The sequence below is a fragment of the Chelon labrosus genome (assembly GCF_963514085.1).
Source record: "Chelon labrosus genome assembly, chromosome: 10".
NCBI lineage: Eukaryota > Metazoa > Chordata > Actinopteri > Mugiliformes > Mugilidae > Chelon > Chelon labrosus.
The window spans coordinates 20,906,447-21,032,972 of NC_140360.1; the positions used below are offsets into that span (position 1 = coordinate 20,906,447).

General features: G+C 40.5%; 11 protein-coding genes across 13 annotated transcripts; 8 read left to right on the forward strand and 3 right to left on the reverse strand.

Moving 5' to 3' along the window:
• The first annotated feature begins 6,037 nt into the window (after window positions 1-6,037).
• srxn1 (sulfiredoxin 1 homolog) lies at window positions 6,038-9,637 on the forward strand. Its single transcript, XM_084553413.1, has 2 exons — window positions 6,038-6,358; window positions 7,333-9,637. The coding sequence occupies exons 1-2, from the start codon at window positions 6,119-6,121 to the stop codon at window positions 7,540-7,542; spliced, it is 450 nt and encodes a 149-aa protein (XP_084409539.1). The 5' UTR covers window positions 6,038-6,118; the 3' UTR covers window positions 7,543-9,637.
• Window positions 9,638-15,368: 5,731 nt separating this feature from the next.
• Window positions 15,369-17,120, forward strand: tcf15 (transcription factor 15). The gene is made up of 2 exons (XM_084554241.1): window positions 15,369-16,378; window positions 16,770-17,120. Exons 1-2 carry the CDS (start codon window positions 15,902-15,904, stop codon window positions 16,830-16,832), a joined length of 540 nt encoding a protein of 179 aa, XP_084410367.1. The 5' UTR covers window positions 15,369-15,901; the 3' UTR covers window positions 16,833-17,120.
• An 8,224-nt stretch (window positions 17,121-25,344) lies between these two features.
• Window positions 25,345-30,505, forward strand: LOC311493950 (uncharacterized protein). The gene is made up of 5 exons (XM_084552771.1): window positions 25,345-25,816; window positions 25,927-26,055; window positions 27,342-27,555; window positions 28,239-28,420; window positions 30,076-30,505. The coding sequence occupies exons 1-5, from the start codon at window positions 25,781-25,783 to the stop codon at window positions 30,124-30,126; spliced, it is 612 nt and encodes a 203-aa protein (XP_084408897.1). The 5' UTR covers window positions 25,345-25,780; the 3' UTR covers window positions 30,127-30,505.
• A 4,312-nt stretch (window positions 30,506-34,817) lies between these two features.
• On the forward strand, window positions 34,818-43,359 carry slc13a3 (solute carrier family 13 member 3). Its single transcript, XM_084552955.1, has 13 exons — window positions 34,818-36,358; window positions 36,760-37,025; window positions 37,287-37,465; window positions 38,300-38,369; window positions 38,592-38,771; window positions 38,849-38,974; window positions 39,137-39,229; window positions 39,335-39,439; window positions 39,535-39,632; window positions 40,803-40,915; window positions 41,272-41,433; window positions 42,552-42,689; window positions 42,767-43,359. Exons 1-13 carry the CDS (start codon window positions 36,251-36,253, stop codon window positions 42,944-42,946), a joined length of 1,818 nt encoding a protein of 605 aa, XP_084409081.1. The 5' UTR covers window positions 34,818-36,250; the 3' UTR covers window positions 42,947-43,359.
• A 9,522-nt stretch (window positions 43,360-52,881) lies between these two features.
• On the forward strand, window positions 52,882-56,156 carry ocstamp (osteoclast stimulatory transmembrane protein; the record flags this gene model as incomplete). Its single annotated transcript, XM_084552602.1, has 3 exons — window positions 52,882-52,919; window positions 53,768-54,854; window positions 54,962-56,156. The coding sequence occupies 3 exons, from the start codon at window positions 52,882-52,884 to the stop codon at window positions 55,316-55,318; spliced, it is 1,482 nt and encodes a 493-aa protein (XP_084408728.1). The 3' UTR covers window positions 55,319-56,156.
• A 2,086-nt stretch (window positions 56,157-58,242) lies between these two features.
• LOC311493733 (thyrotropin-releasing hormone receptor) lies at window positions 58,243-59,959 on the forward strand (the record flags this gene model as incomplete). The annotated part of the gene is made up of 2 exons (XM_084552508.1): window positions 58,243-59,019; window positions 59,443-59,959. 2 exons carry the CDS (start codon window positions 58,243-58,245, stop codon window positions 59,833-59,835), a joined length of 1,170 nt encoding a protein of 389 aa, XP_084408634.1. The 3' UTR covers window positions 59,836-59,959.
• Window positions 59,960-74,020: 14,061 nt separating this feature from the next.
• Window positions 74,021-77,594, forward strand: LOC311493740 (transmembrane protein 198-like). The gene is made up of 4 exons (XM_084552516.1): window positions 74,021-74,177; window positions 75,884-76,459; window positions 76,559-76,686; window positions 76,865-77,594. The coding sequence occupies exons 1-4, from the start codon at window positions 74,024-74,026 to the stop codon at window positions 77,012-77,014; spliced, it is 1,008 nt and encodes a 335-aa protein (XP_084408642.1). The 5' UTR covers window positions 74,021-74,023; the 3' UTR covers window positions 77,015-77,594.
• Window positions 77,595-77,938: 344 nt separating this feature from the next.
• LOC311493730 (matrix metalloproteinase-19-like) lies at window positions 77,939-82,741 on the reverse strand. Of its 2 annotated transcripts, none has more exons than XM_084552504.1 (9): window positions 82,501-82,741; window positions 81,146-81,234; window positions 80,889-81,019; window positions 80,600-80,812; window positions 80,216-80,461; window positions 80,104-80,139; window positions 79,782-79,946; window positions 79,521-79,648; window positions 77,939-79,440 (listed from the first exon to the last, which is right to left on the reverse strand). In XM_084552504.1, the coding sequence occupies exons 1-9, from the start codon at window positions 82,615-82,617 to the stop codon at window positions 79,201-79,203; spliced, it is 1,365 nt and encodes a 454-aa protein (XP_084408630.1). In that variant the 5' UTR covers window positions 82,618-82,741; the 3' UTR covers window positions 77,939-79,200. The 2 variants fall into 2 exon arrangements, with proteins under 2 accessions (XP_084408630.1, XP_084408629.1); XM_084552503.1 differs by having other exon boundaries at window positions 77,940-79,440; window positions 80,038-80,139; window positions 82,501-82,740.
• Window positions 82,742-86,065: 3,324 nt separating this feature from the next.
• On the reverse strand, window positions 86,066-89,615 carry pym1 (PYM homolog 1, exon junction complex associated factor). Its single transcript, XM_084552512.1, has 3 exons — window positions 89,354-89,615; window positions 87,403-87,496; window positions 86,066-87,248 (listed from the first exon to the last, which is right to left on the reverse strand). The coding sequence occupies exons 1-3, from the start codon at window positions 89,382-89,384 to the stop codon at window positions 86,732-86,734; spliced, it is 642 nt and encodes a 213-aa protein (XP_084408638.1). The 5' UTR covers window positions 89,385-89,615; the 3' UTR covers window positions 86,066-86,731.
• A 1,288-nt stretch (window positions 89,616-90,903) lies between these two features.
• spats2 (spermatogenesis associated serine rich 2) lies at window positions 90,904-108,193 on the forward strand. The gene is made up of 13 exons (XM_084552502.1): window positions 90,904-91,670; window positions 93,858-94,135; window positions 94,984-95,063; window positions 96,155-96,263; window positions 96,719-96,768; window positions 97,038-97,260; window positions 97,675-97,854; window positions 98,041-98,176; window positions 101,344-101,402; window positions 103,097-103,206; window positions 103,423-103,525; window positions 103,937-104,082; window positions 104,160-108,193. The coding sequence occupies exons 2-13, from the start codon at window positions 94,111-94,113 to the stop codon at window positions 104,409-104,411; spliced, it is 1,473 nt and encodes a 490-aa protein (XP_084408628.1). The 5' UTR covers window positions 90,904-91,670; window positions 93,858-94,110; the 3' UTR covers window positions 104,412-108,193.
• A 752-nt stretch (window positions 108,194-108,945) lies between these two features.
• Window positions 108,946-119,092, reverse strand: pan2 (poly(A) specific ribonuclease subunit PAN2). Of its 2 annotated transcripts, none has more exons than XM_084552501.1 (26): window positions 119,030-119,092; window positions 118,340-118,645; window positions 118,080-118,249; window positions 117,870-117,990; window positions 117,680-117,757; window positions 117,323-117,593; window positions 116,785-117,130; window positions 116,102-116,198; window positions 115,766-115,885; window positions 115,508-115,627; window positions 115,285-115,413; window positions 115,000-115,199; window positions 114,756-114,904; window positions 114,551-114,657; window positions 114,355-114,453; window positions 114,169-114,257; window positions 113,665-113,809; window positions 113,427-113,564; window positions 113,258-113,317; window positions 113,080-113,170; window positions 112,833-112,990; window positions 111,673-111,816; window positions 111,129-111,308; window positions 110,904-110,997; window positions 109,395-109,586; window positions 108,946-109,252 (listed from the first exon to the last, which is right to left on the reverse strand). In XM_084552501.1, the coding sequence occupies exons 2-26, from the start codon at window positions 118,625-118,627 to the stop codon at window positions 109,218-109,220; spliced, it is 3,621 nt and encodes a 1,206-aa protein (XP_084408627.1). In that variant the 5' UTR covers window positions 118,628-118,645; window positions 119,030-119,092; the 3' UTR covers window positions 108,946-109,217. The 2 variants fall into 2 exon arrangements, with proteins under 2 accessions (XP_084408627.1, XP_084408626.1); XM_084552500.1 differs by having other exon boundaries at window positions 109,383-109,586.
• Window positions 119,093-126,526: the final 7,434 nt, after the last annotated feature.

A 126,526-nucleotide genomic window follows, 5' to 3' on the forward strand; every position in this document is an offset into this window, starting at 1 on the left:
CGGTCAGAAGACCTGACACAACCAATACAGCTTTGAATAAGAGTTCCTGAGATGCCGGCGTTATCAAAAGAAGAGGCATCTGTTCCACCACTATTAAGCCCTTCCTGGTCATTAAATTTTAATGGAACATTGATTTTATGCTGGAAGTACTCTTCCTGAGTGACTCAAAAGCCAGAGAAAAATATGGAACAAAATAAAAATGAATCATGACAGCGGACAGGGATTATTATTCTGGGGCTTTTCTTGATTGGTTTCCAGGGAATATACAACACTTGAATTCAATCGCTTGTGTCCTTCAGTGTCCTCCAGCAGCACAGCGGCAGTATAATGAGACAGCAGGCAGAACAGAGCAGGGACTCTGAAACAAGACACTCCTCTCTTCAGCGTGGGGAAGCAGTGATTGCCCTTGCTGTTGCTTCTGTGCTAGTTTTGCTGCTAAAGTAACAAAACAGATTGTCATATCAGTTCTCACATGTTGAGTCAAATGACATAGTGTTGATTCGTTCGAAACAAAACTATAGTTTGCGGTGCTGCAGATCAAGATGTGTCACGCTGCACATCAGCATTCATGTGCAGTGCTCACTCAAACCTTACCCCAGCAGATGTTGTCCCTTATCAGATTTTATGATGAAAGTAAATAACTGATTTCATTACATGGCAATGGACTGTAAAATGGGGACCCGTGGAATCCAATTACATCACCCGTGGGTGTGCTGTGTGTGTAACAACAGTGAGCGATCAGCACTGGGAGGCAGGTAGGGCGGCTGTGGCCCTGCATACATATTCCTTCAACACTCCACAGCGCGGCACGCTGCCAGCGCCGCCCACTGCCACTCACACTCACACCATATCAGGTAAATTATTAAAAACCGCCTGCAAAATGAGCGCGCTACAGTCTCTCTTCAAAGATATTGACCTGAGAACGCAGTCGTCTTCTGAGTGACTGACTGAGAGAAAAGATAACTGCCTCCTGATGGGGTTACCACAAGGTTAGTGCACAAGACTAAAGCAGCAGATACAGATATTGAAGATCACAGACAGGGGGAGGAAACACTGTGCACTGGATTAAGATGTTGTGTAAATGGGCGATCGGTTGATTAATCAATTAACCAAGCAACTAAATTCAGATTTACATTTGAGTATTTTCTCTGCCTTCTTCTAAAGTGTGACTATTTGCCGTTTTTGGTTTGTCTTTTGTAATATTATATTGACTAATAGACACAATGAACATTTTTCATCACGTTACAGGGAAACTAATTGTTAATTATGTTCTCAGATTTTCATCTGTTACAGTATGTCTCCTCAAACAAATTATCTTTTTGGGTTTTTGGTTAAGAAAAGGGTGAAGAATCCATTTCATATAGCACAGCAAACATGTCATCTTTGTAAAGCTGTCAATCCACAGAGAATTAATCAACAGCCCAATGTCAAAAATGGGATGTGATGGCCAACTAATTATTTTTTCAGACTTCGGGAAGAAGGATTTGAACATATCACCATTCAGAAACAAGCATCTCTCACAATGACATTTTAAAGATCAGTCAATCAATAAAATAATCTGCAGAGGACTTGATGAACATAAAGCTACATGCTTGGTTTAGCCTAGGGATGTTTATTCAAATTATAACAAAACAACAGGACAAATGAAAATATCTACTTAAGCTGACTTCTTCTACATTTTATAGATTCGATATATTGATTCAAGAAGCTCAAAAATGAAAGAATATGATTTAAAGAAATAGATTTCAGGGGGTAAATGTTTTAACAGATGCCACTGTGGAATTCAAAATCCCTCTTGAAAAAGCCTTTTTGTTGCAGCTGGTGTATTTCTGTTTCTAACAGATGACCCGGCAAACAACAAGTCATTTTTGTAATTAGATAAACCATCAATGCTAAACTCAGGTTTCCCTCAACTGGTGCCGGCCTTCACTTTAACCCTTGTCATACATCTGGCGCCATCTGTTGGCTGATCACCAACTGTCACCGTGAACAATTCGACAACAATAAACACCACGTCTGTAGATGATGGCGCCGAACCAGATAAAGCAGCTCTCTAAATGAAAATCCTTTACCAGAATAACCAACAAAGAACCAGCCTACATACATACTGACCAATGTTACACAACAAGAGGTTAGTTCAGTAAAACCATTTGGACCGACCAGCTGTAACTGTCCCTTTAAGAGCTAACAGTTTGTCTTTTCACATTCTGCATCACAGGAGAGATGCTCATTAAAAGCGCCTCCATTCCTCACTGTTTCATCAAGTGAGACTGCCAAGCTCTTTAACTCAGTGTTCTTGATGTTTGTGCTGTTTGTGTAAAACCCATCTGTTTCCTCGTCTCTCTCTTGGCAGAGGGTCCACCTCATCCGTATGCTTCTCTTTTTGAAGTCATGTCAAAATCGCATTTTTATGCATCTTAGATATCCAACTTGTCATCGGCACTCAGGCAAAAGTCGAGGAGGGCACTCCTTAAATAGCTCCTTTTCCCTTCATATACAGCACGCGCAGAAACAAGGATAGCAAAGGAATTGGAGATATGAACATTAATCTGCTACTTTTTTGTTCAGTTAACAAAAACTGATATTCAAAAATGTAAGGATGTTATGTTTTTATTTAAATATACTCATTTGTCAGTTCATTAGGCACACCAGTGAAAAGTAACATATTCTGCTGTAACAGTCCTGCACTAAATCCTCTATCATAACTGTTATAACGCTCAGTTTATGTTGCAGCAGCATCAGAAATGTGGTAATTCAACGGTGTGATCATTTTGGAGGATGTAGTTTATGGTGGTATGAAACTGGATTGAATTAAACATAAAAGTGTTTCTGTTATTTAACGTAAAAATAATAGAAACACGTGTCAGTTCATCCCAATACAATTCAATAGTACTACAAATCACAGCCTCCAAACGAAACAGTTGAATCAAACGCTCTCTGTTATTTTAAACAAACGATGAATACCATAATCTTCATAACGCTAAGATTTAGTGCAGGACTGTTGTATTAGGATGCATGTTTTCATTAGTGCACGTAAGAGCATATTTGGGGTTTGGACTGTTGCTTGGATAAAATAGACAATTTTTCTAACATTTTACAGCTAAAACCAATCAAAAATAATCCGCTGATTAATTCCTAATGGAAATTACTATCAGTTGCTGCCCTAATTATTTGTTTTACATAATTTCAACAACTGCAGTGTGGCTTTCTGTGTTGATATTTAAGCTCGAGCAGCTAAAGATGTCATTATGGTTCTGTTTTTGGTGTAAGGTTAATGAACTGAACTAAGTGCAGATGAAAATAAAGGCTGCAGCTTAATCCACATCTAAATAACCTCCCTGCAAAGCACCGCTTGTTCTCTCCCTGGATGAGATTTGGAGAGCAAATTTATTTCAAGGCAAGGGAGATCATTAAACGGGAAATCTCATTCTGAGCAGCTGTACCAGAAGGAGGGAGCGTAGAAAATAATTTCATAGATTTGGGCAGCGAGAGCCATCGGTGAATAATCAACATCACTGAACAAATCAGTCACACGTTCAGCCACAAACGCAGCAACATCCGTTTCTAAACCGTGTTGTGGTTTCACATACATTCATCTACCACAAAGCTATAGTTTGAAGAAAATCTGAATAATTATCATTTTAAAAGCATGTCATTGTGTGAAAGAATAAAGGAGAAAGCATAAATAAATATAGCTCACTTCCCTGTCAGAGAGCTGGCAGGTAATTTTCTACAGCTGCTCTAAGTGTGACAATCCCACAGGGAATAAAATCTAATATTAACAGCAAATCATTATGTGGGAACTGTTCTTCCGTGACCTGCCACTGTACCTGTGTGACTAACTCAATCTAAGTAATTGAGATATGTTAGCAAATACAATACAGTCCTGCTGTGACAGCAGAGGGTCAAGCAGAGTGTAGTGGGACTCCAAACACGCCTCGGCACCGGAGACAATTTGCATGTCTATATGTGCTGACTGACAGGGTCTTGATGTGATGCTTTCTTCTTTTGGTGTGTGATCAAGTGGCTTTTGCTTGACAGCAAAGCAGCAACTTGACTACGGCATGAAATAGTGAATGCCCAGGGGATATATGTCACCACACCTTTTTTGTACTTTACTATAGTTATTCATACAGAAACACTAAGTCATGCAGCCAGCTGTATGATCCATGGCAGAATATTATAGTCTAGAGGTTTTCACTATTCTCACGTCAGCTAAATTTAAAAGAAACAAAGTTGGTTTTCAAAGCTAAGCTGTTTTTGGGAAAACATTATACACGTATTGTTGCTTTTACTGCACTATTTATTGACTATGACAAAAAAGGATGATTACACTCCAGCACCTAAATTATAGGATGCATTTTGCATTTTACAGTGGTATGTAATATACTGATTTCACTGTTAATGATTACATACTATATATATATAAACCTGCTTCATGTTGTAACTGATTCCCCTGTGACCAATTAATCAACATAAAAAGGCGCTGCCATTGTAGTTCAAAGAATTTGTAATAATTCAATATAATGGCCTGCCTTTCCTGTCCAAGAAATCATTTTTAATTGTCTCATTAGAAGATGCTGTAGCAGTGGGCTGGAGAGGAAGAAAAAAAAAAACAATAGTTCTGTTTCCGCTCCACTGCTGAAGATCTTTGAAGCTTTCCACTTACCTGTGCAAAGCTGCGAGCCCAGACGTCCTTTTTTTTGTAACCACAGCAACCTGCCTGGGTCTTTGAAATCCCTGCAAAAATAGAATATCACAAAGTAGCGCCCTTTGAAGGAGGAAGCCTATATCATGCAACAGTCGACGATACAAAACACTGACCTCATTAAAAACTATTGTCACCAAAGGATTCTTGGCTCATAGCAGTTCTTTTTAACTGCATGACTAATTGCTGGATGTGAATTTTGATGAGAAAGAGTTTGGCCCCGAATTGTGTTTAGTGTGTAGTTTAGCAGCACATGAACAAGCAGTGAAGAAACACCCAACAGGCCTGTTTACACGTTAAAAATCAGATCGGTTAACCCTAACGTTCTGTCTGACAGTTCAAAAAACACACCTAAAATGTTTTATCAGCTTGTTATACTTAGAACTACTTAACAACATGATTTCAATGACTTGTTGCAGAAGTCTGCAGAAGAAATACCATTACCAAATAATCTTCTAATTGGGGTCTCACAAAACCCAGCTGGTTAAAGTTCACAGGCTTTCTACATTATTAATATCTGTGGTTAGTATTTACAAACATAAAACATAACTATGTAGGATTGCATACTGAATTTCTTTGTCGTTTAATGGCTATTTTGCAAACTAAACAAGCATTTGTCCATGCACAGTAGTTATGACAAACTGACCTACGTCAACAAGTGTACATGAAGGGCTTTAATGAGTTGGAAGACAAAAAAAAAAAAACATATAAAAAGGAAGAAATCATTAATTTTGCAATTACATTTTCACTCAAAGTTCAGAATAAGGCGATCTGGATGGCTGACATTGGATCTTACTGACCCCAAACATAAAATATGACAGTAGAAGAGTGAAAAAGCTCTGATGAACTCAGTGTACATGACTTAGCCACCACCTAACAAACAATGTTAACTGTTAGCTTGTAAACAATGTGAAGCATTTAGTAGCTAAAGCACTATATGCCCTAGGAAACTGTGGAGACCAAAAGTAGACCTACAATAAAGTGAATATAAGACTTACATTCATCAAGTGGTCACAAACACTGCTGCAAATTCACTTTAAGTCGCTCCGTCCATAACTGCTGAGTGTGTGACTTGCTAACAAATTCAAATTAAATTTGATGGCACTGTTGTAGTATAAACTCTGGTGAATGGTTTACTCACTAGCTGATTTACAGCAGCTTTGCAAACAATGCGCTGCCTTTTATCTCTCAAAATAACGGCAAATGTTAGTGTATAAATACTGACAAAACGAAATAATTATTATTAAAAGTTGGCTTTTTTAATCGTTCCAAACTGACCAGAGAGGGCACTGCGCATGTGTGATTGACAGTGAGACTGACCAATCACAACCTTTCCTGAAGACTCACGCGCTTCGTGGAGTAATTCCAGGAAGTAAAGAAATACAGTCTATGTCCGAACTACAGTTGTAAATGTTTCGTTTGTGGCACGGCACTAAAACGCAGTTGAAGCTGGTGTTTTTATCCAGTAGAAATACATCGATAATGTCCACCAAGTGTGCTGCGGCGGACGGTAAAAACAGCAGCGACAGCAGGTCGATTCACTCGGACACTGTCGATGAGGTTCATAACGTCCCGATGCAGGTCATCATCAGGCCGTTTCCCCCGGAGCTGGACGAGCTGAAGGTCCAGAGTCTGATGGACACAATAAAGGTAATATTATTATTGTTTAGCTGTATCTGTGTCTGCTTATATAATGAAACACTAACCTGGAACATGGCCTAGTTAGCAAACAAACATTACTCTTCCAGTGTCACAGGGTTTTTGTGAATACATTTTTAGTAGAGGGGCCTATAAAAGTACTTTTACTTTGTTAAATCAAGTACTAAAGTGGAAGTAGTGTTTTTGCAAAGTCTCTAAAGTGTTTAATTCTCTTTCTACATGTCAGAGGAAAATATATTTTCTTACAGCATGACAATATGAGAGTTCATTTACAAATTAATACAAAACACACAAATCTAATAAAACGTGGATGCTTTTATTTGTTAAATCATAGAATAAACACAGACCGCCATAAATCACTCCAGTACAGAACAGCACCACAGACTACATCCTTCAAAATGATCATACAGCATGTACAGTACAGCCAATTACCACCTTTGTTAAGATCAACATAAACTGAACATTATAACAGATTTAGTGCAGGACTGTTAGATTACCATGCATTCATTTACACTAGTGTCCCTAATGAACTGGCAAGTGAGTGTATTTGAACCATAAATGTGTTTGGTTGGTGGTTTGTCATAAGGGTCTTTGTGAATGCGGTTCAGAAATATAGACCCAGTATTTTTCAAATCTGGATTAATTTTTATGCATTTTAAACTCAGTCCTATCAAAAGATCCTCCACCTTTACGCGCACTAACACTGTGACAATAATTCAGTGATTAATGTGTATAATGTATTTACAGTATTTCAAAAAATAAGGTGTTAACATAGTAATGTTTTACCTTTCACTCATACCATAATTTACTCTTTGCGGCAGTTTAAAGGCAATAAAGAGACAGTATATTCCCTCATGAACATGTGTGTTACTTCCTTTTCTCCCCAAGACATTTCTGTAATACTTGCATCATTTCTGCTTCACAGCTCTTGTGTGCATTAATTGACAGTCTGTCTTTCCTTCTAGGAGTCAGCAGACATCAGCGTTGTTCCTCCGATTGATGTGCTCTGGATCAAAGGTAGAGAGGGGGGAAATTACTACTACTCGTTCGGAGGCTGTCACAGGTTTGCTGCGTATCAGAGGTTGAACATGCCAACCATTCCAGCCAAGATCATCAGATCAAACATCTCAGACCTTAGCACTTACCTGGGGGCTTCGACACCTGATCTGCGGTGATACTTTTTTTTTGGTGTGTTTCTATTTTATTTTTATATTTTTTTCGATTTACTTTTTTTTTGGTTTTTAGAGATTTGGCACAGGTGGATCACACATACACAGTTTTGACAACTGGTGACTGCAAAGCAAAGAGTTTACCAGCAGGGGGAAATGTAACTCTTTAGCGGAGCACATGTCATTTGTCACTTGAAGCTGCTTAAATTAAATGTAAGGATGTTTTAGTTAGTTCTTTTACCAAGTGGAAAGTATTTACACTATATATTTCCTCTTGTACAGTATCTATTTTTGCAATACAATAGATAAAATACAGGCAAAAAAGAAAAGAACAAGGTAGTTGCACAGTGATGAAAAGTCAGGATTTAATGACACTACACCACAGATGGCTTAAGATTTCGTCAAAGTAGGAAAAGCACAGGTTGTTCATCATGCAAAATAGCAGGGGCCTGCAACTGACGCAGATTAACGGAATTCAGCTATTGTTAATTTTACCCCTTTTTCCTGTGCTTTTTCTACTGTGGCACTTTAAATAGGCCTGTTGTAAACACCAGTGGCTCTTCTTGATGTGAATTCCTCCCACTGAGTACTGACAAAGATTTAAATACACGTTGTCTCTGTTGAAGCTATTCTTGTCTGAAATTATATCAGACGGTCCCTGTAGTCGGTCTCTTTTTTTGGAATGAGTTTTAATTTTGGCAATCAAAGACACAGACCTGCTTTATGTTGCAGCAGCTTAGTAGTGGAAGGAAATGAAGATGTCTTATGGGGCACCTCTTTTTTTTATTACCGCAGAAAAAAAACCATTTCTGTAACTAACAATTCAGATGTTTATCAGAACTTGATGAAGTATCAGTACTTCCAGTGTCACACAGTTGCCCACATCTTTCAGTGATGTTCACCCACTTTGTTCATGCACGCTCAACTTTGATTGTGATGTTTCCGACAGCACAAGGTAGCGAGCCAATAGACAGGAGCCTATAGACCAGATGGTTTGTCGAAGGAGTCGGGTGTTACGAAAACATCATCCTGACAAAATGCAAGATGTTGTGGAGTCTTGCTGAGTCTGTTCCTTCTGCCTGTCGCCATCCCTCCTGTAACCTTCCACATTTTGACAGAAAGATTGGGAAGCACCGCGTTACCTTCATTGTACTGGTCAGCTCATATGAAGACCACAGTCACATCAGAAAATAATCCAAATAACCCGATTACTCCTCAGACTATGGTCCATGCTGCATGTAATAGTTACAGTAAATAACACAAATAATCTTCAGCTGACATAATGTCCCGCTTGTTGTTATTGTCGCTGACCTTGAGTGTGGGCCTGCTTACTAAATCAAATCAGACAGCAGATCCCTTGCGTCTGTCTTAGAGGAAGGAACTGTAGTTTTGCAGAATAATATAGGTAACCTATACGTCGAGACAAGGCCTTTCCGACATCAGCACTTTCACAATGCAAGCTCGGAGCTGCTTGACGTTGTCCCTTTGTGGCCATCGAGGAAATGAAGGGAGACCCGGGGCAGGTTTTACCGTCCGGCCCCTGATGGACTCTAAATTTCTCCCCTGAATCGTCGCGTGTGAGAAGATTTCCTGTAGCTTGCTCACTGTCTGGAAGTAACCATATCCTCAAAGGGGTTTTGACACGCAATACCGGCATGAAAAAATACATTGCACCTGTTGCTGCAGGGAGCGGTTTCCATGGGTGGTTCTGCACGCTTTATCTTTGAGGATTTAAAGAGATCAAGGGGATTTGAAGGCCACGACAAGGAACTGTTCAAGGCCATTTTCCCGAATGGATTGGATTTTTATTTACATATTTATTTTGTGAATAGTGGCGGATGTTGTTCATTTCAATGTGTTCACACGTGGGTTTGAGGAGGACCTTGTTTGTTTGGCCTACTTGGGTTTCAACCAATTTCCTGTTTCCTGGCTTGATCATCTGTCATTGTTCAGAGTGATGTATGTACACAATGAGAGATTTGCTAATAGTGTTTGTGCGTAAAGAAGCTTTTACTGATGGAAATGTGGCACAGCAATAAAACATTATGGGAATACAACAGTCGGCAGACCCAGACTCTTTCTCTCAAATGAATTGGTCAGTTGTGGTTCAAAGCTTTTATGAGATTTCATGAAGGCTTTTTTTTTTTTTTTTATCCCCTAACCTGAATCTTATTTCATCTCTTCTGTGTAAGTTCTCACATGCATCGTCAGCACAAAAAAGATACTACCAAAATAAATATCAAAATAAATATATATGACTTTGAGCCTTTTTTGTAACTGCTGCAACAAACAACAATGTGACTAATGATGGAGGAATTTAAAATAAACGTGAGTGATATTTAAATTTCGTGTTGTTTTGTTTTGTTTTGAATGCACAGACTGTAAATCTCAACAGTTTTTCATTCTGTTTTGAGACACAATATTATACCGTATGTTTATTCTCATAAGGTCCGGAGCTAAGAGACATGGTGCAACTTAAAACGCTTTTCAAGCACTGAATAAATATAAGACAAGAATGAATTGATCTAAAACGCCGCAATCACTTGTGTCAAACTAGTTTTACTTCATCTGCTTTTGATATTGGCTGTCAGGTTCATCCATGTGTGCCACACAAAACAAGTCATCTTGGATTCAATAAAAAACAAGGTGAAAATATCTTTCACTTTTGTTATCTTTTCATGATTTACAAAATCAGAACTCACCAGTGTAACTTTAATGACATTACGTTATAAGAACATCTTTGTGGTTACTGACATTTGTGTTCAAGCAGCCCACATCTACACATTTGAGTCAGTGCTGAAATCATGACTGTACTGTAGCACACTAAAATATTTGATTACTAAACTAGAGGCTGCTTGTTTAAGACTCCTTTAGCTTGCTTTTGGGTGTTTCTTTTGTCAGATTTCTCTATCTGGGTGTATCTCATGTATAAAGTGATCAATCCTGACTTAGAAAGTTCTCCAGTGTCATAATTAAACTTCTGAGACCTTGGGAAGTTGATTCCGACTCCCCTTCAGAGTCCTTTAACATTTAAAGTAAAGCTGAAAAATGATCTCTGGTTAGCCAGCTCACCCATTTGTTCCACTTGGGGAGGCATTACAGCCAAATCCTCTGGAAAGAGTTTGGGTTTAGGTGTTTCGAGTCGCTGAGGACTTCTCACAGCTTCCTATCCGGAATTCCCTCAGACTACTGGTGGCTGAAGGCGTGTAATTTGTCCCAGATTTGCAATGCTGTATCCACCCTCTGACCTCACCGCACAAACACATTGTGCATTAACCCTCCTCTCCATGTAGCTCTGTGAAAGTATACATGTGGTATAACAGAAATAGTCTTCTGTTATGATGCTGCAGTTAGTTTAAACACTTCCAGGTAAACTTTCCCTGTAAGACATGACCTCACTCATTAGAAGGCATTATCTCGAGTTAACGGGCATGCACTTCAAATAAACATTGTCCTCTAACATCTGTTGATTTCAGATGGAGGTGTAGGCAAAGCCCCACTGATTCTGCTGTGAATCATATCTTCCCCATAGTTGCAATGGCACTGCATTTGACAGTGCCATTGCAACTATGGGGAAGATATGGTGTGAAACTAAAGTTTTAATGGAGCTTTTATTATACAACATTTGAATAGTTCTCAATAATGGTGCACCTGTGCCTTTCTTGCTGTGATCAGACAAAATGTCTGCTGTAAAAAAAGACATTCATAATGTTTGAGGCTTTAAAGTGTGTAAATAGCATTAAATAGCATTAGGGAAGAATAAATACTGGTGATGAGTGATATCTTTGACTTTCAAAAGGCGCCGAAACAGAAAAGTCTGGGAACTGCTGACCTGGATACCTAGGTGGGTGCTGCATCTACAAGCCAATACATATGTAGTCTTAATAGGGCCAAGCAGTGGTGCAATTTAAATTTGTGAAAGTTCTTTCAGTCAGATATAAACTTGAGGTTGAGATTGTGTCATACAAAATACAGTTGACAGATTATTTGGCAACTAATTTAATAATTTACATTTACGTTGTTTGCATCTTTTTCATGGATCCAGCTTCTCAAATAGATCAAATAAATCCTTGACGACTAAATAAATTTGTTGCTGTCCTGTGTATTGCAATTTAACTCCTGCTCTATATTTTCCTGATTATAATTACAGTCTTTGCTTAATGTTTTGCAGAGCTTTTACTTGCAACAAAAGTATTTTGTAGTGTTGTATTAGTACTTTTACTTAAGTATCTGAGTACTTCCGCCCTCACTGGGCCTGATGTCACCATCTTGCGCTGTACGTCCCGGACACATTTAGCTGATAAGACTATGGACTATGGACAGTGCCTAAACATTTTACAGATGTGGTCATGAGCTGCTGGATGAGGTAAAATGTGTTGTGTTTAAGCTTGTTTCAGGATTGATTTAATCTTTACTTCAAGACAACCTCCACCTAGTGAATGAATCAATAGCCTCTAAAAACATAATTTCACTTTTTTAAACTAAATAATTCCCTACACTGTTTCTACTCAAACTATGTACTGTATTTGTTAGGGACTATTTTCAGATTCAGTTTCAAAGTGAGTATTTAGCACAGCAGGACAGCGTGTATGAGATCAACTCAAAATAAACAGCACGGCCCATGTTGATTGTAATAAAGGGAAATGTCACACAGTGCAACAAGTTTGAGCTCACTGACATGTTTTTAATAGCTTTTGGACAACAATGGAGCTCTACTGCATGTCTCAGGGGAATAAACTATATCTGTGACTGCACACGCGATACTTGTCAGTTTGATCTATTCATTTTTGATTTTCAGCTTTCCAGGGGATTTTGTTGACAGGATTAAAATTTAGTCTTTTCTAGGGATGTAAAGGAAGGCATTAACAAGCTCAGCAGACGACACCAGGAGAGTGGGGCAGAGCTGGTGAGATTTACCACTGCTCTCTGCTTCACACATTTCCACAGTCAGTGACTGCAACCTCACATTATTACAGCAAAACTGTAACTGCGCCGCCATTCTTCATATAGAGTTGAAGAAAAGCAGGAACTAGACAATACTGTACCACAGCTACTCCTGGGTGAGACAGAACTAATGGCTACTATGCTACATTTTGCACAATTTTCCAATGGTATCATTAATCACGAAAAGACATGATTCTGAGTACGCTTCTGAACCTCAAATGTTTTCACTGACTTGTCAATAGTAGGACAGAGTAGTAATGTCTTAATAAATCTAAGCTCCTGTAGCCACACAGTCAACTCCGTGAAGTTGTACTTGGACACATTTGCATTTGGATCTGAATGCTAGTGTCAGCATGCTAATACGCTAACATGCTAATGGTGACAATGTGGCTGATGCCCAGCTCCTTGCCAATGTGTCCTTAGACTGAAGTTGCTCCTGATCACAGCACTGAATACAAAGCACAGGTTGAGATGACATTAGATGAATGACATTAGTTTTACAGATTATATGGGACTCCTATATTGTAGACTTTAAAACCTCCAACGAGGCTGACCCTTTGACCTTATTAAATCTGGAAATAAGAACAGCCTTGTAACAATAAGTCATTACAGTGATGGAATTGAACATGCACCAAATAACCTCAGCTGCAACTTTACCAACTCTGATGCAACGCAAATCAATCACAACAATGTTACTGTCAGTTTAAACCTAATAGTTCTGGGCTGTTGTTTCATTGAATGTGTGGTTCACTGCAACCATCTAATACTGCTGACGTGCTGCACTTTGATAACGGATACAGCCACAGACTAAGACTTAGACTGTATTGTCATTCAGGTATACAACAAGTGTACACAGAAAAATTGTGTTGCATTGGCTCGGCACAGTATTAAAATATACAGCAGTAGACTGTATATTGTGTATCGTATATAGGGACAACTGGAAATGGTTCATTTCAGTTTATCCTCAAGGAGACAAAAATGTGTTTGCCAAATGTCCGAAATTTGCTGAGAACTTATCTCAAGATAATCACCATTCTTGGTGCCAACAATATCTGTGTCAAGTTTTATGCTTTGTGCCAAACCATTCAGAAAATGCTGACAGCCTACGTGAACATTTTAAGTACTGGAATTATCTGAACTGCTGGGGTAGTTGGAGTAATTTCAGGATTAACAATGGTTTTAAGGGTTCATCCCCTGGGAAGCATGAATAGCTTAACCAAACTTTATTGCGGCCAGTCCATTAGTTACCAAAACATTTCACTAAAAGCCAAACATGTCCACCTCTGTGATATACTGTAGCGGCAGCAGATAAAAACCCATCAAAGTCAGTGGGAATCATCCTCTGGGGACCACGAATTTATGCATAAAATGCTGTGGTAATCCCTCTCGTAAAGTGATGGACAACAGAGTAGCAAAACATGCACCAGATAACTTCCTCTCTGTGGCTCAGACAGAGCTTCTGTTCTCTGGGATCTCTGGAGCACAACAACATGGACCTCAGTGGGTGGCAAACCCAACATGCTCTGGCTTCATCACTACGGATAAACAGATTTGCTTCTTCCGGACGAGCACTTAGAGCATGTCACACTTCCCTGAAATAAGAGAGTTGTTCTAAGTAATTTCAACTTCTGTCTTTGGTGTGAAGTCTCACACACACACACCCACACACACACACAAACTATCTTAGAGCATATAATACATTTAATAAAGGAGCCTTAAACAGCAATATTTCATGGTGAATGTAGATAACCATTTAGCAGGGTGTGAGATTTGAAATTTAATTTGTTGACCTTTAATGTGTTATTACTGGATCATCTGATATCACAACTAATTAAAATCAGGTTATGTATCTTTCATAGCTCATAATATTTTCAATTAATTTAGATGAAGCTTAATCTCTGTAGAGACTACCTCATTTCAGCAAACTATTCGCTCAGCCACTGGCCCTGCAGAGTCCTGTTTTCACTTCGTGTCCCCTGTAAGACCTCAGTGCTCTTCCAGCAGACAGTTTGGGTGTCTGATGTCGGGCTGTTGATGCAGCTGAGGCACGCTGAAGCGGCTGAGTGTGCTGCCGGCTTGCTTCTGCTCATGTGGCTTTGAGGGACTAAATCATCCATTTGCCACCACTTTGTTTTTTTGAACTCCAGGCGGCCAGCAAATAAATCCTTGTCATTCCAGCATCATCTGTTCATTGTTTATTTACTCACACTTAACTTTCTCCTGCTGCCTGACCTCTGATCCCCAGTATGAGTCAGAAGCAGCTTTTAATGCAGGACACAACAGTACGATTGTTTATTGCTTTGCCATAGTGATACATAGTTAACGTATGTTCCTACATATGATATTCAAATGAAATAACTTCTTACTTTTGACGTTTGACAGTTTGAAAGTTTATGTTTAGATGGCAGGGAAGCTGAAGTTCTGTGGAGAAACAGAGTTAATTTACCTTTTGCCTGTATTTGTGGTTTACCAGCCAACAAAAACAGAACTCAGTTGGTGGCAAAACCGTAAACATGTCAGACTGAGACAATATAGTAAACTGTAAAATAACTGAAAAGCAAACATTAGTCCCTGAATGCATTTAAAGAACTCTATAACCAACATGTAAATAATGCAAATGTATAGTCACGACCCAGAAATATTCATTACTATTCATTACTATTAGATAAGAGTTCTTGCATCTCATGCATGCAGGCACTAATGGAAATCAATTACATTAACTACTTTTATGCAACTTCATTTTAATCACAATTATTATTGGTCTACATAGTTTACATTTTTACATTGACATTACTTTAGATATTAGTTTTGACATACAAAACATGATTTTTATAGACTGATTACACATTTTATAAAGTAGCTAAAAATAAATTAGTTGCCACTTACACATAGTATGCCGCTATATCTACGACTGGTATTTTGTAGTGTACTGCTACTTGGTGCCATTCCCTGTCTTTCAATGAAGTTAAATCCTTATTGTGCTAAATAATGACAACAAAATGATTAGATAAAAAACGCACAGTGCATTTCTAGTCATCACATTATGAGCAAGGGTTCCAGTAATCACTTTATCTTTTTACTGTAAAACCATCAGTTGAGTGATTTGTAAGATTTTAACATGTTTCTGGTGGGTTTGCACATGGAGCCAGTTCACTTGAGGGGCCACTGTCTGTAAATCTGCAGGCAGCTCCTCCCATCCAGCTATAAGAGCACAGCTGACCAGGTAGTCTAGGTCCATCCTTAACTAGGCCAAGGCAAACTGACTTATGAAAGGTCGGACGTCTTTATTAAAACGTGCCTTTTAGCAGCAGGTTATTTGTCGCTGACTATGTGCCATATTGAGATGTAGGACCGGTCCCTGAGTTTGTTTTTGGACTGACTGCACAGCGGATCTGGACCCGGGCGCTGGTAACTTTTAAAGATGACTTTTGCCATGCTGCGGCCTGTGGCGACGCACTTGATCTACTCGGACTTCACCGCCACATCCGAGGACGACGAGAACCGCAGCGAAAGCGACGGCAGCTCGGAGCAAAGTTACTGTGGCTCCGACCAGAAACGAAGACGGATTTCGCGCAAACTGGACGGGGAGCCCACGGTGGTCATTAAACAGAGGAGCGCGGCTAACGCCAGGGAGAGAGGCCGGACCCAGAGCGTCAATACCGCGTTCACGGCGCTCCGGACCCTCATACCCACCGAGCCAGTGGACAGAAAGCTCTCCAAGATAGAAACTCTAAGACTGGCGTCCAGCTACATCTCCCATCTGGCCAATGTGCTTCTCACTGGAGACGGCAGCGTTGATGGACAGCCGTGCCTCGGCGCGGTTCATGCGCAAGGAGAGAGCGGGGCGAAACAGCCGCGGACCATCTGCACCTTCTGCCTGAGCAACCAGAGAAAAGGGGTAAATACTGTTTTTATATCTCCATGGTCACGGGTTAAAATTTAAATGTTGAGCATACATAATAGGGCTATGTCCGTATCATAACCGTTTCTATGTAGCTATACATATTTTATTTTTTCCTGGAGCCAAAAGTACTTTTACGCACGGAATATCTTGTCTCACTCATGGCTCGACAGTAAGACCTTCACAGTTCACTGTGCAAATCGTGTGTGTGTGTGATAATCAACCCTCTTGCATGTGGAAAATAATTGAAAATAATAGCTGAAACGAAATGGCAGTTGATTTGTTGAAACTACTGTATTTCCCTGCAGAATACAGAAATAATCTGAATTTACTTCTGGTGCAGATACATATTGTTCAACATATGACCGAGAGCCTTCTTTCTTTCCAGATAAAGGATGGAAAAGACTGTCTGAAAATGCGAGGGCTGGCTCCGCTGCGAATGAGACGCTGATTGAAGACCAGTGATTGAAAAGCAACCTGAAAATCCTCAAAGACTTTCTCAGGGAAGAGTCAGAGCTGGTTTTGCAGATCGCGCCCGCACTCATACACACGTACACATGCTGGATCAAATGATGGGACCGAAGGAAGGAGAGACTATTTATACTTGACTGAGAAATTTAGGCATAAGCCTTTCAAAGATGCAGTGCATTTGTTTGAAACTTATGTCCATTGTTTGTGGCATTGAAAGTTTAAATAAAATCTATTTTATCAAAATAAAAGCCATTTTGATGTCTTATTCACGTTTTATTATGACCAAATCAGAACAAAGACACAGCTGTGAGGTAGACAAAATTATTTAAATTATGTCAGTAGATATTTCAGGTGACGGCCATGATAGGTGAGACGTTTTAAGGCATTTGTTTATATATCTAGCTGTTTGGAGAATGACTGATACAAGCTTCATTTTCCAACATAGGTCCATTTTACAAATTTCGTGGTATTAAATATTTGTTTTTGCTGAAAAATCTCTCTCGCTGTCTCTCTCTCTCACACACATTTTCATTGTTTGCCAAGACTTTATTTACAAAGCCTGCAGAACTAAATGCTTGGGGTTTCTGGTGTCATAGACTGGTGTATTTTTCCCAAATCTCACGATTGGTGTTTTTTGAAGTCTGTTATCGATTAGTCACGGCAAATAGTAGCCCACACTCTGTTAGGAGCCCCCAACACAGCTGTCGGTGTGTCAGAGGGATAAATCACTGCTGTGGGCCCAATGGACAGGGAGAGATGGGGAGAGAGGTCAGAGGTCGCAGTGGCGCTCTGAAGTGAAACCTTGTTGACATGTAATCGTGGCAAATGATGCAAATATAACCCTTGGACGGATCCTTGAGATAACCGTTTTGTCGTTTCTTATTAGTTCTTGAGTTGTCAGCAGCAAGATCCACTCTGAATTTGATACTCAGACTCTTAGTGGTGTCACAATCATCATGACAGAAAACTGTAGTTTTATTTATATTATAGCAATCAGCTGCAAAACTTTGTTAATGTTCATGTGTTGTTCATCAGTTAAGTTTTATTGCAGCCCGGTCTCTCTCACAGATCCATTTCAGACAACTTTCAATGGAAAATATTTCAGAACTACTGAGAAATCAGGCTGCTAACCAAAAAGCAGCCCAGTCTCTGTGGGCCTCTTTGCGTCTTCTCCGGTCTGTAAAAGCCACTCTGCTGAACGCTCCAAAAGGCAGATTGCTGCTCAGATGCACAGACAGCTGAGCCCGAGTTCCTGTCTGGCATCGCTTTGAATAAGACTGCAAACCCAGTCCTAAAAATGACAGAGCGTGGCTCCCTGGTGACACGGTGGGCTGTATGGAAAGTGAATTTTAAGGCAGTTAAAGGTGCGTGCTGGGGGTCTGAGCTTCCCTCATCCTCCTTCCCCCACCTGGCCTGTCAGGATAAGTCGAATTTGTCCTCCATGGTTGAGGACCGGGCCTCCTCAAATGGCTCCCCGAGGCTCCCCCCGGCAGGAAGATGTCACGTAGGCAGAGGAAGAGAAAACAACGAGCAGCCGACCTCTCTGAGGAACTCTCTGTGCGGTGAGCCTTGGGTCATCGCCAGTCTTGACATCATCCGGCACTTGGACCCAGATGTACAGCTCTCTAGTGGTACTTTTCAGAGCGAGTGAACCGAACACTGAGCTCTGAACAAAATCAGAAGATTATTTTAAGATGACAGGTAACAAATTGATGCCAGAGACCATCAAAAGGGGGGAAAAAGCAAAGCCAGCAGATAAGGTCAGTGTGGATCTGTTTAACATGTCTGACAGGCGAGGGTCCAAAGGATCCACCTGGGAACCACTGCACAGGTTTACCACTTCGCTTTGGTGAAGTTTTTTCTCTTCCTCGGATGTTTAATCCCTGCAGAGATTTCTTGCAGGAAGAATTTCAGCGGAGATGAAATGAAGCTAGACGGCAGTTCCTGTTCCTCCTCATGTCAGTTTGTGACCTGAGATGAAAAATTACTTTTGCAGTCAGAGCTCTGTTGTTTTGTAAAATTTTGAATCATTAAAAAAAAAAAGAACAGAACATTTGTTACTTCTTGTTTCTGCTATATTGTGTCATTTATTAGAAGGATGTTAGAAATAAACAATTATCACAGACGATTTTCAAAATGATGTTTCACAAGAAAAATAAAATGACACAAATGAAACTGTAAATACACAGTAAATGGAAGTTTATTATAGAATTGGTACTTGAAATTATCATTTTTAGATGGTGTGTCCATCTTAACTCACCGTCCTGTCAATATCAGTCATGCTACGTGCATGAAAGGATGGATCCACTTGTTGGAATAGATATCCAACTCCCTTTCTTAGGTGGTTTTTATTTTCATGGTAACTGAAGTTACTCCACTGCTGTTTTTGAATTAAATCAATTAGATCTAATTGTACCCAATATTAGTTAATACTGTGTGGGATGCATCGTATCTTACAGGAATACGTTTTCATTTCATTTTAATATTTATTGTACGATATTCAGTTGGAAAATAAATATAGTGTGTGTGAAATGTGTTTAGTTTTTTGTCTTTTTTTGTTAATTTGTAGGCTGATGCGGCTTAGTATTCTTGCTTCTACCTCTGGAGAGAGTCACTGATGAATAAAAGTAGAAGAAACGGACACGTTGAATGACAGTTATGTGATCTAAACACACAGAGGAGGAAGCAGTCACACTTAGGAAGCACACTTTAATGAATCCTGTTGAGCAATGGCTCTTTGAGAACACCTTCGCAGATGAAACACAAATCACGGCTCAGACAGCTCAAACGTGTTCCTGTCCTTGTCTCAACAACAGACGAGAAAGAAAAAAGTTAAAATAGATGATCCAGAAACAGGAAGGATGTGAAGCGTTTTTTCAGCATCTTCTGGGAGCGCGGTCCTGATTCCCAGGTGGGTGCTTATCTTCAGGATTTTGTAGTCTTGCCAGAGAGCTGTTGTTAGCAACAAACCTGCACATGTTAATATTCTAATAGCTTTCACTCTCACAGACTCCATTTCAGCATGTTTCAAACACTCGCCGGTTGGGGAGATGGCCCCTCGCTCCACCTGGATGTCAAAGATATTAATGGTTCGGGGTCACTTTGTGGCTCAAGGCTCGGATACCTCGCTTTCGATTTTACTGAATATGACCACTTTTCCGAAAGTGGGAGGAGGAAGTCGGTCAGCTGAGCGTCAGCGGTGGAGAAAGGCCCATGCAAAGAGTTAGTTCTGTCTCCTCAAACATTCAAGAACAATTGTTTTCATGTGCCAGAGAATTTGGCAAGGCCTTCAGACAGAGGGAGGATGATGGAGGGCTGTAGATTGAATAGAAAGAGTGGGTGGGGGGAGTTAGTAAGAGGAAATCCCAGAGAAGAAATTAGGGAACAATACAGCTCCTCGTAACGCCGCTCTGTTCTGTCGTGGGCTCGGACAATCAACCCCCAGCAGTCAGCAGCCTGCCAAAGCACGGAGGCAGAGGTGAGAATCCAGCAATGCAGACTTAAAGGGTTTTTTGCTTCCTTAAATAAACAATTGAACAGGCGGTGTGATGCAGCTCTGTGGCCTTAATTCTCACACAAAGACAGGAATCGTTGCAGCTAGTCACGGCCGTATTCAGCAGGACAAAACAAAGACATTATCCAGAAGAAAATGGTGGAAGAAATTTTGCTCTGTCTGAACATAAAAGTGCTCATCTTCTGTGCATGTATCTGTTCATTACAGTGTTACTGTATGGAGGTGAGAAATTTGTCCCTGTGTGTGTGTGTGTGTGCCCATTTATAGGCAGAAGAAATGAGCTGTAACACACAGTTAGTATGACAAACTTGTTAGTTTCCTCTTGTGGCTCACTCCTGTTGTTTGATATGGAGCAGCTAATGCACAGAGAGCTAAGCCACATTAACCTCATGGCTTCAGGAACAACACTGTCAGTCAGTTCACCTCCGGTTTCATTATGAAATGGTTTTCAGCGAAATTTTCATGGGAAACTATCGACCTGAAATTTAGCATTGAACTGTTTGACAAAATAATTGGACAAGTGATCATGTTTGGATATACTTTGTGTTAATTGCTAAGTAGCAAATATACTTAAACTCTGAAGCTCTCCAGGCCTGTTTGAAAACAACATTTTTAATAAAGACTACATTAAAAGTCACACATGGAAGGACAAGTGCTGATTGAACACATCAAACTGCCACAAACAGTTGTGTAGTACATGACAACACAAAGAAAGAAAGAGAAGTTGAATCCTTAACCTCCACACCAATCCAGTAAAGTGAGGTTTATACTTCTGTGCAAGATCTGCGGTGCGAGTCGATAACCTATGCTGCAGCTTGATGTGCACCTCCCCAGAAATGTAACTACAGTTCACGCTGACGCAGACCGCAGCCGCTGTGACTGTTCCCAAATGCATTTTCTCATCCACGTGCCTCAGCGGCCAGACAAGCACAGAAAATCCACCCCCCTCTGCCTCCTGCAAATCATCTACTCAGACATCTTCCTTCTTTTCTGCGTTGCAGTGATTTCAGTAAAGGTAACTGTGATCAGCATTTATTAACCCCAACATGAGCCATTCAGGTCCAGTCAACATTGTTTGAAGTCACTGCACTGTCATAGAAATCACACCACCCACTAGAGGTTTAGCGACATAATTACAGAATGGTGCCAACACGCCACACAGATATGAAATGCACACAGTAGTGTAGGCTGTGATGTAGGCTTTGCTTAGATCCCTTGCAGAAGTATAAACCAAGCTTGAAGTGGGTGTGAAAGTTGGATTGTTGGACCAACGATCCCTGTACATCAGAAGAACTTCACTGTCGATAAGTTCGACTAAGGAAGTTTCAAAGAGCCACTAGTCTAGCTGTATATACTCAGGAACTCCATAAAACAAAATGCCTGCCTGCAAGCAGTGACAGTGAATTAAAGTCGTAGAGCTACAGGACAGAATTCAAAAAGAATGAGCTAAAAGTTTCTATGAAGCATTTCATAGCTCCAGAAGTGTGGGCAAGAAATTAGCTAGCTGTATGTGTGTCGCCGTCTTCCAGTTAACAAGAAATTAGGTTAAATGTTCATAATGCGGAAAAACGTATATTGTTAAAGTAGTATTACAGATTCACTACAGAATCAGTCCAGTTGTTTTCTGCACTCAGCTGCACTCATACAGTATTTAAATGTGTGATACATGAATCATGGAGCACCGAGACTCATGTGCATCGGCCCTCTTCGTCAGAAATGTTTAGCCGACAAATCACGCAGAAAACCATCATGACACATGACCCATCCTCTCTTGAAGGAATTTGACATCCTCCCTCGGGTCAGAGACATGTTTCCAAGTTTTCAAACCCCATTTGTCTTCTCCGTGTTCTTATTGTTGTGCAATTTCTCTAGGTTTTCTTACATTAACCTTTTTATTGCTTTCTGGACTGTAATATGTCTCCAATTGTCTCATTGTGCTTTTATTATGTTTATTCCTTTGCTTCCTTGCTGCAAAAATAATTTCCTCTGGAGGGACAATAAAGATATTTTATGAACTCGACTGAACAACGAAGGATTTAATTGGCTTTGGTTTAAGTGTATTTTAGCAACAATAAAAATTCTAGAGTAAATTAAAAAATAGCCTTTTATTTATCTCATAATATCATCTGTCCACCTGGACAACACAGAAACACCAGTGCTGTTACGGTTCATCAAAGGGCTATATATCTGTCAAACCCCAGTAAACATGTATGTCCTTCATGGGAAAGTCTCTGCGTACAGGACCTGTGGGAGAGATGGCGGAACCATTGGGATGTTTCATTTCAGCAAACAGAGCAAACAGTCAGAGGATTTCCTCAATCAGAGGTGAAAGAGTGTGCAGTGAACAACCTCGCTGACAGAAACATGGAGACCGGCGCTAGCAGCTGGCCGTGCTAACAACCTCTGGGATTTACCGTGGCGTGCAACACCCTTTAACTGCAGCACTGACACAGAATCAAACACATGCATGCATACATCACACGTGCACTCACTCACATTTACACCAACAATTAAACCTTCAGAGAATCACAACTTTGATGCCTTGGCCTGAGCAGTTTCTAGCACTGACCTTTATAACTATGCTATTTCCTTATGACACATAGTTTGTAAAAACTTTAAAACTCCCATAGGCTTGCACTGGAATATCAGCACATCTGCACCTGAGATATATTTCATAAAATGCAGAGTATAGTGTTTTTGTATTTGCTAATTATTTCTCATGCTGAGATCACACACCAGAAACCCAACAGCTGCAGTTGCTGGCGTCCGATAGGAAGCGGCCAAGAAAATGTCCATTTGCGCCGACGCTCTGTGGTAAGAAATCAGAAAATGTCTATTTCCCTGCTCTCACTGTGCCAGCTGCTGCTGAATGAGGTATTGTTTAATGCAGATGGTGCAATCCCAAAGACCTCACTCTTCCCTTTTCCATAAAGTCCGTCTGCTATTAATAACCATATATCGACCTCCTTTGTCAACAAGAGCGACACATACAAATAATATGCTTGAAGGCAGACAATGGGGAGTTCCCTGCGATAAAAACAACAGGATGAGCCAGACTCATAATAGTATGTGTAGGCGCGAGTGAGTGTGTGTTTGTGCGTGTGTGAGGGAGATTGATGTGCAGTATGTAAAACAGCCAAACTCTGGGGAGAACATTTCCCAAAATAACACTTACTATCAACGGTGTTGTCATCAAAATGTACAGTAAAGTCACTTTACTCAAGCATAGTTGCCTCTCACTTCCTCATGCCATCTTTTATTTTATCCTGTGCTTAAATAATCCCTATTAATACTTGTTGTGACCTTCTTTAAAGTATTTTCCTCCGTGTCCCTTATAATTTATGAATAGTACTGACAGCTATCCAGTCTCTTCTGTTGACCTTTTGTATCATTGTAAGCAGCTGTGGTTCAGGTGGAAGAACACGTCATACTCATGTCAACTACAGTGCACCCTGGATGTTCTTAAATGTTGGAAGAGGATCTTGTCTAATAATTTGCTGATTTTTTTTGTCTGAACAAGTGGCAAATTATAAAACTTTGTTGTTGATCTTGTTTTGTTTATTTAGGCTGAAAGTTAGTCTTTCGCAGTGTGCTCTGCTGAAACCACATCCACCACCTCTCTGTCACAGTGTACTGACATTCTCTGGAGTAGACCTCCACATCAACACAGCAAAGTGAAAAGTTATTAAAGATAGAGTAAGCAAGGCGCTTGTTGTGTGGCCATGTGGCTTTGGAGCCATTTCCGGTTTCTCTGCTGGGCAATCGGTGACGCACCACCAAAGGGAGCAGGAAAGGAATTACTTTCCACCACATAAAACCACAGAGGAGAGCTGCAGTTACTGTCACTGTCATAGACATTTTTTCCACTGCCTGAAAACAGGACACCCTCAGAAGACTCTAATGAGTCACAACTATTTTGGAGGCACACGAGACCTACACAATATTAGGAGGGTGGTCGTAATGTTATACCTGATCGGTGTACATAACCTGTTTTGTTCTGATCACTGGGACAGCCTGTTAGCAAATGATCAGATAGGATCAAGACATTAATGTCAAACACAATTAGTCAGGAACGTGTCTGATTTCAGTGAGAAGATAACTGATCATTTTGCTGCATTAAAAAGAGACAAGCAAAGTTCATTCATTCATCTTCAGTAACCGCTTATTCCTGTGAACAGTCGCGGGGGGCTGGAGCCTATCCCAGCTGTCATCGGGTGAGAGGCGGGGTACACCCTGGACAGGTCGCCAGTCTATCTCAGGGCTAACACAGAGAGACAGATGACCATTCACACTCACATGCACACCTATGAACCTATGAATTTAGAATCACCAATCAACCTAACCAGCACGTCTATGGACGGTGGGAGGAAGCTGGAATACCCGGAGAGAACCCACGCAGACATGCAAACACACAAAAAGGCCTTCTTGCTATGAGGCATCAGTGCTAACCACCTGTGCTGCCCACAATCAAAGTTTCAAAACATAATTTAAACAGTGAGATAAGTAACTGCAAGTATTGCGGTTGGTTGTAAGTGGTTGCTGGTGGTATTGCTAACTGAGTACTTGTTTGATGCAGTGTGACGATGTCAAATTAGCCTGTTGCTAATTTACCTATTGAACAGGTCACCTGCAAAAAATTTCCCCCTAATGTCTGATGAACAAGTCTTGACAGATTCATTCAACACTTCTATGAAATGCACAGAACTATTAGACAACTCAAAACTGTGACTAATGAAAAAGGTTTAGTTCGGCCAGTAGGAACAGTTGATTTTCAAGTGACCCTGAATAAAAAAAGTTTTTGGTCAGAACATCTTTTAAACCACTGGAGGTCAGCGTAAAACCATGTTCAGGGGGTCTTCAACAGTAGTCCAGGGATCCAATATTGGACTTCCATGAAGGTGAGATATGCACAGATTTTTGAAAGAGTGAATTAAATCAAAGTAGCAGAACCTGACATATCCTGACTTTTAGTTCCTGTTATGACCCATTCCAAGACCCATGATAGAGACTCTGGGTTCTACAATTATATGCAACGCAACTCTTTTTAATACCACCTCATACCCCTCTGCCTCAAACATCAGGTATATCAGATGTTATAAATTACATCCTAAGGCTTATTTAAACTTTAAAAACCTCCTCCAGAGCCACTAAGGACACGATACAACCGTTTTCACTGTCTGTGATGAGTGAACTGGGCTTCATATGTATCATAGAACTGTTTGTTTAATGTATGAATATTGACTACAGTAAAATCACAGTATTTATGTACTGTTCGCTTTCACCATGTGGTGGCATTATGTGCTCTTGAAACCTCCTCTACCTTAGACGCGCCCCATTTACAGGAAACTGAATCCTTTTTCAAGTGAAGAGAGAGTAAAGCAGAACTTTTACAGCTTACAGTGATTCCACATGAAATGTTAAAGATGTCCCAGACAGTACTGTTCATCAAGGTGAGTGAGACCAGAATTTTACATTGTCTTTACAATTCAAGCTTGTTAATATTTGTTGATCATTCCAGCCATCCAAATACTCTCTGAACACGATCGGTTGATTATTTCAGCTGCTCTTGGTGGTTCATGTGGCCCAGAGTGACACAGAAATCAAAGAAGACTGCAATACAAATGTAACACTCCAGTGTCCAGGTGTCAACAGCAACAAAATGGATTTCCTGTCACTGGCATGGTACAAGGTCAGTTACCCACCTCAGATTTTGGTCCTAGCTTTAACCAGGGACAGGTTCAAAAACAAAATGTGTCCGATAACTTCTGATCAGTCGCCTAGAGCGGGGAGATGAGATGTTAGTGGGTTTCCTCACATGAACTGCTTGCTTCAGGTTCTTCCACAATGTTTCTATTGGATTAGTGTCAGGACTTTGACTTGGCCATTCCTAAACATTCATTTTATTCTGCTTCAACTATTCTTTTGTAGAACACTTTGTGTGCTTGGTGTCATTGTGTTGCTGCATGACCCAGTTTCTCTTAAGAGTCAGCTCACAGACAGATGTCCTGAGATTGTCTTTTAGAATTCCCTGGTATAATTCAGAATTCATTGGTCCGTCAATGATGTCAAGCCGTCCTGGCCCAGATGCAGCAAAACAGGCCCAAACAAGGACATTACCACCTCCATGTTTCACGGATGGGATGAGTTACTGATGCTGGAATGCAGTGTTGTTTAGTCTCCAGACATGAAGCCTCTAATTAAACCAAATAGTTCTACTTTGTTCTCCTCCATCCACAAAGCATATTCCCTATAGTCTTTTGCCTTGTCCAGATGATGTTTAGCAAACTGCAGATTGTCCAAAATGTTCTTTTTAGAGAGCAGTGGCCCCTTTGGTATGAACACCTTGGTTGTTCTCCTGATGGTGGATCATGAACATTAACATTAACCAATGTAAGAGAGGCCTGCTTAGGAGTGACCCCGAGTTCCTTTGTGACCTCTCAGTCTTGAGTCTTGCTTTTGGAGTGAGCTTTGTTGGTCGACCACTCCTGAGAGTAACAGTCGTCTTAAATCTCCTCCTTTTGTTCACAATCTGTCTGACTGTAGATTTGTTGATTCCAAACCCTTTATAGATGGTTTTGTAACCTCTTCCAGCCTGATGAGCAACAACAGATCATCACAGAGCTCCTTTGTCTGTGCCATCATACACTTCCGCAAACATGTGTTGTGCGCTAAACAACACCTGACGCTCATTACATTGGTTTGAACACATGGACTCTGATTTGACATTAAAATTAACTTGTAATCCTAAAGGTGCACTTACTTTTGCACCTCACAGATGTAATATTGGTCAATTTTCCTGAATAGACAAACATTAAAACATAATATTTCTTTTTCGTTTGTTTGATTGGGTTATCTTTTTTCTACTATCAGGACTTTTGTGAAAATCCTGAGGGGTGCAAATTTGAGTGATTGTGTATTTATACTGTATATGCTGCTGAGATATGAAAATGGCTTGTCTGTTGTTACTTTGAACAGCACATCGACCAGAAAAAACATGGCATTATCAGGATAGGTCAAGGTGACACGGCCCCGCAGACCTACAAATTCTTTCGGCCAGCCGACTTAGGAGACAAGCACAGTCTGTTGCTGCCCAGTGTGAAACCCGAAGACTCCGGCAGATATGAGTGTGCCATCCATGCAAATGTGGGCCAGAAAAACAAATTTCACTTTATCAACCTATTGGTTAATGGTAAGCATTGAGTTTTATATCCATAGGTATTCCGTTTCAAAATGTTGATGGTTGCATGTGTAGCAGATTATTTCCCTCTATATTTGACAGTTAAAGATGAGTAAGATGCAGCATCTAAGTTGCAAAATTTCAGTTCAAAGTTTTTGATTGAATAATCACTTTACCTGTTTGCCAACAATTTGCAAGATGCTCCGTATTGCAAAGTCAAAGTGAATTTTATTGTCACTGAAGTTCATGCAATGTAAAAAAAAATGACATGAAGTATTGTCATTTTGAATCCAGATAAGTGTCCAGATAAAAACATAAAAAAATTTGCTAAACAGGAAAATGTTTAAGTCCCTTGGTTGCGAATTTGACCATATAGTCATTAGAATCTGTATTTATCCAAATAGTTAGACAGATATAGTAAAGTTAATCTGACAAATCAAAGTCATGACCCAAACATTTACCATCAACTTTCTCATAATGTTTCGAGCCAGAAGGCTGAAAACAAGCATGAACAACACTTTCCACTGACATTTAAGCTTTTTCCATTTCCATTCGACATCACAGGACAAAACATTTCGGAAATGAAAATCTTCCAGACCTTATTCTTAAGAATTTTTGAAGCATTTCTGTATTGAAGGGTTTATTACGCACGCTGATTTTATTCTGCTTTTCTTTTATATTTTGTATAAATACAGAGTGTGTGACCGAGGCTGCACTGACTACAACCGAACTGACAGTCACGACAAATACGTTGAACTCGACTCCCTCCAGCTTGCCCTGCCACCAAGTAGCCCAGGACCTGCCAGTCTTGTGGGGCATCATTGGCTATGGGGCAGTGGCCTTGGTCAAAATCACTTTATCTCTTATCAGCCTTAAGGTAAATATACTCTATTATTTATCTGCACTCAGTATATGGATTTGTTATACAGCCAAGTCAGGTTTATTTATTGTTGGAGGACATGATCAGCATCCTTATGGGTAATTAAAGTGTATCAAATCTTAATATGGAGTTCATAGATACTAGATCAAAATATTTAAGGGGTCTGTAGCTGGCTGTTATATAGGGTCGTTTATGCAAATTCAATACACTGATTCATGATTACAGCAGTCAAATCAAACAATAAAATCTGGGGTTTGATCTCTGGAACGACATTTAAAACTGTTTTCAGACAATAGCGCCACCTTAATTGCTCATTTTCTCCCTTAATAATCACAGTGGCCACGGTTTTGTTTTATCTGCCTTTAACATAGACTCAAAATTGAAACGGAGATTTCGTCACAGTATAACGCAGAAAAATTATAACAATATATATAAACAAGGTTTGTTGAACTTTTTTTTTTTTCATTCTAAAACTCCTGGGCATCACCTGGTTTCAGTGGTCAAAAAAATAGTCCTCCACAGAAACATGTTTAAGTAGGTTAAATGAAATAGGGCCCACATTTGAACCGCAAGGAACACCACATGTGCTATATTGTCAATGTGAAAAGCTCCAAAGTTAGTTTTCTCTTTATTTACTAACCACTTTTGTAAATCAGCTATAATTTATATTTTATAATAACAATCAGGTGACAATGTAGTGATGAACCTCAAACTCTTTAAGCTCTACCCTGCTTTACAGAGTTTAATAGTAAGTCTCAGCTAATGGCTCAGCGAAGCTAGAGTCATTGAGTCATTTGTGGCTAAAGCAAGCATCTGTTTACCGTAAGAAAAAAAAAAAAAAAAAACTCTAAAAACCCACTGCACTCCACCTGCTCACACAGACAGCAGAAACATTCAATTAGAGAATAGTTGGTGGACACTGTGAAGCAATAAGCAGCTAAATATCGGTAGAAATTAGTCAAAAATTAGATCTAAAACGGCATGACTCCAGAGGAATGGCACTGTTGTTTTGTGACTGCTGACTGTGTAAAAGACGGCAAAAAACAATCAGTCACTGCAGGTTTCCAGAAGCTGATGTCAATGGTCACTCACGCCAAAGAGAGCAGAGAAAGGGAAGTCAAAACAAATCTGAGCACAGTCAACACTCAAGACAGCCTAAGAGGACATTTACAAGATTAAAGAACTATTTTAACTGAGCAAGAGGAATCTTGTAACATTTGAGCGATCATCATGACCATTCATAGCGTACTCACGCACAAACTCATACCACTCATATAAATAATAAAGTGCATCAGGAGTGCATTGCATTCAAGGAGATGCGCATTATCAGAGGTCTTACTAAAAAACTTTGGTTTACCTATTACCGATGATTCATTCATTTCAGTGAAAACAGTTCAGGGGGTTGGAGAAAAACCCTTCTTTTCTTTTCAAGGGATTTCATCAGTAATGTTTTTTTCTCTAACCGTGGGACTCTGCAGCCTCAGCAGGCTGTAGTTCAGTTGTTAGTGTACAGTTTGTAGGCGAAGTCACTCCTACTCTACCATTTCCTCCACCTAAACCTGTTTTTTCTACCTAAAGTAAATACCATAAAGTGGGTGGGCTTTACTTCCGTCTTAACTTCAGATGTTTTCTCTCCCTCTGTGATAATTCAGGTTATTCATAGCAGGTCTTCAAGACGATGGCAGAATAGCAGGAGGTTCTGAATGGCCATTTGGAGACGTCGTGTATGTGTAAATACTGCAATTACAGACAACTGTATTTCTAAATTTTATAAGAAACATTTGTATACTCGTTCCCCTTGTTTTTGTTCAGTTCTGTAAAACATGCAGAGCCAGGCCACTTGTTCCTGTTTTGTGAGTGTAAAACAGACCGGCAGGAACACACATAATAGCAGTTGCAGTTTCTCAAGAGGAACACAAACCACAGGTCTGTCACACCTCTCCTGGTATAAACAGCATCTGTACAAGCCTGTAGCTGCTAAACTACACTATTGACACTGTACCTAATGAGCTGGCAAGTGAGTGTATAATGATAAAGATCTACTGTTTTTATGAATGTAACATTTTATAAATGTAAATAAATTAATAAACTTCATGTGAAGTTTCAGAGGTTTTGTCTAGTTTCAGAGGTTTTGAGTTAAAACCTGTTTAAAAAGTGAAAGAGCCACCTGCGTTCACTTTTTACGGTTGAAACTGAGAACGAAGCTGGCAGCTGGAGAAAAACTCATTTTTATTACTGGGCAATGGCCAAAGAGTTCTTCTATTGATTTGTAAAGGTGGACACGAGGATTACACTGTGACGATCGGGCCCTTTTGTAAAAAGTGGCTTTCAGATCACACAAGAGGCCTGGCGTCTCTCTCTGGGAGCAGCTCGGCACAACCAGTGGAAATAAATGGGAACAGAACTCCATCTGCTGGCAAATCCTCAGACGACATCCCACGACCCGCACATCAAGATTAACTCCACAGACCAGAGAACAACGTTTAAGGGTTTAAGCATCGAATCAGTTCAAATATGTACAACTGAAAACACTATGAAATCATACAGTTATATTAATGATTAAATAACCTTCTAATTATGCATTGACAGCTTTATTAAACTACATAAAAAAAAAAGATAAATAATATAAATACATTGTTAAAATTTCAAAACAATCTAAATGACTTCCATTATCTGGGATGTACTCTAACAAAACAACATGGAACATACTGTTTTTACTTATTTCTAATTAATGATGAGAGTGTTCAGCAGTGTTGCTGGCAAGGCGGTCAAGATTTGCAGCATGTGTAGAACAAACTGGAAAGACGTTTGACCGGGTAGAAAACAAAAATCCACTGAGCCTGCACTGGACAGAGAGTTTAGTAAAGGGATGTTACTGTTGACCTGTGATACTTATTTGACTTGAACACATGTGAAACTGTAACGAAGTAAATAAAAAGTTTGCAGGGACGTTAATTAATAACAGTCTGTGGTCTGGTGAGTGTTTGAGGTCAAGCCTTCCTGTGTCAGATGATGTGGTCGCATAAAGAGAGAGTTTCTTCTTCTTACATGTTCGTAGTGTGAGCAGGAGAAAAGAGTCTGCTTTGAAACAAAATCTACAAAAAACTATTAACCCCTTCACGCCTAGTGACGCACTGTTTCCGCTCAGACTGCAGCCGAAATAACGCATGTCATACTCCAATGTCGGTTTGTGCACATTCAAAAAGTTCCTAGGAACCTTTTGCAAGCACTAGTTTCTCGTAGGACCAGTCAGAATGGCAAGCAAAAACACAAATAATTAATTTCTTTATATAATTGAAAAATCAATTCAGGCGTTAAGGGGTTAAATAGCTGAGCTGAACAGGTCGGTCTTTGGGCACAGAAAGAGAGAGAGAGACAAAGCTCAAGATTCTCAACATCAAAGACACGGCATCCTTTAGTTTTGAGGCCTCAGAGACCACCCGTGTAGTGACATGTCTAATGTAGGTGGGTGAACATGAAGAGAACAGAAAGGGTTCATAAGTGTCTTGCACTGGATGGGAAGCTGAGCAAACAATCACATTGGGCGTTTGGGGCCCCATTAGCAGATGCATTTAATACAACTCATAATTAATAATTAATCCTGGAGTGTATAGTCTAAGCTTGAGTTCTCATCTGCACTTTACATGCTGGTCCAGATCAAATTTGATGACGAGATATGTGTAACAGGCTATATCACCTGCCTAGCAGTGGCAACCGTCCATCGGAGACAAAAAGGTGCGTCGACATTTGTCACCAGGTTGTAGAATGTGGATAGAAACTTGGTTTCTGGTTTCGGCCGTGTCTTCATCATCTGCTTTGCTGCCTCCCAAGGACATTTAAATCTACAGCGAGCAAGCCTTTCATAAATTGAGATGAGAACAAAATCTAAATTCTCATCATTCGGACGCAAATAGAACTCTCCTGGGTTGAAGAAAGCCAAGTCAGCACAAGGGTCATGAAGCATCTGCGGATGTTCTGCAAAATGTGCTTGCAGAGTCTTTCTATGGACCCACTGGACCTTAATTCACTTTTTAAGATCAGTGAGGAGGGTCCAGGGTTATTATTAAGAAACACTTGATAACATTTCCACAAGCATTGATGTAACTCTAGTATATAAATAGTGTATAAACAACTCAGATGACTGCTAAGACATGGTGGTGGTGGTGCACTGTTCCACGGCATAGTATACAAAGCAATATCTAGATAATCACCAAAGGTACTACTGGAGGTGGGAAAAACACACACACAAGCTGCTGAACAAGGGTGTGGAAATATTGTACTTTGGGGGTTGCGTGGCAGCACAATTATACAAATATCCACAGTTTAAATATGCAAATGTCACAGCACAATGTTTAAAAGCAGACCTTAATGTTAGAGAATAATTTCTCTTGCCTATGTGTAGTTAATGTTAGACTACTGTTGGGGTCAGTTATCTGCCCTATTTTCTCTAGGAACATGCCATGGCCATGGTCCCTCTTTTGGCGTCTTCAATCTCACTGCCTGGCTGTCTACAGACACGGCTGTGGAGTTGGATGATAATGTCCTTCGTCACTGTCTGACAATTTGTATTTTCTAGTTGGTATGAGTCCTTATCTTCATGTTTATGTATAATAGCCAATGGGATATTGACACATCTCCCCTTTGCTGCCTCGGCCCACCTTTCTAGTATAAGAATCTGAGCTTTACTGTTTGACCGTTAGAACTGAGGTGGACTCATGCACTTATGTTGTGATGACGAATCTTCTGTTCTCCTCGATCGAGCCTAAATAAACTCCTTCCGCATAAGACATACAGGACTCTAGTACTTCCTCTTCTTCATTGGCATCATCACAAATTCCTCCCTAACACTTAATATCCAACAAGATACAGGAAGTGAAGCTTTAGGAGGAGCCCTCTTAGTCAAACTTTCCCTTAAGAAAAAAAATAATTACAGCATTCTTCCACCTTTACTGTGGTTTTTCTCGTGAAAGTGATGCCACAGGCACATATCGGAATTCAGGATGCACGTCACATCACAACGCCAACAGTCGGGTAAAAAAAAAGTTTTCTTTAAAGAGTATTCTTACATCTTTGAGAGGACACAATAACAAGCAGGCCATGGCAGAGGGACACACAGAGAGAGACAGAGAGAGAGGGCAGGAAGGAAAAGACCAGGATTGCAGGCAGAATAAAAACTAGCTAGGCAGAAAGCCCAAAGACAATCTGGCAAAAACATGAATGGTGAAACACTAGAGAGGACTGTCTAGATGCAGGCGGGAGGGTCTGACATGACAGGACACTTGGTGAGTCTCATGTGATCTCCTGTTGCTCTGTGAGTTTTTTGTCACTAAACGAAGACCTTTCTCACAGTCACTGTTTAACCTGAGGGATGAGGAGGAAAGGCCAGTCTCATATCTCTTTAGAGCCTTTAACAATCCTCGACCTTCGACAAGCAGCGCCGTCTTTCAACCCGTCCTGACCTTTAAAACCTCCCCTCCTCTTTAGAGGTTTAACGAACAGAGGATCTTCAAAGGCTCAAAACAACAACTCTCTCCGACTCCGGAAAGAACGCGTGTGAAGGGTCCAAGCTTTTATTATTCCTCGCATCCGATTCCTCGTCCAGTTTCGGGCTTTAGATGGCAGCATTGTGAAGAAGTCACAAAAGTTCACATTTCAGCCCAGCGTGATCCTAGTATTGGGTGACCTGAACACCAGCTTCAAATTCTGTCCTGAAACAAACTCTGCATATCACACAAGTGACTGGCTGCTGTTTTGAATTAAGATGTTGGGCAAGAATTCTGTCTAACTGTGACTAATGCAGTTTACTGATTTTTTTAATTCTTCTCACTTAAAATACAACAAGCTCTTTAACTGTACAGTGTGCAGTGTTTTTTTTATTTTATTTTTATTTTTGGTGTCTTTCACCTTCTGATATAATGCGTATACTGTATGATGTATGAAACTGTTTTGGATTTCAGTGTGCCTTTATTTCTTTAATAATAATAATACAGCCTAATTCGCCAGTATGTAGACTAAAGCTTTAATGTCTCAGAATGGCCATATGACTTAAAAACTACAAAAATAATCCAGTGATGGATGAAAGCAGCAGTCAGCGTGAGGAATGCAGGTAACATGCAACATCACTGCCGTTACTCTCCCGTTTCACCAAAACCGTCAGAGGAAAGAAGCCAGAAACCAAAGGACACACGACTTTAAGAAAACTTCATGTGTCTGTTTGCGAGACCTCTGAAGAACCTCCACTGTCATGGAAAGTTAAACTCTATCCGACTCGGTTCAGGTGACATAAATCAGCAGTGACTTTATGGCACAATTTAAAAAAAAAATTTAAAAAAATTCCAAGCAAACTTTTGATGCAGAACATGTGGAAAATTGAAAAATCCAGTCATTACATATGTAGTCATGCATGGAGCTCCTCTACAATTCTTCCACTGACAAAGGTCAACCTGGTTAACAAGTGAATATTAACTTCCTTCCTACGTTTATGCTTGACAGATTGCTTAAAGGATAATTCCAGTTTATTTTGATCTGGCGTATTTGCCCATTAATGTCAGAGTCATGCTACGTTTGCACTTTCCGTCTCTGTTGTGGAACTTGGGTGGAAATGGAAAAGGGCGCGAAAATGCTCACACGCTGCCCCGAACAGGGCAACAAGTGCAAACTCCCTGCAGCACGAAAATAAAGGGTGATTAGGTCAGCGGTCAGGAATCCACAGATGGATGTCCCAAAAGTTAGACAAATGGTTGTTTTAGGTGGATAATTGTGGCGTTTATTTTGAGTCAGACTCGTGTTTTTCACTGCTATATACATCATTGTGGGCTACAGAGTTTGACATTGGGGTGAATGGGAAGCTTTTTAAGACACAGATGTACAAGCAAGGGTTTTAACATCAACCATATGAAGCCAGTCATGGTCCAGTGTTTAACACAAATGTTAAACAGCAACTGGTCTATGAATCAACCTTTTTATTGACACAGGAAAAGTCTTGTTTCCAGAAACCAATCAAAATGTGCACAATATGTTAAAAGAAAATGGAGCTACTGTACATTTAAGAGGTTTTAACAAGGTGTTTGGTCCTTTTTAAAATGCCTTGATACGTTTGGTTGAAAGCTGCTTCTTCTCTTGTGAGTCAAATTGCACAGTAAAAAACTGTGCAGCTGTGCAAGCAAATTTAAACTGTAACTCCTGTATAATCCATTTTTCATACAATACCAAATTAGCTAGATCATCTGCAAAGAATGCCTTTGCTTCTACAGTTTATAAGATCTGACTGTCGCAACAGTTTTATCACGTGATTTGGCACAAACAGACACATTTTTTGCACCGGAAAAATTTAAAATCCCATCAGGAATATTATTGCAATATTACCACAACATGGAAACAAATATCAGCCCCTCTCCATTTAGTGTGCTGACTTTTTTCACAGCTACCTGACACTCACAACGTGTGCTACATACTTAGTATTTTGTTTATTTTGTGTGTCACTCACAGTCCCACAGAAATCCAGGATATTTTGTACAGTAGGCTGTCAGTGTGTGTGTGTGTGTGTGTGTGGGTGTGTGTGTCATCTTTCATTTGTCATTTCCAGCTCTCTTCCCCTGGATGTGCTTCACTCTTCTCGTCTAGGTGGGAGAGGCCTTGTGGTTGGAAACCTGACAAAAGTTGGCTATCCTCCTTCTTATCACAGCCACAGGAGGAGTTAACCTGTAGCAAAGCGTGGAGTTAATCTTCTCTGTACTCGGCCACCGACTTCAAAGTGCTGCCTCGCAGGTTCCTCTCAGCCAGTCTGGAGCTAATTTCCCTTTAACGGAGCAAAACTTCACTCTGGGAATGAAAATATCAGTCCTGTCCAAGAAGCTGTGGTGCGTCCACAAACAGCTGATCCTCGTGCTCACTCCTCTTGTGTTTCTGCCTTTACTTTTTACTCTGCCAGAGAAGGTGAGTAAACATATGCTTCACTGTTTTCTATTAATAGTAAATTAGTCATGTTATTTGAATACATGAATCAGACCAAAAGCAAGTCTAATTCTCAAACTGTTTGTCCCAACACTTGATTGTGGCAAAATGCCAAACACTCTGATTACAGCTTCTCAAGTGAGAGCATTTTCTGACTGTATAAGTCATATGTTACTGTAATCTGAAAACGGGTTCTTAACTTGGTAAATGTAGTATTTGCTTCACTTATTTTATACACATGAAAATAGAAGAAATATATCTTAAACATACACTTATGCTATTTTATATCGTAGGCAACCCCAGTACCACATTTGATTGCTTTCTCTTTTCTTGTGTAATCTTCTTTTTGAAGCATTAACGGCCGCATATCACTCACCTTTTAGGAGGGAAAATGTCTTTACGTGGTGGTGCTGATGGCTATGTTTTGGTGTACAGAGGCTCTTCCTCTGGCTGTCACTGCAATGCTTCCAGTCTGCCTCTTCCCAACACTGGGAATCCTTCCAGCCAAAAAGATCTGCCCTCAGTACTTCATCGAGACCAACTTTCTGTTCCTCAGCGGCCTTGTTATGGCGTCGTCTATTGAGGAGTGGGGCCTGCATCGCAGAATAGCCCTGAAGGTCCTCAGTATTGTCGGAGTAAAACCGGCATGGTGAGAAGACGCCTTTATTGGAGGCCTGTTGTACTCCTCTGTGGAATGGGGCTCTATTGATTTCCAGAAACACATAAATAACTACACAAACAAATGCACTGCGACTTCTATTTGAAATATAACTCCTAAACTCTGATGTTTTACGAAATCATACAGCAAAAGAATCTGAACATCTAAAGGTTGTGAATAATGCTTCATATCTCCACCGGTTTCTATGGACTTGGGGCTGGTTTGAGATTGTGCACTGAATTGTTTTCACAGGCTCATAATGGGAATGATGCTGACCACGTCCTTCCTGTCCATGTGGCTCAGCAACACCGCCACAACGGCCATGATGCTCCCGATTGCGAATGCCATCCTGGAGAGCCTGTTTGGAGACCTGGAGACGCTTAAACAGAAGTGCAAATCTCCGGAGGATCGCGAGAGCTCTGTAATCAATGGTACTTTGTTTAAGTGACGTTTTCCCAGAAACTCACATCTCCGTCTGGACCAAAGCCTGCGCAGCATATTAACACATATCTGCTCCAGACAATATTTTTATATTAACAATGGTTAAATGGTCCATAACATCAAAGCAATCTGAGTGTGTTTTTATGCCACTGGTTTAGTTGTTAGGCAAAAAAGAAATTACTGTTAAAGTTCACTCTTGCTGCTTTTAACCCACTGTACTTTACCTACATGGCCCCAAACACCAGACAGAGACAATCAGCAGCCAGCTCGTAAACATAGTCGAGCATTTATCTGCCAAAGAGCTAAATATTTCCCTGAGAAGTGTTTAGAAAAGAGTTTCTCAGTAGTAAAGACATAGCATCCCCAAGTGGACAGAAACACAAGTCTCACAAACTTCTCCTTATCTGCTTAAAGGTTAAACTGCATCGGGTGATAACATCATGTTGTGTTCACAGTTTGTTTCGCAAAGACTCTGGAGAGGTTAATTCAATTTATTGCCACTTTACAAAAGATGAGTGGACTGACAGTGATGATGGTTGTTCAGTTGTTTTAACCTTGTCTTCACGAGCCTTTAATATGTAATCTAATATGTGAACTTTGTGCAGTTGTTCCAAAACACTGAGTCCTGGCATAGTCGATCTTCAAGAAGTAATTGATTTATGGTGCAGTATTGACTTTGAGTCATATATTAAATGTATCAAAAGTGCGGCCTCCTGAAAGAGCTGAAATTTATAATTTCACTCATGCTTATAAGAAGATTACAGTTTTCTACTTTCTTTGCTGCTTGTAAAACCTAAACCAAACTCTGCTTCAATGTCTTTCAGGCCAGTCTCCTGTAAAACTGCATTCACTGCCATCAGTGCCATCAGAAAAACAAATACTGGCAATAGATGGGTAAGGACAACACAGATCTCAATTGGTAGAGTTTTTATTAATCTACTGTACCATTCTCACATCTGTTTGGTAAATATGTGCTGCAGCAAGGAAACAGCTAGCTTAGCTTAGCAAAAACTTTTACTATCCTTTTGCTAAGCTAAGCACTAGTTTTTTGTCAAACAGAAATAGGAGTGAAATCCATTTTCAGATGTAGAAACTCTTTGTTAAAACATTCAAAAGGTCGGATGCTGTGGAGCAGACTGACCTGATGACAGATGACGAGATCCGTTCAGAGTCGGAGTACGAGCTGAGAGTGTGGAAAGGATTCTTGATCTGCATTCCCTATTCGGCCAGTATCGGAGGAACCGCCACGCTGACAGGCACCGCGCCCAACCTCATCCTGATTGGACAGCTGAAAAGGTAACTTTTTATTATGTGATCAGGGAACTAATCCTTCTACAGACAGTCCTTGACATCAAAAATTTTGTCCTTTACAGCTACTTTCCAGACTGCGATCTTATCAACTTTGGCTCTTGGTTTGCGTTTGCTTTCCCGCTCATGCTTCTCTTCCTGGTTTTGGGATGGATATGGATTTCATTTTTTTACGGGGTATTGAACACAAGGTAATGAGGTGTATGCTACTATGTTGAACTGATATATCAGTTGTTTTAGTTAGCATAAGAAGATATGCACCTTTTCAAACATCCAGTTTTAAGCTTAAATGTCATTTGAGTAAATGACCATTTTCTGTCACACTTTCCAAACCTCTTCTTTTTTTAACTCAGATTATGTCTCAGGAAACATGACCGAAGAGCCCAGGCTGAAGCCAAAGCCCAAGCTTTAATAGAGGAAGATTACAGGAAACTAGGGCCTATAAAGTGAGGACTCGTGTATGTCTTCAAATGTCGTGCAATAGACATTGAATGAGTACATGTCTATGACAGAGCTTTTGATTCACTTTTACTCTGCATGCTCCATTTCAGTTTTGCAGAGGGATCCATCTCTTTCTTTTTTGTACTGTTTGCCGTCCTCCTCTTCACGAGAGATCCCAAATTTGTCACTGGCTGGTCTGTGCTTTTTAAGAAGGGGTAAGTAAGGCCCACTTGTCTCTCGAAACACATTTAACACCTCAGTATAATATATACATATAGTTAATTCTCTCCTGCTATTGTTTGTCCTGCAGGTACGTCTCAGACGCAGTCACTGGTGTGATCATTGTGTCCATATTGTTCTTCTTCCCTTCGCAGAAACCTTCTCTCAGATGGTGGCTTGACCCTAAAGGTCAGTGACTACATATCTTTTAGGATTTCAACAAGTTTGAGCAACACTAAGCTTAAGTTACAAACTAGTGGGGTTACTTCAGGATGCGTCAAAAGTTAATATCTATGAGCAGATGTTTCTGAATGATTCATAAATTCTGTGTCTTTAGAACAGCTATTGCAGAATACAGAAAGTACTCTGAGGAATGTTAATAATGTAGATTAGAGAGTCTGAGTAAATTTCCAGTCTAGAAGTGAGACTGTAGTTTCTCTGTTTCTGTGATTAGAGTAATCTCCTAAAGCTATGTTTGTCACACTTTAGGGTTTTTGTTTATGTGAGTGTGCACTTGTATTTTGTATTACTCATGTTGTGGAGACAGAGCTGTGTTTAACATTTGTCATTACGATCATTACAATTTAGTGTAAAGACTTAGTTTAAAGGGTTTGGCAAGAAGTAGTTTGGGTTCTGCCCAGAGTAGGACTCCAGAAAGTGAATGTAAATTGAGGAGATGTCCTCTGATGTGACTGTGAGCTTGGCAACAAACTGCACGCACGTGTTTTGTATGTATTGAAGACATGAGGCACGTGCGCATGTGATTGTGTATTATTTTTATGTTCAGCTGGTCAAATAAACCACTGGACGCCAGCAAAAGAAGAAGAAAAAAAGAAAAAAGAAAACATATCATGGGGTTCATTTGTTCCTCTCTATGTGGGTCAGATTTTAGAATGAAGGGAATAGGATCTGACTTCATTGTCAGCTCGCTAAAATATAAAAGGACTGAGGCGTAAAAGCATAGTGTCTTAGCTTTTTGAATTTAAAATGTGGATTTCACTTACGCTAAAAGACCAAAGCCCTGTTACAGTGCCTCTGTTACTGTGGTGAATGTTTTCAAGATGGGTCTCTGCTGATATAGGTTTGTAAGATGGAAATACAAGTAAACTATATATCGTTTATACTAATGAGTTTTGAACCAATAATCTCATATGAGCAATCACTGCAAAAGAAAACTGCCCTCATAAAATATATCCTAAACATTTCCTAACATCAATAACTGAGGATTATTGTTTCAAAGTTCTGAAGCTTCATAGACGTATTTTGACACATTTTTGCCTACACATAATATAATATTATTGAATTAAATGTTCAGATCTTCTGAACTCTTAATTGTTTCTTTTTTTTTTATTCCCTCAGGTTCAACCACTCCTTATGTCCCTCTCCTGTCCTGGAAAAAAGCCCAGGAATCTGTTCCCTGGAACATCATCCTGCTGCTCGGAGGTGGCTTCGCTATGGCCAAAGCCTGTGAGGTAAAGATGTCGATACGAGTAAAAACTTTATGCTAAAATTCATCACCTTTGTCGTAAACTGATGAATGTAATTAAGTCAGATTGGCTGAATGGGCTAAACTAAACTAACCACCTGCCGCCTGGTTATATTTAATATAAAGTACATTCGACTCAAGAGCATTTACCAAAATACCAAGCAGTTTGATTTGTGATTTAGTTTTCTTGTTTTCCTCCATTTGTAATTCTAAGTTGCGAAAGCTGTCCAATAAAATGTGTCTCTGTGCTGCTGTGCTTTGTTTGGTTCTGTTCTCTTCCTTGGTTTATTATGTTGTGATTTGATCTTTGACCCTTAACCTCGATCTTGTGGAATTCGCCAGGAGTCTGGACTCGCTGTCTGGATCGGAGGCCACCTACAGCCTTTGGCCGAGGTCCCACCTGCTGCAGCTGTGATGTTGATCACTGCTTTCCTGGCCTGCTTCACTGAGTTTGCCAGCAACACTGCCACGATTATCATATTTTTGCCCGTGATTGCTGAACTGGTAAGAACAGACTTCAGCTGGTAAATGCATATTTACTAAGTCTATGTGCTTCTTAAAAAATACCATACCTGAAGCGTGTAAAGGTAAGCAACTAAATTTAGGTCAACATTAGAAGCTCACACTAATTAAAATGCATAATTTAAGTTTCACTACTTATCCCATGTGTAAACAGTCTAATCACGCTGTTATTGAGGACAATCAAACGTCCGTGCTACCAGATAAAGTTGCGAAACTAATGAAGTGAACGGTGAACAAGGTTGTTGCTAACCTTGTCGTTTATGTTACTCGGAGGCTTAGTTGTCACGTTACGCCGTTGCAACAGATGTTCTTATGTTTGCAGCCTGTTTGACATTAACTGCTGTTTTTGGCAATCATTGTTGGTGGCTTTTGTACTTTGAAATGTTCCGTACGTCGCAAAATACCTACTTGGAGAATAGTTTACAGGATGTATAGGAGGTTTAGTGAATTTTGATTAATGAATCTCTAGTGTACACATCTCTGGTGTAGACATGCACATACTGATTGTCTGTTTTTGTTTTCCAAGGCTGTCATTTTTCAGCACTGCATCGGGTTTATTCTCAAATTTCACCAATATCATCACTTGATATTAGTGATCCCTTGTTTTTTTCTGCCACAGCTCTAATAGGTGGTGCATTTATGGTTTATCTGTAAAAAACAAACAAACAAACAAACAAACAAACAAACAAACAAACAAAAGCTATTGGACAGATTGCTGTGATGCAAATGCCTAAACTACAGTATAATATACCGGTATATGTGTAACTTAATTTCACAGAAGTGTCCTTACAATTTTAATTTTACTTCTCAATAGATTTGTGTCAGCATTCCTTTCATCCATAAATTAGGCCACAGTTTTACACAGGAGCCATGTACGCTCAGTTTTCTCACAGCTACACAACCACTACATTACAATGAATGGATGATTCAAGATGTCATGCACTTCATTTTCCCCTGCAGCTGAGCATAACAACGTTGGTTCTGCTCCGATACTTTATATCTTGTCTACAATATAAAGTAAAGGGTTGTCCATAAGATTGCAACAAAGGCAATGCATCTTTAGATATCAAATGAGCTGGTTGTTTCGTTTGCCTCTGCAGGCTCTTCGGGTCTCAGTGAACCCTCTGTACTTCATGATACCTGCCACAGTAGGATGTTCATATGCCTTCATGCTGCCAGTCTCCACGCCCCCCAACTCCATTGCCTTCACGTCAGGACATCTCATGGTCAAAGACATGGTAAGGTCTTCACACAGGCTCTTGGCTCTAAAACACGTTAATCTATAACCAGTTAACATCTTTCCCTGTTGTTTCAGGTGAAAACTGGATTTGTCATGAACATCCTGGGCGTCCTCTCAGTCTCTCTGGCCATGAACACTTGGGGCATTGCCATGTTTAACTTGAACACTTACCCAGAATGGGCTCATTCAATCAATCAGACTGCTGTTGTTACTGATGTTCACCCATCAGTCCAGTCGCTAAATGCCACGCTCTGATCACACACTCACTGTTAGCATGAACAAAGTACGTATAAGATTGTATAAAAATTTAACACTGAACAGGGACAAATGTCTCTCTGTAGATATCTATAAGTGCCTGAGAACTCTGGGAGCTTCATACTTTCCTGCAAGTGTCTTTCTGGGCTCGCCAAAGTCAAGATTTCAGACTGTGAACACTCAGAATGTTAATTATTTTGCTATTTGCCTTCTCAAAACTGGACTAGCATATAAACTCAACAACAGCAGCGGCTTTGAGCTCTGTGAAGTGCTTCATAAGACTCTGGTCAGACTGCAGAGTGTGGTGTTTGTATTGTTTTTGCTAGCCTGACCTCTGCTGGAAGAATGATAAAGACGTTTGTGAATAAGTCTTTTTAAGATATATATTTTAGTAAAAATCACTAAGAAATCAGATTAGTATTATATGGTGCATTGCTAAAGCCATGACTCATAAACAATATTTTGAGTCTTTACAACATTATTGTATAAATCATGACTAATGAATGTGTACATTTTGTTACATAGTGATCTTCGTTCTGCTGTTACAAACTATTTAATTATAATTATTATGATGATGATAGAGCTGCTTGTTGTTTTGTATTTGTATTTCTTATCAGAGCATTTGCAACAACTGAATAATCTTTAATAACAAGCAACAACAAACTGTAATATTGATTCCTTCTGATAATCAGCTATACTGCTGCAGGTGCTCACATGTTAACACATCCAAGCTCCGGCAAATGCAAAGAGAGCATACGTTGTAAATTCCCTACAATGTTTGCTTGGTGTTGTAAACTGAGCACACATGGCCTGAAAGCAATGGCTAACTTATGCAGGGTTGTGGTGGTTACTAAGTGTAAGCACGGTCACTGTAAAGGGTCCATAGTATTTATATGCAAAACTATAAAATGCTCAACCAAAATCCATAGAGCAGAACAGGATGTACTGTACACGTCTGGAAAAGCGACCTTTGATGACGCAGATTTGAGCCAAAGCTGATTTGTTTTCTGGGCTTTTTCAGAATCAGCCAGATTAAAATGATTTTCATAATTATTTGTTAACCACATGAAATTGATTGTGTTTTTTTTTTTTTTTTGGATTGACAATAAATTGAAACCATAAATCTATGTTAACTCACACTTTATTTCTAGTGGCACAAAACTGTGTGTCATTTGAGGCTTGAGGTTGCTGTGCTAAGCAGTGAGCTTCCAGTTAAAGAGCTTAGAAAATTTCTTGTTAAATGACGATATATGGAGGTGTCAGCTGTGCTAAAAATACACAAAGGGGCCAAAACAGGAAACTGTGCGCTTGTTGGGGAGTGTTTCTGTATGAAGTTACAATGAAGGCCTAAATGCACTGCCTGGCCCCAAAAGGTCATACACTCATTGGACTGCTTTTAGCCTTGATTACAGCACACATTCCCTTTGGCATTGTTCCGTTAATTTTCTGAAGTGTCACAAGATTTATTTCTATCCAGTGTTGCATACATTTTTCACCAAGATCTTATATAGATGATGGGAGAGTCTCACCACTGTCCAAAGCCTTCTCCAGCACATCCCAAAGATTCTCAATGGGGTTAAGGTCTGGACTCTGTGTTGGCCAATCCATGCGTGAAAATGATGTCTCATGCTCCCTGAACCACTCCTTCACAATTTGAGCCCAATGAATCCTGCCATTGTCATCTTGAAATATGCCCATACCATCAGGGAAGAAAAAATCCATTGATGGAATAACCTGGTCATTCAGTATATTCAGGTAGTCAGCTGATCTGAAAACAATCAATCGGGATTTTTTTTCTGATCACATTTATTTCTCGAAGACGATGGTTCCTCACTATCCTTCCAGTTTTACTAATGCGTTAACCCAATTTTAGTAGTTTCTTCAATCTCCGTATATGTTTTCTCTGCTTGATGAATGCCAATGGCTTGACCCTTCTCAAACAGACTCAAACAACATCTTTTCCACGGGATGTGTCTTTCAACATGGTTGTTCAAGAAATGAGAAGCTGCTCATTACATCAGTTGGGGTAATATAACTTGTTGCCAGCTGAAAGATAATCACCCATGCAGTAATTATCTAATAGGAGGCTCATACCTATTTGTGTCAGGATCTATGTTTCTGTGTGGATTTGTTCTGCCTGTCTCTCTCTGAAGGCTGGGCGGAGCTGGAGCCACCTGCTAACACACCTGCAAGCAATGGAGCCTCATCAGCCACCTACTCACCTCATCAATATAATCCTGGTTCAGTCCTCCACTCGTCGCCAGATCGTCTGCTTACCATAGTGGTACATTGCCTTGGTTTTTTGCTCTAATACTCCGTATAGCGTTGTATACTCATTTCTTGTCTCTTTGTCTTCAGCTCCTGGACCAATCCACTCATTCAGTTCTCTTGTCATCTCCTTGGGATCCTCACCAGCTCCACCATTCTGCCAGCCTTCTTCCCTGCACCTCCTCCCCCGTTCTCTCCGGAATACCACACAACCTGCTTCTGACTAGCCAGCTTTGTTCCTTCAATAAACCGGTTTTATCACAACTACACTGGCTTCGGGTTTCGTGTTTGAGACTTGTGTCCGAATTATATCGGCAGACGTGACAGTACGATCTGGCCACAATATGGACACCTCAGACACAGACCCTGAATCAACTCGCCTCCGCCATGCTGTTTCCCAGCAAGGACACCTCCTTGGACAACACGAGCAGAACATTCGTGACCTTTTCAAACACAACCAAGAAGTATGTCAACACTTATCGCAACTAACCTCTCAGATTACCACCCTTCTTACCTTGCAGACCTCAGCTCCCCTCACCGCTGCTGTTGCTGCTGCAGTTCCAGTGAGTCCTGAACCCAGGGACACCAAAGCCCCAGACCCGGAACCGTACTCTGGTCAGCCCAATCTTTGTAGAGGCTTCATCTTCCAGTGCTCCACCGTTTTCCAGTTAAGACCTGTTTCTTTTGCCTCTGATGTCTCCAAAGTGCAGTATATTTGTAGTCTGTTAAGAGGAAAAGCACTAACCTGGGCTGAGGCCCGCTTTTCTCGTCGCTCTTTTTCTGATCTGAGTTTTGAGGATTTTTTGGCGGAATTCAAAGGAGTATTTGATCACCCAGATTATCAGAGCGACGCTTCAATGAAATTAATGAATTTGTCCCAGGGATCTAGGCCAGTTTCTGAATACATCATTGAGTTCTGGACTCTGGCAGAGGAAGTAGATTGGACTGATAATGCTCTGAGAACGGCTTTTGTTAAAGGACTTAATGAACAATTGAAGGACGAGCTGGTCTCAAGAGATGAGCCGGCCAGCTTGGATTCTTTGATTTCATTGACTAATAGGATTGATGCCAGGCTTCGCTCACGTCGTTTGGAGAAGACTCCAGGCCCCAGGTCTAAGTCTCTTCTGCCACTGCCGACCACCAGCCACCAGCCGACCGCTTCTGCTACAGCTCTTGCCTTACCATCCAGTACCCCTGTAGAGCCCATGCAGCTGGGTCGGGCTCGCCTTACCCCTGAGGAGAGGCAACAAAGGCGCCAGGCAGGTGAGTGCCTCTATTGTGGCAAAAGAGGACATTTTATTGCCTTCTGCCCAATTCGACCAAAAGACCAAGCTCACCAGTAGCAGTGGGGGTCCTGGTGAGCCAAACGACGTTCCCCCAAGAACCGCTTAATCGTTTTCAGTTGCCGGCTTCCCTCTGTTGTAACACATTTTCTTTACCCATGTTGGCGTTGGTGGACTCGGGGGCAGAGGAGAATTTCCTAGATCAACAGGTGGCAGAACAAGCCGGCTTAACGCTAGAGCCTTTGAAGGAGCCTCGGACTGCTCTAGCTGTGGATGGGAGAGTCCTGGCCAGGGTAACTCACTGCACCCAGCCCCTCTTGCTTATTGTTTCAGGAAACCATAGAGAATCTATTCGCCTCCTCGTTATATCCTCACCTAGTTCACCACTCATTCTTGGACTCCCCTGGTTGAAACTCCACAACCCCAACATGGATTGGTCTGGTGGGAAAGTTTTAAGTTGGAGCTCTTTTTGTTTTGAGAACTGTTTAAAGTCTGCCTACTGTCCTCCTACAGAATTGGATCCCTCTCCTGAGCCTCCAGACCTTAGCGGCATCCCTGAGGTTTACCATGGTCTTCAGCAAGTCTTTAGTAAGTCTAAAGCACTCTCTCTGCCCCCACATAGGCCCTATGATTGCTCTATCGACCTGCTCCCTGGTGCTCCCCTTCCTTCTAGCCGCCTGTACAATCTCTCCAGACCTGAGCACGAGGCAATGGAGCGATACATCCGGGATTCCCTGGCAGCCGGCATTATCCGACCTTCCTCGTCCCCACTTGGAGCTGGGTTCTTTTTTGTACCCAAGAAAGACTCTACATTAAGACCTTGCATAGATTTCAGGCCACTTAACAATATTACAGTTAAGAATAAATACCCTCTGCCCCTCATTGATTCTGCTTTTACTCCACTCCACGGTGCAACCATATTCACCAAGCTGGATCTCCGGAATGCTTATCATTTGGTTCGGATTAAGGAAGGGGACGAATGGAAGACTGCGTTTAACTCCCCTCTGGGTCATTTTGAGTACCTAGTGATGCCTTTTGGACTCACCAATGCCCCCGCAGTTTTCCAAGCCTTGATTAATGATGTCCTACGGGATTTCTTGAACAGATTTGTTTTTGTATATCTTGATGACATTCTGATTTTTTCCCAATCCCTAGAGGAGCACCAGCAGCATGTACAGGCCGTTCTTCAGCGCCTCCTGGAGAACAAACTCTATGCTAAAGCGGAGAAGTGTGAATTTCATGCAAAGGAGGTCAGTTTCCTGGGGTTTATTATCGAGGAAGGACAGGTCAAGACTGCCCCAGAGAAGGTGGAAGCAGTGACAAAGTGGCCCGTTCCTGGCAACCGTAAGGAATTGCAGAGGTTTATTGGATTTGCCAACTTCTACAGGAGGTTTATCAAGAACTTTAGCACAGTTATTGCACCTCTCACTCGTCTTACCTCTTCTGCAGTGCCTTTCCAGTGGTCCTTGGAAGCTGACGCTGCTTTTCTCCTCCTCAAGAGACTCTTCACCACAGCCCCTGTTCTCGTTCATCCTGATTCCTCCTTGCCATTCATTGTAGAGGTGGATGCTTCTGATGCAGGAGTGGGAGCAGTCCTCTCTCAACGCCATGGTCCAGACTACAAGCTCCACCCCTGCGCGTTTTTCTCTAAACGACTATCTCCAGCAGAACAAAACTATGATGTGGGCAACAGGGAACTGCTGGCGGTGAAGATGGCCCTGGAAGAGTGGCGACATTGGTTGGAGGGCTCTGTACAACCATTTGTAGTTTGGACAGACCACAAAAACCTGGCTTATATCCAGTCTGCCAAGAGATTAAATCCCCGGCAAGCTAGGTGGGCACTCTTCTTCAGCAGATTTAACTTTACACTTACCTATCGCCCTGGTTCCCGCAATACCAAACCAGATGCCCTTTCCCGCCAGTTCTGCCAGGAGGAGTCGCCAGATAAACCAGAGAATATTCTCCCTCCCTCCTGCCTAGTCGCTCCCATCACCTGGGAGATTGAGTCTTGCATCCAGGAGGCACTTCGTACTCAACCCGATCCAGGAAGTGGTCCCCCTGGCCTTCAGTTTGTCCCCGAGTCTGCCCGAGCCCAAGTACTTCAATGGATTCATGGTAGCAAATTCTCCTGTCATCCAGGAATAAATAGAACACTGACTTTGTTGAAACGCAGCTTCTGGTGGCCCACGATGGACCAAGACACTCGCTCATATGTTTTGGCCTGTTCAGTTTGTGCTAGAGGGAAAACCTCAAATTCACCACCATCGGGTCTCCTTCAGCCTCTGCCCATCCCAGGTCGGCCGTGGTCCCACATTGCCCTGGACTTTGTGACCGGACTCCCTGTATCTCAAGGTAACTCTGCCATCCTTACTGTGGTAGATCGTTTTTCTAAAGCAGCACATTTCATTGCCATTTCCAAACTGCCATCTGCCAAGGAGACAGCTGAACTACTTACTAACCATGTCATTCGTTTACATGGCATCCCAGTGGACATTGTCTCTGACAGGGGACCTCAGTTTGTGTCACAGGTTTGGCGAGCCTTTTGTCAGGGCATCGGGGCCACGGCCAGCCTGTCTTCCGGTTTCCACCCTCAGTCAAATGGCCAGACAGAACGAGCAAACCAGGATCTGGAGACAACCCTGCGTTGTATGGTGTCGGCAAACCCTGCTTCCTGGAGCACTTTCCTCCCCTGGATCGAATATGCCCACAATTCCCTGGTCTCATCTGCCATAGGTATGTCACCATTTGAAGCATCGCTGGGTTACCAGCCCCCTTTGTTTCCCAGTCAGGAGAAAGAGCTGGCAGTGCCATCCGTTCAGCAGCATCTTCTGCGCTGTCAGAGAGCATGGGAGAAGGCCCGCACTTCTCTTCTTCGTTCCTCTGCCCAGACCAAGAGAGCAGCTGACCGACACAGAACTCCTGCTCCTCAGTACCAAGCAGGTCAGTCAGTTTGGTTATCTTCCAAAGATGTACCCCTGAAGACGGATTCCCGCAAGTTGTCACCTCGTTTCCTTGGTCCCTTTAAGATTTTGAAAATTATCAGTCCCACTGCTGTCCGTCTGGAACTGCCCAAGACTCTTAGGATCCATCCAACTTTCCATGTTTCTCAGTTGAAACCTGTTCGTCACAGTGTGCTTTGCCCTCCAACCGAACCCCCGCCTCCCCCCCGGCTCATCGACAACCACCCTGCATTCACTGTTAGGCGCCTCTTGGATGTGCGGCGGAGGGGTCGTGGCCTCCAGTATCTGGTCGATTGGGAGGGTTATGGACCAGAGGAGCGGTCTTGGGTGCCGCGGTCTTTTGTCCTGGATGCTGCCATGGTTAGGGAATTCCACGCTGCTCATCCATCCAAGCCTGGGGGTCGCCAGGAGGCGACCCATTAAGGGGGGGGTACTGTCAGGATCTATGTTTCTGTGTGGATTTGTTCTGCCTGTCTCTCTCTGAAGGCTGGGCGGAGCTGGAGCCACCTGCTAACACACCTGCAAGCAATGGAGCCTCATCAGCCACCTACTCACCTCATCAATATAATCCTGGTTCAGTCCTCCACTCGTCGCCAGATCGTCTGCTTACCATAGTGGTACATTGCCTTGGTTTTTTGCTCTAATACTCCGTATAGCGTTGTATACTCATTTCTTGTCTCTTTGTCTTCAGCTCCTGGACCAATCCACTCATTCAGTTCTCTTGTCATCTCCTTGGGATCCTCACCAGCTCCACCATTCTGCCAGCCTTCTTCCCTGCACCTCCTCCCCCGTTCTCTCCGGAATACCACACAACCTGCTTCTGACTAGCCAGCTTTGTTCCTTCAATAAACCGGTTTTATCACAACTACACTGGCTTCGGGTTTCGTGTTTGAGACTTGTGTCCGAATTATATCGGCAGACGTGACAATTTGCTTAGTAAAATCAAGGTGGCGACTTTTTTTGCAGTGTACATATAGGCCTAGGCTGCTGGGGAACCTCCAATTGTGCACAGAGCACTTCTCCTATTTCTCACATTTTACACATCTTATGTAAGTACTATATGGCAGCCTCCTGACCTGTAATACAAAAAACTAACATTGTTTATTTAGTTTAGATTAGCCTTACGAGATCACCTGCTATCCACTAAGCTGTTTTATAATTACTAATAAGTAATTGTTGGCTCTCCATGTTATCAGTCTTGCATGTATCATGAACCTCTGTCATGTACTGTACGATGCATGTATTCTAATAAGATTCATCAAAATGCATGTACCTGTATGTATCTGCTTGTTTATGATTCTCTCTTCTTATCATCTACTCTTTTCTCTTCTCTCTCTTTTTCTGTCTTTCTACTTTGCCAGCCTCCAGCATTTGGTTCACCGTCACATGAGCTGCTCGTTGTTTCTTCCTGTTGAAAGGGTTTTCTTCCTTGTCACTCTTGCATAATGGCTTCCTGTGGGGGTTTCAGGCTCGGGGGTCTGTCAAGCATCTTGAGACCTGAGAACAACATTTTGAATGTCAATGGAGCAGTGTAAATAAACTTAAAATTGAACTTGAGGATTGAATAGATCTTTTAGATTGGATGGCGTTAAAATGTTTAATTTTAGTGTTTTAATTTGAACAATTTTAAACAAGAGGCAGAGAGTGATAGACTGAGACGTGCCTCTGTATGCTGTGTGGTTTCTTCAAAGTTTTGAAATTGTAATGGTAGTTAATGCATAATTAATAATTTAATGATAATACTTTAATGCATTTCTAAATTAATAAGAGCTTCAGAATATACCTGTTTAAATTGATTCAGTGGTTTATTCACAAGCTAATATTACTGTTAGTAGGTTATTGTTCAGTCAGAAATTGAACTTAGCAAACATTTAAACAGTGTAAATAAAAATTGTCAATATATATTAAGAATTAGAATTTTTTTGAAACAATCAACAGTGCTGGTGACTAATCTTCACGGGAAAGTTTCTTCACTAACATTTCTATGAAATACAGTTGTGAATAGTGATTGGACGGTTTTGGACATGCACTTTTAGGCTTTGTCTATTTACATCAAACAGATGAAGGATGTCATTCATTCATTCATTTTCTATACCCGGTTATTCCTGTTAAGGGTCGCGGGGTCTGCTGGAGCCTTTCCCAGCTGTCATCGGGCGAGAGGCAGGGGGTACACCCTGGACAGGTCGCCAGTCCATCGCAGGGCTAACACAGAGACATACAACCATTCACACTCACATGCACACCTACGGCCAATTCAGAATCACCAATTAACCTAATGAGCATGTCTTTGGATGTTGGGAGGAAGCCGGAGAACCCGGAGAGAACCCACGCAGACACAGGGAGAACATGCAAACTCCACACAGAAAGGATTCGGAAATTCCATGGATTCGAACCGGTGACCTTCTTGCTGTGAGGCATCAGTGCTAACCACCCCCCCACTGTGCCGCCCATGAAGGATGTCTAAATGTGAAATTGCATTACAGAAGGTAGTGGTAGTGTTACCATCATAACTTGGCTGTCTATAGACCTTTTTCACGGCAGATATTTTGATTTGCCGCTACGGGTTCACATACTGTTTGTCATCGTCATAGCTCACTGAAACCCTTAATGGAAGTGAACCATCAATGATATACAGTAAGTGTGCTTTCCCCACTGTCGCAAATGTCTACTGACAAAAGTGTCCATTCGTTACTTTAGACAGCTAGCGGAGTGGCTAGCTTAGTTAGCCACAAGCTGATTATAAAAACAATCCCTACACAATAGCAAATCACAAAACAGCCATAAATAAAAGTCGATAGTGCTCTCTTGATTTTTGTGGTGTTGTCAGAGTAAATAACCATTGACTATCAGTGTTTGTTCACATCAGACAAAATGGCAAATGAAGGCTAACTGTCAGTTAATCTGTAACTGTTGTGCCAGCAGGGGTTGCTATAGCAACAGAAGGTCCAACTGAAAACAACTCCAGGTGACACGATAAACATTTACTCTCACACATTTTATCATTATTATTTTTTATTAATTTCTCTCCTCATAAAACTATATGTTAACGACTAAAGAATAATTCAAGATTCAAGACAAGTGTTTGCTTTAACCATATATAAATAAAAACATTTAGAGGTGTGAAATACTAAAAAAAGACATGACACAGACAATCCTTTCCAATCATTTTGAAACTGCACTCTGGTCAGTGTGACCTATGTCACATTGTGTCTATGACTATGCCATGCTTCTTCATATGATTTTGTGTCACGTATGGTTTACACGGAGAAGAGCGGCCTTTTCAGTTCTCACATGGGAACTTGTCAGTGACCCACAAAAACCATCATGACGGTGACTGTCAGATGGCAGTTCCCCTTTTTACCTTCACAGTCCATCAAAAACTTCCCAAGATTTGTTTGTTCTCAAGCCCATTTTCTTAGAGAGAATGGAGTCGATGACAGAAAAAGTTTTTTTGCCTTTCAGGTAAGAAATGTTATCTATTTAAATTATTTTTAATAGACTCTTAGTGGTCTAAGGGCTTCCTGAAAATGTATCAGTCTATAGCATCTAAAGCCTTTTATTAAAAAAGCAAAAAAAAGTTTTTGCTCTTGAAAGTGTTATTTATACTTTACTCTTGACTGTACTTGTGTTATTTTACTTCAGGAGAGTAAATAAATAGTTCTAGTACAACAGCATCACTCTTCCTAAAGCCACAACTTGTTATTTTCTCATATAATATTTTGTGTATGGATTAAACCAGATGTAGCTGTCATTTGTAGCTGTAGCTGTAGCTGTCATAGTTTTAAAAAGTTTTTGAAGACATGGCTGAAAGACAATCAAGCTTGTGATCATTGATCTTTGTTTTTCTTTTTGTTTTTCTTTTAGTTTTTCTTATACTTGTAATGTTAATCCTGTTGTCTTTTCATCTTGTCTGTGTTTGTGTTTTTTTACTGCGCTTGAACATCCTGCCCAGGGACTACAGGTGTAAATTAGCTATTTAGCTAACCCTGGTATAGAAGCTATTCTATGCATGGTCCCTGTCAAACAAAACCAATAAACTAAACTAAACTAAATTTATTGGTGTTTGAAGGTCCTGATATGTCTTTTAAACTCTGGACACATGAAGACTAACTGCTACCCCTTATATCCAGTATTTGCTCTAAGTTGTAAAGAAAGCTTCTCAGTTTTTCTGTTTGAAAAATTTGCATATTTGCTTTCTTGCTGCGGTTTAGAAGTGAAAACTAATGCCACACTCATGTCAGTGTGTTCAGTATGAAAGAGGAGACAGGATATGATTAGTTTAGCCATCTTCAGTAAAGAGTGGTGTAAAGTGCTCCTACCTTTGGCAAATATAAGGAACAGGAGCACTTCTGTAATTGCCATGTTGTATATTTTCTCTTTGTGAACAGAACAAGATCTTGGATACAGCCCATAAAACCTCTCCTGTTTTACCTATGGGAAGTTTACTCTGCACCGACTCTTGCAGGCAGAGACGTGCTGACTCTGCTCTCTCTCTGTTTCACACTTGCCATTGTTACTGGCGCCCTGCTTCACCACTGGCTGTCTAAGACTCTGAGATACGACCAAGGAGCGTCTGTTCCGATGGCCTGCATTTACAGTGTGGCCATGTTTCTGGTCACCTCCCTGTGCCACCCCCTGCGCTGTGTGCTGACTATGATTCTGCCCACTGTCTGCACCAAGCAGGGACGCAAACTCCTCATCTCAGCCTCTGTGATGATTCTGCTGTTGAACGTCATCCCTAATATCACAGTCAACGTGGGGGCGGTGGCACGCATTCTGAAGTGCACTGCTGAGGGTTTTACAAATACTTTATTAAACTCATCTGAATCCTTGAACATGGTTAAGCAAGAGCTTGTTGAAGAAGTCATCAAAGTGAAGAGGGAGGACTTGAGCATTGTCACCAACTTAAGGACTTTAGATCATTTCACACATGTTGACGTGTCAGAGGTCAATTGCAGGTTTACTGAGCTGATTGGGCAGATAGAGCGCAAATTCTCACACGCCAGGAACCTGCTGAAAGAATACAAACTTCTCTCAAACCGGATTCTTGCAGCCATTTTTGTCGCATTACTGATTGTCGAGTCTGCACGCTACCTGAAATCTTATCTGACATCAGTTCAGTTTGATAATGGCTACATCTCCAAAGAGCTCCTGCAAAAAACACCTCATGCTGGGAACAAAAGCCCGGCTAAAAATGCAATAAATCTCAGAGGCTGTAAAATAAGAAGCCAGGAATGTGCCTCTTGTTTCATATCTCTGGTTGTAGTGACGTTGTATTATATTGCTATATCTTTAATAGTAGCCTTAGATCATTTTGTGTATTATATAGTTCAGATGATTGTGCCGTGGGTGCTGGATTTTCCACCTACATCTGCCAGCATAAGTGTCAATTATAAGGTGAGACAGCACACAGACATTTCACCTCAGCACCCTCAGATCTTCTATTCTGCAGTTTTTGCTTCCTCACTCTTTTTGGGTATTCATGTATTCGCTCTTGTTTTTAGGTTCTGTGGTTCCCCCCTGCCTTTTGTATTATTCCACAGTCGTGTATTACGAGGGAGCTGACAAACTTCCACAGGGATTACAAGTGGAACTTCAGCCCCGAGCCGTCACTCTGCGATGTGACAACTTCATCTCCCAACCTGGGAGTCACACTCCTGCTGGGATGCCTGTGGCTGATGAGCTACTTTCTGGTGTTCCTCGAGGTTTACGCCAGGCGGCTGCGCAGGAAAATCTCAGCATCCTTTTTCAGAGAGCAGGAGGAAAGGAGGGTGGCTTACTTGATGAAGAAAATACAAGGGAGGCAGAATAAAAAAGAGGAGAAAGGGACCATAACTGTTGACGTTAGGAGTTCTGAGTGAAATGTTACTACAAGTGTTCGATGGACTGTCATGAAGTTTGGATCACATGTTTAAGGATGACCTGTAATATCTCTTTATTTTGTGTCATCATCGGGTTAAAAAGTAATGAATGTGTTTTACTATATATATTTTATCATTATCTTATCTTTAAATGTGACCTGCTCAGTCACTGCAGCTCCAGAAAAGCTTGAAGTTAAATTACAATGCACTAAATTAGAACAAAAATGGTCCCTTAAAAATAAAATCAGCAAATATTAACCTGCAAACCCAGTGATGTTCTCATTCATTTTTGTTCTTTGTCTTTAGTTCTGATCAGCTGCTAACTCAGTAAGTTAAAACTGTGGACAAACGTAAACATCCTTTGTATATTATCGTGCAGGCATTGCTCCACTGTGTCAAAGTGCAGCCTCCCTGCTGTTTTTCAGGTCATTAATTGAACATCCTGTGTATGACTCAACTGCCATGACGCCTTCGCCTCTGCAGGCATAGGACCCCTCGACACTTTCCTTGTAAGCGCTAACTTGTGGTTTTTAGATGTAACAACACATTCGCTGAACTTGCAATCACTTCGCTCCACACGCCTGACGCTAACGCCTCGTGTTTCTCACACAAAAGGTCACGGATGTTGTACTGTATAGAATATTTTTCTGTACAGTACGCAGAATTGCTCTTTCTTTCTTTTTTTTCTTTTTACATCTCAGCCCCACTAGATGCCACTATGGTGCTTTGGATAAATAAAAACAAAGAACAACATCCACCGGTAACATTAGGAAATAAATAGCCCTTAATTTGATTTTACAGTTTTTGGATTATTATATTGGCCTACATTGGCTTCATTAGATTAAATAAATCCGTTTTATGCACACATCCAATAATTCTCCAACCTATTTTAATCAGTGTGCCCTCACTTCCTCTTGTCCTTTGCATATCAGTAGGCTCCTGCTCATAATTCCCTTGAGGCTGCCGGGGGTTTATTTTAAGACTTCATCCCAGAATAATAAAAGAACACTTCGTTATCGTCTATTTTTACACATAACTTTTTATCCACTTCATGATTGTCTCAACATTCTGCAACCAGTGCCGAGACAATACACTGCTGTTGAATTGTAAATTATTCATATGCTGTCTATTGCAATGAATTCTCACATGTGTTACATGCTGTGTGTGTGTGACAGCTCTGAAACCTCTGGGTTTATTCTTATTGGAAATTCACCGGAATACAAGACAAGTTAACAATTTTATGGCTGCTGCTTCCCATCAAATTAAAAAGAACTATTCTACGTATGTTTTAATTTATTTTTAAAAAATTAGTCATATATTGGGTACTTTTGACAACCTGACATTTGAGGTGACAAATAAGGCGTAAAGGTATAAATGTATGAGTGTGTGCAGCTGAAGATACGGAGACTAATACATTTGTTCAGGCACAGTAGGACAGGCGTCTTAGCATTCAGCAGTTCAATCAGACAATTACCTGAACAAGAACGGTTCTGCAGGGTTTTTATTCTTCTGCAAACCTGCTACGTATTCATTATAGGCAGCCTGCAGACTTCTTTGTTTGAACTACACTATTCAATGAAAATGCAAGAATCTCTCATGCATTTGTATTCTCACTGACAGTCCTGTCCACAGATACAGTGTTAAAAAGATTTTCTGCCTGCTTTCAAGTCTGATTTTGTGGATGATTGGTTTGAATATAATTTCTTGTGCTAGACTTTAACAGTACCAGCATCTACAATACAGCCCAACTGCCAGAAGCTGCTATCCAAAATGTGCCTCATGGGAATAGCAAGAATCTTAATCCTATGATGTCTGCTCCTGTTTGTCCCTCGGGAGAAAAGACACTTTCTAATTCTACACTCTTTGAAAAAAAGGAGGCGAATCCGATGCTGTAAATTTGCCTTTTCACATGAGGGTTAGTTAAATTGTGTCAGCAAAAAAAGGTCTACTTCTTAATTAGTGGCATTTCAGTTCAATGGCCAGTGAATGACGTGTTGAATTGCAGGCTACCACCTCTGTTCTGACTGTAATTACAGGGTTTTATGTCATGTCCACGGTTGACATGACATTCTGGGCTCGGATGAGTGTGAGGTGTAATTGATTTTTAAGCTGGTGACTGTGCAAAGCGGTGTGGATATAATGGTGAGTGGTGCGAGAGGGAGGGGTGCACTGGGAAAATAGAGAGGGAGAGAGGCAGATGTGGACAACTAGAACGACTCTGGAGGAGGACTGAGCAGTCATCTGTGTTTCTTGGTTGATTGCACCTGAGCGCTGCGACCAGATCAGAGTGAGAGCTGCTTTTTGCAAATTATGGTAAGTTGCGTTTATATTTACTAATTTTCTAACAACTCTAAATGTTTTATCGGTTAATTTCTGCTTCATTTAATGGACTGAATAGAAATTGTGGGGTTTGTGTGTGATGGTGGGGATCAGAAAATTGGGGGATACATTTCCTTTTGCTGAAGGTTAGTCTGACTTGTGGGAGAGAAGGGTAGGCTTTTACTTTTAATTCCCCCAAATCAGCCTTCCTGTGTGCAGTTTTTAAAGTATCAAGTTGCATTTTTGTGTGTGTGTGCAAGAATCATGTCATTGTTTCAGGGCATAGTCACATATCCAATAATGCCCAGAAGAAGAGACTCATTAAATGACATACTGAGACTCAGCTTTTTTGTACATGTTTTTGTATATTGTGGTAGAGTAGTTCCTTGTCATTGTAGCCCTGTAGCCACAGAAGCACTGTGATTGTATTAAAAATCAACAAAGTCTGTATACTTTTTTTTTCAGTTTCAGTTTTTTAGTTTTAACCCTGATGTTTAGGGTTATAATAATCAGCCCCCTGCCCACGCCTGAAAATTTTTGTCTAATATTTGTTTGTTTTGTTTCTATCTTGAGGATTCTCATTTTGTTTTCTGAAGATTAACAAGATGGAGAACAACACCACCATCTTTCAGGATGTCACTCAGATTGTAAATCTGACAGAAATGCCTCTGAACCCTCTGGAAGAACAAGTCATAACAATATTTTTGACAATGCTCATTTGTGGCGTTGGGATTGCTGGGAATATCATGGTGGTGCTGGTTGTGCTGCGCACTAAACACATGGTGACTCCGACCAACTGCTACCTCGTCAGCTTGGCTGTCGCAGACCTCATCGTGCTCTTGGCTGCTGGCCTGCCTAATATCTCTGATGTTGTAGCCTTCTGGATATACGGCTACACAGGATGCTTGTGTATCACTTACCTTCAGTACCTGGGCATCAACGTGTCGTCTTGCTCCATCACGGCGTTCACCATTGAACGATACATTGCCATTTGTCACTCCATACAGGCACAGTTCATATGCACTGTTTCCCGGGCCAAGAGGATCATAGCAGGAGTCTGGATCTTCACCTCCCTCTACTGTACCATGTGGTTCTTTTTGGTGGACACGGATGAGACTGTCTACGCCAACGGGGTGGTGGTCACATGTGGCTACCGTGTCTCCAGGAGCCTCTACATGCCGATTTATTTCCTGGACTTCACTTTGTTTTACGTCATCCCCCTCATCGTGGCCACTGTGCTGTACGGGTTTATTGCGAGGATTTTGTTCATGAGCCCTCTGCCGTCGCACCTCAGCGACCGAGCCGGAGGGGGTTCAGTTCACCAGGGTCACTGCAACAGCACCAACAAGACCAACAAGAGTGCAGTCTCTGCAAGAAAACAGGTAGAAGAAAAACTAGATCTCCACACCATTCAGAGCAAGGAAACAAAAGCAAAACCGTTGTTTACTGAAATCTAAATAATTTAATCAGAAATGTAGATTGCATTGTCACTGTTGGTCCAATAATCTACCATGAAATTTTAACATTCATGGTCCCCAGAGGAAGAAACTTACTGTACATCTTTTCCTCAAAATCCCAATTTCCTCAGAAGACTCATTGGATTAACATTTTAATTTGTCCAAAAGTTTGGTTTACAACCATATACTTCCAAAAGTAATGATATTTTAAGAATTTCACACAAATCGTATTGTTTGTGTGATAATCAAATGTCTTCCAGGGCTGAAACACAGCGTTGCGATCACAATATTTTAGAAGCTATTGTTCCTTATTTCCTTGCTCATCTATCTCTTTCTCTGCCCCACCAGATAACAAAGATGCTGGCGGTGGTGGTCATCCTCTTTGCCCTGCTCTGGATGCCTTACCGAACACTGGTGGTGGTCAACTCCTTCATTGACCCTCCTTACCACAACACCTGGTTCCTGCTGTTCTGCCGGATGTGCATCTACACCAACAGCGCGATCAACCCCATCATTTACAACCTCATGTCACAGAAGTTCCGCGTAGCATTCAAAAAGCTCTGCAAGTGCAACCGGCGGCACAAGGAGGCGGAGTACAATGTGCCCATATATTACAGCGTGATGAAGAATTTATCCCATGAGAGCAACGAGCCGGTCACAGAGCAGGAGGAAGTCAGCGGACAAACCTCCAACAGGTTTAACGTAACAGGTGATGAAGCAAGTGCACTCAACATTTCTTAATGAACACTGTGGGGATTACAACAGGCTGCGTTTGCATGATAAAATATCTATGAGGCTGTTCCAACTGTTAAAAAAGAAGCTATTGAAATCTATAGATATTCTTCTTGATAACTACGAAACAGGTTTTATGTGTGGTGTTGTATTTGTGATTGCACCAGTACAGTGTTGTAAAAACAGTGTCAGCTTCAACCTACTAAGTGGGTTTTTGTAGGTTTTTTTTTTCTAAATGGTACTCACCATTGTTGTGCACAACGTAAGAACCACTGAGAACATTTTATGTGATGCATGTGTTACTGAAGCCTTTGTTGAATATGTTTAATTTCGGCGCAAGACAATGTCCAGACTTTATGCTAATTCGTTTTGTCAAGGGCCAGTTCTGTTCAACATATCCCTGGCATTATACTGTACGTCTGTGTCTCTTGAAGTGCACTTGTTCTTTTCATGTGCTCACACTGGAGTGTCCTGTACACTCAGATGTGCCACATTTCAACAGCACTGATGAAACACGACACAACGTCCAGTTTTTATCTGTTTTTGTTGTTAATTTATTCCATAAAAAGTCTATAAACAGTACAGACAACAGCTACAGAGCCCGCCTGTGTTTCTGGCTATGGTCATGTCGTGTATCACATCATGTGGATGTACTTTCCAAACATTTTGGATGTTTAATCAAAAGGTTTCACCAGATTAAATCACAGTATCAGTGGTTGTGGGTTTTTGTAACCATGACAGCAGCGTGACTCTGGATCAATTGAAATACCTCAATGGGACCAATGTCATGACATTTTGGACAGAAATTTGTGACTCCCAGATAATGAATTTAGAGATTCTGACTTTTTCCTCATTGGTGACATCTGAGGTTGATGAGTTTTGGATGGATTCCTTTGAAAATTGGTAGACATTCATGCTCCCTATGAATGAACTCTAATAACTTTGGTGACCTCTTACCTTTTCATCTTATTCTAAAATGTAAAAGTAACATACATATAGATCCACAGAGCTGCTAGCATGGCTGTAAATGCTTCTGTTAATTCATTGTTAGGCATCAAGATGGTATATGTAGCTCAGCTTGGCTTGAATGTGAACAGTCAGCTTGGCTAACTGTCTAAGCTACATTAGCTAAAGGCTCTACACAGCCATGGTCCACCTAAACAGGTGTTTTTGTACACTGCCTGATTGAGCCTCATGTCGGGGCCTAACAGCCTCATTACTGTCCTGTTAAATTTCCACCAAAGGGTCATTTAGACCTTTATTGTTATGAGTAAGTACATTTTGGTGACATTATATGATTCCCAGAATAGCTACACCTAATTTAAACCCGACTAGAGGTTTAATTGTGCAGAATAACTGAAATCACCTGTGTGGGTGAACACAGCCTCTCTGTCTCAGTGAGGAACAAGAATGTTTTTCTTCATATACCAGCTACTTCCTCTGTAACTCCTTGACTTTGTCCCTGCATTAACATGAGTTACTAACAACAAAACCAGTCCCTCAGTCCATCCACTGAAATTGCTGTTGATTCCGGAGGAGCTTGCGTGCAGGACAAGCTTGTATCATTAGATTTTCAGTGTGGGAGGCAAGAGGTAATGACCATGGAAACTCTGAAAGCAAACACATCAGCTCTGATTCAAAACACCTGCCAAGCCAGAGATGGAAAATGAAATTGTAATTTTTGGCCACAAGATATGTCCATCAAGTCTGACAGCAAGTGCATTATTGAAAAAAATGTTGTGATGCTAATTGTCGTCAACAAGTTTGAGTCTCCCTCATCTTAGTGCTGTCGTCTTGTGCTGTCAGTCCCTTCACTGCATGTCTCTGCATCTCGACATATCCAGCTCCCTAGTTGTCAGCTTGGTGAAAAGTTTGAAGAAAATACCAGTATGACGCCTGTGTATAAAACACTTTCATAATCTGTTTGATATGTTTATCTATTGTGTACTTAGTTGTGATATTTTGTAAAGAAGCTTGTGGTTTTTTGTGCACCGTGGCAGCAATAAATCCTTTTTCCTTTCCATTTAGGAATGCCTAAATGTATACCTTCTCTTTATCTATGGCAGTTCTGTGGTAAATTGAAATAAATCTTGACAATATTCACCCAGTGTTCCCTTCAGAAAATGGAAATTTAATATGGACTGAAGTATGCTGATGAGAAACTGCGGATCTAACACTCTCCCTGAATACCATGGATCACGTCAAGGACACACTTAATATTCTCTGTACTTCTGATTTGCTTTAAAAGCCTTTAGGTTCCTGCAAAAAAAAAAAAAAAAACATCCTCAGGAGTACATTTAAGACCGCATGAATATGGATAAATTCTCTATAGGTAGAGTTTCATGATGAATAAATGGCACAGAGGGCACAGAGGATTAGTGAAGGAATAGACAGAAATGTGACAGGTGCTCTCCTGTCGGCACGGCTGCTATTTTAGCTCTATATGTGAAGATGGATCAATAAACATCATGTTGTAAGGGCAGTTTCGGTTTTGTTTTGCTGTATGGCAAATCACACTGTGCCTGTACACCGATCAGGAATAACATTATGACCACCTTCCTAAGTGTAGGTGTCCCTTATTCCAAATCATTTGTGACTCATCAGAGAATGGACATGGGCCTTCTGAGGGTGTCCTGTGGTGTCTGGCAACACAATGTTGTTAGTGGTTCTAGTGTTCTTCATGCTTTTTTAGTTGTTCCTAAACCGTTTTTGTGTGTGTGTCCGTGTCAGGCTGCATCCTGCTGGGGATGGCTGCTGCCGTTGAGGAGTGTCATTGCTACGGGGGGGGCTGGTCTGGTCTAGGTGGGTGGTACAAGTAACATCCACATGAATGCCAGGTCCGAACACTGAACTACCACAAGATGATCCATGATCAGATGGTTACATTCAAACACTGACGGCCTGTTGCTGTTTTCTGACACTTACTTGTTAGTTATTTATTTGTCATTGCCACAAATTTCAGCAGAAAATTTGCTTAAATCTTGGAAAATATGTAAATTTCCTTCAGTCTTCAAGCTACAATCCCGTCACCTTCCTCTGCTTCTTGTCTCAAATATGGTAGAAACTGTGCAACCACATTGAGGACATGAGTCAAAGTAATGCCATTTGTCTGCCTTCTGCAGAGATATACAGTAACTTCCTTTAAAGCAACAACTTTGACAAATCATGGCAGGCTACTCCATTTTGTCTTGTTGTTTGACAACATGTGCTTCTTAGTAATGGCAGTCCTTAACAGGGAATTGTCAGCTCACAGATTTATTGTGTAGAAAATAACCAGCAAGGTGATGTCTGAAAGCAGCAGCCTTCATAACAATGAAGAAATTAAACAGTTCAGAGTAACAATCAGGGATTTTCCTCCAGTTGTTTTCTTTCCCCGAAGAGTCGCTGTCCTGTGACTGAACAGATTTGTTGGTACAGACAGTTTATGTGGTTCATTAGCTGGTGTATGGAGTGTTTTTAGAAATTTTGCATTTAGCCCATTCATTTTGTACCAAAGCTGTTACGTCTGACAAATGACTTACAAAATTCTGAAACCTCATCAGTTACATAAACAATTATTTCACATCAATTTTAAATGGTAATGATGTGTCTCATTAGAAAAGTTTCAAGTTTAAAAAAGAGGAAAACTTTCACACAGAGTTGAATTTCTTAAGTCAATTTCCACTGCTCCTGTGCGTCAATGCAGTTTATCAAAAACATGTTCAAAAGAAAACCGATGAAATGAAAATACAATTAGTTTTGTGAAAGAAAACTCCCATGCCAAAAAAAATCAAACACAGCATGGAGAACTTACTAATGTTAAGCATGTTAAAAGGGCTGTCCGTTACCCAGCCTGGACCCATAGCAGTGGTGCTGACCTTCCTGCAGGCTGCGCAGCACAGCCACTGTTCTCTACTGGATGAGCTTATGAAGAGCTAGAGAGATGAATTAGAGATTGTAAGATAATGTCCTGCTGTGTCTCCTGTGGGCAGCATGACATGGCTGACAAGAACATGAATCAGCTAGCTTGGTGTTAGCAGCTGGTTAATTCACAACAACACATCTTACTTCACTGCATAATATCACAATTATGTTGCTGTTTTCATCCGTCACATCAGACAAACTGTGACGTGGTTGCTGTCAGAAATGACGGAGGTGGATGGTGAGTTAATATAATATAATTCAGTTATATAGAGTTTTCTTAGTTGTAATTAATTGGTCCATCAATTATGTCAAGCTGTCCTGGCCCAGATGCAACAAAAACAGGGGCAAACAAGGACAGCACCACCCCCATGTTTCACGGATGGGATGAGGCTCCGATGCTGGAATGCAGGGTTGTACTTGGATGACACCTGAATCTCATTACATTGACTGGAAACACTTCTTAACAGATGGACTCTAATTTGGTCTTGAAATTAACTTGTAATCCTAGAGGCGCACTTACCTTTGCAACTCACAGATATGTAATGTTGGCTAATTTTCCTGAATAAAAAGGTACAAAAGCATAATATTTCTAAACTGTATGTGCATATGACCTGCTTTCACTGTGTCGCTCACACTGACCCACAAATATGTTCACTTTGAGATTAGCTACATCACAAACAAGGCAAAATGGAGAGGAAGGAGTGCTAGCTAGCCTAAACCTAGACAACCACAATTCTTTAAATGTCAAACTAAACTTCTAAAGCATTTCCTTTTTTAAAAATCAGGCACGAATGTGATTCTGTCTCTTACATTAATCACCTAAACTTGCTTGCACAGCGACATGGTTTCTCCACATTTAAGTCACTGTTAAGCTCACACCTTAATATATTATTGTTACACAAGAAACCAAGAATCGTAATGAATCTGAAGCTGGGACATGACTACTAAGCAAATCCAAGCTGTGTGTTTGCAGTTATTATGGTCATAAAAGACATGTGGGGTCATTCAGAGTGAAAAAGGTCAGTGGCTCTTATTACTGAGATGTTAATTGTATGTTGTCACTCAGGTAATTAATCAGTAGTCCAGTAGTAATTGTACTTATTACTCCACTAAGTTGCTTGCTAAAATTAAAAGTTTCTTTGCAGATAGATTATGAGGCACAGCAGATTGTCAGATTGTAAATATAATGCAAATGCTCCTTCCAGAGTAATGGTTATTTATGTTTTTATGTGTTGTTTTGCCATTATTAAAAATCTAAGTACTTCTCTTTTACTGAGTGATGGGTCATTGTCATGGTCAAGTTTTGAACCAAGCTTTTGTCTCTTGCTTCCATATCTAAGGGAGAAAAATGCTTTTACGTGATGATATCTGTGTAATAAACAAATATTGTGTATCACAGATGGATCTCAAAAAGCTGCCATATCAACCTTTATTTAAACATCATGAACAAATAAATAATGCGATGGGTAACAGCGAGGACGATAGGCAGCAGCAAGGATTACATGTTTTATTTTCTTTAGATAACAGGATGAGCTGTTCCTTTGCGAGGGTGAATATTTTATCCGTCAAGAGCTCGTCTTTTCAGTATTGACACAAATAATCAAAGGGCAGCCAGAGCATTTTGTGTTGTTTCAGGGAACCCATTACACCGCGTTGAGGAGGCTGCTTATTCTTTCTCGCCCATTGATCGTCCCGTGTTTGAATGAAATGGAGCTGCTTCACGGACACTACAAAACACGGAGAACAGACTTAATTACGGCACAAAGCAGGGAGGCGGGAAATGGGTTTTAGCTTATGTGACATGTTATTCCTGCACTGCCAAAGGAAGATTTTTTGCTTTTAGAAGAGGTGAATATTTTCAAAAGGAAGCACCCGAAGTGGGAAAAACACTATTCAAAACAAATCTAAATGTAAAAAAGAAACAAAAACTCTTGTTTGAATTTTGGTTCTGCATATAGCTGGCAGATGAAAAAGGAGCTACGTGTGAACCCAAGAAAAACAAACGATGCATTTGCAAAGTTTCCTTGTAAGCGACACAGCACAGTCTGTGAATATTAGCTGCATAATTGTTCAGTTACGTTTGATTAAACAAAATCATTATTTCTCTCTGGGGGTATGTTTGCTTATCTCAAAACTACAATTTAGAAATATCATCCAAATAGCGTTGAGTAAACACAGAAATGAAATCACTGTTATGAAAGTGCTGTTCATAACGATATCAAATATTGTAGTTCTGAAGAAACTGAACATACAATATTTGAACATCTGCAAGAAACTGTCCTCAGTAATTTATTAAATCCTGAAACATATTTTTCTTGGTACACATTTTGACCTGGGAGAACCCAGGTCTATTAACGATGACTGTGATCCGCTTAGAGGAGGTCAGGCACACTTAACCTCTGCCTTCCCTATTGTGACAGGTCAAATGTCCACTGAGAAATGGACATGAAACAAAAAAAGAACTTGCATTTAACATAAATACATCTCCCTTAGGTGTTTTAATTCCTCTCAAGACAGGTTGGACTTCTGGAGACTGTGTTTGACAGACACCTCTTCAGTTCTCCTCTCAGTTTCCTTGCACCTCCATGAGTCAGAGTAGAATAATTGAGGACACTTGTGTGGGGGTATCTGTGACAGGCCTTTAAAGTCATTCGCTTAAAGCAGTTCTGACCTCTCTGGCATGATGCACAACACTTAGTAAAAATTTGAACATGGACAACTCCAAAGTCCCACCCGCTTCCCCCCTGCCTGACCTTTGACGCTCCCCTCCTCCCCCTGATGCACGCGGTGGGAAAGTGAAGGTAGAGGAGCAGTGAAACGGGTCAATGGAGTCCGTATCAGAGGCACCGGTAAGTGAAAACAGTAACTAAATAAAATTATTATTATATTATTATATAAAATGTGGTATCTCTGCCACAGAGGCGCGCGACAGTCAACTAGAAGGAAGCGGCGACAGATGACAGCCAGGAAGTGCTGCAAATTGGTCAGACTTTTATCAGAAATATATGAGAATTGAATATTGATGAGTTTCGACGCCTGGTGGATTTCTTTTACATTTTAGTGTGCCATACGCTTTTTAGGAGCATTTTAAGATCACAAAAGAAAAGTGCAAAAATGCCAGAAAGGTAAGAATTGCTTTAAAAGGATGCTCCAAGTTTAAATTATGTAGGCAGACTTTAAGAATAAATGTCTGCTGTGTGCTGATCGTGATGTTACTAGTCTTAGTTCTAAACGTCGTCTGCCAGATTCAGTTACTGAAGTAATGGAGTTATATCTGACTAAATGTTTGCCACCATGACTCTGATTCCATTTCAGACATTGCATTCGTTGATCACATTGAAAATAAACAAGTTATTTATCCAGAAAAACCAATTACTCACCGTCGGAATGCCACGGAAATTGTCCTAGACACTTGACGATCTCCTGAGATGGTCCCTGGGAAAACATTTAATCTTAGTAGACCTTGTTGTGTGTGTCTTTGACTAAAAGTGTTGTGTTATGGAGACTGTTAGGTGATTATGTTGATGTTGTCCTTGCCTGTCCTCATCGGTTTCCGAAAAGCAGACACAACAACACTGTCGGGGACTTAGTGGCCACCTGATGGTACAAATCCCTTATTACACAGGCCTGACACAAAATTACAGTTTGCAACCATTACATATTCATATTACAAACCAAACTATCTTTATAGTGTTATGTTTTAGTAATTTCATGCGAAATATTTGTAATATCAGGGCTCCAAACTTTAGAATAGAAAACCATTTCGAAAATGTATTGTGAAATGAACTGTCCTAAGAGATGCCACCATCCAGATGAGTACACTGTACGCTGTCTGTGTGTATTTGAATGATAAACATAAATCGCACCATATTTACTATTGAGTGTTTATTTATGCATGATAAAGGGTCCTCCAAAAGTCCTATTTTTTGTTGATAATCGAACAATACAAGCCACTGTATTTTATCCCTCCTACATATTGCGCTATATTCACAATTTTTTTGTGTCCAAAGTAAATTTAAATGTATCCACTATGTATAAAAAGCTACTTTCTGCTAACTATTCCATAATGCAGTTCTCTGTGTTTTGTGCAAAAATGATATTAGCTACGTCTTTACATCTTACTAGAGAAAACTAGTCTGACATATATTCTTGTAGAACTTGTTCATTATTTTAAGAACTTTGACTCAAGCAGGCGCCATCTTGGAAATGCTTGACTCCACGAACTCCTGGCTTATACAGAACAAGTGATCGGTATGCAGACCACTAGCAAACCGTGGGGCCACCCACCTGTCACTGAAAACAGCCACATCTTTATTTATGCATAACTGTAAGCCGTGATATAATTTAAATGTATTTTAGTGATAGTTGCACTAATGTCCATGAGTACAGTAAATGCTAGTAACTATTTCTGCATACTTTTATTGAATTTACGAGTTTTGTTATTTATGTTTAATATGTGTTGCAACCTCCACAGGTAGCCCTCAGGGATAAATAACATTTTTCCTGATTCATCTTTAACAAACACACATGGAAACATTACATTCCTGTTTACAGCCGACAGATCCCCCATACTGTAAGCACTGACTGAAGCAGGAAAGAATAACAAGAACTACAAAATCTGTTAATATGAGGTTTGAATGATGTTGAGCATAAGGTTTATAGTCTTGCTCCACCCTCATTTTAGTCTCAATTTTTGACAACCTTCCAGTTATTACCATTTTCCTACAGTGTGAACACACTGCATCCCGGTGAAGTGAAGCCCGACCACGTGTGTTAGAAAAGAAAATCCTCCTTTTATTACAGTGAATTTATCGACGGCGGGCATCTTAAACCCCTCAGAGTGTTGAATGTAAGATTTATGACCTAATCCTCTTCATCAAACAACAACACAGACTCAGATTTGAAAGAGGAGTAGCCTAACCTTTATACAATTTGAACAGTTTCCACACCGAAATGATATTTTATCTGTATTTCCTCATATACCGATTCTGAACCTTTTCGAATCAGGATGTCATTAGCATCAGAGATCTCATTCAGGCTGGAGGTTAAGGGCAGGTTGCTATGAGACGGCCTGAGCTTCAGTCCTGTGCTATAGATTAATGTGATGGTGGATAAGATATGTGCAGCTGTATACTCTATGTTCACAGGAGCTGGCTGAGTCTTAGTGGTTTGCTCGTTTAACCCCCCCCCCCCCACACACACACACACCCACCCCCTTCCCTCCTTGAAGTCTACCCACGGATAGCTGCGGCATTAGGAACTGATTTCCAACATCCATCTATGTATGGCGTTTCCAAGAAGATCCTTTTAATGACTGTATAGATGTAGTAGAGAACATGTGAAATGTGCTTTCATCTTCACTCTGTCCATTAATCTTTCGTGAGTTTTGATTTTTATTCTAATTTAGTTCATTTTGATAAATGTGTACATATAAAGTATATAGGGTCTAAATTGTGAAGGCAATGTAGAAGGCGAACAAACACATCGATGTCTCCTCTGCTTGTTGTGTCCACAAATGTACCCAGTTTGACAAAATCCAAAGACATTTCCTGTAAACATATATATGTTAACAATATGGGTTGTAGTTTTTTTTTAATTGCACATATTTTTTAGTGTCTTAGTCTAATTGGTTTAGTTTCAATTAAGTATAATAACCTCGTGCCCAGATACAGCATGTTGATTATCACGGTATACTTTGAACTTTTCTGAAAAGCCTCGCTGCCTACTTGATTTTAGGTCAATATCTTTGTCCGAGATGTTACATTTACAGTCATTAAAAATATCGAGTTCTCAGAAAAAAAAAGACATCAATGAACCTGAAAACAAAATTCATTGGTTAAAATGTGCTGAGATTTTCGCAAAACTCCTGGGGTGCATGTCCAGCATGTACCGTGAGTATGTTACTGCTGCATCATGTGAAACAGAGGGACACGAGAGTACTTAATAATTTAATCATTTTTAAACACAGTGGTCATGTGTGCAATGTTAAGTAGAAGTCTGACTATCCATATCACCATATCACTAACTGTGTCTGATAGTGTCACGAGCTGCAGGAAAAATCTGTGCATTTAATCATGCAGCGTGTTCATAAACCCTAATTTTAATCTAAAATGTCAAATGAATTGCTGTGTTCTTACAGGACTGATTAAATGAAAAGCTGTGTCATATTAAAATGTGTGAACACTGAAAATAACTCATACTTTTCTACTCATAAATTATTCATAAACATATTTCAGGTTAATGTAACAGTAGAATTTTATTTCAGGACATTTTCAAGCCTAAGGCACTTGGCAACAACATATCACTTGGTACACATACTGTAGCTGCTTCATGACAGCTTTTTATTATTTTTTTTATCCGGCCATCATCTGTCAGTGTGACTGTACTGCTGCTTAAGTGACACATTAATGGAAGAGATCTCAACAGCTTTCTGATGATGAAAGATCTTGAGAATCTAAATGGAAAAGGCCTAATTTATTCTTTGATCAGAGTTTGTGTATTTTAATTCACAGAATCAATAAAACCTTCGAAACCTCTGATGAATGAAGCATGAAAAATGTAGTTCCTTTGGAAATGTGAAATAGTCGGTCCCTATCAATAATACCTGCCCTGCAGTCACGTGCAGTATGTCATAAAGAATCACACACAGAGTCTCATGAATTGATTAAGCCTGTGTTTTTACATGTCAGGGAGCAACCGGACCATAAATGGCCTGTTATAAATGCATGTTATCCCTGCAGGACAGGTGTTCCTCTACTGTACATTTAGCCCTTCAGTATTTATTACTTTGTGATTTCTAGAGTAGCATTGTAGTTTATATAGAGATGTTGCCTATCTGTGGTCTAAATGCTTGCTGTTAAAGTGAAGCTAAACGTTTAGCATGCTCAAGATTAGATACTAACTGAATGTGAGACCTGCAAAGGCCACATCTGGGAATATCAACATATTAACAGTCGCTGAATGACACTAAATATAAAATACAGCCAACTTTGCAGGAAATTGGCCATACAAGTTTAAATTTCTGGACCTGATAATGGTGCAAGATAAAAATGTAAAGTGTAAAGTGGTAGCATTTTCATCCGTCATCAGTTGGGGAAATACTTCACCTGAAAACTCAAAGGATCGGTGTCTTAGTGTCTTATGACCATAAATATCTGTACAAAATATTATGAGAATATTTTTGGAAACATTTCAGCCTGGACTGATGTAGAAGACAGACCATCTGACACATTTAAAATGGCCAAAAATAAATGAAATACGTCCTCCACCTTTTCTCACAAAGCACTTTTGTAAGTTTTTATCTTGATGGCTCAACTTTTAAAAAGCCTACTGTCCTTTGATCTGCTGAGCAGACAATAGAAAGACATATTTGACTGATGAAAGCACTTCAGGCTGGTCCTGTCTTTATTACTCTTATCAAAAGAAGATTTTAATTCTGCCAGACAGCTCCATTTCACCGGCTATGTCAGCCCCATTGCAGATCAGTGTCCCTGCAGTTCTATGACAATCACTGCTGTCATTATTAATCTGCTCCTTCCCCTTTGAGATTTGATGTGTTTGTGCCATAACTTAGTTGCTGACAAGATGCGAGGTCTGCTGTGTGGCTTAGCAGAACATATATTTATATCTGTGTGGCGCCTATAAATAAGACTTTTGTTTAACGGCCTCAAATATTACTACACCGTAAACTGTCTGGACCATATCCCTCTTGATTGAGTGTTAACTTACAGCTTAATCTTACTGTAGATACACGAGCTTAAAGCGAGACAGCCTGTGGAGGGAAAATGTAAAAGTTAAACAATTTGACATTATCTTGAAATAAGGAAGTGTTGGGTCATGTTGGCTTGAATTTGGTGTTTCCTAATTTAATCCTAAATTTAGTTCTGTTACCGTGATCAGAACACAGTCACACAACAAAGTTTTGAGCTTTTACAGGTTTATTTGTGGGATGTCCATTTGCCTGTTAACCTATTGCAATGTACAGATAAACACACGAAGCATGCAAGCAAGTATGCGGCAGTATTTGTTGCTTAATATCTGTCTGTTTAGACCATGCCACTTGCAGAGTCCCTAAATGTTCCCGCTGCACCTGCATCACTTGACCTCCTCGCTCATTTGTGAAACAACAGCTATGTTACCGCTATCATGTCCATCATGTCACTTAGTTTTGCAAATGTTAGCATCCTAATTTGTTAATTTCACCAACACAAATAGAGCTCAGACTGGAGTGAATGGCTTTAGTTATCATTCATCATAAACAGAGGATATGTCACTAAATGGATCGCCAGATTTATTAAATGTGTCAATAAGTCAGGAGATCAGTATAGTTTATTATTTTGGGACCATTTAATGACATCCAATGATCCACCACTCCTAAAGCTAAAGCCAAGCAATTAGCATGGCTAAAAACACACACACACACACACACACACACACACGCACACACACACACACACACACACACACACACACACACACACACACACACACAAACACATAATATGATTCCTTGTATAGTCTATCTAATAAGAAAGGAATTAAATTAGGTTCTGTATGAAGGTCCCAGAAGTCAGGGTCCAAACTAATAATCTTTTTTTCTAAAGCTGAAGTCAACTCTAATGAAAAGACAGTCTAGGAGAAAAAAACCTCTGAGCTGATAAGAGTCGGGGCTCTGGAGGTCATGGGTAGTGAGAGTTGAACCCTCAGCTGGCTCGGCCTTGGACTTGGCAGCAGCCTCTCACTGACGCTGGGGGCAGATGGTCTCTCTCTCAGAGTCAGGCGTCAGCTGTTTACAAGCACAGATGAGGGACTTAGTGCGTTGGACGCTGAGTCTCACCCACAGCTCTCACAGGGAAACACACAGACACATAAACTCCTGACTGTGCTGGTTTCACTGGAATTGACTGAAAACTACTAGTGAGGACACTCTCATAAAGTTCACATTTACTCCATGAAGATATGCTTCATTCAAGGTAGGCCACAGAAAAATCAATTCATGTTTTCATTTGTGTGGTTGAGATTTATTACTACTACTGAACGACGCTGATGTTTATTTTATTCAATAATCGCTGACCCTGTAGCTGATCACACTGACTATAAATGCAGGGTAAAGTTACAGAAATAACGATAACAATATAAAAGGAAGGATTTCTGAAAGTTTTTCAGCCGTCGTAGTCATCTTTTATTTATTACACTGCAGATATTTAGCTGTTAGAAAGTGTTACTGTGTTTTACGCTCACCTCGACAAGAGGACAGGGAGCTGACAGGAGGATCGCTCACCTGCTAAAGCTCCTCTAATTCCATTTGCTGATCGTGAGATCTGCCTGAACAGATTATAAAGCCCTGACAGTAATACACCCTGTAGCTAGACAGTGCAATTAGCCAACATGCGAGGAGTGTGTAAACTTGATTCATGTGTTTATACAGTTAAAAAACTGTCAATCCTGTTTCCAAGAGGTGAGAAAAAACTAAAAGTTTTTTTTTTGTGGTACTTGTTTACTTGAATATGTCTGTTGACTCCACCACAATTCAGAAGTAAACATTGGACCATTTACTCTATTTGTTTGATAGCTTTATTCACCATTTGCAGATTTGTGTTATTTTAAATGAATCAGTAATTATAATATATGTAAGATTATGTTACTACACTGTGTTATTGCTACTTTTACTTAAAAAATATGTTTGAGAGCATCTGTTCTACTATATAGAGTATCTTGTGTTATTGTTGTCCTATTTATTTTCGTTATTTTCGTGCTGTAAACTGTTAGTATTGAGCACCTAACCACATGCTCAGAACAATACGTCTGAATGACGATGGCACAGAGTCAGTGGGTCATTTCCTCATCTGCATCCTGTTCTTGAACAAAAGAGAAACCTGGAGGGGATCCTTAGTTTCCTTCTTTGGTTCCCAAACAGGGAAACACCAATTTGAAAGGGCCACATCCTGTCCTGTGTTAACTTTAATAACAACTAATGTGTCAATTTAATGCATGATGACAGCCGAAGTTGAACTGAAATAATATCTAGAGGAGTGTTTCTCCAGGATAACCGATGATTAATGAGGTTATCAGCCAGAGGAGCATATAAATTGGAGCTGTTTGCTTTGGAAACTGAAATCTATTGTTTCGTGTTGCAGGTGCACAACAGGAAACAGTTTAGTGCGTGTTCTCGGTTCAGGATCTTCCTCTTTCCCTGAATGCCACATGCAGGACGTTCCAGTTCCACCCCTTCCATGAGCAAAGCAGATCTGCTTCCAAACCAGCTGCACAGCAACAGAAGTAATAATCCTCCAAGATGGCAGTCTCTCCACTGTATGTTACTGAGGAGCCAGGAGCTGGCTTAACAGAAGTGGGAAGATGTACCCCAGAGATTAACATGAAGTATGAAGTCATCCCATCTATTGTCTGCTCTGTCTGCCTTTCATTCGGCCTCATCTACTGCTTTTTTGGTACGTATTCATGATGATGACAGCATACTTAAAGTAACTATTCCAACATCTACCTGGCCATGCTGTTTTTAAATGTCTCATTATCTCACCTGATGGCTTAAAGTCCTAGTGGCAGGTGTCTACAGGCTGCCAGGGTTTTAGGATGGATAAGCCCAAAGCTGGAGGAGGCAGATGGGAAGTCCTGTGTCTGAATTTGACAGGGGCAGCGTATATGAAGTGCCACCTGTTGCACCGAATGACAACGCACTGATGTCAAAGTGTTGACAACTCCTGAGGGTTCAGAGTGTTGTGAATAACTTCAATGTAGAGTCATAGCTTTACTGTGCATACAAAATGAATATAATCACAGTATAAAAAGGCACTATTATGCCAGTCTATGCTTTCACTGAGAAAATATGTGGAGACAAATTCAATAAACACAAACTGTGTGTGTGTGATTAGGAGAGCTTTGTCCTGTGGACTTGCTCCCTAAAACATGTGACGTTGTGCAAACACACATGCTGCCAAAGTCTGCGTTCCCAGTGACTCTGAGAGATGGCGTGTTAGCGTCGCTTGTGTAAGGTTAAAAAAAAAAAAATGGAAATAAATAACATTTTAAAGAAAAACAGCAGATTCGGTGGTGTCGGAGAAGGCTGTGTTGTTGTTAACTTGGGGTTTCTGAGGTTAGCTGTTGTGTCATGCTACACAAAATTGCCCAACACACACGGGCTTGTATCAGAATAGCCAGCTGCTGTGGTGAGACACTTGTCGAACATAAAAAGACCAACATTTTATGAGCCAACAATGTCACCTTTAGGACATCATATAAAGGGAAATAAAACATAAAATGTCATTGCCTGTTTTGGTAAAATATCAGAATTTGTACATGCACACATAGATCTCAGCGCCCTGATATTCCTTACATTGCAAATATAAACGGCAGAGCACGGTGGCTGCAGTCTCTCATGAATACTTCATGTATAACATATGGTACATTTCACAGACTTGTGACCCATCAGCATCCAGTCAGCTCTTATTGTTGTATTTCGGTTTCAGTCCTGTAGTCAGGGTATGTAACTGTACCTCAGCTCGTCCACAACATATGCTAGAAATGTGCAAGTTGTGTTTTAGCTCCTTTTTCTCTTCTGATCGGAACACAAAAGGCTGAATTATCTCCTTTATTGTCAGCTCCCTGTCTCTCATAACAGTAGCAGTTAAAAATGTGAAATAACAATTCAATACAAATCTCACAAATACTGCACATTTTTATTACTTTCTCTTAACTTTTGTGACACAATAAAGCTGTAAAATGCTGTAGTCGTCTCAAAGACTGCACAAAAAACAAAGGAAGATGAGGAACTAAAGGAACATAAAACATGAATATATATTCTCTGCTTTGCAACTGTTTAATACTGGTCATAGTGAAAGGATGAAAAGGAAGAAGAAAATGAAGTTCTTTTTTGTCTTCTTCTTTTTCTTTCTCTCGCAGCCACACATTTGTTAGTGATTTGAAGATGTGATGGATGTGTGGCTGTGGTTGTGGAGAAACTGACGATGATGTTAAAAATAAAGAGATATGCAGACACATGAACGCCTGAAAAACAATTAAAGCTTTTATACTTAGAAGTAAAGATGCTGTCACTTTCATTCTTTGATCAGCACATTAAAACTACGTTACATGGATGTCGACTGGCACATTTTAACTTTGTTTCAATTCCTCCCTCCAGGATACCGCTGCTTCAAGATGGTCATGTTTTTCTCGGGCTTCATGTTTGGCTCAGTGGCCGTTCTCTTGTTGTACCACAAGGAGCCCGTGTTGAACGTCCAGCTGGGGATGGAGACAAAGGCCGGCATCAGTCTGGGCGTGGGTGTGCTGTGTGGCCTGATGACCATGCTAGTGTCCACTATGGGACTCCTCCTCAGCGGCCTGCAGCTGGGGAGCCTGCTCTCCCTCTTCATCCTGATGGTCATCGGACAGTTTCACAGCCTTACTCCGGTGTGGGTGCCTTTCAGTGCAGTACTGTCTGCCAGCATCACTGCTGCGGTTTTCACAGTTCAGTGGCAGAAACTGTTCAGCATCATTTACACATCTGTGTTTGGAGCGACCACTGTGATGCTGTGTATGGACTACCTGGTGGGGTCATTTGTGCTGCCAGGTCAGGTCTATAATGCATTTTGTCAAGATGCCCCTCGACCTCTCTGCTGGTTTAACTGGGCAATCACTGGGATCTTCCCTGCTTTGAGTCTCATAGGTGTGCTGGTGCAGTGGTTGTTTACTGCCAAAGGAGTTTCACACACAGAAGGTGAGTTTATCTCACTGACGCATTCGAGCTTAGGCTGCTTTCATGTTAGATATGTCACTGGAGCTCATTTACATGATCTGCTCTTTGGATGCTCCCCAGCTTCACATAAAAAACAGAAGAAATATATCAAGAAGCACAATTATAGAGAGTCCAGAAGAAGGCCTCAACCACACCGCAGACGCAGGCCTCCGCCCCTGAAGCGCTACGCTGGAGACGTCCTGGCTCCGGTCAGTGTGTCTTTAAAATCATCCACGATCCATGAGATTTTCAATCTGCTTTTATTTCTGCAAAAGCAAATAGCGCGTCTGACAGTTTCTGATTGCAGGAGAAATCCTGCGTGATTTATTTCTGTACAGTAGAGAATGAGTGCAATAACAGTGTGTCTTTCTCCTGTTTGCCTCTCAGAGTTACCTGCAGAGCCTTCAGGAGCGTCAGATGGGAACAGGCTCCTCCACCAGCAGCCTCAGCACTATCACACACACTCTAATTGACTTTGACTTTGAGACGGGCTCCATGGTGCCTCTGACAACTGCCTCCCCTGTCTTTACAGTCTGAACGAGAACAGTGTCAAGTGATTGTAAACCGCATGTACCTGAGGAATACTTCACTTTCACAGAAAAAACTCAGCCACCAACACCTCCGGTTTGAATCCTCGTTACCGGCTCTCTCTGATAATCGTCAGTAATATGACAAGCTTGGAGATCATCCTCCGAATGATGATGAGACAAATGAATGCAACATCCGCAGGGATCTGACTCATTTGAGCAGTTTACCTCCGAGACACTTTATGTTTCATAGACGGGCTGCGTTGCTTTACACAGCTGCATAACAATCTTTTACTCTACAAGTGCGTTTGCATCATCCAGGAAACTGTCCATGTCATTGGATCTAAAAAGTGTCTAGATGTGTTTGAAATAAAGTATTACTTTTGTAAAAAAATAAAATAAAATAAAATAAATACATTCATACGAGCACAAGCAATAACATTAAGGGTGTAAATAAAAAATGTGTAATTCTTAAAAACAAAGCAATAAAGCATGATTTGAAGATAACAGGTCAGCTGGATTCTCAGTTATTTATGAAGTATTGTGTGAATGTCTATTAAAGCAAGGCAAAGTGGCCATTATGGGGTATTAAAACATGTTAAAAACAAACAAATAGTTTTAGAGCACTTTACAACGTTTGTTAACATTAGCTACTGTTAGCCACTGGTCATGCCCATGGGGGAAACTCTGGGGTTGAAAAAATCAGGCCAATGCTTCAATTGTCAAAAACTGTAATTGTTTAAATGGCCACTTGGGGCTGGCTCTAAAAGTGAGTCAACTCCCAGACTTACAGGATAAAGTATCCAACTTTACAGCAGTAATGTTTACAACCTGGTAAAGAAACAGTTTGATCTCTATAAACCATTTCACCTTTGAAACTGTACTGTATAACTCATCTGTTTAAATTATATCACGATAGTTATGCATACTTAACAGCCTGGCTAGTGTGAGTGACAAGTGGGCGTCCATACACGTTGCTAACTGTCTGTCCTGGAGTCACACGCTTGCCTTAGCTCCACTCATGACCAGCTCCTTGCCCGTTTTTAAATTAGCTGGAGTCAAGCACTGCCAGGTTGGCGATGGCCGGAGAAACAACACTGAGCTTCAAAACCACTCTAAAGGAATCCTCTGGGTCACATCAAGGAAGGATTGTGCGTCTTTAAATAAGGCCAAAGGTCACACCAGACCAAATTAATATGTAACAGGTAACCCAAGCTTTTCATCAGAAAGGAGCACATGCGATTTATCTTTTTATTTTTCAAAAGTTAAACTTGTCTGCATTTAAAAACCAGATATTCTTTAAAATATGGTTCCATATTACTTCAACCTGAATATTGCATTTCCAAACTTGTCAGCTAATCCAGTCTCCCTGCATCAGGTCAGCCAGCATGCTCACATGTGTGGCTGACTTCCCCATCAGCTAAAGAGTCGTCATCCTTTACGCACATAGGTTTTTTAACCTACTTTGACCGATTAAGACACCTGTTCAGATAAAAGTAGTGAGGACGTCACAGATATCCTTGTACAATAGCTACAATATTTAGCTTTATTTGAAAACTTGATATGAAAATACCTGTGTATTAGTTTCACAACCAATTCACATCTGTTGTTTATAGCCAGATGTTAAAGTGTCTGGAAACATTTTTAATACAGTCCATATACTTTAGACACCATAATAAATATGCACACAATAATACAGTACACATCCACCAATACACCCTGCCACAGAGCAACGGTTGTTAGATACAGTACACACATGTTAAAAAAACATATTTACAGACAGGGTTAGAAAACTAGTTTTCATCAGATCATTAGTCAGATTGATTAATGATCTGCAGCTAAAACTGTCTTTTCATAGCAACGATACAGTGTCCTGTGTTAGCCTGAGTGGTGGATATTAAAGAGTAGTAGGAGCAGTATTCGATATTATTCTGAGAGCAAATACATTTACATATATTTCATCAAGTTTTTCCAGCTCAAGAGTTTATTAAGATTTGAGAAAGTTTTAAGAGTATGTTAGAAAAAGATGTGAGCTCTCCTGTGTTATCTCGCTCATACACAGTGTGAAAGTGATTAATAATTCTGACAGGAAGCACATTTAACTAATAATAATAATAATAAAAAAAACACTGTAAGCTTCTGTCAGTGTCATTAAACTGATCACTGCAGGTAAGGTATATGTTGGCCTCTGGTGGCTCAGTCGTCACACTGCATCCAGCGAGAGGCCGTTTTGAGAGGGTAACCCTTCTCCACTGCCTGGTAGTGCTTATTTACACGCCAGTACTGGGATCCTTTAAATATGTAGATGAGGCCGTTAGTCCACGTTACTGCAGCATCGGAGTTGCTGGGTATCCCTCGGAAGAGCTGCCCAACGGGTTTAGGATATGACTTGAAGTCTGTCTTACCAATTTCATCCCACTGCCAATAACCAGAGCCCTAAAATAAAGAAGACAGTATGTTTAGAAACTGGATATTCAACAAAATGTAATGAAGCAAACGTGTTTCTTTTCTCTCACTTTGAAAAAGATCAGCTTTTTGTTCTTGTTGAAGTAAAGGGCTGAGTCGATGTTTGCAGGGATGTTGGACAAGCGTCTGGGGAAGCCGTGGTCGAGTTTGAAGTTTGTGTATCTCCATAATTTGTCTTCTGTGAAAGAACATGTGCGGAGAAGAAAATATTCTATATATGCACCAAACAATGTAGATGAATGTAATTAAACTTTGCCAGCATTGTTTATTGTACCCCTGTGAGACATTATAAAACTATGAAATGAATCCACCTTTCAGGAAGTAGGACTTGCCAGTCCGCTGAGAGTGAACAGCTGCATCGAGGCTCCCTGGCAGCTCCTTCCAGAGTGAGGAAATCAGGACGGGAGTGTTGGGGCCAGAGTTGAACACTGTCCACACGTACCGCCCACTAAAAATATATGTCTTCTGCGAAGGGCCTGAAGGGACAACATGCAGAATAATGAAATATCTGTAGATATGTCTTGAGACGGGCTATGTTTTCTTTAAGAGCATTCAAAGCCTCTGTACCCAGCATAACTGCATCCAGAGAGGCCTTGCAAGGATCAGGAATAACTCCTTTTGGCACAGACTTGCCTGGAATTGTGGACGGAGGATTCTTCTCTGGCTTTCCTGAAGAAGGACACATTTTTATGTAATTTGCATAAAAACAATTTATAGCCGAGTGTAATAATATTCTGCTTTATACCGTATAAAGCCTGGATCCCTTGTATGTCATCTGGATGTAGCTTGAAGTCAGAGCGGTATCCGTTATATAAGGGTCCCATCAGTGCGCTGTAGTACTGTGAGTGCCCCAGACCGAGAGCATGGCCAATCTCATGAGCAGCAACAATCCTCAGGTTGGAGCCCTGGCTCTTCCCCTCTGTCCACAGTTCATCCTCGTCAAAGTGCACAATACCTGACTCAGGAGCATCCGCGTGGGCTAATACGTGTCCTGAAGAAAAGGAAAAACCTCGAATCAAACAGTAGAACATCTCATTTACACCTACAAATGTTTCAACATAAAACCACAGGGATAAAACTTTTCACAGTTTCTTTGAAACATTCAAGAAGGATCACATTTTGCTCCTACCTCGCCCATCGAAAGGCACGGGACAGTTCTTATCTTTCTTATGAAAGGAGATTCTAATGTCTGCTCTTCCTTGCTGCAGCTCCTTGAACCGTAAAGGCGACACGTCGCTCCAGTACTTAAAAGCAGTCTGGATGGCCGCGCGTGTCTTTCCCTGCCCCAGGTCAGGAGTGTAATTGTAGATGCGGTAGGTCAGCATCTTCTTACGCCAGAAACCTGTTCAGTCACAATATAAATTAATTTGACACACTGCGCTACACATTGAATATTTCGCATGGATGCAGTTACCCACCCATGACTCGATATTTGAGAGATTTGTTGTTGAAAGAATCTTCTAGACCGCAGCGAGGTTTGTTCATCATTGCCAGTGTGGCTGAATCCAGTTTACCAGATACCTGCAGGTTAGTCACGCTCTGAAAGATTCTGTTGATCAAAGAGAAGATTCATTCATTCATTCATACATCTTCAATCAGAAGATAACAATGTTTAATCAAATTGCAAAGTCTGAGAAATGAACAAAGATGGTAGAAATGGATGAGACAGAGTCACCTCAGGGCTTCCGCTATTTGCTCAGCTGTATGGTTTTGGCCTTTGCTGTCCAGTGGGATGTACAGATAGCCATACTTCCTTAGATAGGCCTAAAGGAAGAGCGGTCATTTTAATAAATATAAGGAGGGTGAATTTATTGAATTCAAGGAAAGTATTCAGGTTCAGAGAAGCATTAGCCCTTTAAGTTATAACTACTGTAGAATAATTCTCTGGGATTATTTCACCTACACAATATTGTCAAAATGAGGAATATCATGTGTCAAAGTGATGCTGATTCATGTTCTTGTTACTTCCATCTATCAAGGTGTAAGCTGATCCACAGTGTTGGCCTTGAAACGTCCCTAGTTATCCTGCTATAGGCCTAGGCTGCTGGGGCACCTACTCTCTCTACTGTTTAATTCAAACTAAATGCATTCCTACGCTGCCACTATCTCTTCCTCTGTATCCCACCTACCTAGAGTCTTCCTGTTTGTCTTTTCCTCCACAGTTGACTGTTTCTCGTCCATGGTCTGGACTCCACCAACCTGCCCAGTGCTCATCACTTACAGTCTCCATTCCTATCAAACTGTTATGTCCAATTTATTACACACTGTATCTTCATATTTTATGGCAGCCAACTCACCGGCAATATAAACACCTGTCATCACTGACACTGTTTTCTGACTCAGTGCTCTTATCTTTATAACGCTAACTTTATGAGCACACTGTATACTCATTGAGCTGTTCTGTATTTTGAGTGCTGGCTCCGTCCATTTCATCCACTAATCAATCCCGCATCCATCACGTTATCATGCTTTTAGGTGTATGTTTGAGTTTTATTTGCCTGCTAATGATTCCCTCTTCTCCTCCTCCTCTTCTGTCCCACCTCCCTTCTCTTTCTCTCTTATATCCGGCCATTCTCAAGCACACTGCTCCCCCCTATATGAGCTGCTCAAGGTTTCTTCCCATTGAAAGTTGTTTTTTTTCCTCGCTTAGTACTTGCTCTGGGGGTTTGGTGCTGAATAAACTGAACTACTCAAAGGAAATGGTTGTCATTATTATTTGAATGACGCCATAAATTATCTCCATCTTAACAACTTTTTCTCCATCTGTCCTGCTACAAAGATTAAGTAGGGTTGATCCCAATGAAACAAGTACAATCACAGTAGTTTGTAGTCTGTTAGCCAAAGTCATGGTTAATATAGCCTACAATCTCTTTCATCAATCAACTTAAAAGAGTTGCTGTGGAATAAAATATTAAAATCTTCCATGTATTTTGTACAGATTTTGAACCAAGAAGAAAAAAACAGTATATTCTTACATTCATATTAATAAATTATATCTCTCCAGCTGCTGTTTGTTTTGCATTTGCTTACCACAGCTTCTGCGAGGCCGCTGCTGCTCGGGGCAATAGATGAAGCTGTTGTCAGGAAAACGAGAAGCACCATTAACTCCAGTCTGTATTCCATTTTCCGGTTTGTGTCTTTGTCCATTACTTGGGGAATAAAAAAAAAATTTAACTGATAATCAAGTTTTGAATCTTTCTAAGCATCTCTACATCCATCCTCTGCACGTATTAGCTCTCCTGTATCAGTGCTGACGCTGGTGTCTCTTAGTTTAGGCGTTCAGTTTTTATACCACAGAGTGTCTGCTCAGGTCCTGCCTCGTAACCACATAATAAACCTTCACAAGGAATGTGATGTGTGGACTGCAAAAGCCAACACATATTTCTGACGCTTACTGTGTGATCACGCCTCCTGACACCATCATTTAGAGCCATTTATCTTGAAGTGTGTAAGAATAACCCCCAAGTAATGTTGTTTGTGTCTGAGGAAGCGAACAAATTAAGAATTAGGTCTGTTAAAAACGCTTCAGCACCCACACACCAGCTGTGAAAGGTGCTGACTGATGACCGGTTTTGTCATTTTAACGGCAATAAATAACACAGTCTTGATATTTATTGGACTTCTTTGCTGAATTATTCCCCAGATGTGAGACAGATGTGCAAGAAATTTGCGTTTCATTCCACTAAATCTGAGCATTCTTTGTTTCATGGTTACCGCTCTGTGAAGAAAACAACTTACCACACTTCCTCCACGAGACAACAGCTAATTATATTGTGCTCGTCACAGGAGCCCATTCAAGGACAAACAATGACGCCCCTCTGTAACCATCGCTACAAATCGTCTCTGGACAGAGACAGAGGACGCCCCCTTGTTCTGCAAATTCATCGTAGAAGAAGAAAAAAGACTCTTAAAAGCTGCGACAGTAAAGAGACTCAACACAAGTACAATCAATGCTTTCCCACCAGTAGAGGGCCTCTTTTATCTGCTGTCTGTTAACTAACCCAGTTTTTGTCAGTTTAATTTATTGATTACTGATTGGTTGATTTTACTGGAAGAGGACAAACTCTTAAGCTGTGTCTCAATAGTGTAATGTAAAAATGGACAAAAGAAGCTCGAGTGTGGGGTAGATTTACAGCAGTCTCCCACAATGCATTACATAATGAACATGGAGGTGGCTGGAAGTAAACTTAAACTATATCGCATACATTGTAATCAGCTCTGCAAGGAAGACATCAGCAAATAATGCATCAAACATGTGAGAAATGCTTTTGCATTTATTTAAAATAGTGTTGAGTACGCATATGACATTAAATAAGGACAGATTTGTGTTTAAGGCTAATTTCCCACATCTAGTTCAGTGTATTCAAACAGCTGTTCTGAGACTCTGGTCTCAGGGTATCTTATCAGTAAAAACAATAACTGTAAAGGTGTCTCTATTGTTGTTTTAGGTTGGTTTGGGTACTTCTGAGGCTTTACCACTGACTAAAGATTAATCATAATCAGACTCTGCTTTAAAATCAAGCATCATTTTCTTTAATCTCTTAATTTACAAAAAAAAAACAAAAAAAAGCGTTAATGCCTAATTCACCACTTTATTTGCAAAATATAAACAAATATATGCTTAAAAAGAAAGGAAAAAACAGAACTGATATTGTAGTCCACGGTACAGCTGTTTCTACTGCAACATGAAAATTCATGGATCTCTTTACAAAAAAAAATGGTATTTAAGATGCAACTTAAAAAGCTGAACTGCAAAAAATATGCAGACATATCATGTCGTGTCAGTAAGTCATAATTATACCATTTATTCTGTGAATGTGATGTGCTTCTGTATCCCAGAACTTATTAAAGTGAAACTAAAGAGCTGGACTGCCCCTTAAGGAACCTCCTTCCAGTTTAGAATAATTCATCTCCACACTAATATGCACCTGACTTTTTTGTAGTTGTATTATGCCTTCTGAAAATTGAAATCTATATAAATTAAAGCTGCAAGCAGCGTTGAACGGGCCCTCGCACCCCACGTCTGTCAGGGACCGGCAAGGACGGGGTCACTGCAGTTCTCAGGGGATACACTGGAGTAACAATGCACCGTGGCACGATGCACAGTCTGTGCAATTCAATATTTTACAGAGCAAATCATCTGTGACAGCTGTAAGTCTTGGCTGTTTTGAATGTATTCTCTCTGTGACATCAAAGTATGTTAAAACAGCTTCACACACACTCACTCACAGAGAGACACCAGAGAGAAATGTAATGGCTCTATCTGCTGGACTGTCAACATTTAAAGTGAATCCCATCACCCTGACAGCAGGTCACACTTACAAAATAAGACATTTCCTGTTCTCAGTAGGTGGCACTACAATAATTGTATAATTATTCTGTCTGTGGCATCAAAGTATGTTAAAACAGCTTCACCTACTATTACAGGTTACTGACACATAGCCACCAGTGAGAAATGCTATGGCTCCATCTGCTGGACAAAGTAGCACACTACTTGAAATGATGATGGAATTGGTAAGACAGTTCATTTCACTTTCACAACCAGAACAGGCCCAAAGTTTAATGAAAACTCACAATTTTCACAGTAAGTCATCACGACGGCCATTAGTCTGTCCTGATAAAATTTGAAGAGAATCCAATCACCCTGACAGTAACAGCAGGTGACACTACAAATATGCTCATTTCCTGTTCATAATAGGTGGCGCTACAATAGTTGTATGAATATTGACATATGGATGTGTGCAGTTAGGGACCATTAACAATACTGTAAAGTTTGATGCAGTTTGGACTGAATTACAGCACGTTTAATGCAACTTCCTGTTTCATGGTGCGTCATGAAACTTTGAGGGGCCAGAACACCCACACCACTTCGACAAAAAGTCAAAAACTTATGTCAGGTTCCTTCGCCTATCTTTTGACAACCTATTTCCAAATTTTGAAGTCAGTCTGATAAGGTATCAAGCCTGAGGGCAACCAAGACACAACCAAAGTTTTGCCCAACTTTCACAGTTTTATCAAAATAACAGACTTCCTGTTGGGTTTAGAATATGGCTCCAACTGACTTTTTTGTGCGTCCTGGGATGTTACATATATGTGACATATTTCCAGATTTTTATACGCAACGGGCTTCAGGATGTGGTCCGAAGATGGCGCTACAGAGCCATTTTACCACGCCCCGTGCTCAAGGCCCTTATACATTAAAATTTTCAGCAAATTTTCAGGACTTTTCGTGCATGTTTAGGCATGATTTCATTGGAGGAAAGACGCAGAAAGTACCAAAACAATAGGGTCCTTGCAACTCCGTTGCATGGCCCCGTTGGGACCCTGCACTTCGTTGCTCGGGCCCTAAATATATCACAAACATTTTAACCCAATTCAAAAACCTCTCAGTCATTCCTTTAAATGGGAGAGAGCTGTAGTTTTAACTTGATTTAATGGCGTATTTGCTGGGGACAGTTTTCAGCTGCAGATTATTCCACATTTTGCATAGTGGTGAGTAGTTCCAGCAGCAACATGGTTTATGTCATGTATTTTGACTATACTACAGTAAGTGCTGTGTTTATGATCGCAGTAAAGGGACATGTCAACAACGTGGCTCATTTGTCTGGTTTTAATATTTTCTTGAACAACCATGGAGCTCTATGGCACAGAAGAATAAACTCAGTCAGGCTTCAGCTACACAGGTTAAACTTAGTATCAGGTCACTGTTGTTGTGTTTTTAATGGTATTTGTTGACAAAGAGGAAAATACAGAATATGGACTTATCGTCGAAGCATATAAATGTTTCCCAAAATATATTTGTGTTTCTAACAATTCATTTCCAAAGTAACGTTCCAGTCAACCACTCTACTGAGCCAGTTTTACTAACATGAGATAAACACTTTATACAGCATTTATTTAATAACGTAATGACTGTGCAGACACAAGATTAGTTTTTTTTTTATTATAGTGTAAGTGATTCCTGATGATCTGAAAGGTACAAAATGGAAAGAACAGACATGCACAAGTCACAATGGTCTGTTTAAAAATGGCTGGCCTGGCCAATACGAGTATACGAGCAGGAGTCACACCGTTCTTCAGAAAATAGACTTGTGGAGCCCAGATGTTCTCTCGTTCTCTGCTTTACTGATGCTGGGACTGCTGAAGATCATAATGAATATCAAATAGGTAGAATGTGTTTAATGGAAGCCATGATCACAAAGCTGCAAAGGTCCCTTCCTGTACTGTCTGCAGTCTGTCACTCGTCGGCTTCTTTATTGCTTCAAGAATCACGCTCCAGCTGCTCTAACTCCTCCTGTAAGGCCTTTGCCCGACCCAGCTTCTCCAGCTGATCTTTTGTTGGCTGCTTTATTTCCCCTGAGTCCACTTTCTGCTGCAGCTCCTCAACTTGCCGCAGCTTCTTTTTCAGGTTTTTAATCTTCTTGACCTTTTCGGCTGCCGCTTCTGAGGAGTCCTCGGAACACGAGACAGAAGCCGGCGGCGCCGTCTTGTTTGTGGAGTCACCGCCCTCCGAAATGGACACATTCTCGACGGCATCGCTCACCGACTCCACGTCTGCATCTTCATCCTGGCCCTGGTGATGCTGCTGTTTTCGTTTTTCTTTACGCTTCATGTTGCGCTTGGCGGACTTTGAGAGAGCGGCTGTCTCGCTTTCCCCACAACCGGGGATCTTCTGCTGCTGTTGCTGCTGCTGCTGCGGCGGAGCTGCCTCAGATGGGTTCAGGCCTGGCGGCAGGTCGGGTTTGCTCTTGAAGAACTTCACAAACTTGTTTTCATACCTAAAATGACAAAAAATGGAATTGACAAACACGCCACTTTGCTCCCAGCATATTAGTCATTTCTAATCAATATCAGGCCGTTCCTGTACCTCTGGTCACAAATTTCACAATTAGATTATGTTTATAGCTGTAGGGAGAGAAGAAATGCACTTACACAGGGACCTCTTCCTGAGGGACATAACCATCCTTCACCCGCCTCGGCTTCCTCCATGTTCCATCAGGGCGCTGTGTGGCAGCAATGTATTTCCCTGGAGACCAACAAGCAGAACAAAATTAGCAAACACATACACTGGAAAATGTGGAGGCAACGTTGTTGTGTTTAAATCAAAGACTGGGACTGGAATATTATATTAATATAATGCAATGCAATTCTAAAAGCCATGGTCATTTTGACATTTAAAACATTTAAATACTCAAAAATATATTTCTTTCTTTAATCTGAAAGTTCTGCAGCTAAACGTCATGCCAAGAAAGAACAATCAGCACTTCCTTTTTTTCGTTTCCTGAAATCTAGTTATAGAAAAAGAACATTTTAATCATGTTACTCTAAGTTGCATGAAATGCCACATAAAAATCAACAATGACCATAATGCTGGTGAACACATCAGTAAGGTACGTGTCAACACAAATATCTACACTGCAGTGGACATGGTACAGTAATATGTGCACATGCTGTAGCTTTTAAAAAAAGATTTAATAAATAACAAAGAGGCTGTTATTGGAGCATGAAACAAAACGCTAGAAAACCAGCCAAGTGTCACTGGGCTGCCTTAAAATTTGCAAACCACCAGATGTCACTGTGCAACACTGAGTCTCAACGGGAAAACCAATGCATCAAGCAATAATCCCAACAGGTAATCAGACCGCTGTAAAATTATACTGTATTTACGTATAGTTTTTGGATCAATATGATGCTGCAAATGTTTAGTTAATAACTGTGTGATTTCTTATGTGTGTCTTTAATGCATATTATTTTAACTACAAGAATTCCATAGCACAGGTTAATGTGACAATAAAAGACTTGGGGTGCCTTGATTTGTCAGGTATTTAATTTGATGGATTTCCTAGAAAGAAACATTTATGTTTATGTTATATATAACATAAACTGCTGAATCTCCTTTCCTGGTTTACTATGTTTAACTTGTTTTCTGAACTTTTTTCATTGTTCTGGCTTCTTGGTGATCACAAATGTCACCTGTACAACCTTAAGAAACCACATTACAGGTAAATTCTATTATCTTTTCTTCAAGCACGAGTTGTAGTGTATGACAACACAGATATTCACTTAAAATGTGATCACATAAACTTGGACTGCTGCAGTAAATCAATTAGTTGACTAATCAACTGAGAGGAAAGTAACGCCCAAACTGTTTTTGGTATCTGATTAATAACTGTAGTCGGATTACAGGAAAAATATGTCCCGTTTCTCATGATGTTGTTGGGGCTTATTGTACATTTAATATATTTTGATTTTATATTGGAGGCAAAACAAGACACATTATGGAACCACTTCGAACTTCTTTTTTTTTTTTTTAAATAAATTTACAAAAACATTTAATAAAAAAAACAATCGGCAGACTGACCAAAAATAAATAATCATCGATCCTTGCAGATATACAGTGACTTAATATTGTGTTTGTATCAGCCTCGTCCATCTCTGTGAGCCTTTTCCGTCACAACATTAGCACAATGTGGCAAAGCTAGTAGCTAAAGTAGCATCAGCCTGCTAATATGGCAACTGTCAGATTGATATTTAAAGATATTATGTGGCAAATAATTAAAACTTTGATAATGAAGAAGTTACAAGAGTAACAGCGAGGGCGTGCTGTTAATAGCAGTATGTTATAAATATTATAGTATTTTCATTGATAACTAATAAAGAGCGATTGCAACAAGCTAACTGGCGATGATAGCATTACCTAGCTCCTATTAGCATTAGCTAGCTGGAAAGCAAAACATTAGAATCAACAACGTGGTTAAACATGCCATTACTGATCACTGCTACAGGAGGGAAAGTCAGGCGGTGCCTCGGTTGTAGTTTATGTGTTTAATGAAGAGGTTTTATTTCCAGTTAGACAAAGGTCTGGCACATGCTTGAGCCTTACCAGATTCATCTTGGACATAGGGGGTTGCCATTTTGGTGTAATGCTGCTCTGCTCCCCTCACTCGGTCAGTAACGGTGTCCCCCAATCGTCCCCTTTGCTCACACACAGTAGCACTGCTACAGTTTCTTCAACATTTGCTTTAAAGTTGTTCTTTCACTCGATGTGAGAACTGTCATGGCAGCGCGGACGGCTACGTAAGACGGTGGCGGGCGGTGCAAGGTAACAAACCGAGTGAACCCTTTTCTTCGACTTCGGAAATGACGACGTGGACCGTGGGTTGCCAGGTTTGGATGTTTAGCCGGTTTTAAAATCATTGAATGAAGTAAATAACATCAGCGAACCAGTTCAGTTCTGTAAGTGTATTAAAGTTAAAGTGCCCATGATATTATTAGATAATTATTAATGTGTAGATCAGTACTGAAGTGATTATTTGATTAGTACTAAATCGTTTGCAGTCATTTTCCAAACACAAATGATATTTATTGTTCTAATAAAATAAATTGTTGTTGTTTTTTTTCTTTTGTGATAGTAAATTCATTACATTTGAGTTTTAGACAGCTAGTCAAACAAAACAAGAATTGTGTTGCACATTTTGACACTTTAGTTATGAAATTAATATAATAAATAGTTAGAGTCCCTATAGCAGTAGGGCTTTGGCATTGTTGTTATTGAATCTAGAGACAATTTTAACTGTTTCATTAAAATCTTATGTTTTATAAACTGTTAATATGTTTAAGGAATATAATATTAATCTGGGAAGTAACTAGAAGCTGTACAAATTAATTGAGTAAAAAGTACAATATTGGTTTATTTTTCCAAGTATTTTCAAATATGTTATTGACATGCCTCACAGCACATAGATCATCCCAGGTTTTAAAGACACCAGCTCACTCCAAAGCTTGTGAATGGGTTTATTCAGACTTCATGTAGCCTGATCCGATCTGATCTACATTTCTGTAGATTTGTGCACAGTGGCGAGACGGTTAGCACTGATGCCTCACAGTGAGAAGGTCCTGGGTTCGAATCCATGGGCCGACAGGGCCTTTCTGTGTGGAGTTCTCCCTGTGTCTGCATGGGTTCCCTCCGGGTACTCCGGCTTCCTCCCACCGTCCAAAGACATGCTCATTAGGTTAACTGGTGATTCTAAATTGGCTGTGGGTGTGAATGTGAGTGTGAATGGTTGTCTGTCTCTCTGTGTTAGCCCTGCGATAGACTGGCGACCTGTCCAGGGTGTAGCCCGCCTTTCGCCCAATGACAGCTGGGATAGGCTCCAGCAGACCCCGCGACCCTTCACAGGAACAAGCGGTTACAGAAGATGAATGAATGAACATGCCTAAACATGCCTAAACTAAACATGCCTTATACAAAAAATATATGGTATGTGGTTTATATGATCATTATCTTCATCTGCCACAAATAAAAGGTGTTAAAACTGTCTATGTTGGACCAAACTGTGATGACATTCAAGTAAACAACCAAAAAGGAAAGAAGGAAGCCGATATTAAGAGGGAGATTTCTGTGCAGCAGAACTGTAGTTGTCAGCGCTTGTGTACTATATTATAAATAAATAATTGTATGCATGAAATGTTTTAAAGGAAATGAGCAAATAGACTCGGGGAAGGGGAAGTAAAAAGCTGGCGTTCCGATGATGAAATTGTTTGCGAAGAAATAGTGTGATGATAGTATTCAGCCATAATAATAATAGTTAGTAGAAAATAGATAATCATTTATTTCTTCAAACCTTTAGCTCAAGGCCTGGTGTCACAACTAAGTTTGTTTCCTGTTTACCAGAGATGCCTTGAAGATGGGCTCATTTTAAGGAAAAGCCCCCCAACATGGCTAAGACCCTCAAAAAAGCCACAATGAAAAGTTAGTTAATAAGTTTTTAGTGTTGTAAATAAAGTGTGATTTAATAAATGGATGGATACTGCAAGCTTCACTCAGCCGGTACAGTGTGTTGACAAAAGGGGAAAGGTGGAATGTACTGAGATTAGATAGAGAAGACTTTCTTAAAGTTTTATGTTATTTATTTTTCTGATGACAGAGGAACAGACAGATGTCTTTAATGCCTAACGCAGCTATCAAAGGACAAGAGAGACCTTTATGCTAATACTAATTACATATCAAACGTTCTTTTACATTTCAAATCCGGTTTGAGACGGCTTCTAATGGGGGTTGTCCGAGTGCAACCTGGCAACCCTGAGGGAGTCTAGTGGAGGAAAATATTGCCCACAGCAGACTACTTGGCATTAAAGACGGCTGGCGGTAGGAGCTGCGGTAACCCGTTTCCAGAAGCTACTGTTCATTCTGCTGCCAAGTACGTATTTAATTCATTTTTTTAACCACTGCGCGTCGTTTTATCAAATTAATCACACACGGCTTTCAATGTGTGCTCATCTATTTAACGTCAAAGTTGAGTGGCCGTCCATAAATGATAGCTAACACATCACTGACTAATAAAAGCTAAGCAGTTTGCTAGCTGCGCTAAGGTTAGCCAAGGCTGCATTCAGCGCTCCGTCCAGAAATAAGGCGTTTTTATACTTCTGTGCAGCGTTAAGTGTTTGCTCGTGTTGCGTTGAGATTTTAAAGCCAGCGGCAAATGGACGAGGCCACCGGAGCGGAGCTAAGCTAACCATGTAACGTTAGGTAATGCTAGCAGGCTAACGGTAACCGACCGGACTATGGACGTGAAACGAGCCGCTCTGAAATGAAAGGTCCGGAGCAGAGACACTCATTGTGCAAGTATCGTTTTAGATAGAAGTTTGTGTACATGTTAGATAAGCTGTTTCATAACCGATGCGTGTCACACTGCAGCAACATTAACGTCAAGTTGTCCGTTTGATGGTCAGTGCTTGGCTCTTTTCGCAGAAGAAGAGGTTATGTTTTTTTTTTTTTTTTTTTTCTGGGATTGAAAGGAAACGCTCTTGGTCTGGAGGTGTTGCACAGCCGTCCTGCGGTAAAACCCAGAGGCTAGTGTGGTGTCCTGCAGGAAGCAAAGAGACCCGGACTTTGATTTAGAATATATTACAGGATGCTAGCTGAGCTGCAGCAAGAGTTGACAGGGATCTGATTAGCTGGCTGCACTTAACACTTCCTGCTTTAATTAGGCATATCTGGCTGTCTGGTGTTTAATTAGCCTCTCTGGAGACTAATTTATTTAATTGACATGATTAAAAAAAATGTAACCCTTCATAGAAGCTGGTGACATCTTAGAATGACCTTTTGTTATTGTGATTAAAACCCTGTTTATGTTTTCACACACATCAGCCTTCCTTTAAAATATGACTAGGCAAGCTTTCCATTTACGCTCCTACTTCATCACTCAACGCAAGTGCAGCAGACTCCCATGAAGATCCAAGCACCATCCCTCTTGATAAACACTGTGCATCCTAGTTGTGTGCATGAGTGGCCCGTTGCAGTGTCACTTGTTGATCATGCTTGTGACGTCCGTGAAGGTGTGGTGGAACCAGGACTGCGGCATGCCAAGTCCTAATCAGGAGGGTGTGGGTTTGAACAGCCTTTTTAAAGTTTCCTTTTCGCGAAAACCAGGATCAGAAATGGAAACTTAAAGCAGGGAACAGCTGGCCCATAAAACTGGGTCTGGGTTACTGGAGGTCATCTGGTTGGAGCGTTTCTAAGGCCAGAATGAACGTGATTGAGTCAAACTTGGATGTGACACTCAGCAAGAGTGTGTGTGTGTGTGTGTGTGTGTGGACAGTATTGGTTATCTACAAAGTATAATGTAGCCTTTTGCACTACAACGTGAAGAAATAGCAATTTAAAGACAAAGTTCATCAGTTATACATCATGTTATGCCCTTTTTTGTTTTTTGTTTCATATATAAAGCACTCCTCAGACTTCTTGAAAACCTTATTATAATTTTATTAATGCTAACAAAAACAAGATAAAAAAAAAATTCAGACACAGTGCTGACATCCTCAAGTAACTACGTGCACCATCAGGAAAACTTAAAATGTCGGAGCTAGTTTTTGGCCATACGTAAAACATTTTTTTTTTTTCTTTTTCTTTTTTTTTCTCATGTGGCAATCATTGGCTCATTCAAAGGGCCCAGACCGCGGCGGCTTGGTGTAAATTCTCCGTTCACATCATTATCACCCACCACTCCTGCAGAGAGCTGAGAAAAAGGAAATACCCTTCAAAGATGTGTTGCTCTCTGTGGCCCTGCCTGCTAACTTCTTCCTTCCCAACATAAATGCAGCGATTCTGCCAAGGACAATATTAACTGCAGATTTTTCTTGAGAATGCACCGCCAGACAGACAATAATTTATTGAAATCTGTTTTTCATTCTTATTTCATAGCCAGCAGAAATGGATTTCATTTTATTTGCATTCATTTTTATTTTATTTTTTTCAGATCTTGATACAGAGTGTTGGTGCATTTTTACTGCATGACTACAGTTCACTTATTTAATGTAGTTTCTATTTCTTCTGAATTATAGATTTTGGCCGTTTTTGTCACCAACTTTTTGTCTTTCCCTCACAGATTTGGATCAAGTTGCTGAAGAAATAAAAAAAAAAAAAAAAAAAAAGGAGGAAACCTGAATCTTTGACTGAAGTCCTGGATCTGATACTTGTTCTTCCAAACCTCCTGCCATTTGTGCAGTCTTGTTGGCATCTTGTCCAGCGAGAACAACTCAAAGCGAGAGTTAAAACATTTGGAGCCTTCGTTTGAACACCAGCTTAAATACATTCGAAGGGTTATATCGCAGCTTCTCAGGAGACTTCTGTGTGGCAACATGGCGAAGAAAAACAGCCAAAAGGGTATGTATGCGATTCATAAAACTTTTACGAACAAGCTTTATTATCATTATATTATGGGTAGGCTATAGCTCTACATTATATAATCATTAAATATGTGTGTCTGGTCTGGTCTGACAAACTGCAATGCTTACAGTGAATTTGATCTATAGATGTTTACAGTGACATTAACCTACTTTCATGCAGGAGAAAAACAAATTACGCTTGCTCAGCACTTTTTTCTCTCGTCTTTAAATAGCCATAGATTAAATTTGGACTTTGCTCTTCACACTCAGCTGTAAGCTTTTGTTTATCACTATAAAAAGATTGTCCACTGACCTTTCTTTATCTGCGACTCAGCTGTTTCTTGAAAATTTTATTCTGCCCCTGATTAGAGGATCCTGAAGTCCGCTTCTCCTCCAAGAATGTCTTTTTGGAGGCCGTCAATGGTTTTCAGTCGTTTAAATCAGACGCAGATTCCTGGAGGTTCAGGCACAGATGTGATGACGTTTTGCTTTCTGCTTGTGCTGAAGTGGTTCTGCCTTAAAAACACAACCTTCCCCCTCCACAGCACACACCGACGCTGGCGTCTTCATCTTCACATGGTCTGCACACGTCTAGGGAACAAATCTATTTTAAAATTATCAAACAGTGTAAATACTCTTTGATTCGCTCGTGTGGATGAACACGGCTACACACGCATCGGCTCAGGCACTGTAATGAGAATGCGATTCGTAGCCAACTATATTTTTTTCCAGGAAACCTCTGTGAAGATGTCTGGCGGTTGTTTTGTTTTGCAAATTATGCGGTTTGCAAATACAATTCAATGCCTGAACAGACAATGGAGTTTAGTTTTCGCTATGTTTTTCCAGATACATCTGGGGTGGTGTTTGACACGCGGTCAAAAATGGTCATGTCCCAGGGGGGAACAGCTGAGAGGATGAAGGAGAAGGTAAGAAGATTTCATGCTGTGCACTGCTACAATTTCTAGTGTCGGGATACATCTGGAATTACTTATCACAATTTTTTGTTGTCACTGGCTTTGGATCTGCTCCTAAAACGTGGACATGGCTAAGATTTGACATTCAGTTCCATTAAGTTTGAGTCAGCACAGCGGTTTCCTGGAGACGCTGCCTTTTGGCAACAGTAAAAATGAGAGTGCAACTTGTCTGAGCAGGAGCAACAGTTACAGCTTCAGCAATTTACGGCTAACCTTGAATCTTGACGTGCTCCATTTCTTAATCAGAGTTATTGTATTGTTTATATTCTGAGATATTTGACTTATCTTGAATTGTATTATTATGCAACGTCATGACAGGGAGTCGCTGTGTCTTTAAAGCTGTTAATCTATCATGGAGCAACTTAAGGAGAATAAGACGGCACACAGATTTACTGCTGTGTTGTAAGTTTTTTATGGCAGGTTGTTTGCATTTTGCTTTATAATAATCATTTTTCTAATACTTTTTGTCAAGTCGCTTTAAAGCAAGCACTGAAATACTTGATAACCAATACTACAACATGGCAAATCTTATTATAAAAACAATGATAGCTGTCCAAAATAATAATAGGCAAAACAGTTTCAGTTTTATTTTTAAATTGTACACACACTTGCCGGTTCCAAGTGAAAACTAATGCATTCTGTTTACCACTGATTACCACTAAATGTCTGTGATTTGTAGAACTATTATATTATGTACTGACACGTGTTTCTTTTATTTTGACAACCCTATTTTATTCAGTGGGCTGGGCTAAATAACAAAAACACTTTTCTGTTTCATTCATTCCAGTTTAACGCCGCCACAAACTACAACCTCTCAAATGATTATTCAGTTGAATTACCACCCTTCTTGTGCTGTGTCAACATAAACTGAATATAAAACAGTCAGACAGAGAGAGAGATTAAAGTTGCTAGTTTCTGTATTTTGTATGAATGACAATAAGAATTTAACGCTGTATCCTAAAGCCAGCTGCTCCGTGAATGTTAAATTTTCTTTAAGTGTTGAATCAACTTGGGTGTTGTTTGCTCTTTTTCCCCCTTCACAGATCAGTGCTGTCAGAGCAGTTGTCCCCAACAAAAGCAACAATGAGATCGTGCTGGTGCTGCAGCATTTTGAGAACTGTGTTGACAAGGCCGTGCAGGCTTTTTTAGAAGGTATGATGATGTCTGTTTAAACGAGCTCAGACACTTGCTTCAATAGCATTACCTGTAAAAAAAACATGTATGTATGTATGTAGTGCACCAGATATCCCTTCCTGAATTGTCTGCCACTATTATTCCACATGATCTGTTGATTTGTTAGTTGGATTTAACTTGTCCTGTCATGCCACCCATATGTCTTTGACCAACCTTGAGAACAACTCTTTTCATCATGCATGCCATGCGTTGCTTTGGTTGAGGTTGAGTGTCATTTGCGTGCCTTCAGTTTTGTAGGTTTAATTATAGAACAGGAGGGTTGTCCTCGTACGTCAGAGCCTGTTTTGTTCCTCGTGTAGCGGTATCTAAACAACCTCGGGGCATTCAGATATTGAGATGATATATTACGTGGTTTGAAATCTGCCTCTTGTTACTGAGCACCTTGGTCGTCATCGTGTGTTTTACACCTTCAGGCAGTGCAGTTGAGATCCTGAAGGAGTGGAATGTCACCGGTAAAAAGAAGGTAGGACCCAGAAAGCCTGCATTTCAAATACCTCTCTGTTGAGTTGGCATATTTATGTCTCTTTTAAATGTGAAACTATTTGAAGCTTCTTTGTATTTTAAGTGCCCTCCACTGATGTTGAACTGTGGTTGTAAATGGTGCCAAAACTTTTTATCTTGACTTTAGTTTAAATCATAACTTTCTGTTTTGCACTGAATTTATCCATGTCACTTACTGGTTAGGATAGAGATGATAACAAAGGAGTTTGACACTGATCTCTCCATGTCCAGCCCAAGAAGAAAAAGAAGCCCAAGCCTCAGCCAGAGGCCTCAGCAGAGCCTGTGCCACCTGAGGTCACGTCACGCGAGGAGGGCAAGGACGAGATGAACGGCTTTCATGCCAACGGATCTGTAATGGATGGAGAGTCACTGGATTCGCTGAGTGAGCAGTTGGACTCTGCTTCCCTGGATGCAGCCGAGCTGGACTCTGAACCCGCTACATCCGAAACTACTGGTAAAATGCGGCTCTTCAGCTAAAATGTGTTGAATGAAGTTGTGATTATTTATTATTTTTTTAATCTTGTGAAGGAGTTGATTTGTTGCTTCAGATAAGTTAAAGGCGTTTCTGACAGCCCACCACGTATTTACCCCTAAAAGCAGAACATGTGGCCTCATACTTGTTAAAAAGTGATGTTCATCTTAAAGTGGTTCACACAGATTTTGTGCAGTTGCAGCACAAGTATGCCTACTCAAAACACCAACATATTTGTGTAAATCTAATTTGTTTTTATATGCCAGATGTACACGTCAAAAAAAGAATCCCGTAAACAGAAAAAGGTCAAAATCTGAACTTCCCTGTTAAACAACTTCGTGACTGTCCTGGCTTGTTCAAAGTTGCTTTTGAAACTAGTAATTTGTCTTCTCACAGGTGCAGAAGCAGAAAGTCAAGGTAGTGCGCCAAGTCCCGCCTCCCAGCAGGGAGGGAGGAATCACCAGGGTCCCAGAGGCAACAAGCCCCGACATAGGCCGGGCTCAAATTTCCATCCCCACTCTTCCTCATTAGCACCCACCAACGATGACCAAGGGTCAGGAGGCGTAAAGAAGATGGGTGAGACAGCTTTATCTTTCAGGTTACATTGTCCCCTACGTAGTTTACAGTAAGAATTCAGCAGGTTGATAATACACTGAGACTAAATGTGTAGTAGCACTGCTTCGGTGATTTGGTTCCTACTGACACGAAACATTGCAGAATAAAAACGCCTGACTGAAGTCACCTTTAATGTCTCCTGCTCAGCTACAAACATCGATCGCTCTGTGAAGGACCTGCAGAGATGTACTGCCTCACTGACCCGCTACAGGATGGTGGTCAAGGAGGAGATGGACTCATCCATCAAGAGGATGAAGCAGACATTTGCTGAGCTCCAGAGCTGGTATGTTCATTCATTTTAAGTAGTGGTGGCTGTAGCTTAATCTGAAAATACCTAAATACGGAGCGCACCTTGTTTCAACTTAAAGAACCAGATCAATTACTCAAAATTTGTGGTTTAGAACTGGACCAGAAAGGGCTCCCCCACCCCATAGCAATGACACTCCTTGATGGCAGCAGCCATCCTCAGCAGGATGCAGCCTGACACAGACACACACACAAAAAAATGGTTAATCTGGCCTCCAAATTCACTGGACCCCGAACTGATCAAGTATCTGTGCGATGATCCACAGAGGCCCCTCTCCTCAACCCAACATTCTGTTGCCAGACACCACAGGACACCCTCAGAAGGCCCATGTCCATTCTCTGATGAGTCACAACTGTATTCGAGGCACAAGGGAGACCTACACAATGTTAGGGAGGTGGTATCTGGTGTATCTGCTGAAGCATAGTGCATGTTAAAAGCAGAAGTTAATAACTACAAGCTGCTGAGAAAGTCACTCACTCTCTGCACTCAACTCAAATGTCAGAGTTGCGTGTGGACTGTGGTCAATCCTTGTGGGTGAAAACTGGTTTCTTTTTTAGTCAGTTGTCAGTCTTATTTGACTAACCATCACTGTAATTCCCATGCTGTGAAAAAGCAAACAGGAATGGGACTTGGTTTAATCTCTCTGCTTCCTGATTAGTTCCTGGAATGATGTAGGCGAACACTGTTATTGCATTTTTGTAAGTTCCACTGTAACATTAGTGAGTCAAAGGGCATTTGTCTTAACCTTTGTCCCTCTTGGTGACACATCTTTGCAAAATAGGAAACTGAGTCTTTTATATGTTGAACCTTTAGTCACTTTTATGGTGCCTTATTAATTATTAAATTATTTAGGACTTTTTAAAAATGATTAACTATTACAGAAATGTATGTAAAACTGAAGGAATAATATGTGTCGATGCCATTTTATTCCAATAATTTCTCTCTTAAATAATAATTGCTCTTACATGCAAGACTCTTTGAGTTGCTTCACAAACTTCAGATGCTACAAGTATATCTCAGGAAAAACCAGGTTCTTCTTGGAACTGAACCCGGTGCTGTGGATGTTAGCAGTAGATTAGTAACTTACTAACTCATTACCTATAGAGGGTTGAAGCTCAATAGGGGTTAATAATAACTGGCTTTTAAAAAGCAGTATCAGTGTCGAGTATTGGATATTATTGTCTCTAATTTCTCATAGAGAGCTCTGTTATTATTCTGAAAAGCTGAAACGTGATGCCTCGGTTGGCTGTGTATCTGTGTAGCTCCGCTGCAGCCCTGGACTTTTCATGTGGATAAAGGACAGATAAGACACAGCCTACAACCCCAGTGAAGTTCGTAGTTTGTGGTTAAGACCACAGCTGTTGTGGAGTGCTAATAAAAAAAAATCAATAAATCAATAAAGATGCTCACCTTTAAGCAGCTAATACAAACGTACATTCTCACTTATTGCAGAAAATGGATCAAGATAAATGGATAAAAATGGATAAAAGTGGACTTTCTATGATATGAATTAGTTAAAAGACATCAGCTAAAATACAGAAGCATAAGTGTATAATAATTCGATTTTCCACTGGAAGAAAATGGATGTTTATTGGCTGTGAGTATCTGATTAATCCTTAGCCATACGGAAGCCAAATGGTATTAAATTAAACACATTGAGTTTGTCATGGGTGGAGCCCAACTCTTGCCATGGCTACCAAGCCTAATACTCCTTTTTTTCTTATTCTTAAATGTGTGTATCTACTGTTCAGAGGTGTTATAATGCCGCACCAGAGGCAGAGAAAACTCCTGAGTATAAAGTGATCCCTGGTGAACAGCTTGTCATCTACACCACGTCTAAAGGCTGAAGTGTTTATCCGCTTGGGGGTGTAACTGGAGACACCGATGGTCCGCACATCGGCCCAACGTTACTTTTACCGAACAAAATCATTACAAACGAGGATGTCTAATAGAGCAGATGCATTTTTCCTCCACAAAATGTTTTTTTTGTAATACCAGAATTTGATCCGTAGTAAATTAATAAAATATAAATAAATAAAATAATTAGTCACTGCATTAATTAAAGTGATCACCAGGAAGACAACTAGCTCAGCCAGAGGGCCTTTCTGTGCTGTATGACCCTGTACAAAGCAGAGAGTGTAACATGGAGTAACATTTTTGTCATTTATTGAAATTAAATACACTCAAAAGACTCTACTTGACTGTAATTCACACCCTCTGGTGTAAAAAAAAAGAATTGATCTGGTTTAAAAATGCCCTTTAAGTCAAGTGCGACTAATCCTTTTCTAACTGGAACATGTCGTGAGGGCTAGCACATTATACCAGATGAATGAATGTTTTAGGACTAACACTATTAGCATGCTAGAGTTGATAGACAACAGCTGGTGATCTGCCAAAACATTCTGGGTGGAGCACAAGAACATGAATGTAAATAATTTCTTATAGTACAAGTAGACATCCTGTTACGCTACTGGAGAAGCCCAGTGAATGACGTCCTTTGAAACGAGTTTGACGCTCTCCGGGAGTCGGAAATTGTTATCACTGCGGTGACAGTGTAAACAAACATCCTTCGTGGGAGTGTGTGAAAAATATTTCTTCCTTTCTTTTTCTGTTCTTGAGTTGATCTAATCTCAACTCTGAAGTGATGTGATTAAGGTGACAGTCGATGTGAGCATCTGATACAGATGATTGAGGTGTGATGCAAATGTTTACCACAAAGACCACCAAATGTATCATGCTTAAAGCAGGCTTAAAGAAAATAGGTCCGTCTCTTAAGTGCTGTTCCAAAACCCTCTAATGTGTCCGTGTGTTCAGGAAGTAAGGACAATATTTTACCCACTGCTGATGGAAACTAGCTGCCTATTATTATGTAGAGTAATGTTTAAATACCTAAATCATTTTTGTTCTTTGCCTTTTTTTTGTCTGAGTAGCTGTTCATAAATTAAACTGTGTTTGTAATGCTAATTTAGGATTTGTTTTGCATGGTCATTGCCGTATTCCACATTGTGCAGCAGCCTCTTTGCTTAATGTTATTGGAATTTCTTTGTGATTTCAGTGCAACGTCAGCATGCAGCGCTATATTTCTTCTTATCCTGGAGTGAGTACAGTAAAATCAACCCTCTCCTCTCTTTTTTTCCCCCTAGTTTAATGGACAGAGAAGTGACTCTACTGGGAGAGATGGACAAAGTGAAAGCTGAGTCCAGTAAGTACTTTGTTTTCCAGCATGTATACTAAACCCTGCTTGCCACATACCGCCCTGGAGCTGCTGGTATTCTTCTCATAATATGATCACCTGACTCAGGGGCCTGAAGAATCTGACCCAAATCACTTCCGGAGGTAGTAAGAAAGATTGTTGTGGAACAGCAAGTCCCAGTTTCTTCAAAACTGCAGTGGTGCCCTTGGGGTCCCTCTATACCTAGAGCATACCAGTGTGTGTGTGGGTGACATGACAGAGCAAGACTGCATATTTGTACAAGTAGGCCATTCTCTCTTATTCTCTATTCCTCTCAGTGTAGAGTGTTGTGTGTTCCAGGCCTCAAAAAAGTGAATAGTGTCAGGTGTCAAGGGAGACTCAATGCTGTCTTTGTGCAAGGTGTGTGGTGAATTGAGAGGAAAGCAAAGAAACTCGAGTGCTTCTTCGACATTATAAAAAGCCAGGTTTCCTCAAAACACCTTCCACTGAGCTCCTTTCTCCTCTACATGTGTGTTAACTAATATTATGAGTGTTTACTCTTCTGAAGGAAGCGGTAAACTGAAAGAAACTCTGTATCTGGATTACTCATTTGCTTGTTTAAACAAAACCAGATTATGTTTTTTTAGTACTATCCACAACGTGATTATCCTCATTTGTCCTGACGGTGTGTCTGTAGGTAGCAGTCGTACCAAGAACCAGTAGACAGAGTCTGGGACTGTTAAAAGGAAGGAAAAAATGTCTCCCACTCGGTTGCCTGGAGGGTCTGTGCTCGACAGGCTTAAAACCGGTTGATTGGCTGCTTTGTGGACGTGGAGCGTAGCAGCAGTCACACTGAGAGAATCTGATCATAAATTTCAAGTCAAATTTTTGCTGCAGCTCCAGTTTGGACGATGGTGAACATGTCTCACAGTGACTGCGTTTACATGGACAATATTTCTGCAACCCGATTGAAATAACAGATTCCAACTTAACGTCTTTACATAAATAGTAAATGAACAAATAAAATGATCTGATAAGATATATGTGTTCACATGCTCAAAAACTGTTCTGAGTAGAACAGTGGTGTGCAGTGGAGCGTGTAACCTGCCAGGAATACAACAGTAGAAGAAGAATTTCTCCCCAACTTTAATGACAACACTAAATTCATTCAGTGGAAGAAGATGACGGAGATATTTTCCACACTTACTCTGGCTACTTTCATCTTTTAAAAAACACATTTTTTGCATTTCCATGTTTCTGTCCCTCCTGGAAATTCATCTCATCAACTAATGCAAACGTGCATTTATTTATTCCAACCAGAGAAACAATGAGATCAAGCGTTTACATGGTTATTAGGAAATTATTAAAGATTTATGCCACGCTTCTCATTTTGATTGAAAATTAATTCTGCACATCTTAGTCCGTTCTGAGTGAGATGGTTACAGGAGGAATTTTTATTCCAATTACTATGGTTCATGAAAACACAGCAGTTGTCATGTTGGGCCATTATTATTTTATTAACCAAAGTTTATCTCTCAGCTGTAGACATTTGCTTCAGTCTCATCCCAGAACTAATTTAGCTGCAGCCTTAATTGGTATATTATACGTTTTTTCCACTTGTAGAAGACAAACATGAAAATACTTGACTTCTGAATTAACTAGATGAGGATACACTCGGAGTGGTTCACTAAAATGGGTTTCACATCTGTGCTGCTGTCTTTCAGTGATGAATCTGGACGCCCGGCAGAAGAAAGCGGAGCAGCTCAGGCGGTTGACAGACCAGTCTGCATCTATGTCAGAGGAGCAGCTGACTGAACTGCGTGCAGACATCAAGGTACCGACACAGAACCAGCGCTCCAGTTTGACCTCATTCGTGTGTACCTCACCGTGTCTGACTCTTATCTTGTGTCGAAACTGACTAAATGGGAAAGAAAGTTGATTTATATAGCTGCCTAATACAAGCTGAAAGAAAAGCACGCCTGCTACATTTTGAAACATTCTGCTGATGGTTATAAGTGGTACACTCTCTCTCTCTCATTTTCTTTCGCAGCACTTTGTGAGTGAGCGTAAATACGATGAAGACCTTGGGAAAGCTGTGAGATTTACATTTGATATTGAACCACTGAAGACGAGCATCTCTGCTTTTGGATCAGGTACAGCATCCTGTTCTTATCTTTATTTTTGTTGAATACTTAGAGTCAGTGTGTTCAAGGAAAATCAGTGTGTGGAACAGCATGAATATTACAGGGGTGCAGCCTTAAATCAGAGCTGCTCTCATGGTTTTCGAACGTATCGGAGCAGTAAACAAGCTTTTACAACATTGTTATTGAAAGACTTCAGAACAAGAGAAGTGTGTAAACTTGGTTGTGACCCGGGGAAAGCTGATTTAACAAGTTGAAGTTTTATAAAAGCTTTTATATATAAAAACCCTTCAAGTATCGATAAGTGTGGACAAGTTAAACACCCTTGTTTGTGTTTAGTAGTATACTGTTACCGAGCCAACACCCTGCTCCATGACAGAGGCTGCTCTGTTCCTGATTTAACTCTATCTGTTTCTCTAACAGTTTACCACCCGCGTACAGGCTACTCAAATCGGTCCCGCTGTAGCTCCACGTCCTCCTCTGTTGCCAGTCCAAGCTTGCTGGATCCCCCTCCTCCCACCCAGACCCAAACCCCTCCCAGTGAAAGCCGGCCTCCACCGACCAAGCAGGTGAGCTCAGACTATGAAGCATCCTTATTAGGTCATGTAGATTTGTTTCAGTAGCTGACTTTCAGTTCTCCTCTCAGATTTTCCAAGGTAACAGGCGTACCTTCCAGGGACAGGGCTATCACTCGGGTGGTCAACGTTACAACGGAAGCTCCTACCATGACAGGAATGCCGGCCGTGCTAACCACCGCTATCAGAGCGACGGTGGCCCATCGTCGCACCACTCCAATAGCTCCAGAGGTCCCTCCCATTCCTCCACGTCCTCCCATAACCAAGACCGACCTTCTCACAACGGGCTGCCCCAAAGGCCTCCGAGAACGCACTGCCCTTGACAGTGGAAGTCATCCACTCAACCAAAACCATCTACTAACCCCTGCACTTCCCTTTTCTCCCCGTACCCTACCCTACCCTGCCCTGCCCTACACACCCCCACCCCATATTAACTCCTCTCAATGAAGAATAGAATACAAGTTTACATATTTCCTTCAGTCGAGCTGTAGTGCCGCCTCTCTACATCAGTCCATTCATCCTTAAGACTTGAAAAGCTCTTACTGTTCTGTTCTGTAACCGCTCTTCCTTTTCTCCCCTCTTGGTTAAGGCTTCTATCTTTAGGCCCCTTTGAGACATTTCTCTGCTATGCTATTGTCAGTCTCTGTTATTAGTTTTGCAGCTAAGCAGTCTGCCAGAGACTGACAGGATTACCTGCAACAATTTGTGCACTATTGAAGTTGAACTCTTAGTACTTTTTCTATTTTTGCTGTGGCTTTGTCAGCTCTCTGATTTGAACCCCCCTCCCCCCGCCTCGTCTCCCAGAACCATTTCAATGCCTTCACTGTGGAAAGAGTTGTGAAAGTGCAACCGTAGTTCTAGCATTAACAGGGATTTTTGTCAACGGAAGAGTAAACATGCAATCAACACTACAGACTGTCGCTAATCTTTTCAAAGTCAAAATGAGACATATCAAACTGTAATCCAGAGCTTTTCATGTGGCTGCTACAAACCGTAGGGAACTTGTTAACGCTAGGACTTAGATGTGTTTGAGTGAAACTCTGTGGACACAGAGTTTGTCCTCTTAAAGGAGTAGTTTTATATCGTTAAATACACTCATTCCCTTTTTTAGACAGATTAAATGAGTGCATCGACACCTCTCTGTACTCCAAGCATAAACCTAGAGCCAGCAGCTAATTCCCTTAGCCCAGTGACAGGAAACGGGGAGAAACGGTGTTGTAACTCATGCTAATGTAACATACTGTGCATCCAAAGCTCCACAATTATCTCCTTCTATCTTGTGTGTTTCTTTTTGTGCAGAAAACAAAGTGTAAAAACTACTTCCTCTGGGGTTCTGCGAGGAAGAGAAAATGTTAGCGCCCTTCACCCCGTTTCCAGCCTTGAAGCTAAGCTAAACGGCTGCAGCCTGTAGCTTTATGTTTACCACAGACATGGGAGCGGTGTCAGTGTTCTCATTTAACTCTGCAAGAAAGTGAATAAGTGCATTTATCAAAATGTCAAACTATTCCTTTTTAATATTGCCTAAGGCAGTGATGTTTTGCCCTCCCGCTAGCCAGTGAGGTTATCATGTGAGATGTTGTTCTTGGCTTGCTGTCCATTATTTTATAACTAAGAGAGGGCTCATTACCTTTTGTAGAATAATGTTAAATGATATGTTGAAACTCTCGACAAAGGAAACTTTGTTGTGCACATGCTGTTTCATAGTTCTGAACATTTATTCAGCTGGACTTTCTTCCACACAGTTTGTTCTTTGTGTTTTTCTTGTTATCTGCACACAAATGACATGTTAATGTCGTGCTTGCCTTTAGTCACAGACTTCACATTTGCCTTTCTAGAAACATGGATGTCTGTTTCATAATCATGACAGCTTTCTGAACAGATGGTACTCGTAGAGCAGACTTATAAATACACACGTTAAAACAAGGTGCAAGATACATTCTTCCCCTTTTTATATTCTCACTCTTTCCATCTCTTGAAGTAAAATTGATCAAACTAATGAATGCACTGGAGGGTTGTGATGTATTCACAGATCTTTTTCTATGGCTGCCAAGTAGTTGCTGCAAGGCTGTTGTTGGCTTTAAATTTCATCCAGTCCAGTTTGTGAACAAAACGCTGATTCTTGAACGCAGCCTGTTTCTGTTTTGAGCCGTTTCCTCGGACATGGACCCCTGGTGATTCTTCTAGTACTTCTGTACATAAGCGGAGCTGCAAGGCTGTTGTGGAAAACCGGTTGTTACATTATTGCTGCATTTTCTTCATAATGTGTTGTCTTCCTTCGAGCAGACTCTTTAAAAAGGAATTTAAGTGTTTTCTTTCCTCAGTTTTTGTTTCTTTCTGGGCTTTGTGATCAGTTTTTCTTCATTTGAGATTTAAAAATAATCTTTACAACAGTGAAATTAGTGAATATTGTGAAGAAAATATTGTAGACTTGTTGGCAGTCTTTGGTAAATATGTGACTTAAAAGAATATGGTGTCATTTTGAGAAATATGCTTGAAATTGTCTTTCTTGTATTGTGAACAGCCAGTTAGCTTAGTTTAACATGAAGACTAGAAACAGGTGGCCGTGTTCAGGGCAGCGTCCTCAGCTGAATGGGGGACAGTCCTGCATGGTTCCACCGAAAAATTCAGAAGGTACTGATTGCAGCTTTTTAACTCAGCTGGAGCAGTTTACCAAACCAACACTTGCTCGAACAGTCAAGTCCTTGAAAATGAAGAGTAATATAAAGCTCCAAATTTGTTTCTGAGTGACAGAAGTGGGCACACTGTTGCACGTTGTGACCAGTGGGAGGAAAACAAACACCCATTATAACTAGAGTATTGTCACAGTGAGTGTTTTCTGTCCTCCAACCTCAAATGAGGCAAACATCTTTCTGTGGGTCTGTCCCGAACACGACTAAGAAACATCTGTTTCTTGTCCAAACAAAGTAACAGTAAAATAACGAGCGCCTATGAGCTCATTAATACCACATGAAATGTCCCATGTTCACTACATACAAAAAGCTAAAGTAAACCAATTAATTCACTGTTTATATGTTTGTCATGAACAACAACTTAAACTGCTCGTTGCCTGGCAACAGCCCTACACCAATGAGTCGTCCAGCATGTAGTCGCTAATAAAACTGCAAAATGTTACTCTGGTTTTTATATGAAACAAAGATTGGATGTTTTATTTGTGAGCTCATGTTAAACTAAGCTACCCAGCTGTTCACACAGGGAATCAATCTCGTCTAAGATGGCTAACGGTTGATAAAGCAGCGACTTTAATCTAAGTGTTTGTAGAGGCGATGGAATGACTATAATATCAGAAGGACTGAAGTGTCCATCTCCCTTTAAACATTTTTGTTTTACATTCCAAACTGTAGGGATTATTAGATTATCACCAAAGAAATAATCTTGTCCCGTTTAAAGTTGCGGCCTTTTTTTTTTTTTTTGGTTCCTCGGCCTATAAAGAATTCCAAAGGGGATGAATCCAACAAGTCACCTTTTCTTCTTCTACTTTTCACCCTACTTTATATCCTGTTCCTTACTGTATATACATATATGTAGCTATATAATTTTGTGCTCACATGGGGCATTTTGTATGTGATATTCATATTAGGCATAATGGAGGTTAAAGCATCTAGTTCGTTCATTCTTCCCGTATACTTTGTGTCCTCCTTCTCGAAAACCTTTCTGAGACAACTGTAAACTCAAGTGCCTTTTCTTGTCTCCCACCGATTTATCGACATCCCCCTCCACCAGAGTATGGACCAAAGACATCAGCCATCCCTGACTGCCCGGCCCTCTCTTACTTCCCCCTCACTGAATGGCACACTTTTCATTTACTACAAATAAACAGTTTGCAATACTGACCGTGCACGTTTGGATTTGTTTGTAGTTGAGTTCATATGTAAAGAAGAGAGGGCCATCACTTCATGTAAGCAAAACTGGTAATCCTGGGATATCAAGGTGTACAGCTGCAGGCACGTATCTGCGTACTGTGTCTGCAGTTGCATCTCTACATGCTGTAGGTTACTGATCCTTTTAGAAGTGTGCTAAGAAATGTCTAAAATGATGAAAAGTTTGTTTTGAAGTTGTCTGCAAGTAAATAAACAGATGGAAAGATGACCAGAACAATTTAACTGAGTGAGAACCAAGCCAGAAACGTCCAGCAGAGGGCGCCACTGTACTTTCAAACATTAAAGTGCGATTTCAAAATGGAAACGTGGTGAGAAGTTGTACTTGGATAAAATTTTAAGGCTATGAATGGAGGACTTTCAAGTAAAATACCAAAATATGAGCAGTAAATGATATTAAAAGTACAGAAAAATGCTGACACAACATTTTATAACAGCAGGTTGAGGTGGAGCCATATTAAATACTGTGTACATGTAGTGTAGACCAGTGACCACCAACCTAGGGGTCCAGATGTTTTTTCAAATAAAATGTTTAGCGCAGAAATGTGTCTTTATCAAAGTACAGACATCTGAGACCAACCAGGCCAAACGCCTACACACTTAAATATCTGCTCAGAAAATGTTGCGAACAAGAAATTAAGATAATTACAATGATCTGACAAATGTGTGAATCCAAGCACCCAACATATTACACATTCTCAGATATAACGGCGTTAAATGGCCACCCCTGAACGGTCACTGGGTCCATATAGAGAGAAGCTTCGGAACATCCGCCTGCAGGTGTTACCCGAAATTGAACAATACTACAAATTTCCCAGGCCAAATTAAATTCATTGTTTGATTTGATGAATGAAGATTCTTGTGAATTCATGTAAATTATATTTCCTACTTCCTGGTATCAAACACCAAAGTATCTTATATCACATTGACACATCCATTTATTTACTGACAAGCACCAAACTACAGGCTGCGTTTTTTTTATTTTTATTTTTAAAAATACAAGAGGATCCAAACGGATAAAATACAAATTCAAACCTCTGTGAAATGAAAAGTAAACATTTGGCCACGTCTGAAACTGTTCGGTCACTGATTCAGTCAAAAAGACTGGACTGTACAGACCTCCATTAACACTGTACACAATGCAAATATAAATGCAAATGGAGTATAAAATGTGACACTAACTGAGCTAGAAGAGATCAGTGAAAATATCTCCAATGTAGGTCACGGTGCAGCTCACAGTCCCATCACAGAGGGAAACACAGCAGCACCTGTTGACAGGAGGAGAGTGCATTCAGTCCACACAGACAAACTATTTCACACGAGGCCCTTCCAACTAAACTCATTATGATAAAGTTACTTTTCCAATCAGCCTGCATCTAATTCACTGTTATGTCGTACTTTTTGGGCTACCTTGACCATCTCCTGTGTCCGAATCCGGGACTTTCCAGTCCAGCTGGCGGCCTTTTTCGTAGAGTCCCTTCAGGACCTTCCTCACTTCGTCGTTCCCACCGCCACGGCTCAGCTCCAGATACTTCCTGTACAGCTGCAGGGCAGTGCGTGCGTCCTCTATGCTGTCGTGGGTTTCCCCCTGGATGTTGAGATCTGTGAACACAATGACGAGGACAATCAGGAATGACTAGTCATCGTGATTCTTGCAACATTTCCACCGTTCAGCATCGGTTTACGGTGAGGATATCGATAACATCTTAGGCAGATTTAGTCAAATGTCATAAAGCTTATTTGTTTATCTTTTTTTTTTTTTTAAGTAATTAAGCTTGAAACGTGTCCCTAACCATCCTTCACATGTAAAACAGCCAGAAGGAAGCTTGGTTTTAGTTTCAGAGGCTGTAGGGCTCACAGTTCAAGAGAGGATAAATTTAATTTGTGCACTTGCACTTTTGAAATAATGTGCAACTGAGGTGCTGACTTCTACACTTCACTTCTATGTATTACATTGTTTTTTAATCATAACAAATACATACACAACATATTTTACACACTGGTTAGTTTAGATATTTTAATATCTACTGAATAGATTGAAATTTGAACAGACATTCATAGTCCATAGAGGAAGAATCCTTCCTCTAGAGCAACCATGAGGTTACATCTCTAGTAGAAATTGAAACGTTTCAAACCGTGTTACTGTGTGGACTTGTTTGACAAACTCGTACCTGCGAAGCTACTGGCATTCCCATCAGCCTCACCTGGACTGTGTGTATAGTGTTAATAAGTAACTGTTAGCATGCTAACACACTAAGCAAAGATGGTACACGTGGTAAACTCCACGCATTTAGCTGTGGTTTTAGTTTTAGATTGTTTTAATGCACCTGAATGAATTTTACTAAATAATAAATATCGAGCTATCTGGGCTCATATCAGACGACTGACTCAGCTACTGCCTAGCGTCAAATCTGCCAAAAATTATAGACAGTAAATTTGTAACATTTCACAATTTAAAGTTTGTAAACTGTGAAATGTTTGGTGAGGTTATAGTAGGAGATCATACGAAAGACCTACGGAAGAAATCACAAAACTGAATACATGGAGTCCACGCAGGCAAAGGCTGCACTGAAACAACAAACACTGAACGCTGCGTTTAAAATAAAATAAAAGTTTCCTCTGGACAGCATCAAGGAGAAAAATATTACAGAGAGGGTTATAGTGTTGGATGACCAGGCTGACACAGGTTGTCACCGTCTGTTGGAGTGTCCGGAGCCAAGATACAAGCTTTACCCTACATGTCAGTCACAGCTCTATCAGAACTTTACAACAGGAGTTTGGGTTAAAGCATTATTATCACATTATAATATTTAAGATCAGGTCAGTATTCAGATTGGCGAATACTCAATAACAGATGATAAAATAACAAAAAATATATCAGGAGTGTGTTCCAACCATTTTTATTTTGTCTCAACTTACCTAGAAAGTACCAAGCCAGAAATCTCAGAGAAATCATCCTCTTGCGGGGTAAATGAAACAGGTAGACGGTGTCGACGACTTGATCTTTCAGAACCTTAAAAACAACAAATAAAAATTCTTCACTGCTCAAAAAGAAACTCTGTAGTGGTGCGACTGAGCGTGCCTTTACAGTGTTTTAAACTGTGCACAACAAACACGACTTATAGCGGCCGATGAATAACATACCAGTAAATTAATAACGCGAAAGTCCTTCTGCAAGCCGTGACCAACAAAGCGAACTCCAGTGTCGATGAGGAAGCGCAGCTTTAGGTATGTGGACTTCAGAGTTGTCAAGTGCTTCGAGGATATTTTAGCGTCCAAGTCTCCTGGTTTGATGCCAGAATACTGCGTCAAATAGTCGACCACCTGGAGGAACAGAAAGAGTCGCAAATGAGCAGCAGCTTCACAAGATTAAGACTGAAAAAGAATTCTACCTCTTGCAGGTCAATATTTACTGTATAGCTTTAATTATTACTAATGAGTGAAGACTTTTTCCTGCCAGGTTACATAACAACTCAACAAACAAGGGACAAGTGACTCATCATAATAACTTGAGCACAACAAAGGGAGGTTAAAACAAGCTCAACTTCTCCCTGCACACAAATGAAGTGTTACTCAGTCCTAAACTTTCCAGCAATGCTTGACTGAAGCGTAGTATTACATCTATTATCTATTATCAGCAAACAACAAAGTGTCATTTGCCGTTGGGAAATCTTTTCAGTTCTCTCACCTGCTCCTGAGTGGAGATGTAGTCATCGATGAAGGGAACCCCCTCGTTGGGCCCCTGGCCCCTCACACAGGTGATCCTGGCTACTGACATCTGACTGGGCTTAATGGTCGACTTAGTGCCGTCGCTGCGCAGCTCTGCCTCTTCCTGCACACACACAAAATTCAGTTCTTTTGAAAACGCAAGAAAAGAGTAAGGAGACTTTATCATAAAAAAAAAAAAATACCTCACAACAGAATATAGAAATATTGACAGATCACAGACTTTGAATCATTCAGCAAAGCAGACAACAACAGCTCATTTAAGCCAGTCTTTTGTTTCATCATTCTTTATTATATTCATATTTTTGGAATATCCATACATCCACATTTTTCTTTAAGGAGTCTCATTATTTTATCAGTGTTATGCAAGTCAAAATAAAATGAACCTCCCGACTCCAGGGCAAGTCTATATAACTGAATAAATATAAACTGCCTAACTTGACTTGAAGTCATTAAAATCTATTATTTCTAATAAAAAGGAAATTTCTATTGTAATATTCTTTCTTTCATAGATAATTTGATCTAAAATCTATACTAATTATAGTCATCGGCTTCAACTGGAAAGCACTTTGGGCCCACTGCTGTTTATTTTAAATGTAATAAAGTGACTGGAACTGAATAATGACACATACAGTCAGCTTTTGGCAGATTTGGTGGAAAAGGTGTCATAATCAGTTTAATCCAGATCCACTGCACAGACAACAGAGTGCAGGCTTCAGTGCTGCAAATAAGTTCTTCTGGGATTGTTAAACAGAGTCTGAAACCGTCTTTCTCTATACATAATCAACATGTTTAAACAGCAGAAGTAGTAGTGGTTAGAAAAGCAGATTTGGGTCCATAAGGTTCCTGGTTTGCATCCTCCTGTGTCCATGGTTGAGGTACCTAACCTCACAGGTAGGTAGGTTTTGGACTACACTAACAGGTTCCTTGCAAGCATACCCTAACCTTACTTTATGTGACAGTCTCTGAAAGCTTTAGTCAAACATTTAACCAGGTTAGAGTTCCTCCAGGAAGCTTTTCTTTAGAGCTTAATTTACTTTCTGTGATTAATCAGATTACTTGAGTGGATGTAAATATACTGAGCGATGTTTTCAAGCTGTGGTTTTTATAAACCAGACTCACCTGATTGAGAGTGACAAACTCAGCGTCCAGCCCCACCAGGTCACCAGCCTGTGGCATCTCGCTGACCATGAGGGGGATGAAGGTGGCGTGGCTCTTCCTCTGCTTCCGAGCCAACGAGGCCTCCGTCAGCAGCACGCTGGCATCTATGGGATTTTTGACTGACACGCGGCGAAACATTTAAAACGTGAACATGACCTGGATGTTTAGCCACAAGTGAAACGTCCGTATTTATTGTTCTAAAACTTACTGCGGAGGTCGTATTTGGCATGGTAGTTTCTCTTGGCATAATACAGGATGGCTGGCACCTTCCAGCTCACATCAAACTGTGCAGCTTCAGCCTTTGACAAACAAAAAAGAGCAATATTTAACACGAGTGCAAACATACTATTTCCGAACATAAATTATGTAATAGGTGGAATATTTACCTTGTCAATGGGTTCAATTAAGAAATCATTGAAGAGGTACCACTGCTGGTGTGTGACTCCCTGAAACACACATCAAATAAAATGTGAGTTTCAATGTGGCCCTTCAATCCAACTTCAACAGTACTTTGTCTCTGTCAAACAGCGATTTTATAATCAAAGCCTCACTCACCTCTTTTCTTTGATGGTAGGTCTCACCCACTTTGATGTGTGCAACCAGGTTTCCACCTGTGCGAGCGTCCAGGATGTGGGGCACCGTGACGACCAAGTCATAGAGCGAAGCGCCCTCCGCCTCTTCAGCAGCACTTAACTGGAGACAATGTGACGAGTCATTATTTGCACGTAAATCTTACAAGACTAAAAATCTTCCTTTTATTCCACAGATTAGATGAAGATCGATTCTCCCTCACCTCCTCTCCTTCAGGCCAGCTGCTGATCTCCAGTCCTTGACCTTTGCTGATGGACATCTTAAGAGTTTGAGGGATCCAGACGTTTCGCAGATCCTCTGCCCGGGTGTTAAAGGTGATGCCCTCCATACTGCACATGTCCTCCCCACTGCAGAGGGATGAACAGTAAGTGAAATGTTTAGAGCTAAAACAAAAAACATATGTTTGTTCCATTGCCTCAGATTTAAAGAAGTGTTATTATTTTCTCTTTTACGTAACTTCTGAATCTTTGGGTTGATGTTTGGATGAAATTATTATTATTATTATTATTAGTTTACAGTTGTTTGTCAGATGTTTAACTGAAAGGCGAAATTAAGGAAACATAAGTAAAAGAAAAGTGGAGGCTGTCACTTTGACCTGCAATGTCTTTGGCAGGTCTCTTCTTGTTTTAGTGTAAATTATTCTTTGATTATTTAAAACTCAAATGGCCATGCAACACTATTTATACTTAATAATAATATATCTTACTCCAAACACCACTCAGTGGGCATGGGTGGGGGTTCTTTAGGTTTTGCAGGTTCCATCGCCTCTTTCTGCTTGGCCTTATTGAATGCATACTGTGAAAATAACAAAACAAAGCAAACACATCATTCATGCACCTAAGCGTCACAGCTCAGCTTCAGGTGCAAATAAATTCAAAATTGTGTCTCTAACCTCGGCCTGAACTTTCCAGAATTCAGCCTCTTTAGTGCTGTTCACCTCACAGTTTATGACCAGAACATCTGGCAGACATCTAATGTTGCGTGTTTGCACCTACAATATGACACAAAGTCATTATCAGTCATCAGGATGAAGCACCAATGCATTTTTAGTCAATATGCTGAAATGTCTGATTAAAGTTGTGACTCACTGTGGGCTGGTACTTTTCACAGTTTTCACACCATGCCTGAGTGCTCTGCTCCAGACAGATGCTCTTCTTCAGGATGTCAGAAAAGTCATACTCCTTCACAGTTTTTTCTGAAGAGTGTAAGAGAAATGACAAGTTTGCTCCTTACCAGCTCATTTACATTAAGACCACGGATACCCAACGGTGCGAAAACGCAGCTTAAACTCACCTTGAGAGTTCTGCTCAGGGTAATGCATGGTGAAGAGCAACGTGAGGGATGAGCGGACCGTTTCCTTGCCACAGCGACAGAGGCTGCTGTTCTCGACTTCACAACCAAACAGCTTTCCGATTATGGACTCACCAGAGGAGCCCAGAGAACTGCAACAACATCAACACAACACAAACAATGGTTACATTTTCCCTTAACTCGTATCTGAAAATCTTTGTCTGTCATGTGATTCTGTTTCTCAGACCTGCTGCTGGCTCCTCGGTAGGCCTGCGGACCCTCCTGCTCCTGTGTCTCCTGGTGGAGTTGGGTGAGGATAAAACGATTCCAGCTTTGGATTAAGCGACCAAGTCTGGCCTTTCCCGTTTGCTCGTCCGAGTCTGCGAGGATCAGGCCCAGTGCCGAAGCTTCGGGGATGGTGCGAAACGCTCGGAGGAAGTTAGAGGCCTTGAGAGACGAGACAGAAGAGGTTCAATGGGACATCTACATGGCTGATAATGTGTAGCTACAACTCAGTGGGGATGAATTTTACCTGACATGGATCTCCTCGTGACAAGTCCAACATGTGGAAGAGGAAGCCGAGTTCACAGGCCAAACAAAACTCCTTTTGGCACAAATGATTCTGCACAAGACACCGGATTGGCTCCAGGAAATACAATACCTAATGTGACAAAATAAAAGAGCAACATTAGAAAAAAAAAAAAAGACGCTAAATTAAACATCACAAAAAACACTCCGAGACTCAAGTTCCTTACCTGGATCATGCAGTTGCAGTAGGCATTGGGAATGTGCGGCTCCAGGCCAGCGAATAAGGTTCTGTTGTAATGTTTGAAGTCAAAGTCCTCCAGTCCAAGTTTAGAGTATTTAATTGTGACCTGACACAGCACAAAGAACTCTGTTTTAGTCATCAATACTTACTCTTACACAGCAACAGCCAACAAATAATGAGAAAGTAATGATCAATCAATCATCCGCATATATGAAAACAAGAATGAAATTTAGCCACGTCCAACCTTTCTGTACTTTTTGGGGACCATGTAGAGGTGTGGCTCTTCATCACGCCCAATTGGTGATTCAGGGACTTGGTTGTAATTATCATAATCAAGCTCCACATCTTTAATTTTATATGGAACCTGAAACCAACACACAAAACAGATTTTAGGGAGTCAAAATTTACAAATGTGAATGACAGACCTATTATAGGGTGGAACAACATAATATAACCAAAATATATCATTTAGAAATGTGCATATATTTAAAAGCTTAGGGCGTTCACAGCCTCTTCAAAAATGTTGGAAATCTGAATTGAGTCCCATTTAAAGTAGAGCTATTGTATGTTTTTGACGTGCCTGGTTCCGAGGGCGGGTACGAGGATTAGCTGCATAGCCAATGAAGCCGACAGTTTTCATAGTGCGCAGGATTTCTGGGTCCACGGGAGGAGCTCGTCTGTTGAAAAGAACCATGTTTTTGAATAGAAACCACAGAGGTGTTCTCATATAAATATGAAGTCATTCAAATGATGCAATTTACAACATTACATCACTTCCTAAAATATGTTTGCCAACGATGAGAGAGGAAAGGAGGAATTAACTACTTCCAGATCATGGCTAAATACTTTGGTGACATGAGATCATACACATGAGATCATACACCTCCATGTAAGGATAATGTGGTAATGTTATTCCACTATTTCTACTAATTTCAGCAAATCCCACGAAAAGTCAGAAGCCAACAATACATTAGTCAGTCTCTCAAATGTTTCCAACTTCCCTATCCTGTCTCTGAAATTCAGTCCCAAGTGCACTGGTTCCTGCTGAATATGTAAATAATTAAAAAATCTCATACACATAGATGTAAAGTTTAATTTTCAGCAAAGACTAAGTAAATTGGAACCGCAATTTTTAGTGCGTGTACTTGCTGTAGCAGAGTGTAGTGCCTCTAGTAGAAACAGTGTATCTGGAGACGATGCAAAATAAGCTACGGAACCCATGACAAACTTTTTAAAGATATTCAATAGTTGCTATTCAGTTACCTGGGGCTGGGTGTAGCCAGTGCAGTGGCCCAGTCTGACAGCAGAGGCTCAGTGCTCGTCAGTGGCATGGGAATGAGAGAGAGGGGCAGCAGGTCGTGATTCCAGTCCAGCTGGGGTAATGTGTCCACAAGGCAGGGCAGGGCAAACTCTGTTTCCCGAGAGTAGTCATTGAACGAAACCTCCGGCGCGTCAGACCACAGGTGCACACATCCTCCTGAATCCCCAAAGGCCAGGGCTTGTTTGCTGGACGATACGTCGAAACTCATGAGCAACTGGCCCACTGTGTTGACGTGAAAAATGTCCGCCATATTGGCGAGACCAGTGGGCTCACAGAACTGACACTGACCTGGAGAAAGTAACAGGAGGTGGACAATTACAGCAAAGCTACACGGACGAGCATTTAAGAAACATTTTCTTTTAAATAGATACAGTCGGTGAGTAACGCAGTTAGTAGTAGTGTTCCTAAATCCTATATATCTAATCTTGTTATCATAAAAAAGTACAAACTAAGAAACAACCTAAATTCTCATGTAAATACCTGTCTGTGAGATGATCGCCAGGCGTGACGTGTAGGTAGGAATGAAGCGCAGGAAGAGGGGATCAACATGCACCTGTAGTGGAGTAACAGCTCGCATCATGCGGAGGTCATACACCATGAGGAAACGGTCGCACGCCAAACCATTCAGTCCTCTGCTGGAGAACCCACAGGCAGCCAAAAGGTTTCCATGAACATCGAAGTCTGACAGGCTCCCAGAGAAAGCATCAAACTCATGTTCTATCTTGAAGGTACGCAAGTCTCGAAGTGTTACCTGTTTTTTTTTGAGAGAGTGAAGATGAGATTCATGTAAACCAGATAAACATCCATTCTAAACTGCCATCATCAAGTCAACGTTACCTTCCCAGAGGTGTGCCCACAGAAGAAGAAACGGCTGGACTGACGCATTATTGCCACCCCAGGTACCTCAACAGTGAACTGTGAAGGACACAAGATAGTAAACAGTAAATTATTTGCTTTTAAATATGTGACTCTTATATGGCCTTGTGACATGTGCATAGATAATACAAATGTAATCCCAATGTCTTACTTTTTGAGTCTCTTGAACGGTATTCAAGTCAACTTCAACCACATAGTTCTGTAATCCACCCATGAGCAACGTGTTGTTGTCAGTCATGAGGAGACTATGCATGTCAGCTGCTTCCTCCATCCTGGGAAAAAATCACAAATGTATGTGGCTTGTCTACAATAAATAACAGCACAAGGGCATTTGTTCCAGTCAGTCCTTTCTAACACTTACGGGTAATCAAACATGACAAGGCCCCCACGAGTGTGGCATTTGAGGTTGCACTTAGACAGGAACAACACGCCTGTTTCCAAACTCTGAATGTGTCGAATGTCATCTGTGGCATGCACTTGGAAGGAAGAATGGCGGCCCATTGTAGGTCCAAAGAAGGAGGTAGCGTGACCCTAAAGGGAATAATTACAGGAATAAGAAAGAAGGAACTGGCATTCCCCAGAAACAGAAAATCTATAATTATATAAAGTCAGTGCTCTCACTCTGTGATTTCCCATCCAAAGCATTTCCTCCTGGAGATCAAAGTGCGTCGCTGTGACTGGGATGCCAACTTCTGAAACTGCACTGTGTAGCTCGGAGAACATCCCCTCCATCAGGTGCACAGACTCGGGCACAGTCACAGCCAGCGCCTCCGGGTCGAGCTCCACACCCTGCAGTAAAGTGGGGTTGAGGTGGGGGTCCATTGAGGGCTCTAACCCCGCGTCCAGGGTCCCGTGAAGGCTGGGAGAGTATTCACCCATCCCAGCGTCGAGACCGTCAAAGTTCATCATATGTACAGCTAAATCAACCTGCAGAAAAATGTCAACATCTGTAAATACTTAACCCACCCAAGATGGATAGCAGCAAATAACACTGAAAGCTAACGTTAGAGCTAACAGCTAGCACCCTCCCCCAAAAAAATAATGTTAGTGTACATCATTTAAATGTGAAGCTAAGGTAACGTCACCTAACTCATAACACCAATATCTAATTACTAATAATGTGTCAGCTAACTGTTAGCAGCTGTTAGCGGCTAGCTAACTAAGCTAACATTAGCAGCGTTAGTGACCAGATAGTTCCTTGCAGCTAAACTGAGCTGCCCATTCTGTCAGGTACTACATCCAAATTATCTATAACACCCAAGCATGTAGGCCTTTTCATTTACACGGACACATGTAATTGTCTTAACCGACCTATTCTTGAAATGTTTCACCGCACAGGAATCCATGCTCACTCCATTCACAACAATAACAGCCTGTAAAATCATTTCCGGAGCAAGGGGTGGTGCGTTCATAAGCACCACTAAAACTGTGGACTTGTTTTATTGGCGTCTCATTTCACTATAAGGGGGTTCGTGCTTTCGCCCATACAGTGCATTATTCTTTCAGAAATCTTTTAATGTTGTCAGTCAGCCTACATATGTGAATTCATTCATTCGTATTATAATACATTCCGTGCAAGTTTGAGTGTATCACTTATACCGATTATGCCTGAAGGCATCATACTAATTTAAAAAAATGACAGGATTAGTCAAATAAACCATACCCTGGCTGACAGAAACTTGATCCTCAAATGGTTTAATAACGTTTTAAATCACGTTAGGATTTTTTTCCATTTTTATATGTGCCCTATTAAACTGAATATTCAAGGATTCAAGGATTCAAGGATTCTTTATTGTCATTACGACACATGTTGGTACATGGGAAGGAACGAAATTGGTTACTCTGGTCCCGATTCAAGCCATAAGTAAAAAACAAAAAAACAACAAAATATATCTTATATAAAATATATCAAAATATATCAAAATATAACAAAAAATATCTTTGAGTTTGGACTGTTGTCCAGATAAAACATTACATTTCACATACTGGGTATTTTTTAGTATGTTATAACTAAATAATGAATCAGAATGTAATTAACACAAATAGTAAGTTGCAGCCATACACATATGTTTAGGGAATATTCAACATGAAAGTAAAATATTAATTAAAATCACAAAAGTTTCACAGATGGACCCTGTGTTAAAATCTTGTTTTAAATGCTTTGTTGTTTCAGTTGAGGCCACAATAATCTGTTTTTGTTTTTTGTTTTGTTTTTTTTGTTTTGTTTTTTTTGTTTGTTTTTTTTTTCCTGCAATTAACATTTAATAAATTGAATGACATTATTATTATTCTTATCTGGCTACTGGGGTTTAAAGTCTGATAAGTAATGAAAACACAAAGCCAGCAAAGAGTTAGCGGAGGGGTAGTCACAATTTGACCCCTTGACCCCGTCAACTTAATCAGAACCTGGTCTTGACTGCGCAAAAACTGCGTATATTGTTATCATAAATGTACAAGCAGCAAGTCAGGTGAGCAATTTGGCCATAAAATGAATTTAGTCCTGTTCAATTATAGTTTCACATAGTTTTATAGTTTACTTTTTTATTTATTTATTTATTTTATTTTTTTAGTTTAAGGACTAGTAGTAACTATTCGCCCTCTTACCCACAGCTGATCAATAAATGTAATGAATTATTTGGTTATAAAGTGACTCAAAATTAGTCAGTTACGAGCACAATCTACAGTCAATCTACCACAACCAACTTTTTTTTTTTTTTTTTTTTTTTGAATTGGGAAAGATAAAGGAAGTGTCAATCTTACTCCTTCCCTCATCATTTTCTTTCTCAGAAAAAACTTACGCTCATTTGAAATGCAAAGGTTTTTCTCTGGTAGAGAAGAGGGGCAGGTCGCGGACACAGATGGAAAGTTTGTCCAATCATTATCATTGTCGCCCTGAAACGTAAAAGGTTATTCTCACTTCCTCGGTACGGCCTTAGATGTGAAACTTGATTAGGACGCGTTTAGGTTAATTGGGGTCATTTTAGTACTTAATGCTCAGAAAAAAATAGCATAGTGAATAATGATACTGGATTAAAACCACTCAATAATAGAAAAAAATATAATGATAAAAAGTGATCTTAAAATATAAATTTGACCTCTATTTGCTTTTTGCTATTTATTTTTATTATTATATTTAAAGACTATCAAATAACTTCTGACTTCATATTGCTCATACACCCGTGCGGAGTCTTCCTGTTTGCGCATTACGTAGCTAACTGCACTCGGCGTGAACTCATCTCACCTGAGGGATGCCCAGGAAACCCCTACACTGACTCACAAACCTCTCCCTCACACTTTTTTCTGTACTTATAGAGAGCCAGGGCTCATCCCGGTCAACCATCACTTCACAACTCACAGAGAGGAGTGTACAACAAGAGGGATTCAGCCTAACTCAGAATAAAACCCGCCATGGATTTTTGCCTCGCTACTATAGCCGCCTTTTTGACGCTTTTTGCGGCAGCATCCTGCGCTCCAGTCGGGCTGCAAGATGCATGCGCGGACGTACGGAGCAGCTCCCTGGAGCTTAACCACATCGCCAAAACTGTGTCAGTGGAGGTAAGTGTTTCGCTTTTAAATGTGAGAATCAATGTGTTTGTAATTATTAGTGAATTTATTTTTTTTAAAGCTATCAGACAGAATATTTTTTGGTTAATTTTGCTTCTATCTCTTTATTATTTTAAAGTTGTAAAATCCTGACTTGGCTGATTTTGCTCACGTACACTGACTTAAAAGAACCTTTTAATGAGTTACCACTGACATAATTTAAAAAAACTGCTCTCAAATCATTGCTTCATACTTAATAGTATTGTACATAATACAACCGTGTACTAAGTGTGTCTGTTTCAAAATGTTCTATAGGCACGAAATGCATCTACAGATGTGGCAGACTTTTCCACCTCTCTTGTTTGGATGGAGGCGAAAGACATGTGTGATCCTGGAACCCTCAAACAGATGTCTATGGTAAGACTAACAATACCAACTAGAAATATCACATTAATGTCATTGTTTTAGACTCTAATACAGCTTATCATATCCATGTAGAAAATATAGAAAAATAGAAAATAAATGGTTACGATAAGCTGACACCTCAAACAGGATTTTTAAGTTTCCACTCTTTTTGTTCAGCCATGTGTTGGGAAGATACTCACTGTCCTAAAGAGTTACAACTCTGCGGTGGAGAGGGTTTCTGGATTTCAAAGCTGCTCAGGGTTTGTCAGCAAGGTGCAGCCGGCGCTTGACAAACTGCACAAAGACATGAGAAAATGTGTGAAGTCACTGAGCGGGTCGAAGCAAGAGCAGGTAAGGTCCAGTCAGCTGAGAAAACAATGCTGCAAAAAAAAGTCCAACAACTTATTAGAGTTTAAGAAGTTTTTAGAGGTGTACTAATGATTTTTCTCATTCTGCAGGAGACTCACGACATTACAGAAGAGAACATTCAGCCAATTAAACACTGGCAGGAGGCTCTGCTGTGCCACTACACCATGGACAGGCTCTTCTCCTTCTCCATCGTCACTGCTCGTGTCTTTGCCGTCGGTGACCCAGCTCATCACACAGAGGGCTCGGCTCAGAAATGCATGTAGAGCACAGAAGATTTCAGTGTTTTCGCTGATGTGCAGCTGCTCGTTTTACAAACATCCTAAGTTTGATCACATTGGTCAAAGTATGTGTAGTCTTCAGTAGCTGATAATGTGTCTACAACAGTGTTTCCACTCGTATTCCTGTCAGGAAATGTTTTTGCAATGTCATATTTCCAATGGAATTATTATCTATTTTATTTATTCAATTAATATTTATTGTATTTATTTGTTATATTTATAAAATAATTGTTTTTGTATTTATCTCTGTCTTTTTTATTCATAATAAATACAATGTCAAGCTTCATATCATCGCCCTGTGTGTCATGATTTATAAATGATGTTACCGTATTTTTAAGGCAGCAGTTCCTTCCAGAGAAAACAAACATGATACGTACATACTCATTAAGGAAAGTTATGAATTTACCTGCACCGTGGAACTCTTCCTTTCTTCTGGTGAATATAATAATTATATGCTAGGACAAGAAGGAAGTTGTGCTTTCCTAAAACATTCCTGCTGCTCTTCGGAGATCCTACACTTCCTGCTTACTTCCTCCCCAGTCAGGCTATTATTGACTTTCTTCACTGATGATGCAACTCACAACAAAAAAAGGAAGATGTCACATTTAAAGGGGAAGAGGAAGTAGCAGGGAGCCCAGTGTAAAGATACCAGATTGCTCAACAAGGAAGAAGCAACCTCATCTACAAATCCCACACAAATCCAGTCCTTTGAAGGTGAAAACTCCAGTTTATTGTAAACATCTGCTGGTGGAGAGTCGGCCAACCCGTCACGATTCTCAGACGAAACAAGGAAATTATTTATCTAGCACCTTTCCTGAGAGTGAACTTTGTAAAGAAAGACCAGAGAATTACACAACCACAAAATAGGCACACACAAAATAGAAATGAATGAAGAATCCAAATGATGAAACAAAAACATATTGAGTAACAACGCAACGCTGAACTTACAAGACAAATTATGAAAGTTAAGTAACAAAGCAAACAAATGAGCAGGGGCAGAGTTAAAGTCTTTGGGACATGATATTAGAAAGATTTATGATGTTGAGAGCGTGAAAAGTGCTGTGCTAGGAAGTATTACCACACAGCATATTTGTGGAAATATGACGAAATCAGGAAATTAAAGATGTTACAGTAAGTCATTTGTACGTCATCAAAGTTCCTCAGAAAAGGTCTTTCTGATGACTTGGACATAAATTCATTACACTCCATTGTGGAGAAAACGTCACACTCACAGAGTTTGGGATGGGGTCACCAAAGACATTACTATAAAATCTTTGGGGAGCGAGAATATCTATTAAAATGTGTGCCAATCAGTTTCGTTATTTTTGCACTAGAGCAATCAGGGGAGCGCCAGAGATTAATTTCTCTGGGTACCATGAATGTCTGCACCAATTTTCACAACAACAGTTGTCCTGATATCCAAGGCTGCACCTCAGAAGTGGACTAACTGAACAGCTCAGGGTCCACTTTCACTTTGTGTCAGTTTTGATGGCATTACTCTTCCTCATCAACAGGTTGACTTTGTTCAGTGCTCGTGCAGTTTTTTGGGCTTTCCCTCAATGACTGGCCATCCACGCTGACTGAAAAGATGACCTGAAGCGTTCAGTCTTGCCCCTGTAAACAACTGTTCAGAACAGAAAACTTTCACAGACAAATATAAAATGTCCACATAAATACATGTGTGAGTCAGAAGGTCTGGTTTACTCAGGACCTCAATCACTTGTCATCAGTTATGTTTATTTTTCATTCGCTTCCTTGTTTATTATTTTTTACACAACACTCATTCTGCCAGGGAACAATATGTTGAGGGCCCACGTGTTCTCGTGATCTACAACTGTAAAATTTAATTCAAGAATGCTTAAGTTTACTGCTCACTGCTCGTTATTCTGAATTATTTAATTTTAGTTTAAACAAACTCAAAGCTGCAGCTCTAGGGTAATCAAAAGAGAACCTCACTGTTCACTGTACTTAAACCTTTTCGCAGGAAAAGCCTACCTAGTTGTAGATTAGCATCTGTTCAAAGGCAAATAATGCGTTGGATTGAGAATTTGATTCATTTTTTGTGAGCATCAGGTGTTTGCAGTAAAGAGAGTAATGAGATTACACTTTCAATTAGGCAACTTTGTGCAATATTGCAAATGAATGAGCCCTGTCTTATGTCAGTACTGGCTTAAGTGGCTTGCTGCATCAGTGTGATTGAATTTCTCAATTTGTCAGGTATTCTGAAACTTTCTGGTTAGTTCATCCACAAGCATCTACATCAGCATGTGAGAGACTGATGTGAAATAAATGTCAAATCCCATGGAAGGAGGGAAGAAATATGTTGACAAACAAAATAGCCATATGGCAAAGAGGAACAAGATATACCGTGCTTGGATACAAGGGTAATATTTGTTGGTAGGCTGTATGAACACAAAAACCACAGAATATCACCACACACACATTTAAGTACTTTCCACCGACAACAACCATTGAAGCCACCACCGTATTGTGCCATGTGGGCTGTTGGCATGGTGTCACATAAATAATGTCACATTAACATTTAAATTATGATTATATTGCATTTCCAAACTGGAAGTACTCAGATCTTGTAAATCAATCAGACTTTATTTGTATAGCACTTTTCATGCAAACAAAATGCAGCACAAAGTGCTTTATTCAGTAATCCCACCTACACTAACTCTTATCTTCATGACTGTTATAATAATCTACTGACGTTGAAACCATGTTAGTAGTTTGCACTGCTGTTAAAGTGGACAGAATTAGTGTTTTTGTTATTTAGCCTAGCCCACTGACTAAAAAGGAGTTGTCAAAATAACAAAAACATGAGTTGGTTTAATAGTACTACAAGATGAAAACACAGTTAAATACTGCTCTCTCAGCTAATGCTGAATCCCATAACCTCCATAAACCTAAGATTTAGTGCAGGACTGTTACTGAAACTCTTCAAACATACCATTCCTGTTTAAATGGTCACACAACTGATTTGCAACAGTCTACAATTTTAGACGGAAAAGGTAGGTTGGATATTGGTCTATATTGTGGTTATGGTCTCATCAACCTGCCCAGTCTTATCCACTCCTACGTAAATGCATCATTCTCCAACCTGCTTGTGATTCCTCTTCTATTCATTCATTATAGCAGCTACGTGACTCACCTGTGACAGAACAACTGCTGCCACTAACAGCTTTATTTATATTCACTATCAAACCATCATGTAGCGTTCATCATATGCTTAGTCAGATGGATGTATCTGTGGCAGACGTATGTTTATCTTCTTCCTCTTGCTGTTCTCTTCTCTCTCTCTTTCTGTCTCTACATGGCTGACCTCAAGCTGATGGGTCCCTCCACATGAGCCTGGTTCTGGTCAAGGTTCCTGTTAAAAGGGACTGTTTTCTCACCACCATTGCCTTTGTGCTTGCTCTGGGGGTTTCCGGCCCGGTTTTTTAAAGCTTCTTGAGACATTTTGTACTGTTATTGACGCTATATAAATGAAATTGAATCGAACTGAATTGAACTATTGAACCTAATGAACTGGCAAGTGAGTGCAAGTAAAGAAAATAACATGACCTTAGAAAAGTATTTGGACTGTGAATGTTGGTGAACTCATGTGCAAATAAATGTAATATTGCAGCTAACTTTACTTCTTATATTAATTTATAAAGATATATCACAGTTTATTTGTTGAGGTTGTTTATTTATGATCATTATCCTTATTCTGCAAAGTAATAAGTCATTAATCGTATTACATAAACTGAGTATCAGAGTAACGTATCTTACATGTCATGTGGACCCAAAAAGTTGAGAAAATAGATGCAAACAAGCCGAAAGTTGAAGTGAAAGCTGGTGAAAGCAGTAGTATTCATGCATGGGTGCAGATCCCGGGGGGGATGTGGTGAACACATCCCCTCCCGGGGGGGATGTGGGGGACATTTCTGTCCCCCGGAGGGGGGGGGGGTCCCCCCGGGGGACAGAAATGAATTTCGGACATGACCGAAATTCATTTCATAATTTCTATACCTGGTTATTCCTGTTAAGGGTCGCGGGGTCTGCTGGAGCCTATCCCAGCTGTCATCGGGCGAGAGGCAGGGGTACACCCTGGACAGGTCGCCAGTCCATCACAGGGCTACACAGACAACCATTCACACTCACATGCACACCTATGGCCAATTTAGAATCACCAATTAACCTAACTGAATCATTGGATGATGGG

Excerpts from the sequence above, each read along its gene's own strand:
- slc13a3 (XM_084552955.1), top strand. The coding sequence starts at position 36,251 with ATGAAAATATCAGTCCTGTCCAAGAAGCTGTGGTGCGTCCACAAACAG. Across the intron at positions 39,440-39,534 it reads TCTGTGCTTTTTAAGAAGGG|GTACGTCTCAGACGCAGTCA; the intron begins GTAAGTAAGGCC and ends TTTGTCCTGCAG. Across the intron at positions 41,434-42,551 it reads TGCCCGTGATTGCTGAACTG|GCTCTTCGGGTCTCAGTGAA; the intron begins GTAAGAACAGAC and ends TTGCCTCTGCAG.
- srxn1 (XM_084553413.1), top strand. The coding sequence starts at position 6,119 with ATGTTTCGTTTGTGGCACGGCACTAAAACGCAGTTGAAGCTGGTGTTT. Across the intron at positions 6,359-7,332 it reads GTCTGATGGACACAATAAAG|GAGTCAGCAGACATCAGCGT; the intron begins GTAATATTATTA and ends CTTTCCTTCTAG.
- LOC311493740 (XM_084552516.1), top strand. The coding sequence starts at position 74,024 with ATGGCAGTCTCTCCACTGTATGTTACTGAGGAGCCAGGAGCTGGCTTA. Across the intron at positions 76,460-76,558 it reads AGGAGTTTCACACACAGAAG|CTTCACATAAAAAACAGAAG; the intron begins GTGAGTTTATCT and ends GATGCTCCCCAG. Across the intron at positions 76,687-76,864 it reads CTGGAGACGTCCTGGCTCCG|AGTTACCTGCAGAGCCTTCA; the intron begins GTCAGTGTGTCT and ends TTTGCCTCTCAG.
- pym1 (XM_084552512.1), bottom strand. The coding sequence starts at position 89,384 with ATGGCAACCCCCTATGTCCAAGATGAATCTG. Across the intron at positions 87,497-89,353 it reads CTATGTCCAAGATGAATCTG|GGAAATACATTGCTGCCACA; the intron begins GTAAGGCTCAAG and ends GTTGGTCTCCAG. Across the intron at positions 87,249-87,402 it reads CCTCAGGAAGAGGTCCCTGT|GTATGAAAACAAGTTTGTGA; the intron begins GTAAGTGCATTT and ends TTGTCATTTTAG.
- pan2 (XM_084552500.1), bottom strand. The coding sequence starts at position 118,627 with ATGATGAACTTTGACGGTCTCGACGCTGGGATGGGTGAATACTCTCCC. Across the intron at positions 114,658-114,755 it reads CCCTGAGCAGAACTCTCAAG|AAAAAACTGTGAAGGAGTAT; the intron begins GTGAGTTTAAGC and ends TACACTCTTCAG. Across the intron at positions 113,171-113,257 it reads TAATTGAACCCATTGACAAG|GCTGAAGCTGCACAGTTTGA; the intron begins GTAAATATTCCA and ends TGTTTGTCAAAG.
- LOC311493950 (XM_084552771.1), top strand. The coding sequence starts at position 25,781 with ATGTTAAAGATGTCCCAGACAGTACTGTTCATCAAG. Across the intron at positions 26,056-27,341 it reads TGTCACTGGCATGGTACAAG|CACATCGACCAGAAAAAACA; the intron begins GTCAGTTACCCA and ends TACTTTGAACAG. Across the intron at positions 27,556-28,238 it reads TATCAACCTATTGGTTAATG|AGTGTGTGACCGAGGCTGCA; the intron begins GTAAGCATTGAG and ends GTATAAATACAG.
- tcf15 (XM_084554241.1), top strand. The coding sequence starts at position 15,902 with ATGACTTTTGCCATGCTGCGGCCTGTGGCGACGCACTTGATCTACTCG. Across the intron at positions 16,379-16,769 it reads TGAGCAACCAGAGAAAAGGG|ATAAAGGATGGAAAAGACTG; the intron begins GTAAATACTGTT and ends CTTTCTTTCCAG.
- spats2 (XM_084552502.1), top strand. The coding sequence starts at position 94,111 with ATGGCGAAGAAAAACAGCCAAAAGG. Across the intron at positions 96,264-96,718 it reads CGTGCAGGCTTTTTTAGAAG|GCAGTGCAGTTGAGATCCTG; the intron begins GTATGATGATGT and ends TTACACCTTCAG. Across the intron at positions 97,261-97,674 it reads CGCTACATCCGAAACTACTG|GTGCAGAAGCAGAAAGTCAA; the intron begins GTAAAATGCGGC and ends GTCTTCTCACAG.
- LOC311493730 (XM_084552503.1), bottom strand. The coding sequence starts at position 82,617 with ATGGACAAAGACACAAACCGGAAAATGGAATACAGACTGGAGTTAATG. Across the intron at positions 81,235-82,500 it reads GCGGCCTCGCAGAAGCTGTG|GCCTATCTAAGGAAGTATGG; the intron begins GTAAGCAAATGC and ends CTCTTCCTTTAG. Across the intron at positions 79,441-79,520 it reads AAAAGCTGATCTTTTTCAAA|GGCTCTGGTTATTGGCAGTG; the intron begins GTGAGAGAAAAG and ends TCTTTATTTTAG.